This window comes from Hippopotamus amphibius, chromosome 1, assembly GCF_030028045.1.
Source record: "Hippopotamus amphibius kiboko isolate mHipAmp2 chromosome 1, mHipAmp2.hap2, whole genome shotgun sequence".
Lineage (NCBI taxonomy): Eukaryota > Metazoa > Chordata > Mammalia > Artiodactyla > Hippopotamidae > Hippopotamus > Hippopotamus amphibius.
In genome coordinates this window covers 180,034,030-180,178,208 of record NC_080186.1, presented here as the reverse complement: position 1 = coordinate 180,178,208, position 144,179 = coordinate 180,034,030, and the positions used below count along the sequence as shown (strand labels likewise).

At 40.6% G+C, this 144,179-nt stretch overlaps 3 pseudogenes; 2 read left to right on the top strand and 1 right to left on the bottom strand.

Moving 5' to 3' along the window:
• Nucleotides 1-32,962: 32,962 nt before the first annotated feature.
• On the bottom strand, nucleotides 32,963-94,627 carry LOC130843984 (MKI67 FHA domain-interacting nucleolar phosphoprotein-like; annotated as a pseudogene).
• Nucleotides 94,628-97,906: 3,279 nt separating this feature from the next.
• On the top strand, nucleotides 97,907-98,849 carry LOC130843979 (olfactory receptor 1A1-like; annotated as a pseudogene).
• A 35,273-nt stretch (nucleotides 98,850-134,122) lies between these two features.
• Nucleotides 134,123-135,011, top strand: LOC130843975 (carbonic anhydrase 3-like; annotated as a pseudogene).
• Nucleotides 135,012-144,179: the final 9,168 nt, after the last annotated feature.

The window sequence follows — 144,179 nt, the reverse complement described above, 5'->3', positions numbered from 1 at the left end:
TGAAGATGATCAAAGATGAGCAAGATAGAATCCCCTGGTTTTAAGGAGATTCAAGACATGAAGAACAGAGGACCCCAAATAGGAAAACATTCACTTACTGAGCTGTCAGAGATCTTGAGAAGAAACCTAGAAATTGGAACCTGGAAGATAAACAGCTTGCTGAGGTTCAAAGTGTCACAGCACATAGACAAAATGGAAAACTCTGCCACAGCCCTCATAAGAGATGCTGTGTATTTGTTTAATTTTTTTAGCTCACCTTTAAAGCAGACCTCTAGATATAGAAATGGTAGAGAAGTGTGATGAATAAGTTTAATAAGTGAAAAACACAGGTGAGAAAAATACCAAGTGTTACCATTTCATCTGTATACATCTTAGTCTAAACAAGAGGGAAAATCAATTAGAAGGCATTGGATGTGTGTTTTCTCGCTACTGTTAGTTCTATAGCTAACCCAGCATCCTAGGAGCTGGGGTTTGCTTTTCTTACTCGTGTTATTAATTTATTAGTGTAAATTTACACCCATCAGCACAGATTTACAGCAATGGAGCTACCCACCACAAATATTATAAGTTTCAAGGACATATAGTTAAGAACTTAAAACACTCAAACTGCTTTAACACTTGCTAATATAATTCAGTTTCACTTATTTGAGGATATAAATAGCCAGAGTCCTGCTAGAAAAATTATTTTGGTAATCATTCTGATTTTTCCTCCTGGCTTTTCTTAAAAAGTTATTTTTAATTCTAAAGTTATTTTCATCTATGTTTCACTGCTTCTAATACCAACTAATGATGATGGTAATTTTGCCCACATGGAGACTTTGCAGAAAGGAAGGCTACGTTTCACTGCCTGTCTCAGGGCAGTTCAAATGCTAAACGACTCATGCTATGTAGTCATCTCCACTCCGATTCATTATTTTATAGCAAATGCAGCTCTTAGCACTGCAGGCCTAAGAAATAGGGAATCCATGTGTTTGGGGTTGTGCCGTAAAGGCCAACAGCATATGAGATGAGTCCTGCTCACGAGAAGCATTCCAGGCAGTCCACAGAAGAAAGCTAGACTGCCTGTGTCTCCAGGACTACCCTCCATCCGCACGACTCCTCACTAATCCGGGTCCTCATCACCTCCTGCCAGGATAACTGCAATAGTCTCCTAACTGCCCTCCCAACTACGATTCAAATAGCTTTCAAATAACCCCACTACCACATTCATATACAAACAAGAAACAGGTGTGTGTTGGATTACACTTCGCCCCTGATTAAAATCTTCCAATGGCATAAGAAACAATGAATAAAATTCACTCAGTAAGTATTAAAGAAACCCATGTCCTGGCCCCTGCCATCCTCTCCCTCTAGCCTCTTCTCTGGATGTCCCCCTTGCCCTGCCTTTCAATGCATGATCCAACCGTACTGAGCTACTTACCACTTAGCAACACACACACCTGGCTGTGGTTCCTGGCCCAGTGCCTTCTTGTTGCCCAGAATATTTTCCCCTTTAAGCCTCTCCTCCGCTCCTCTTCCCCTGAACCAAATCTTTCCGGTTCCTGGCAAACACCTGCTCACCTGAAGTACTAAAGCATCATCTCACTACAAAATCTTGTCTGTTCCCACCAACCCTCACCCCAACATACACAGGTAGAAGAAAGAGACCATCTCGTTCTTCGTGTCTCCTCAGAATCCTCTGTAGACTTCCATCAGACTCCCTGTGATAGGTGAGGAAATATCTTTCTCTTCATGCCTGTAACTTTGCACCACACTACCATGAGGTGGAGGCCACATCTTCTTTGTGTTTCTAGGATGTGCCTTTAAGGGCATTCAACCAGTGCCGGGAGTAGAAAACCTACACATGAAACAATTGCAAATACCAAGCAACAGTATCCAATGCAGTGCTAAGGAATCTTGCTCTAAGCACCTTGAAAGTTCTAAGAAGTCACAGAGCATGACAGAAAGAGTTTTTACTGTCAGACCTGAATTCACATCCTGGCTGTGCTACCTCCTAGCTATGTGACCGTGGATATGTCAGCTCCTTTCCCTGTGCCAAACCAAGATGATAGTACCTATTTCAGAGTCCTTGGATAAAGATTAGATGAGATAGCTGATGATCCAACACAGGAGTTGCTAAGAAAATATCCATTCTTGTCCCTTTTCTCTGAGAAAGGAGACTGATTACATGTGCTAAATGACTTAAGTACAACTTCTTACAGGAAGTGAGATTTAAGCTTGGCCTTTAAGCAAGAAGGATTTGGACAAGCACATATTGATAGAAAACACTATCTGTATTGGGAAACAGCTTGAGTGAAGGTGGCAGACCTGCTTAAAACTCTTCCCAGATAGAGTCTTCGGATGCTCTATCATTCCCACAATTCAGCCCCTCGTTCCAATGTGAGAGTAATTATACATGAATATAATCCAGCTTCAAAACACAAGAATATTGTAAATTAGAAGACATAAAATCATCGTAATGTATTTAGGAAAGACTTGTTCTTCAGCAGAGGAATGTTTCCGAAAAACGATGTTCAAGGGTATTGAGCTGCTCACTCATTTGCAGAGAAGTAAGCATTGTATTAACAAACAACAGAGCTGGCACAACAACATCAACCAACATTTAAAAAACACGGGGTCGGTAATAACTTCCACGTGTGGATAGTTTGAGTGTTAACAGAGCAGTCTAAAGCAATCTCATTTACTTTTATGGTTAAGTGTTCAGGAAACATCTTTTGTTTTTTTCTTTTTTTTACATCTGAATGTTTTCATGGCTGAAGGGATGCCAGTATAGCTTGGAAAACAATTTACAATGACGTGTAAAGTAGTTACATTTTCCAACAAGTCTGCTTGCTCAATTATTCCACCTATATTAATAGCTCTTAGTGGTATGTGATGTATAATAGTCTCGATTCAATCACCCACTTCAGCGCAAAAACAGTGAGTGCTACCCAATTGGAACAGTCCAAGTTTGAAGTTGATTACAAACTCAGGCCTTTGTCCCAACTGTTCCCAAGTTAGCTTGCTGTCATTGAGGAAGCGTGCTGTTGCTGACGGCAGGCTGGCCCACCATCAGTCTCATGTCAGTTCATTTCGTTTCAGACCTGCAGCTAGGTTTGTGTTATCAAAAAACCAAAGCAATTGATTTCTTTATACCTCTGTTGAGATAAGTGGAACAATCCGTAATTTGGTTTAGGAAAAAAAAATCTAGATCATAGGAAAAGGTTTAAAGAAAGGGATAAAGACACAAAAGGCAACTTTCACAGTACCTTGAACAGAGGAAGAATTTAAGAAATTTAAAGGGAATTACAGAGAGTGGAAATAAAAAATCCAAAGATAAGAACAGAAAGTGAAAGAATGAAGTATTGAAGTATTTGTTTTTGATACTGCTCAGGTTGGGTTTTCTCACCTGTGGTCAAATGCAATAGACTCTGAACTGGGCTCCTTGCCACCTAAAATCTAATCTACACACAATAGCTACCATGATTCTTTTTAAATGTTAAGTTAGATCCGATCACTTCTCTGATCAAAATTCTCTAATGGCTTCTAACTTCACTCAGAACAAAATCTAAAGTCTTCACAGTCCACCCACAAGCCTCTCCTGAACTTTCCAGCTTCACGCCCAAAACCCTCCTGGGCTTACTGCAACCCACACGCACTCTGAACTCACAAAACACTAAGCCAGCTCCCACCTCGGGTCTCGCATGTGCTGCTCCTGCCCCACAGCACCTCCTTCCAAGTTTTCTCTTCGTTCAGGTCTCCCCTCAGATATTACCAACTCAGGTGTCACCTACTCAAATGTCACCTTCCCTGACCACCTCATCCAATGCAGAAGCTCTGTCGCTGTTTACCTCCTGCCCGGCTTTAACTCCCTTGTTAAGTTATCATTACTGCACATTAGATTTGTCTAATTTGATAGACAAATTTTTTATCAATTTGTCTTGCCTGTTAGACTGGTAGCTACAAGATGGGGGATGCTGTAGCCCAGAGCCTGGAAAACTGGGTGCCACGTAATAGATAATGAATGTAGCAGGAGGGAAGGAGAGGAGGGAGGATGAGAGGAAGGATCCCTTATCTTACTCACGTTTGTGTCTTTGCTCCCCAAATAACTGGACATGGGACTGTTTGGACAGCAACTACTTATGTTCCCTGATCCATTTTCCAGAGATATTAACACCAAGAAAAGATCATAGGCTTTGGCAGCAAAGAGACCAGAACTTAAACCTCATCTCCATCACCAAGTAGCTTTTTGACTTTGGACAAGTTTTTTAACCTCTCTATGGAATTCTACACTTGATAAAACTTTAAACACCCATAAGCACTGGGCCAGGCACTTGGGATACTTCAGAAAAATTACTGAGAGAATGAAATTAGCTAACTTCCTTTAAAAATAACTTGGCCAAAAATGCATAATTGATAAATATTAGTTCTCTGTCCCCTATACCCTACACCCCATCCTCTCAGCAGCATTACATGGTATTCTGCGCAAAAAATGCACCTAAGATAAGCAAAAGAACTATCTCTTATAGCTGTGAGCCTATGAAAACCAAGAATGAGCAAACCAAATACTTCAGGTGAAAGTACTTAAAAAATGGTAGCACAATAGACAAACTGCAGGAATTATTGTCACCATTATAAAAAATTATTTTAGAACCAGTTTTCTGTCTTGAATTTCTAATCAAGTAAATTAGCTTGAGGATGGCCTAAGAAGACTCTGAGGAAAAGAAGCCAAGTGAGGATGAAATAGGGAAAAGAAGGGGATGAGTTTCAGGGGAATGGCGACAGGTGAGGAAGCTTAGCAATACCAGGGTCTGACTGTCAGGGTCTGGCTGGCGGAGGGCTTCAGAAAGTGCCCCATCAGACTCACCATGACTAAGAGTTCCCATCTTCGTAGGAGAAGAAATGGAAGGAGGGGATGCGACACACAGTCACTAAGCTCTTTCCTGCTGTTGTGGGACACGGAGAAGAACGGGACTGATGATACAGTGAAAACCATCTCACCTGTTGACAGAGGTGAGTAAAATACAAGCAACAGGAGAATTGAGCTCACATTTATTATCAGCCTACACGGACTCTCCCCGAATCACACCCCCCAAGCACACAGTGCTGCAGGGAAGGAAGCTAACATTTTTCTGAGTTCCAGCAACATGCTGGGTCTTGTGCTGGATACCATCACATATATTATCTCATTTTATCCTCACAATAATTCAAGTAAATTTTAGTGTCCTCATTTTCTAAAGGAAAAAAACAAGACTTGAGTAGCTATTGAAAATACTGAAGGTAGAAAATAGCACTTAGCCCCAGGTCTGCAAGAAAAGAACCAAGTCATCCCTCCCATTTGTATAATAGCACTTCCAGTTTACAACACATTTTCACAAGGAAATGCATGACCTTCACACACACCTGAGAGGCAAGTAATACAGTATTATTATTCTCACTAAATAATGGAAGAAGATGAGGCTCAAGTAATTGAGTGATTTGTGTGAAATTACACAGGCAGTAACTGGCAGAACTGGGACTTGGACCCACTTTCCTAATTCTCAGACTGCTGCTCTTTCTACTAAGAGATGTTCTCTGCTTTTCAGAAGGTGACTAGGCTTGTTTGAGTAAACTGTATATATTTTAAAATTGAGCTAAGAAATAACATAGTTCTCATCTAGAACTGCCTCATAAGCCAAGCTCCATGATTTATCTGGGGTAACAAAAGCTGTTGATACCTCAAAATCTTAGTAGCTCAACACTATAAAAGCACACTTTTCACTGAGGCAGAAGTCCAAGCAGGTACTCCTGGCACATGGTAACTCAGGGACCCAGGCTCCATTCATCTCTTACTTGGGCCTCAGACCCCTCTGCACCTAAGCCAACGGCAACGATATGACACACATCATTTTAGCTCCTTTCCACTGGGACAACTAGTCACAGGCCACTTCTGGAGTCGAGTGAGCCAAGGAGTCCATAGCTGGGCAGCCACTTCCCAGGAACAATTCTGTGTTGCATGGAGGGGAGAACTCCAATTGTCAGTGAATACCTGGCCATCTCCACCACACCCGACTAACTTGACCAACGATGGAATGATAAGTGGCTGTAAGAAAATGCCATAAAGGCAGAAGTCAGCTTAGATTGTTAGACATAGCCACAAGCAAGAATCCTATTTTTAATCTGCACCTGCTGCTATATGTTCTTTCAAAGCATACAAATAAGAGCAAACAAATGTACACTTACCCCCAGGATAGTGGATCCTTATCCGTCAGGGAGTATGAGATTACCTGGGATGCATGCTTTTTAAAAAATATAGATTCCCAGGACCCAGAGCCAGAGATATTTTTACGAGTGAATCTGATGTTTCAGGCCCAGAGACCACACTTTGTGAAATACAGGCACAAGAACCACCATTATTTCATGACTGGTGATTATACAACGGCTGCTTAATGTTAGATTGGAGACAGCCCCTCACAAAACTCCAGCAGAGGCCAGCTCCAGGAAGGAGCAGGAAATCTATGTGGTTTCAGATTTTCCATATTTAAGTAACACCCACTCCCACAAAGAATTTTTTTTGCTATCCAGGTTCTATTTTCTGGTCTCCTTGACAATGTGGAAACAACTTGGCCTTTCACAGAGACTGCTGACTTCAAATGGCAGGAGCTGCCTCACAAGGACAAATGAGACAAAGATGCATGGGGCGGATCTAAGACCTAGAAAAAATAATGTCTGTATTTAATAACTTCTATTTTACCTACAATACTGTGGCTGTCTCCGGAGCAGGGAGAAACTAGGGTAGGCGGCCTGGGCCTCGCTCAAGCCATGAAACAGTTGTTACTCATTAACCTTGTATAACATGACGTCTGATTCTTCCTTAACACGGGTAACAAATCCCTTCTGATATCAGAAGCCCAGAAGGCTTCAAACTATTTTAAGCCTAGTGCTGTGTCCCAGAAATCATTCTGAATGTTATCAACGGTGATCCTGAGGAATTCAAAAACAGTCAAAGAAAGTAATTCAAAATACTTTCCACTTTGGGTGTCTCGAAAAGACCTTTCTATTGGAAAAACAGAAAAATAAGATTTAGAATGCTCGGCTTCTTCCTGATGATTGCCAGGTTTTACAATTGCTTATTGAACTAGATAGGATAAAATAAAGAGATATTCAAGCACCTGAATGTGAGCTGGGGGACAGCGGGGACAGAAGCGAAACCAATGAAATTGATTAGACCTGCAGCAGGGCCCGGCAACTGTGGGGAGGCAGGGAGTCGTGGGCTGGGCACCGGAGAATGCCCCCGCCTACTTGGAGGTCTCCTCAGGCATAACGCTTTAGATAACGTGTCTTGAGAGCACAGCAGGGTGACCCAGCAAGACATACACACCCTTCTTAGAGCCCTGGGAAAACTCCCAATTCTCCAATATGGTGAGTCAAAATTATTGTCCATGAGCTTCAACCCTCCCGTCCCCCCACCCCTGCCAAGCTCCTGGCCTCAACAGGACTCACAGCCATTATCCTCTCAGCTGCCTTGTCGCTCTAATCAGACAACCCTCGCCACCATGTGGCTTCTCTGCTGCTCTTTCTCGCACCTACCAGATCTACTCATGTCACCAGTCTTCCCTCTTCTTTCACAGGTTATCTCTAGGCCTTCAACTGCTAGGCATGAGTGCGCTCCCCGCCTGTCATGGTCACTACCACCCTCCAGATCACTGTCTCCGGAGTCCACCTTGCCTCCTTCATGTCCTTTGCACTCTTTCATGCATGGTGTAGCCAAGCTGGGCAATATCGCCCACCACTCCACTTCCATTTTCCAACTCACCCCAGGTTTGGGCATTGTTCTTGTTCCCCCGGAAATGTTCCTGTCCATACTCACTGCCTCCAGTGTCTGTCCACTCCAATCTACTCTTCAAACTACGCCCAGACTATCTAGTAAACAGTAACACTGCAATTGTGTATAACCCATGGCGTTACTGATTGCATTCATGATCCCAGTTTCTTCTCTTCTGCTTGAGTCCATGTTCCCTGCCATGCAAACATGCAGTTCCCTTCCATTTGACACTGGCTTGGCTGTGAGACTTGTTTGGCCAATACCATGCTTGATTGAAAAGCACTTGCATAATTGGTCTTGATTACTCTCACTCTTCAACAATTGACATGAGGACAAGCATAGGCTGGCCTAATGGATGGTAGACATGTGAATTACTGCATGGCCCAGGTCATCCCAGCAGGAGCTATCTTAGATCAGCCAAAAGCCCAACACCAGACATAGGAATGAGCCTAGCTGAGACCAGAAGAACTCAGCCAAACCCGGACTATGTCACCAACTCACAGACTAAACAAGTGCTTATGTTTTAAGCCCCTGACATGCAGCACAGTTTGTTACAAGGTATTATTGTGACAACAGATAACCAATATGGCCATATACAAGACAAGTGATTTTGGAGACGATCTAGTGCCTTCTTTGTCAGAATTGAAACTTCCCCTTCATGTCACCATCATCTCTCCACCCTCGTATCCATGGAGTTTGCATGCCCCTAGGGTAGCAGATAGAATAGGTCAGATCTGGATAGACCTTTTCTTACAGACAGCCATGACTTCACACTGGGTGAGAGGAGAAGACGGCTGGTGACTGGTGATATTCAAGGTCTAGCAATGAAACCAGTAAGTCAGTGGTAGCTAAGTTTCCTCACAGCCAGCTGGAACTGGTGAGAGAGGGTGTTTGCTTCAGTAACAGTTGGGGTTTTACAGTCTAGATTCTCAGATGGGGGAATATGAACACTAAAAGGTGCATCTGAATCTTTCCCTTACATTGACCAGCAGCTTTCCAAACAAATGGTTTAGTTTTTGCAGGGTTTGTTTCTGGTTTGTCTCATGTCTTTTTTTTTGGGGGGGGGGGGGGAAGGGCGGTGCTCCAAGGGAGAGAGTGGGGGCCATAGGAGAAATCTTTGGGATACAGTGAAGGGATTTTGTGAGGATTCTGAAGAAGGGAAGAAACCAATTAGTACTCTGAAATATTATCCCATAATATTTGTGTTTTCTCTCTCCAACTTGAATATGAATTCTTTGAGAACAAGTTCCCAATCCAATACCCTTTTTAGGTGGCAGTGGAAACAATGGAAATAAAACTGGATTTAAAATGATGAACTCTGTGATTAGGGAAAGTGACAATCTCTGTTTTCTGATACTAAATAGGAATCAAGTTGTCTTATATAATCAAAATAGGTAGGGTAGATAGATGGATAGAATAACTGGATCAGCTAAATCTTACCTCCTCACTCTAAGAAATTACAGCCTATGATACTCCAGCCTATTATTCTCTATTGCATTACTACTTTTTTTTCTTCAAAGCACTTTGTCATTATCTAAAAGTATCTTATACATTTATTTACATGTTTATTTTCTCTTCTCCCAACTCAAAAGTAAGCCCCACAAAGGTAAGGTCTCCATGAGAAAAGGATCCTATAAGGGCATACTATTACTTTACTACTGCATCTCCAGGTTTTAGAAATTGTTAGGTATATGGTAGCTACTCAATAAATAATAATTGGAGGGAGGGAAGGCAGGAAGAGAGGGAGGGAGGGAGAAGATGGATAAATGCATGGATAATTTATCTTTTGGGCTGACTCTTTGTTAATAACATCCAGTCTACCAAAGAAATTGTATTTCTTTGGGCACACTTGGGCTTATAGAAATAATTTCAATTTGTAAAAAGAAAGGTAATATTTTCTATGCATTATAGAAAATTATTTGATATTCATAGAAATATTTCAGTTCAAAGATTTCTGTGTTCTCTGATACTTGATTCATTCTCTAAATAATTATGAGCTTGGTAATTCTGCATATAGATACACACACAGACACAATCAAGACCATAAAATAAGCCATTTAACCCTTCTGTGCATATTTCCTTGACATATTTCCTGCATAATAAAAGAGTTGAATAACATAATTTTTATGTTTGCTTTTTAAATTCTAGGAGATAATGATAATTAGAAAACTATCATTTCTGGCTGCAAGTTCTCCTCCAAGAAAACATAATATCTACCTGGCATAGTCTCAAAATTAAATAACTACAGAAAAGAACTCAGTAACATTCAGCACCATGTTTGTATGTTTAAGTTTGCTGCAGAAAGGTCAGCTGGAATTACAAAATCCTGGTTTAAAAATACCCCTCTGACAACATTAATTTTGAATGTGAGAATCAGATGTCTCTGGCCAGAACCTAAAGAAGCATTCTATAGCCAGGGTCCTCAACCCCCACAGGGCAGGCTCTGCCATGAGCTCCAGCTAGAGTTTTAGAAGTACGAAATGCTCCTTGGCATATAGAATAACCATATTGCTCTGCATCTTTCTGCAGCCCTCCTTAGAATAAAGCACGAATGAAGATGCAAAATGACATTAATGAAAACTTCCCATTCTCTTCACTCACCTTCACCACAGGTGTTTTAGTCAAGGCTCTTTTTTCTGCAAGTAACAGAAAACCTCTCAGCAAGATTTTACAAAAAGGACATTTTTACAATGGTACAACGTTGTCTTAGGGAATCTGGGGCAGAGGTACACCTGGGACCAGTAGGGGTAAAAGTGTTGACTAAGAGCCAGCCGCAAGCAACATGGCCACCACCTTCTTGCTCTTTCTCTCAGACCCTCATCTCTGCTCTGCTCTGTCCATCAGCCTCAGACTCCTCTCCCCACAGACCTAATTTTTACTGGGCTGTGGCCCCCACCCAGCCCCCAAGTTTACACCATCTGAGTTCAAGCCACATGCAGAGGCTGAGACTAATTTCTCCCTCAACCCAACTCAGACTTCCGGGAAAGAGACTCTGATTGGCCCAGACTGGGCCAAGCTACCTCTTCTGTTCAAATTAACTGTGACCTAGTGGGTAATCCTATGGTGCAAACATGACTGTGAGTGTTTCATCTGTGAGTCAAAGAGGGCAGGCCACAGAAAAATAAGGTCAGTGTTAAGACACTCCAAAGAGAGGCTAACATAACATACCTGCAAAACGACTCTACTAAAAGGGAGGTTCTGGTCATAAAGGTTAAGAAATTGCCAGAATTAAGACTATTCCCAACAGGGATCATGAGAACAAAGGCAGCTATACCACTAATATATACACAAACCTATTACCTTACAATTCTATAGATCACAAGTCCAACATGGGTCTCCATGCACTAAAATCAAGGTGTCAGCAGGGACGTGTTCCCTTCCGGAGACACTAGGGGAGAATATATTTCCTTGCCGTTTCCATCTTCTAGGGGCTCCCCACAACCCTTGACTCATAGCTCCTTCCTCCATCTTCAGAGCCAGCAATGTTGCATCTCTCTGATCATCTTCCACTATCACATCTCTTTCTCTGACCACAATCGGAAAGGTTTTCTGATTTTTAAGACCCATGTGATTAGACTATGCCCACTCAGTCCAGGATAATCTCCCTTCTCAAGGACTTTAACTTAATCCCATCCACAAAGTTCCTTTTGCCACGTAAGGTAACACATCCACTGATTCCAGGGATTACGATGTGGACACATATGAGGAGTCATTATTCTGTCTACCACAGATGGCTTCTTGAAATTAAAAGATAGTTACCGTTTTCTCTGTCAAGCATTTTTTTCTCATTTACCTAAATCTCGATTGTCTTCCAACTTTTCATTCAGTGGTCATTTCCTAATACAGATACGAAATCCATGTGCATATGAAAATATGAAGTTTTCAGCCTCACCTATAAAAGCCATATCAACATTTGATTTAATTATTATCAAATATATGCAATCACCAATTATCAGTTTGATAAAGAAAAGCAGAAATAATACATTTTGAACCTCAACTAATTTTCAAGCACTTTCCTAGGCAATTTAAATCTCTCATTTCACTTAATTTCACTGTGACCCTGCAAAACGGATGGTATTATCCCCATTTTACAAATGAATAAAACAATAATAAATAAATTGTCCAAAGTCAAACAAATAGTAAGAAGTGGAGCCGAGATTCAAAGCCCTGTCCAACTCCAGAGTTCCTGTTATTTCCTTTATATCACATACTTACTAAAGAATAAAACCCCATCCTTAGGTGGCCTTATAATGTCTGCTTTCCCATAATCAGAAATAACAACCACTCTGTTAAGAATATCAGTCATTTCATTGACAAGCAAATACTCAAGCAGTGTGGGACCTGGAGATGTGAGGTTCACCCCTGAGCAGAGCCTCAGTGAGTGGGGCTGAGGAGGTTCTGAGGATGATCAGGACCTTGCAAACAGCTGCATTTTAGTACTTGTTTATCATGCTTTAGGTGTTCTTTCTTAGACAGAAATAGACATTGATACAGGAAGTGAAAGAAAGAGACGCGTGCCTCAGTACCCTCATCCATAACCAAAGGCATCTAGGTAACCCCAATTGGTTGTTGGGAGATTATGTTAGTTAATATAGGAAAAGCGCTTAGCACAGTGCCTAGCATGCAGGAAGCGATGTCATCACCATCATCTTCTTCACCAAGATTTCAGTCTTAAGGTACTAATTAAGTCAAAACATAAGGGCAGGAAGGTCTCTAGGTATCTGAAAGAATTGCAGAGTATAAGCTAGATAAATTCTCTCTTTAAATTTCTGGTCTTCTTTGGTCTCAAATACAGGTATTGGTTAAACAATGAACACTCTCTTACTGAATTGTAATCGCTTTGTTATAATTACAGGCTTTTACTCCTTAATGCTATTTCTTTCCCTCAGTAATCCAAGAAAATCCAATTCCCAGGACATCTATTTTTAAGTTTATATATGTATAATTTCTCTTGTAATAAAATGGTATCTTAAGTTTCATTTTTGGGAACATTTTAGACACAATACTGCCTTCTTTGTAAGGATGTATCTCAAAACATATGAGGGTGAGTCAAAAATTATCCGCACTCTGGCTTTGGATTTTATTTTAATTAACTTTTAGAAAAGACAAATACAACATTTTTTTACTTAATCCCCTTTCTTTTCAATACACTTTGTACATCTGTCAACAAGCTTTGTATTCCTTCATTTAAAAATGTTCTAGGCTGAGCTGTGAGCCACGAATGCACCGCTGTCTTTACTTCTTCATCAGAAGTGAATCTTCATCCTCGTAGGGCTGCTTTCAGGGGACCAAACAGGTAAAAGTCTGATGCAGCAAGATCAGGACTATAGGGAAGACGCTTTAACACCTCAAAACTAAGTTTTTGCAGAGTGTCGACAGTGTGGGCAGAAGTGTGCGTTGTCATGCAAGATCACAATGTCCTTGGATAGCAGTTCTCTGCGCTTAATCCAAATTTTAGGCTTCAGCGCAATCTTTCTGAAACCTAAGTCTGTCGTGGATTATTTCATAGGCAGAGCCATGGCTGATTTGCCTATGATTTGCCACATAATCCACTGTCACCCATCTATTCGACAGAATCATTTCACATGTACGCTCAATGTTGTCATCAGCCGTGGATGGGCATCTGGCTCCTTCTTGAAGGCTAACACTTGTGCGACCTTCCTTGAACTTCTCTAACCATTCATTCACACTTCTTCGCGACAGAACACTTTCTCCGCACTGCGCACAATCTTCAATAAATAATGGCACCAGGTACACCCTCAGGCCGCAAAAAACAAATCACTGCACACTGCTCCTCCTTCGTGCAAATCACAAGTGGGGCATCCATTTTTACTCACACCACAGTTACAAATGAGCTGATGTAACACGTTCACACCTGCACAATAGTGACTGGGGAGACAGTAACTTTGAAGAGAAAGCGCTGATAAGACAGCGTTGCCAAGAGAAGTTTTAATATAACTGGAGTGCAGATAATTTTTGACTTACCCTTGTATCATGCCACTAAAACTCTCATCCAAACTATCTTCTTTCGCTAAAAGTTGGCTCATTATTTTCATTCAAAATATGTTCCGATCTCCATTTTTCCCATCTCTTCCAGACACTCTTTACTGCTCCTATCCCAAATGTTTTCTTTGAATGTTTTGTTTGTGCTTTTATTTTATTCCCCTCATCGTCTCCCACTGTCTCCAATTTTTTCTATTTTTTTTTTTTTGACACTTAGGGCCAACTGTTTCCCCGCTTCTTTGTTTGAGTTCCACAACTCTCTCCTCCATAGAGCTCGACCCTGCTGCTTCCATAGACTTCCCAAGTCTCTTCCCCTCCCTCCTGCAGCTTTCTCTCTCCTCTCATGCTGACTCCCTCTGCTCCTTCTTACTCCATATCCCACCCCCCTCAGTTCCCCTTGATCTGTAGACAGTAAGAGATTGGCTAGAGCTGCTCGTCAAGCTTCTTCTTGTCAGCACACAGTTGTTTGCCTCAATAGAGTTGAAGCAATTTCAATCCTCTTTTTCCACCAGTGCCTTGTGATTTTCATCCTACTGCGCCACTTCCCACTTCCTCCCCTGCAAGCCTCCAGCCACAGCAGATGGTCTCACCTCCTCTCAATTTCCATTTCTTCATCTCTGTTCCTTCTCTAGGAGCTCCCAATGACTCTCCTTACCTAAAGTCTGCAAAAAAAAAAAAAGTCCTATCTGCTAGGCTTATAATGTAATTCATTTCCTCATGGCCTGCTCCATGACCAGTGTACATCTTAGAATGTGCACAACTTGAGAACAGAGGTCTGAAGTCAAGTTTTGACTATGCAAACATGGAAGGCTGACATCAAAGGCTAGGAGGGTACCTGATGTAATAAACAGTACATGGAGCTTCAGGCTGAAACCCAGTGCTGAAGAATGATTCTACCACTAAGTCCTTATTTAAATAAAATGACTTATTTACACTCTCTGGGCCTCTGGAAATTTCCAAAACATGATAGTCAAATTGCCACCCCTTGTTCCAATTATCTTTGCTACATAACAAACTACCCTAAATTCAGTAGCATAAAACAGCAACCATGTTACTGTGCTTATGGGTTCTGTGGGTCAGGAATTGGAAAGAACACAGTGGGACAGATTTACTCTACTCCATGATATCTGGGACTTCCATAAGGAGACCCAAATGGCTGGGGCTAGAATAGTGGGCGCTGGAAGATCCACTTTCAAGGTGGTATCTTCATTTACATGCTGGTTGCCTCTCCACGTGGCCTGGACTTCCTCACAGCATGGCAGCCCCAGGAAAGCTGAATTTCTCACAAGAGACGAGGAAGTCTAAAATATGATGATCCTCTTCAGCCAGGGAGAAGCTGCATGACGTTGTATGACCCAATCCTGGAAGTCACTTAGTGTCCCTTCTACTGTTTTCTACCGGTTGAAGTGGTTTCAAGCTTGCTTAGACTCCATCTCTGGATGGGGGAAATAGCAAGTTCATACTGCAGAAGAGCATGATGGATGGGACTTATTGTGGTGACCATCCTGGAAATACAACATGACACATCTCTACATTCCCTTCGAGCTCTAAAAACCTGGTTCTAAGTTTTATTTAGACCCTCAGAAGATGCTCAATTAAAATTTAACCTCTGCACCCAAGAAGGAACCTGAAAGACATGTGATGTGGGTTTTTTATACACACAATACAAGAGGACAATGCAAAATCATTCTTGTCCAAGCATTAAGGTGTGCGTCACAGACTGAAATCTCATAAATGTAACAGGAATTCTAACAAGGGAGGTGTCGTTGAAAGGCAGAGGAGTCAAAGAGAGCATCTTAGAGTGGACCTAAATTTACTGACCATTCATTGCTCACATTATCTCATTTAATCCTCATAATAATCCTGAGCAGTAAATATCACACTTCATGTTTTATAGATAAAAAAGCTGAGCCTCAGAGAGATTAAAGACACTGCCCCAAGGTGCTGTTGCCAGTTATACCAGTCTCAATGCCACACCAGAAGAGGGAGCACTAGATTTTTTTTTTTAAGCTCTTTATTGGAATATAATTGCTTTACACTCTTATGCCAGTTTTTGAGGTACACTAAAGTGAATCAGCTGTATTTATACATATATCCCCATATCCCCTCCCTCCCGCGACTTCCCCCAACCCTATCCTGGCCCTCTAAGTCATCACCCATCATCAAAGTTTATCTCCCTATGTTATGCAGCAACTTCCTACTAGCTATCTATTTTACATTTGGTAGTGTATATATGTCAGTGCTACTCTCTCACTTCGTCGCAGCTTCCCCTTCGCCCCCTCCCAACCCCATATCCTCAATTCCATTCTCTACATCTACATCTTTATTCTTGCCCTGTCACTGGGTTCATCAGTACCATTTTTTTTTTTTAGATTCCATACATATGAGTTGGTATACGGTATTTGTTTTTCTCTTTCTGGCTACTTCGCTCTGTATGACAGTCTCTATGTCTATCTACCTCATTACAAATAACTCAATTTCATTCCTTTTTATGGCTGACTAATGTTCCATTGTATATATGGGGAGCACTAGATTGAACTGGGTTTGAAGGTGGGTTCTCTGTGTAGAATTTGCTATGACTGAGTGCAACAAAGAGTCAATTCTTAGCTTGGGGAAAATATAAACAAAGACAAAAAGTGGGAAGGACAAGGATAAATAAGAAGGGCAGTGGCAGGGGTTGGAGGTCGGGGGCGTTGCCTGGGTTACTCAAAGACGAGAGTTGCTATTGAGTTGCAGCAAATCATAAGTTCTATCCAGTGCAATAATGTTCATGTGTAACAATATACAGTCTGAATTTACTTTATCTCATCAGACGAAAAGGACGTTTGCACACCTTGGCATTTGCCAGTTTCTATGAAGCCGCCCAAACACAGACTGTCCTGCCTAATCTTCTTGTTATTCACTTATGCCAATGAGGTGTAAAGACTGGTTCATGGCCATTACCATGCAAATTACTATGACCATTTAGCATTGCATGTTTACAATATATTTGCCAATAATTTGGCCATACTACTCTCCATCCACAAAGAGAAGTAGGTAACAACCAGTATGATTTTCTTTTGCCAAATGAAGACATCGGTCATTAAAGGTGGGTATTAAAGCTAAAAGTTCAAGATTTTCATTAAATCCCTGGAGCTACACAAACTCCCCCATCACTTCATTTTTTTTAAATCATCTTAAAAATGTTGAGCACTCATGTAATTCTTTAAAATTTTATAACACCTTGCATTTCTGCCTTTGGTTTTAATTCTCAGTCATATTTTTAAGATTTCTGCAGTTAGAGATCAAGAATCCAAAGAGTATTGGGATAGAAGTGAGGAGAACTAAAACTAAGGCCAAAGCCCATTCTTCCTTCATGGTTCAACTTCATTCAGGATGTATTTTTTGACTGTCCTGTGATGCAGACCCACTAATTTAAGAGATCAAACAATCCAAGGAAGAGAAAGGGAGTGGAGGAAAGTACTATGACCTGTAGGATGCTTAACTGCTATTCAATCTCTGCTATTTAATCTAGAAATGTCCCCCGACTCCACCCCAAATGCCCATCAATTGAAAGACTACTTGGCTAGTCTTTCTGGCAGAGGTCAGAGCAAGCATCATCTCAGATCTCTCTGTTGCCATCATAGGCTCCAAAAAGCTCTACCCCTCTAATGTTGCAATCCTAGTCCTGAATGTGGCCCTATAGCAGCTCTGGGTGTGATTTCAGATGCTGGGACCAGGGTTGTGGGACCCTCTGACTATGACAGCTGCCGTGCCTCTGGGCTGGTCTGTCTGGCAGACATGGTGTCCTTCTCTCCCCTCTCTACAATATGCTCATACCTTAGGCATAGGAGGAGCATAATTCAGCCCATAATATGTAAGTAACTGTTCATCAGCTATAACCACTTAACATGTGGACTAAGGGCAGTACCTCATTCCTCTTGGATCTATGAGGAATGACCCAGATTTGCTAAAGAGATCCCAGCCTCAGCTGTACTACTTACTCATTCAGGACCTAAACCTATGATCTTAACAATGATAAAACAGGAACTAACTCTTATCAAGCACATACCAAATCCTAGTCACTCTATTAAGACTTTCAAATACTTATCTTGCTGACTCCTCACAGTAATCCTAACAAGTACCTACCAATCCCTCCTGTGTTACTGACGAGAACAAGTAAGGCCCCAAGAAATATAGAAAGTCACTAGTGAGTGACAGAGTAGCATTTGAAACCCAGGCATCTTAAAACCATGCTCGTTTTTGAAATCTGTGAGTCATTTCTGTTCTGTAAATATGTTCATTTGTATCATTTTTTAAAATTATATTCCATATATGAATGCTATGATATGATATTTGTCTTTCTGTCTGACTTACTTCACTTACTATGATAATCTCTAGGTCCATTCAAAGGATAAATTAGGAGTTCGGGATTAACATATATACACTATTATATATAAAATGTATAACTGACAAGGACCTACTGCATAGCACAGGGTACTCTATTCAATATTCTGTAATAACCTATATGGGAAAAGAATCTGAAAAAGAATTAATATATGTATAACTGAATCACTTTGCTGTTCACCTGAAACTAACACAACATTGTAAATCAACTATACTCCAATAAAATTTAAAATAAATATGCTTGTAACAGTCTGTTTTGAAATCTGTAAACCTCTGCTCAGTCAGGGGCTAGCTGATCCAGTAAAAACAACACTGATTGAGGTGCTATAACAAAACCAAAGGAATAATGCACGTGGCCCCTGCTCTGTAGGCCAAGGTGCTGTCAAGAGAAGATGTCCATACGCACTGGAAAAAAGTAAATAACAGCACAAGACATAATGCTACCAAAGTGTCCATCAGGCCCTCAACATCCCAGAGAGACACAAGATGTTTCTGAGAATCCCCAAATTCATCAATTCCTTTTTAGCCTGCAATCTTCCTTACTAACTGTGGTTACTTACAGCTTCATAGATAGAAAGGCTTCATACCTGATCAGAGTATAGACAGACTGAGCTGCACATGGGGTGTGCTCAATCACTGGGTGACTCACCCTGCCCATAGCTTCGAAAAGAATGTCATTTATCCCTCTGCACAGTTATCAATCCCCAATGGACCGTGGGACGATCTCAGATCTTAAATACTTAGACCTGTGAATGATAATCCAAGAATTCCCAAGGTTTAGTGAGTAGTTTTAAGGTCAAAATGAGAAAGGCAAATAATCAAAGAAGGTATTACTAAGTCCCCTTCCCAAAGACTTGCCCACTTTCTCATCTTCTGGCAAAACTCTTTGATATTTACACCTACCTGTGAGGCTGAATTACAACCCTAGAGATTCTCTTTGCCTCACTTTCAGCCCTCGGGACTCATCTTCAAAGGGGCTTTGGGCTCCATCAAACCACACACAGAGCAGTTTATATCTTTCACCAACACTGAGCAGAGGGAGATCAGTTACCGTTAATTACAGATGCTTTCTGTCATAATGGGCCAGATTTTCAAAAGAGTCTCAACTGCAAAGTTCCCAAATGCCATGCACAAACCTGGTAATGGTCCATGCAGATTGAATACTTAGCAGATTCTCTTCCAGGGTCTGCCTTTGAAAACTTAGCCCCATAACTCCTAAGCATTTGTAGCATCATAATCTGTCATCATTAGCAACAATGCTTGACTTAGTGTTCAACATTCTTATTAACCATGCAATTATGGATGCAGACAATGTTTAATCACTTTTACAAAAATACAGCTGTGTTGTTGGGGAGCTGTCACTTACTGCTCATTAATGATTGATTTTTTTAAACCATCTAGATTGTTTTCATGAGAACAGCAGATTAACTATAAAGAATTCATTATTGGTCATTAAGGGATATTAAAATGGAAAACCTTTACAAGATGCGTCCTGTCTAGCTGCATTCAGATGCCTGAGACTCTCCTGCCAAAGTAGGGGAGGAAACAAAAAATCATTCTTCCAGAACCCTGGCAAGGAGATTCAGTCGAGGAGAGGTGGAGTGAAGAGAGAAATTAAGAAAAAACATCTCTTTTTGCTGTAATAAAACATTGATTACATTTTACAACAGCAATAATTTTCCCCAAATAATTACTTCAGCTATTGTCCAGCTTGTTTAAGGGCTGACTGAACTGTGGGTACCAATCGATTCGGTGCAGATTGCTAATAATGGGCTATTTTGAAAACTTATAGCTGTTTCTCCATACCTCCCATACACTAGAACACACTAATTCCTTTCCCACATTGCACACTTAATTAAAGATGAGTCAGGGCGTTATTTTATGGCCAAAATTTCCTTATACCTGGGATGCAGAGAGCTGGTTTTTGTACCATAGAATGTCTCCTAAAGATACTGTGATAAAATGCACTTTACCACTGCCTACCCACAAAGATAATGTTTCGAAACCTGTTAAGATGTTGGAAAGATCAGATTGCTCAATGTCATGCCCTTCCTGGGTTTCCAGTTCTGCTCACACGCCCACATGCGGGGCTCTGTTTCCTCACTTGCTCAGCAGCTGCCAGGATCCTGGAAGACCTGACCTGAGGGAAAAGGGTTTTAATAAATCACAGCTCCTCTCTCTTGTCTTGGCTCACCCTTACTCCAGGTCTTCTCTGAGACTTCTGCCTTAGTTCTTTTCAACATTTGGACTTTTTTTCCCGATAGCAGGTGTACCATGTGTTTGTTTTGGAAAATACAGAAACGTATATAGAAGAAATTTAAAGCTATCTGTAGTTCCCACACCCAGAAATAGCACACTGCTTCCAGTGGATATTTGCTTCCAATATTTTTCCTATGAGCATATTTTATAGTTGCATGACCTTGGGAGAGTTTCCTCTCTTCTCTGTGTCCAGTTTCCTTCCCCGTAAAATAATAGCTCCTACTTCATAATGTGATTATGAGGACTAAATGAGTTAATATTTGGAAAACACGTGGAAGAATATTCAATAAAACATAAGCGCTATGTACATTTTAGCTATGATAATTCTATAAATTGTTGAGTGAGAAATATTATTATAAAGGAAAGGAAGACACTATAGTTAACTAGTAAACATTAAAGTTTAAATTCCTGGTGATTCTGATGCTGTGGGCCCAGGGAACCACACTTTGAAAACCACTACTTTCTGTCATATCATGAGAATGAGAAAAACAAACCACAAATGAGAAAAACACTAACAAGTCATGGACGTGTATTTGGTCTAGTGAGCTCCTCCCTGGGAAAAGGTCTAGGAGGGATTTGAGAGGACTGTTACGCTACAAAGAATGATATAGTGAATGGAAATGATGACTTCCGTTAGATAAAAGAGCTGTGAGGGACTGTCTGCTGATCTATCGCTTCTCCAGTTGACTTTGGTCCGAGTCATTGCTAGGAAGAAAATCTTTTAGTTACATACCCACATTGTCTAGCCCAGGATATTCCAGCATCATGCTTGGAATGAATAATCAGAGAATGGAAACCCAGGCCTTGGAAAAGCAGCTCCTCAAATGCCCTGTGCCTAGGTAAGCGTCCAGAACACGAGAGACAATGTGATCTCCTTGACTTTGTCGTCACCCCAAAGTGTCCAGGGGATATTTGTGCAATTTAGAGAGCATTATACTATCGCTATTGTTTTTTTCTTCAGCTTTTGCTCCACATGATATGAGCATTATCCCATTGTTTGTAAAAATTTTTAATCCATATTATAACATTCCATCATATGGATAGGCCCTAATTGTTAACTATTCCCTTCTGTTGGGTGTTTTTACTTCTTTAATTTTTTTCCATTATAAATAATTCTGTGCTTATTTCTTATTCATTCTTCTATATTTTTCACAAATACTATCAAAAATTATCTGATCTATAAGTCTGTGTCTTAAGAACTAAGAGTCTAGAACCACTGCACCCAAGCTTGCTAACCATTTTAGAGACCCTAGAGTCATCACTGTCCGTTTTCTAATGCCCATCGTCCAACACGAGTGAAAACGGACTTCCTTGATCGGAAAAGCCATACGATTGCCTATCACATGACACTTTAAAGCATTAGTCTCAAAGATTTTGAAGTACCAAAGTAACTCTAAAAAAGAGATTTGTCTATTTTTACAGTGAATTTTGGTTATGAAGATACCGATGTGTTGGCTTGTAAGACTGTTCTGGTGCCTCATAGGTAAAAGGATAAAACAAGTATTTTAAATCAAAGAATGACAATGCTGAAACATCTACTTATTAACATGAGCAGAAGTCACTCAATATTGGTTGAATCTCATAGTAAAGGAAGAGAAATAACCAAAAAAATTCATTTCTTTGGGTAGCATACATTGCTGGAGTCGATTTGGTTTACATTTTTTCACTGTTGTCAGGTTAAACACAAATAAGTTACAGTTAGACCCTTAGTTGAAAACAGAACATCTGAGTGTTATCACAGTCATCATATTGAGGCTATCTGCAGTAAAACTGTCAGCTCTACCTCTTGCTTCATGCGATCTCCTAGACTGCTATATCACGGCTGATTTCTCCCACGATAAAAGAATCTCCTCTAACTACATAATGCTAGAAAGGGGCCATCATGTTTCAGTCAGTGGTTCTCAACCCTTGCTGAATTATCTGGAGAGCTTTCAAAAACTACCAATGCCCAGGTCTCATCCCAGGATAGTCAGAGTCACCAGGGGTGGGGTCCAGGCATTGGTACCTCATACAAGATCCTCTGTTGATTCTAATGTACCACCATATTAGAAAAGCACAGCTTCAGAAGATGCAGATAACCGGGATAACACAACTTCAGGTACTCCATGCCTTCAAAAGGGCAGTTAGCTCAAAAAGTTCTCCAGGTATCACTTTGCTACATAAAGACAAATTCCTTGAGGCATTGATTAGCTCCGTCAGTCCTAGAAGTAATATACCTCTTGAGAGAGCATAAATAAATCTTGTCAAGATGCAAAACTATATAATATGGGAAAGAGTAAAAAAATGCCAAGCTGGAATAATTGGTGAGCAATCCTGGCATCAGCATAGTATTGTAATAAACTGGAAATAAGGTACCAGTTATTTGGGATTTTCAACAGTTTTATGGTAGCTACTAAAATGGAAATGGACAGACTTGCACTCAAGTTAATAGCAAACTTAAGTGGCAAGAAAATCTCTCCTCAGCTCATTGGGACTCATTATCTCTGAGGAATTCTGTGATGTAAATTGTACTTTATTCTCAGAAAGCCACCATCCCTGAAGCCTACCAGCTTATCCCACTGAGAGTCAAATAAAATGCGAGTCACAATCTTTTCAAATTCGGTAACTGAGTAATGAAGATGTAGAACTTTGACATGTGATTTACATTATTACTTCCATCTCTCTCTCTCTCTCTCTCTCTCTCTCTCTCTCTCTCTATATATATATATATATATATAGTTACTCAATAACAATACAAGGTGAGCAGTTAGCAGAAAGAAATACTGCTAGGCAAGGCTTCATTCCCATACAGGGTCTTTGAACTAAATAGATACTTGACTCTATACATAAAAAAAAAAAAAAATCTCTCGTCTCATTTTTTCAATTGTAAGCCATAAATAAGAGCAGGTAATTCCTATGGTCCCTTCAATTTCAAAACAAAACTTCTGTGAAAAATTTTCACTACCCTAGAAATAACCTTTGTGAAGTATGGAACTATGGGTACCTGGTAGACCTAAAAACCCAAGGAACCCACACACCTACAGTCTATTAATCTATGACAAAGGAGGCAAGAATATACAATGGCAAAAAGAGAGTCTCTTTTACAAGTGGTTCTGGGAAAACTAGATAGCCACATGTAAAACAATAAGATTACAATATTCCCTCATGCCATACACAAAAATAACTCAAAATGATTTAAAGACCTAAATAAAACTCCTAGAAGAGAACATAGGCAAAACATTTTCTGACATAAATCGTAGCAGTATTTTCTTAGATCAGTTGCCCAAGGCAATAGAAATAAAAGCAAAAATAAACAAATCGGACCTAATTAAAATTAAAAGGTTTCCCACAGCAAAGGAAACCATCAACAAAATGAAAAAGTCTATGGAATGGGAGAAAATATTTGCAAACGATGTGACCGACGATGGGTTAATATCCAAACTATGCAAACAGCTCATACAATTCAATATCGAAAACAAATAATCCAATCAAAAAATGGGCATAAGACTCGAACAGGCATTTTTCCAAAGAAAAGATACAGATTGTTAACAGGAACATTAAAAAAGACTCAATATCACTAATTATTATGGAAATACAAATCAAACACACAATAAGCTATTACCTCACACCTGTCAGAATGGCCATCATCAAAAAGTCTACAAATAATAAATGCTGGAGAGGATGTGTAGAAAAGGGAACCCTCCTATACCGTTGGTGGGAATGTAAATTGGTACAGCGACTACAGAGAACAGTATGGAGGTTCCTTAAAAAACTGAAAATAGAACTACCATATGATCCAGCAATGCCACTCCTGAGTATATACCTGACAAAAATGAAAACAGTAATTCTAAAAGCTACATGCACCCCAATGTTTACAGCAGTATTATTTATGATAGCCAGGACATGGGAGCAACCCAGTGCCCAACAAAAAATGACTGAATAAACATGTGGTACATATATACAATGGAATACTACTCAGTCATAAAAAAAGAATGAAATTCTGCTATTTGCAGCAACATGGATGGACATAGGAAACATTATGCTTAGTGAAATAAGTCAGACAGAGAAAGACAAATACTATATGGTATCACTTATATGTGAAATCTAAATATAATACTAATGAAAATATATACAAAACAGAAAAAGACTTATAAAAAACAAATTCATGGTTACCAAACTGGAAAGAGAGGAACAAATTAGGGGTATGGGGTTAACAGATACAAACTACTATATACAAAATAGCTAAGCAACAAGGATATACTGTATAGCACAGAGAATTATACCCATTATCTCATAATAAACTGTAATGGAATATAATCTGCAAAAATATTGAATCATTATGTTGTACACCTAAAACTAACACAATATTGTAAATAAACTACAGTTTAGTAAAAAAAATTGAACAGAGAAATGACATTAAAAAAAAATCCAAGTTTTGCACAACTAGAAATCCAAAGGCCACAGTCCTTCAGTTATACTTGGGAAATACCCTAATGGTGTAAATACAGGGAACGCAAATATGATTTAACTTACAGAACTGTGATTTTGCAAGCAGATTATTCAGGAACAGTCATTGTAATGTAGGCTCTAATCTTTTAAAGAATATTTTTCTTCAAAAATGTTTGTATTTACACTTATTCAGGAATTGACCAATATGGAATTTCACTCAGGACCACCTCAGATCACAAATTAGATAATTCTGGAAACTTTATTAACGTTTCAAAGCATTAATATTAGAAAAGCCTAATAGGTAATTAATGGGCAGAAGATATATTACATCATCTACTCATAAAGATTTCCAGGGTGATCAAGACTCACTTCCAAACACAATCAATCAATGGATAAAGGCAAGAAGTCATTTCCTCCTATACAATTAGGCTTCCATATTTTTAAAGGACTGAAGCTGGGCATCGTCAAATGAACGAGTAAGATCAGTAATGGTCCATCCATAAACAGTAACTCTGGTGGTTTTAAGACTGTAGAATATATTTTAAAGAAAGATACACACAAAGCTTTGAATATTTAAGCCATGTCCGTAAAGCCTTCAAACAACAGAATTCATAAATAGAAACAACGATAGACCTTTACTGATAGAAACATTAGCAGGTTCTGTAGCAATATTGTAAATCATTTCTAAATAACAATATTGATAAGATGGGCCTTTCAAAATCACCCAGGACGGCTCTTTAACAGCTAATTAAAACTAGGGAGTAAAGGCAGCTCTTTTATCATTCACAATATTGTAGCTCTGATCATCCCACAGTGAGTGATTTTACTTCAGTAATAACCCTGATCCAACATTCAGTCAGCAATTACCACATCAGACTTTATCTACTGGTAACAACTGGTTCGGAAGATATTGCCCTGAATGCATTAATTTCATCATGCTAATAAAGTTCCCTGTTATAAAATGCAAAAACATATTAACCTGCCTAATGCAATAGAAGAAACATATATATCTTTCTTGTAAAATGATGATACACCAGCATTTCATTTCTATTTCAAAACTTAAGTGGGTAAAGTATATTAGAGGAACAGAAAGTAACAAGCTGTAATCTGCAGTGAACATAATAGCATAACTAAGGACCCACAAATTTTCCTGTGAGTAATTGCACTTGTTGTAATTTATACCCATACTATTACCTTGGCATTTGCATAACAATGCACGACTGTTCATTTCCAAACACTGTAATATAAGAAGCATATGCATCTTGTCTTTTCCACAGAATTCAGGGAAGCTGCTGCTGACTCCAGTGAACTCCCTTGGAGCACCTAGCAAGCATGGACTGATGGAAGCATTTAATAAAGATGTAGATGTGACTAATGATGACAAGCTAGTATCCCAAGGGCACGGTCCCTGGCGTAGAGTAGGCAATCTGTGAAGATGTGCTGAACGAAGGAGGGGAGGAGCACAGGAGTGATAAACATTCTGTTTGTGATTCCAGGATCTGTCCTGGATACACTTTTCCCTTCCACCCTCCTCTTCCCCTCCCGACCTCGCCATGTACCACCTCTATTGCTAAGTGAGCAATCCAAAGCAGAGCCTCCCTTTCCCTTCACCCACCTTCACCAACTTCCCTGTCCTGTGTTTACAATGTGATGCATTACCACTGCCTGAGCTATCCTCAGCATCTGGTTGCTCTCTTTCTTTCTCACCACCCCAGGTTCCCCACTGGCTTGTTCTTCTTCCAGAATTTTAAATGTGAAAACACAACAACCGTTAAAATTTCAGTGGAAAAAAATGAATCATGTGATTAAAACAGTCACATGATTAAATCATGTCACATGATTAACCATGTGATTAAATCATGTGACATTTTGCTCTCCCATCTCCAAGGACTCATCCACAATCATCCACTCTTTATTAAAGCCATGCCTTGACTTTCTACAGGAGACGGTTTCACTGCCGGTGCTGCCAATGTCAGGAACCCCAATCATCCTACTGGAATGAAAAAGAAAAGTGCCTGCGACTCAATTAAATGCAAAGCACGATGAACACATTGCCACCTTCCATAGTCAAAACAGAGTAGCCACACAGACCACCACGGGGCCGCTGAAAGCATCTGTCCGTAAAGAGCCTGAGCCCTGCCCTGGGACTCTGGTCAAAGGAGAGCATTGTCTGAGCTATAGCCCTTCCTGCTCAGCACCTGGAGGTTTAGGTTTATCCACAGGGTCCAGACAGGAGGGCTGAGCTCTCTTGGGAATTGTGGCATTCTCACGTACAATGGAGTACTGGCTGGAGGCCTAGAGAACAGGCACGGGAATACGGAGGATTTATAGATGGAAAACGTGCACACAGACAGCAGCACTGAGTTTGCTCAGGAAACATATGTGCTGCGGCTGCACTGTGGGAGGTCGTGGTGGGACCCCCAGAGCTTGGCAGAAACTCTACTGGGGACCCAGTGTGAATGTGTACAGATCAGAGCTGTAAATCTAGTAACAAACACTCCTCAGTGGTCTCACAAAAGTTGTGAAAACACAGGCTCTGATTGTGATGTCAGGAAAGAGGGAGGCCATTTGGAAAGCTAACTCTCACACGGGATGGTTTCTAGGCCTCCAGAGTAAACACAGGAAAAGACAGAGCTGGGCTTCCCCCAGAGTCCCAAGAGGCATCTGTTTCCACAAGGCATAACTTCTGGAGAGAGCTGTGCCTCTGAAGGGGAACTCACTGATTTGATGAGTTTCATGTTCGGTCCAAAATGCTAACCAGGACATCTCATGAAAATTTATAATAAAATCTTTAAAAAAATATTTATCTAGCCAAAATTTTACCATTTCATGAAACTGTATATTCTGTATTAACTGCAGGGTTACATTCAGAAAGCAACAAGTGGGCTAAAAGGACGAGGAAGAAGAAGAGGTGGAGGAGCCCATATGACAGTTCAGCAACTGTAGCTTGCAATTCAGGACAAAAACCTCACTTAGCCCCACATAAACTTAGCCTGTGCTCTGGGCTTTCATAGCAGTTTCATTATGGAATCCATAGTCTAAGGCCTCCAAGGTTTTATGGTCCTGCCTAAGAAAGCCTTTTTCACCTATTAATATACATTATTGGTCCTCTTCTAGGAAAGATGGTTCTTGTGAAAGCCAAGCAACTTTTATGTGATACACATGTAGCTTGCATGGGAACTTTTCAGTGGATTTCGGTAAGATTTTTGCTTTGTGTTTTTGGAGAGAGAGAGAGTATGTGTGTGTGATGAATCATGAGTAGATTCTAACAGCTCTACCTGTCCATTTAGTCTGAAGAAAGAGGGAAAAGGAAGAGATGAAAATATTTAAACTGTAACTTTCATTTCAAACAGAGTCTTCTATTGCTTGTCTTGTGGTTTTTTTAATAGACTATTGGTCTGAAATTACATCCCATTAACACTTGATTTGCTTAAACTTAATCCTACAGACATAAGAGAAAAACAGTAAAAATAGCAACCAAAAAACTCTTAGGCCAACTGTTCTGTAAATAAAATGGCCAGTCATTCTATTTCCCAGTATTTCTCTTCTCAGGTCCATTTCTCCAATTCACCATCTAACAACTCACCCACCGTTATCACAAAGGATGGCAACCCAAGTAAGCAGATGCTGTCACTCTGACTTTACTGTTCAAAGGATTTTTGTCAACTAATGCAACCTCCAGGTCTCAGCCAGGAAAAATGACCAAATGCCATAGGTTCTCCGTGTCTTCCACAAGAGTGTTAGAATTCATTTTCTAATTGTGTTTTGTTGTTTGCATTTGGCCAAACAGCAGCTCATAGACACAAGGGTTACTACCTTCCCAAATCTGCCTGTTTCCAAATAAAAATCCCTACCTTTAAATGTTTGGATGGCCACTATATAGATTAAACTAACTCTAAACAGTGACACCTTTTTTAACAGGGTAGGTATGACTTGAGGTAAACACCGTAAACAAATGCCTTATTAACTAAGAATTAGTTTTACTGTTTTGCTGTGCTTTCTAAGTCATCTCAGCCAGGTTCTCAAAGCTATATGCCTCCCAAGGTCCATCTTGTGCCTTAACAAGCACACACATGTATGTACATACACACACACGTAACAGAAGGAGAGGGAGCAATAATAATAAAGGCAAATTTTCCTCCAGTTCTTAGAATGTACCAGGCACCATACTAAGCATTTTTTCATACATGCAATCTCATTTAATCCTTGAAGCACCTCTGAGGCAGGTACTATTATTGTTACTATATTACAGAGAGTAAAGGAAGGCACAGGCCGAAACACAGAGGCAGTCAGAGATTCAAATTCACATCCTTCTGCCTCCAGCATCCAAGCTTCAAACTGTTATGCACTGCGGTCACAGAAACAGAAGAATTGGCCCTAGCTTTAACTAAAAAGAAAAAAATTATAAGTATGTATATGTCTATCAAAAGTATGATATGCATTTTTAGACCATATGAATATTTTTAAACTCCAAAAGTTTTTCCACTTCTCCAGTATAATATGCACATAATTTGTGAATTAAAATTTAATTGAGCACACTACTGTTGGCAAGTTACAAAATACTCAGAACTTACATCAACTCAGCCTCCATTCCATTATCAAGAGAGAAGCTGCTTATGCATTCTTATTCTGGCAATTAAGGACACGTGTGTTTCCTAACGTGAAGGTTATTTTGACTTTGATAAGTATATTGCTCACTGCCTGATCATAAAGGGCCAGGGCTGGAGATGAATAACATAATACTTTGTCCTTCACTTCAGGCATGATGGCTGGACCTCCCTGGCTGTAAATTTACCGATATTTGATGGCCATAGTGTCAGCAGCAAAATGATGCATAATAAACACAACAATGCATTATGTGCCACTTCTTGATTTCGTGCCGAGTCAGGGAAGGAAACAGTCTACTTCTGAGTGGGTTTTCTGAAATAATACACAGACAGTGTATACTGGAAAGATCTGAAGAGGAAAATTGAAGCTTGTGTTTCATTCCTCTGTCTCCAAACTAGCCTTTGAAATTGACAACCTGGAGTGACGTGAACCCCGGTATTGCCATCGCTGAGTTGATATCAGGAAAAGCAGAATACACAGGCTTTCATCTAGCCAGGAAAAAGGAAACAGCTCATTTTGAACAGGAAGGAAAAAAGATACTTGATGAAAGCCAGAGAAACAAGCTGCCTAAGTCCTTTGACAAAGAAGAGAAAAAAAGAATGGGTTTGTGAAATAATGTGCAGACCTAAAAATAATGTTTCAATAGCATTTTTAATTGTTCCATTTTATCCAGAATGGTTTTGCAACGTTGAAAATCTTGCTTTAGAGTAAAAAGAGAAAACACTATTCAAAGGCCTGCATCTATGAAAAAGTATTTCTTCACCACTAAGGAAATGTAACCAGTGACAGGGGGTGTACATATAGCTTCACCTTCCTCTTCCCTCATCCAGATCAGGGACCTCAGAAGTCACTGGGTCCAGCCCTGACATGTCATAGATGACAAGCTTAAAACTGTTACATGACTTGCCCAAGGTGATGCTTGGAATTGTATTCTTTTTATTTTCTGAATAGCAAATGGCAAAGGGAGAAGAGCGAAAGAGATCATGTTGCAATTTACCCAAAGACTTCCTATAAGAAAAATGGTAATAATTATGGTTCCTAAATTCACTTATCTAGCAAAGCATAGTATCAGAAATCTAAGATATAGATATAGATATAGATATAGATATAGATATAGATATAGTGAAACATACACACAATGTTTCCTAAGGCAAGAATCACTTTCTAAAACCCAGATATTCTGCCAAGTATACTTGCTTTATCACTACCCATTTAGGGTTGCCCACTCAGTTGTTTTTTTTCCAGAAGAGGTAGTGAAAAAGTCCAGGAGTTCTTCTCAGGGAGCAAAAACAAAGCCAAACATCAGGACACCTCTTTCATTTGGATCTCATGTCAAGTTTATAAGTGCAAAAGCACTTACACAGCAGTCAACTAAATTCTTACTGGCAAGCCCCAATAGATAGAGCTTGTAGTAGAGAAATGTGGTTATTTTCCAGCTTCTCTGCACTCTACCACCTCATCCCAGGAGTTTAAAAAAATGACCCTACATGTTTCTAGATAAAACAGGAATGAAAATCCCTGGGTTGTTTGCCCTGTCTCTACCTCATTATCCCAGAATTTAGGCCACATATTCAAGTCCCAGATGACATTCATCCAGCCCTGCAGATCTGCTTTTCAGTTCACAGGACTGTCTACCCAAGACCCGTCTCCTCCTGAAAGGTTCCTTGGAAGATGGCATAGACTCTAAACATGCCAGAGGCTACACATGCTGCCTTCAATCTTAGACGTTCACCTGGTAAACATTATGGTGGCATTCAGAATGGTAAAAAGACTCCTGACACCCAAGCTTCCCCTAATTCCACCCTCCTATCACCATAAATTTTCCATAAAACATTAAACACCAACATTAACTAAAATAAAGTTCAGAAGGGTAATTTTTCCCCAAAGGCCAAGCTCATTTTGACCTGGTATCCAGGAACTGCCCATGATTATTGACTACTGTGGGCTAATCCCAAAGACTCTCTTTACAAGTGTTATATTCATTCATTCATTCATTCATTCATTCAGTATTTTCCAATACTGAAGAGTTAGTCAATGGCCAAACTGTTCTCCAGTCCACATTTCCCTTTTCTCCTACAGAATTCTAACTGCCATGAGGACTCGCATCTAGGAGTGTGGTTCCTAAGACAAATCAAATGTTTTCTTCTTTTCCCCCCATCCTTCTTGATCTTCATTGCATGCAAATAACAGGGTGTGGAAAGAACATCAAAGACACAGTGATACTCATTGCCAAGTGATCCAGAGCGTAAGTATGGACACAAAGGGAGCCATCCCCTCCCCATTTTCCTTAACACTGCTGGGTGTGGGCCCCATGTCATGTGTGTATAAACCTCAGAGCTTTGTAAGCACCAGCAGCTGGAGAATATCTCTCTCTCCAAACAGCGTTAACAACAGGAAGACCCTTCAAAGCAGCGCCAGAGCCTTCCCCTCATACACATGATTCTCACACACACGACTGATAAAAAACACAAGTAAAATACTATTTTGCTGCTAACCTCATTTGAGTCACCATCATATATTGAGGCCCAGTTATGTATACAGTACTGGTCAGAACCTTCAGACACAGTGAACGAGGGCCAGCCTGCCCTTGTGGATCTTAATCTAGAGAAGATTTAGGCAAACTCACATATGACTAGATATAAATTCATAAGCCAAGATCCAAATTAATATACAAAGGAGATTGGAATGACTTCTCTTTTTCCTTTTATTTATTTATTTATTTATTTATTTATTTATTTATTTATTTTGGTGGCAATGAATGTTTTTAACGAACCCGAATTAGCTAATACAAAAGCATGTTTCAAGAGCGTCAGAAACGTAAAGGTAGTTGAAAGGGCGAAAACCAACAATTTTACTTTAAGACACTCAAGTGCCCCTTGCATACCAAAAAATACAGAAAAAGTTTATTTGGTGGTCACTGCTTCATCTTGAAATCTACTTACAGATTGATGATCCTTATATACAAGATGTAGTTATTAATTAATCCATGCTAGCCCACCCCAAACTAATTTAACATTGGTAAATATGACCATATATACATAAATGAATCCCTATTAATACTGAAACGACCTTCTCACTCTCCATACATTTTAACCTCCAGTTTCAGCCATCTGATGGGTTAAATGTGCTTGGTCTGACAGAGAACCATGTACATGGTCAAGCAAGATTTTATTTTATTTGATGGCAACAACAAAGGCTACAGTTTAGTACTTAAGGCAGAGTAACTAAAGGTGGCTATGAAAGCTTCAGAGAGCAGTAGAGACAGGACACAGGCATTGAGAGCCTGGCTGCAGTAAGCTAGGGTGCCCCCTGCACTTCAGCGAGGGCGGGGAAGCCGAAATCACTGACTGCTTTCCCGACTGACTTGAATTGACAGCTTTTCCCTCCAACCATCAAGTTACTGGTTGCATTCCACTGCATCTACTTAAATACAAAGAATCAGCCTCTATAATAAAATCACCTTTTTCAGAAGAACTGTACACAATACATTCAGAATCAGTGGTTGCTTTTTCTTCATCTTTTTCTCCTTGAACTTGTAGGCATTTGAGTCTCTTGTGTTTCTTCTTTTACATCAGATATGGGCTGTTTGAAAACTATCTCGTTATCTTTATCATCATTCATTTTAGCCACTTCAGATTTTCGTTTCTCCAAAAATGTTGGTGTACAAACTGGTGTGGGGCCCTGGCTATCCACGTCTTCTCGGGAGTGTTAGGAGTGACCGAAGCTGCTTTCTTCTTCTTACGTAAAGCTGGATGTTTGTGGAATGTCGAGGACCAGCGTTTGAAGTGTTTTCCTCATTTTTATGTAAGACCAATGAAGGGAAATTATAATCAATTCCCTTTTTAGCCAATCTCTTCCTGAGAGATTTTTCGTTCTTTTTAAATCGCTCCTCCATCCGTAGCGTTTGAAGCAGCATCCGATTTTGATTGTACCGTTTCACTGCTGGATATGATGGCCTTTTAAATGGCATGTGCCACTCTCTAAAAAGCTCTTCGTGTACTTTTCCAGCTGGTATAACATGACACTTCAGGCAGGAGTCTTACACCAAAAAGGTAGCTGTTCATTGTTTTAGCAGCTATTTTGGCAACATCTTCGGATTCAAACTCCACAAAGCCATAGCCTTTGCTATTTCCACTCTTTTCACTCCTGGACAGCCTGAATCTCCTAACAGTGCCAAACTGGGAGAAATATGCTTGGACCTGGGTGTCATAAAGTGATGGAGGTAAGTGGCCCACATAGATTACTCCGGGGGTAAGTTTTCATTTCTCCTGTTGCTTGGTTGTGCACCGGGGAACCTGCGCCACCTCCTTCTTAAACTTGGCATCCTCCTGCGGGTTCAGGGACAGGAGCGGCTTGGCCGGGCCAGTGAGGGCCGCCGGGCTGCCATGCCGCCATGCCGCCAGCTCGCAGCGAAGGAGACCCCTTCCCTTTTAAATAATTACTCTAAATGTATGTTATCTCTTTCAAAACACTCACTATAATGGGAGCAACACATTCCAATCACATTTCTATTGTTCAAAAGTTTTGAAAAGCCCTCTTTGTAATTGCTTTCTGAGCATAACAAAGGGGGAAAGTGGGAGTGGGGAAAGGAGGTATATTTTGTTCCTAACATTGTTTAGAATTGCTCATTTGCATTTGTGGTGATAACAAAAAACAAACTGTATCTTCGATTTACTATCTTTAAATTTTCTATAAACAAGACACCTTCTTACTGCCCGTACCCTGGATGGACTGCCTCCAAAACCCCCACTCTCACGCCAATCCTTGTGTACCCATACACGTTTCCTTATTATCTATCCCTTTTATAGCCTCCCCAATTAGGTAATTAATTTTTTAAATGAGAATGTGCCAAGCTACCAAAAGACAGGAAGTTAGCTTCATACATTTTTATATGACCTGTAATGACTAGCAAATAAAATATTTCTGCACATGGTAGGTGCTCAAGAAAATATTGGTTGTTAAATGCATGCTGAAAGTCAAGGTTATTCCCCAAAGCAATATCCCCTTTCCTTTCTCCTGCACAGCACATCAAAGACGATTGACAAGAAGAAATGTTGCCTTAGTGATTCTCAAGAAAGGCGAAGTTGTCAACATTTTCTCTTATCAAGGATGTTCTCTAAGGGAAAAAAGAGCGAGCAGCTTCCACAGTGTGGAACTAAATGTGAAGATAATGGTCAGCAGGGCTCTGGGAGCTCCCCGCATCCCCACTCCGAACAAGCTCTGGACAGGAATACACCTGCCAGGGAAGCAGAGCAAACCTCCTTTCGCTAGGAGACAACACACAGCTGCAGCAGTTCCAAACTCCACTTAATCCCAGAGATAAATTCACAAGTTGTCCTAAAGGTATCCCTCTGCTGGGGATACAGACTCTACTGTGTCTGTTGTTTTGATGTATCACAAGTAATTCATATCTTTCCTCCCTCCCTCCCTTTCTCCCTACTTTCCTCTCTCTCTCTCTCTCACAAACACATATATGCAAGCTTCTATCTTTAAAAGGTTACTTTTGAGTCTCCTTTAAACTCTCCATGCAGGACACAGGAGGTCACCTCACAGACGGTTTCTTCACAAGGGTACTATGATTTTCTCCGTGATGAGGGATTTCTCCTGTCACGACTCCTTCCTAGAATCCTTCCTAAGCCTTTTTTCTTTTTAAGCACATGAGCTATGCTTTTAACTGGGCATTTCATTAGAGAAGAATGCGGCATAAAGGAAAACAAAATGAGCCGTAGTCATTTGTTTTGAGGAGATCACGCTCGTCATCAGCCTCTGAACCCTGCTGAAGCGCAGTGTCGATCTCCCCCCTCAGCCATCGGTAAAGCAATGTTGACAACACAGATTTCTCTCTGTCAAAACATTTCACTTACTCGGCAATCTGTAGACAGTCTGAGAGTCGTATCGCCAAGGAGCAGTGCCATAGCACTCTTCCCATTATTTTAAAATCATAACGGCATGTGCTTTACAAGAGGGGCTCAGGGAGGGCCAGGATCCAAATTGAAAGGAAAGATGCTAACAGAGTTGGTGAGCAGTGAGGGTACTGTAAATACTGGGCCTCTTTACTGAGCTGCAGAGAGAGAGGGGCCGTCTGTACCCCGTTTCATCTGGAGAGCTTGGCCCCATTGCCTTTGGAGTTCAGCCTTCCCTGGGGTCGCTGAGGGAATTCTGCAAGCTCTGTGCTCAGCTGAAGTAGCAGGCTTTGGCTCATGTTTGAGAAACGGATTTCATACCACTGGACCTAATTAAATGATTCTTTGGGACTGGGAATGGGGAGAGGAAAAGTAAGTGATCACTGATTAAAAAGTTGTATTCAAGCTCCAGTGAAAGACTGTCCTGGTGTGTGTGTCCCTGACACAGGAAAGGAAAATAACAAGGGACTGAAACTGGACACATACTGACAAAACTGCTCATGGCTCCCACAGAAAGATGTTGACTGTGATGTAATCTCCTCAAAATGGTTCATTTTCAGTGAGGAGTATTCAAAAGAGATAATGTTCAAGGAAATGGAAATATGCTGCCCAGATAACAGCCTCAGGCTGCAAGACGGATACTGCAAGGCCTCAAGGCCACGGCTTCAGCAGAAAACAAATAATGAAGCAAAGCTGGAGCACTTATTGTCCAGGTAGGAGAACATTTACCAGTCACGAGGTTCAGATTCATGGCTGTGACTGTTAAAGCTCACGGGAGAAACACACTCCAAAAGCGGCAAATACAGTCAATAAAGTACCCTCCAAGCAATGAGCAGGCTCACCAATGGGCAGCTGCATTTGTCCCCAGGCTCCTAGGGGAGGAAGCGCTTTACCAATTATTGCCAACTAGCTGGGTTAGTGAAATTGCTCAGCCCTCCTACCATTCACCTCCAGCCTATCTTTCAATATATCTTACTGGGTTTTGCTAAACTTATTTTCATCCATTTATAAAAGGTCAACTAGGTTGCGTGTCGACTTGACAGTCGTAAGTGCTTTTGCTATAATCCCTGATGGTAGCCGTCTGGCAGGGTTTCACAGGAAGTGTGCAGTTTATCTTATAAAATTCCTTGATTTGTCGAGTTGGTACCAGCTGTTATCACTTTAACAGAGATCACTCCATAATTTCAAAATATCTTATTCCTTCTAAAATTATCCTGATGCTCAGAACTGTCTGGAGCTCTGAAATGTGCTTCCTGCTTCTGACTCTGATCTGGATGGGTTAATTAACTTCCCCTATCTTACTGTTATGCTGTGCTGCAACCCAGGCATCAAGCTTTACAACAGCATTTGCCTTCCACCATATTCCTACAGACACAGATAGGTATGGCCAAGGGGATAACGCTGTGTTTTTCTTTTCTATTCTCCTTTGAAGAGGAGCAATTGGGTAGAAACTACTTGGGGAGGTAGAAAGTGGCAGCAACTCAAAGTCCACTCATCTGGTTTGAGGTAACGCAGATATTTGATGGCAAGAGCAAAGTTGATTGAAGGGAGAACAGTAAAAGGGGAGACAACAAGCATATAAAAAGTAATCAGTAAATATTTCATAAAAAAATATATAAAGAACCTCTATCCTCACCCTTCCCAAAAAGCACATATCTGCCACTACAACCCTAAGAAGCATTTTAATTCTTAATTTTTAATATGCAAGTAATCCTGGTGAAAACCCACCTTGACGATTATTCAAAATTCCCAGTCAGAACCACTTTGTCATGAGACAGAGCCAAGGTCACAGTGCTCATAGTCACAGCCTTCACCCCCTTTGCTTCCCAGAGCTGGACACCCAAGTTTGAGGAGACTAAGTCAACCTGGCATTAAAAAGAGCTAGATTCCCCAGAGGGAACCCCATTTACACCACAGTGGAGTGCCTGAAGTGTTCAAGAGAGGCAAACATGACTGTCACAGAGAAGTGAGTTGTAAGGGATGCTCACCTGTGTGGCGCCATTGGGCTGGGTCTCCCGGGGTTGAGGACACTTTTGTTTCTGTGTGTCCCTGACCCTTGTCTAGAACAGAACAAACTGTCTCTAGAATGAGTGTTCTGTTATCCTCAGGTTTACTCTGACTCTACTTAAAGTGTTTAACTATAATGGTGAGAGGAAAGGTGCCAGTGACAACAGCAGATGGAGAGAGGGGTGGGTCCAGGAAACAGTAAACAGGTCTGGAGCTTTGAAATGCAGATGGTCCATTTTAAATGTTCAAATTTTTTATATCAAATTAGGATCTCTGCCTATGCCAATGAGCTTACTAAAAAATCACATTTTTGTTATAGAGACATAAAATTGCAGACATATAAATAGGCTTGGGCTAAGCTGTACTGGGCTCCCAATTTAAAGGTCACTGAGTACTTCAAACTTGCCTCTGCCTGACTTGTTCTCCTCCTTTCAATTTATCTGGATAATGTCTGATGACAGCTGCATTTCTTTTCCTCACAGAAAATTTTACACTCAGCCCCAGTGAGTGTCCACTGCTAGCATTTCCTCACCATATTGATTCAGTTAAGTTGAAACTGTTTGGCTGTCTACCTCAATCATGGAGAAGACACCTGTAGTGTGAGCAGTATCCCTGATGTCTGGATGTCTATATACCAGTGCATTTCTAGGGACCAATAGATCAACAGATGACTAAGAGCAAACACTTCCCAAATGAGGGCAACACACCTGCTTTTTCTCCCTGCCCTCACAGTCATCCAAAAGTAGGTCAAGCCCTCTGCACATCAAAAGCATGGTTCTCTGGGGAGTGACTGACAGACCCAATAAAACCCTCCTTCTCAGGATGTCTAAATGTGAGAAACCAAGACCCGCAGAGAAGAAGCAGAAGCAATGAGACCATGGAATCCACCAGTAAACAGAAGCCTCGGGGTAGGGAATATTAGAAGAGAAAGATGGCAGTCAACAGCCTTGCAAGGAGAGAGTCACAGTGAACATAGCAGAGAGCCAGGACACAAAGGCACTGGAGCAGAAAGGACTCCTCTGCTCCTGGTGTAGCTGAGCACTGCTCCGTTTCTCTCTGAGGCCTTCTTGGGGGGTAACTGAGATGGCTTTTCCTTGTCCCTACTCCTTACATCCTAACAAACTCAGGGACCTCCCCCTTCAGTGTAGGAACACTGTGACCACTGCTTACAGGATTGGGGAACTCTTTGGGGATTACCTCGAAGCCTGAAAAAGATTCCCTTGAATGTCCATAAAGTAGAGTGAAATATTTTATCTCTGAGGAGCAGTGTGAGTTTTCAAAATTGGGAAAAAGTAATTCAGAGTCAAATTTGTGGAAGAAGGTAGAGGATCTAACTGAAGACTCTTAAAAAGAAAAAAAAAACATACTATATATATATATATATATATATATATAGAGAGAGAGAGAGAGAGAGAGAGAGAGAGAGACATGATCCTAAAGACATGATTCTATAAAGGACCAGACAGTAAATATTTCAGGCTTGGAGGGCCATATGGTCTTTGTCAAAACTACTCAGCTCTGCCATTGTAGCATAGAAGTAGCCACTGACAGTACATAAATGAATAAATATCACTGTGTTCCAATAAAACGTTATTTATGAATACTGAAATTTGAATTTCATACAAGTTTCATGTGTCACAATACATTATTCTCCTTTTGATTTTTTTCAACCATCTAAAAAATGTAAAAACCATTCTTAGCTCTGGGGCCATGCCAAATAGGCAGCAGGCTGGATCTGGCCAGCAGGCCATATTTTGCTGACCCCTGTTCTACAGAAATGAAAGTAGCAATGACTACATCTGTGTGTGTGTGTGTGTGTGTGTGTGTGTGTGCGCGCGCGCGCGCGTGTGTGCCTGTGCATGTGCACGCATGCAAATGTGTTAAAATGGCTACAAACACAATTCCAAAGTGCTTCCTAAATGTTCAGCAGGAGTGATCTCATTGAAAAAAGACGATAGCCTCCCCAGGTGACTATACTGAAGTGCAAAATTATTACAATACACAAGCTCCTTGGGGGCAGAGACGATGTCTCATGCATTTTAGTTTCCCTCACTTGCCTTACAAATGATCCACATTCAATTTATTTTTCATCAATTGAATGAGTTTTAATGAGTTTGTTAAAAGCCATCTCATTACATGACAGCCATCCCTTGAATACTAACTAATGATTTAAAGATTCTTGACCAATTTAGATCAATATTCCTTTAACAGAGTATTAAAATATTATCCATCATTAGCATTTGATTTATTCATTAGCAATTTCAATCTGGAAAACCATAACTTGTTTTTTAAAATATCCTCTTAAAATTACTGGAAAACCAAAGCCACTTTTCTATTCCTTACCATGCTATCAAAATTCTATTTGACAATAGAAACACACTATTCAAACTTCAAGCATCCAATCAATTACATAGCCCAGACTTAAGACGGAGTCAAAAGTTAGGTTGGTTTTCGACTCAACAACATTCTTTCTATAGATTTTTAGGGTGACTCTCACCTAAAGTCAGAACTACAGATAACACCAGAAATCATATACAACATCTCAGTGTCTCAGACCGATAAGTCCAACACCTGCAACGTAGAAGGGAAGGAAAATTTTGTGGGTGTTTTTTAAATTTTCAGGAATTTCACCTTTATCCTCAACTCGAGCAGGGCACACCTTAGAACATCTTCTACAAAACATTCTGGAAGATAAGCTGAACTCATCAAAATGTTGCTGAGTCTTCTCACTTCCTCTCTTCTTAGTCTGTCACTCTCCCTCCTCCCCTCACCCTCCCTACTGCCCCCACACACATACATGAAAGTGTACTTTCTTCCTAGAATGACCAACCTATCATGAAGCTTTCTCAGGAAATTTCTTCAAATCCAATTTTCCTTTACTATAGCCCAATTTAGAGAGACCAGCCCCCAGGAATGGCCAGGATTATCATGAGGCCATAAAACAGGAACGGGAGAGTGAGCTCTTCCTCCAACCCTCTTCCTCCCACAGATCCCCCCTCACTGAGCCTCACACAGCACAGGGAAGGGGCAGTTTTACCCGAGAAAGACTATCCTTAGCTAGCCACCCAGTGTCAAGTTTTAGACCAACTAAAATCTAGAAATAGTGCCATGGTCAGTGTCCCACAGAGCTGTCAGACTGCTACTTCAGATCACCATGCCACACCACAAACCTCAACAAACACCCCAGCATGAAACATTGAAGTGTGGTCCTGGGCAGATGATCAGTCAGCTTTACCACATCAGGGAGAGCCAGGAGCCAGTTCATAGTGGCTGAATCCCACTGGGCAGAGGCTGGGTGGCATCCATGGGTCTCCTAACAGCAGCTGGTCTCCACCTCTGCCTCCTATAGCCAAGTGTCCACATGGCAGCCAGAGTAATCTCTTCAAAAAAAAATATCAGACCATGTCACTCCCTTTATCAAAATCCCCCAAAGGCTTTCTGTTCTGCATTGGGTTAAAGTCCAAATTTGTCAGCAAGTGAGCTAGACTCTTCTCCATGCTCTGGTATGATCACTCTTAGGCCTGTATCCGTGGGCTCCCCTGGCCTCCTGCTTGTGGTTGGGTTGGCCAGTGGGAGGCACCTATGGGAACTCCAGAACATGAAGGGGAATGAAGGGATGGCTTTCCCCCAGCTTCCTCCCTGCTGGGTCACTGTGATTTGACTGCATCCCTCCTGAGTCAGGAGCTGCCCCTCTCCCCTTGCCAACCTCCTTTTGCCAGCCCTGGAGTATTGCACTAACCTTGTTGCATTTCCTAAGCCCTGCCCACATCAAAACTCTTTCCACATAACCCAACTTAATTGTGCCTTTGGTTTCCTGCCAGGACTCTGGCTGATCCATATGGCCTATAATACCCTAAATGACCTCACCTCTGCCTCCCACTCCAGCTTCATGTTGTTAAACTCACCCTCACTCACTTCCCCCACAGCCACTCAGGCCTTTTCTCTGGTCCTTACACACTCCAAGCCTGTCCTTATCTCTGGACCTTTGTCTTTGGCTAAAATCCCCCACACCCACTACCACCACCATTTACGTGGCTGGGAGCCTCCCCATCTTTCACGGCTGGTTCAAACCTTCCCTCCGCAGGCCTTCCCTTACCACCCACCCTGTTACTCTCTAGAACATCATGCACAAAGCGCTATCTAAACTGTCCTTGTTTACTTGTTTGTTAGTTTCTGTCTGTTTCCTCCTGTTCTCCAGGACAGCAAGGATCTTGTCTATCTTGTTCATTCCCTTTAAACTCTGAACCCAGAACCATTCCTGATACATAAACCTGATGATGCAAAATCATTCTCTGCTGAATTAATAAATAATATCTAATATGTTCAGTCTATCATGGGAGAAGTGGAATATAACCACAGAGAAGCCAAGCAGAAGAACATCATTAAACCTATCCTAGAAACTTCACTCATTCAAGAGTAGCAGATTATTTTGATTATCAATGTTTTTTTTGATCAATAAGTGCTTCAATCGATAAATGCCGGTCATTGGGAAAACAACAGTAAGCAAGACAGAGCTTATAGAAACTTAGGAGGAATTGAATAAGGAATAGGAGTATAACAACTCCCCTCGGGAAGTGCAGAGTGATAAGAAGCACATAGGAAGAGCACTGCCTCTCATGGAGAGAGTCCTGGAGAATCAAAATGCAGAGACTCAAAGACTGAGCTGAGCTGACCCGCCACGGTACTCTCAGCGGGCAGAGCGGTGGAGTAAACCAAAGCTTTGAAGACAAATCCTCTACCATGTTGAGTAAAGACAGGCTATAAACATCTCCACCTACACACATACCACCTAGTCCTCACCTGGGCCCTCCACACCTGGGATCTTCGTATTTATTAGGGCAGAATTTCCTTTCCATATCATCTAACTTTTTCGCATTCATATATCTTACCTCCAACTCTTGTCTCTCTCTTAAAACAGGCGTCAGGTTTTCTCTCTCTTGCCACAAGCCATAAAACCCAGCACAGGAAAAGAGGCAAAGTAATTGTCTTATCCATCTCCACCCAAAACAATGTTTGAGAACAACAAAAGGTACGTTAAACAGAGCCAATTAAACACACAGCCTTGATATCTTATCTAGGAGTAATAGGTTGACTCTGATTACATAATTCTTTTTAAGAATTAACAGAACTATTATAATATTGTATTGAAATATTCCATACATAGAAACTAGAAGTCCAGGATCTATTGTTGACTCTAAAAGAGTTAGCTCTCTTTCTTTGAATTTGCGTAACGTTCTGGTCATTTATTGGCAGTGAGAGGCAAGACGGCAAAGGTGCTGAAACCTTGGTGTGTCTTCAGATGCCCAGGCCAGACCCTGCTGGTCAGACCACCTCAGCCATCAAGGCTTGTTTGTGCCATCACAACGCCTGACCCACAGCAAGGTTAAAATCAGCCACAGATCCACACTGACTGGCCATCAACAGAAGAGAAGCCAGAAAACAACAGAAGTGTAGCTCATGGGGGCCTCCTTCCACCACTTATAAGTGAAGCAGCTAAAGACCTGACAGGTTAAACGACCTGCTGAGGTCACACAGCCGTGAGTGGTAGAAGGGGAACGAGAGTCACTAGGTTAACCCAGTGGCTCTCTTGAGAGAATCGCTCGTTCTTTGGCCACTGGAAAACTCTGCCGAGCTGGGAAAACAATCTCTCATCACTCACAGCTCTCCTCTAAAATCTGCAGCCACACGCCTGAGGTAAATTGGCTGCACAGAGCTTCTTCAGGCATGGTTGACACCTTGTCTGAATGGCACGAGGCGATTCTCAGAAAAGGGAAACAAATGAGGAGTTTCTGGCTCAGTGCTGAGGAAAGTTGAAACCCGTTCAACCCGTAGCGTTTCAGCATTGCTCGTGTATCCTTTTAACCATGATTGCTTCAACAAGCATTGTTGAACTGCATTAAGTCAGGATCAATCCAGCGCACAGTTCCGAGCCTACAAATGCATGTTTCAGTGGATTTCAGACATGACTCACTAAATCAATCTTTCTTCCTCTAAAAAGTACAGCTTGAAAACAGGGGAGTCAGTCTTTTTCTGAGATACACCCACAGTCTGAGCCAAAAACTGATCCTCGTTTTCTACAGACCACCTTCTCAATTTCACACCATAGTGTGCCTTTCGTATTTCAGCAAGAGCCCCCATGACAACAGTGGAAAGGGAAATTCATCTTCTACCCCGGCTGCGGCTTTGAACACGACCCCTGACCCACCTGACCCATCCCTGATTCCTCCTGCAGTCCTTACTGTGGTATCTGAAGAACACTTCCAGTGATGACTGGAAAAGAGATTTGTGAGTGAGGAGAAGAAAAGGGGTTAACGTGGAAGGCAGAACAGAAGTCATGTTTACAGAATTTAGCCTTGAAAACGCTGATGGAATCAGAGGCAAAGCATGCCAAGGCCTTGAGCCTGCACTGCACTAAACTAGGAAGGAAGAGCCCAGATAAGGGCGAGAGGGACAGGTCAGAACACCCCTGCTTCATGCACCGATCTGCTCTAACGTGGCAGGGGCACCACGGGGAGGGGTGCAGCTGAAGCACCCCTGAAGCGCAGGAAGTTTCAGCTTTCCTAAGACTGGCTAAGCATATGTTAAAGATTACCTAGGATTCCATCTAAAGCAACCCAGCTACTCTGCATTGGTATAGCAGGACTTGGACAGGAACAGCTGTAGTTGTTTAATGGAAGAAGGCACACACCATAGGGTACAAGCAGAAAACAACTGAATCTTTCATTCACTACCCATTCAAACCTCATCAGCAAACTCATTACCCCTAGCCTCTTGGGTGAAATTGCTGGCAGATCCCTTAATTTTTTTCAGTTTGTTTTAGGCACAAGAACAGTTTCATTTGGGAAGTAATTGCCCAGTCAAATATGAAAATCAAAACCCCAAGCTCTTATCTAATTTAGAGTCCCTTTCGTTTTCCAGCATGTTACTGTGTTTAGGTCTAGAAACCAGAGGGCGGGGAGCAGGCCTGTTGGGCTGCCTCTCTTTTCCCAGCTTTGTTTTTCCAGTCCTCCTCCCTCAGCCACAGCCAAGGTGTTTGATCCTCCAGGGCTGGGTCCAAGGGAGAAGGCAGTAGGGGAAAGGACAGCCTTAGCACAACTGGTTCTTTTGTGATGTGACATTTGGCAAATGTTGACCCAGCTCTTTGTGTCATGAGGCCCTTGGAGGGTAATGTGGAGACCCTCCCCCCCCCCCCTTTCTGGTGGCCTCTAACCAAGGCTACCTGGATGTGGGCAATGCCTCCTCCAGCAGGTCGATTCTGACACTCTCGGCTCCCGGACCCCAGCAGACTCCCCAGATAGATTCCCCTGTGTTGTCACATCCACGTGGGCTTCCTGCGGCTGCACCCAGGTCAGCTCCCCTCTACCACCACCTTTATAGAGCCACATGCACCACAGGAAAACATGTGCTATTTTTTTTGGTCCTGCTATTGAAGGAGGGAAAAATAGCTTCTAGTGTAGCTTTGTGAGTGTGTCTTTGGAGCCAGGCACACGGCTCCAGCCACCTCCTCAGAAATCTGTCAGACATCAGAAACGTGTCCCTTAGGCCCCTACCAATTCCACGGAGAGTTAAAAATTCTGCCAATGGACTTCCTAAAGCCTCTCGCAGCTTGAGAATGGAGGGACGGGAAGCTGCAGTTCTCCGACACGCGTTTTCCTAAGGCTTTCTCTCCTTTCCCACCCGTCTCTTAGGTAACCTCCAGGTGAAGGTACAGAACGGACATGGGGCCACTTTTTATGCCAGTCCTGCAAATGAGAGCTGGCACTCCCTTTGAAATATGGGTTCTATTGTTTTGTTCTCAGGCTTTAAGACCTCAGCAAAAGTGAGAGAAAAACAATCCCATTCTGACTACTGATTACACAATCATGGTACTGCCCTGATGTCAAATGGATCCCTTACTTGAGCCAAGGTGGCAGCGAAAAGGAGGAATCTTATATAACCAATCCCTTCTACGTAATATGAAAGTTCGTGCTTTTGAAAAGGTTCCAGGACCTATTGTTTTAGACTGTACCATTACAGATGTCACGGAAGAGCATTGGGTGCCTAATGAAATCTAATAGGATATTTTCCTTGTTTTCCCAGCTTTAATTGCTAAGGACCAGAGCTGTGAACAAAGGCACTAAGTGACTCACATTCTCACTGCAGAGAATTCCAATAGATACAGCCAGTCCCATGTCACCTTGCCTCACCTTTCTCTCTGTCTGTCTGTCTGTCTCTCTCTCTCACACACACACATAGAGAAGCTGCCAAAGCAACTTACCACAAACTTGATACGTTCAAACACACACATGTATTCTCTTACCAAAGTGTTGACAAGGCTGCTGCACTCTACTAGAGGCAGGGGAGAATCTGCTTCCCTGCCTTGTCTACATTTGAGAGCGGCAATCCTTGGCTTATGGTACCTTCTTCTATCTTTAAGACTAGAAAAATTATCTTGCGTCAGTCATCACAACACCTCCATCTCTCCAGACAAATCTTCTTCTGTTTGCCCTTCAGTGAACACTTATGATTACATTCAGGTCCCACGTGGGTAATCCAGATAATCTCCCCATCTCAGGATCCTTAACTTAATCACATCTTCAAAGTCCCTTTCGTTATATAAGGGCTACAAGAATTCAAGTACAGGCTCCTGAGATTAGGACCTGGTTATCTGTGGGGACATTATTCAGCCTTCTATAAGGAATAAGAGTGTTCATGGAAAGAGAAACTTCTCTTCCTGGCACTTGCCCCAAAGCCAAGTAAGAGAGACCTCCGTAAAATCAGGTATTGTGGAAGACACTGTCAACTGTCTCACCCCACAACCAAGCCGAAACCACCGCTCTTCTGCCTGTTCAACTATCAAGGTTACAAAGCTAAACACTCACTATGCCAGTGCCCTCTGCAGCTAGAGACAGTCATCTGGAAGAGTTCCAGCCAGGAAAACCCAAGTGAAAATCTCACAAGACCAGCCTTCCCCTTTTTCCTGGTCTTGAAAGTAGAAGGTGATAGCTGAGACTACAGAAGCCACCTTGGAGGGAAAGCTCGTGAGACTAGCAGAGGTGTTGGCCTGACATGTCTGAGTCAGTAAACTAATTCCAATCACCTTCCACACAGAACAGGAAGAGAGTGAGTGAGAGCACAGGCTCTGGGGTTAGGTTGACAGGAACAGATCCCAGTCCCACTTCTCAACAGTTCGGTGACCTTGGGCAAGTCACTTACCCTGTCTTTGCATCATTGTTCTCTTCTGTCATCATGAAAGTTAAATGAGACAATGCAAACAAATGCCAGTACACCATGAGCACTCGACAAATGTTAGCTATGGTATCATTTTAACCCCACGCTATTAAAAGATTGTGCCAATTCCTTATTGAGAAGGGAATTCACAATTAATATCATCTTCTACCAAAACACATGGTCCTACGGGCCTGTCCATGGATAACGGGAGCCAAAGAGTATGTGAAATCACAGAGGTCCTGCCACCAGCAGCTGACCTGGGGGGAGAGGAAGATCTTCTACCTAAAGCAGAGCAACTGTGCTGTTCTGCCCACACACCCCTATGCTTCAAACAGCACCCAGACCTCCACGTGCCACCCAGGCCACAGTCAGGGTCTGTGAAAAGCCCCCTTTTATTTTGCCCCAACCACAAATCATATCCTCACAGCAGTGGGATGAGAGAATTCCTAGGAAGCAAGACCAGTGTTTAACTTTCTCCTGTTGCTGAGCAGTTTGCTCAGCTCAGGACACGAGTGCTCTTACTATATATTATCCAGAAATGAGGACCAGAAAGACACAAGCAAGATGACTGCCCCAGAAGAAGGGTGTCATTCAGATGCTCTTCCTACTCATGGACTCTCAAAGCAGGACCACAGAGATTCACGGACACGACTGCAAAGACAGAATGGGCACTGAGAGAGGATAAGTGAAAAATCTAATTCTGGCTGTTACCATGGCATCTCATTACTGGCCCTTTTTGGTAAGATTTACCTGCAGCTCTCTAGGAATGTTTTCTCCCCTGACATCCTGAACGAAGACACACTGGGGAAGTCAGTGAGCATTGCAGACAGTCCATGGGTTGGAGGGAAAATACGATCCTGGGGATTTACCAGCAATGGGCGAGGGCCATCAAAGTTGGACAGTTGAAGGGATCAGGGGGCAGGAAGAGAAGAATGGGCAGAGGCTGCAGTGGGGGAGACCATGACAAGGAAACTACCTGGAAAAGAGAACAGCCTGAGTGGTAGGGAAGAAACCAGTTTGACGTCAGGAGAAATAAGCTTGGACAGATAGGGAAGGCCAGATGAAAACAAGCAGTCAATGATAATACATTTTTTTTTGGAGAAGTAGGACAGTCTGACATTTTGGGCATTTCTCATGTGGCCCTTGGGATTGCTGACATTTTGCTATGAGTCCAAAAAGATGGCCAGGACTGGTGTGACTTCCTGAGTGCTGTGAGAAAGTTCCCATGACTCCAGACCAATACATAGAATTCCCAGGAACTGCAGAGCATGGTTACTTTGCAGTGGGTTCAGAGGAATTTGAAACTATCTCACAACCATCCTCTGCAATGACATGACCCAAGCACTCGTGGTTTTTAATATTGTGAAACATTCCTTTGCATATGGAGGGAGTTGACTCGGCGTACACTCACCTCATCTGACTCCTGTCTCTGGGAAGGGTGAGAATGCTTCAGGTGGCAAAATAAAGATGCTGCTAATAGGAAGTGCCTGTGGGGGAGCGGCCTGGATGCAGCCTCACCTGATTTATTTTCAATAATAGCTTCTAGAAGAGAGACTATGGGAAGAATGAATTGCATCGTAGGTAATGTTTTGCTTCAAAGGATGATTTGCCTCTGTCCTGATGCTTATACGTGCTGCAAGTGGGAAAGTACCCAGCTGATGACTTTCCTCCTGGTTTATAGGGAAGGTCATTTAGTCCCAAATCAGCATTTTGCTCACCCATCCTCACCACCCCTTTCCCCATTCCCTTTATGTTTTCTCAGTGTACCTCGAGATTCTGATCTGTATCTACAGCAGGAGCAACGGAAATGTACGAACGACTATTTCTCATAGTGATTTGTTGGCATGAACATGCAAATTTTTGAGGGGGATAATTCCGGTCATATATTCATGACTCTCATAATTACTTTGAATATAAATATGATGACACTATATATTTGTCATGCATGTAGCTAGGATATTCATGGAATTAAATAGTAAATATATTTGGATCAATGATATTTTTGTCTAATAGTTATGGCCTTGCCCAAAAAAATAGCCTGGATTCTGCAAAATACAACATTAGGGGAATATAATCCATTTTCTGTTACTTGTTAACTTCAGAATTTTAAACTATTTCCATATAATTTCGGTTCAAGTTTAAAACCTGCATAGAGGGGAATTTCCTGGCAGTCCAATGGTTAGGACGCCATGCTTCCACTGCAGGAGGCACGATGTCAATCCCCAGTCAGGGAACCAAGATCCCGCATGCTGTGTGGTATGGCAAAAAAGAAAAAAAAAAAACAAAAAACTATTAAAACCTGCGTAGAATTATTATATATAATTACTATATTTTTTAAAGTATATACCTTTAATAAAAAGGAATGAAATTGAGTTATTTGTAGTGAGGTGAATGGACCTAGAGTCTGTCATACAGAGTGAAGTAAGCCAGAAAGAGAAAAACAAATACCGTATGCTAACTCATATATATGGAATCTAAAAAAGTGGTTCCGATGAACCCAGTGACAGGGCAAGAATAAGATGCAGTAGTAGAGAACGGACACAGGGTTGGGGGCGAAGGGGAGGCTGGGACGAAGTGAGAGGGTAGCATTGACATATATACACTACCAAATGTAAAATAGACAGCTAGTGGGAAGCTGCTGCATAACACAGAGAGATCAACTTGATGATTAGTGATGACTTAGAGGGGTAGGATAGAGAGCATGGGAAGGAGTTGTGGGAGGGAGGGAATATGAGGATATATGTGTAAATACAGCTGATTCACTTTGCTGTACAGCAGGAACTGGCACAACAGTGTAAAGCAATTAGACTCCAATAAAGAGCTTTAAAAAAATAAGTGGTTAGAATAAAGAAGAGGAAACTAGGATGATGCTCATATTTCCTGACCAGTGCACAGGGGTGCCATCCTGAGTCTGAGGTGCCTCGGTGAATATCGAGATGAGGATGGCAAGGAGGCAATGAGATATCAGTGTCCAGCTCTGGGGAGCAGACTCCACAGAAAAGTCTGGAATGATTGTTAAAACCATGAGCTGGATGTGCCCAACCAGAGAGGGTGGGTAGAGGGAGAGCACAGCTAGGGAGAGAATCCTGGGCCCACCAGCGCATAAGGAAAGGACAAGGGGAGAGGAGCCAGTGGATGAAACCTGAGAGGATGGTCCAAGATGGGAGGAGGGCCAAGTAGGGGTCACAGCAGAAGTCTTAGAGGCACCGTGGGGGCGAAGGCCAGGGAGTCAAGGTCTGAATGGTTGGTGAGGAAGTAGAGACAGTGATATAAAGAAATCTTAGATGTTTGGCTGAGAAGGGTTGGATCAGTAGCTGGAAGAGAATGCAGCCTCAAGGACCAGGAATGACGTAGAGCTCCCTACACACTTGTGTCATTTTGCATTGGTTCATTGTAAGCAGCACTAACTCACAAATAATTTTGAAGGTCATTATTTTTTACTGTGTTAGAAACAGTATCGTTTGGAATACTCAACAGCAAAAATTAAATATGGTTCAAAAATCTAAAAAAAAAAAATAAAGTATATACCTTTAAATGTTAATAATGACCTATTTCTCCTTCCAGGTATTTAATGACATCATCTGCAATTACCAGAGGCCCCCCAGGACAGAAAATAACAGTCTCAGAACAATTATCTTCCTTAGAGGCAAAATCCAAAAAAAAAAAAAAAAATCACCACCACCAGAGATATCAGAAAATTAATGAACAGACACAGAGATATTTACATCTCCTCAATAAAAGTGCATCATCAGGAAGCCAGCACATAAATAAAAGCAGAGGAAAAACCCTTGCACTTGCCCTCAAAAAAATTTGCTGAAGTGTCCAGAACCTCACGGTTTCTATATTAAAATAGTATATCACACCTGTCAAATGACCAAGGTGAAAGCAGAAGGTCACTGGTGATCTTTGCTGTTGTGTAATCGTTTGCCCAGTAGCAAAGTTATCAAGAAGTGGATCCTGTGATAGGGACTTGGCAGAAGAGGTCTGGCATGGTGGTCTGGTACGTGCAACTGTCAAGTTGGCAAGGAGGGACTCCAGACCGGCCCAGGAAACTAGAAAAAGGCAGGTTAAACCAAGTTTGCCACCGAACCTCAGTAAAGCCCAGACTGTCTGCAGCTCAATCCAGCGCTATTATTACTCCTCTTTGAGTTCTAAAGGCTTATTTTCAATTCAAATGGCCATTCTCAAAATTAAATTGAGCTCATTTTGAAAGCCAAATTTCATGACACACTGCATTCCAAGACAATACTTCACCCTGTATAAATGTGTTCCTTCTCCTGTGTTCCCTTGATCCAATTCCATCAAAGCAGTTCAGTTGTGCAATTCTATTAAGACCATTATTTGTCTTACACTTGACATATCCACTTGGCTTGTATATTAGCTAACGTGGGGGGAAGAAACCTTCCCTGAAGGTATTCCTGCCTGCTATAATAAATCGTTTCAGATTTCCCTTCGATATCTGCTCTGATATTGTGTTCATTTGGACCTCAGAATATCTTGTGATTTCTAGAGTCATTTTACCCTTCATAATAATGCAGTTGCTTTGTATCAGAACAAATCTCTATAGATTTCTAAAAATAAGTTCAGTTTAGCATTCGCTGAGTTATGCTAATTCCCTAGCACCTGAAAATTTTGGTTGTCGTTCAAGAAATGGTCATCTATCATGTTTAATTTGCTTTTCAGATATTTTCCATGTTAAAAATATATGAGTTAAAAAAAAATGAGTTTACTCTCTCAGCCACAGCAGAATCATCATTTTGCTTCAGGTACCTAACTGTCATAGTAAGCATCCCCAGAGGACACAGTAGACCACAGCACGTTCTGGCATCCCTCTTTCCCAACTGTGAACCTGAAAGTGGGGTGCTATCTTGCTGAAACACATCCCTGCCACACTTCTCTTACTGAATGACAGAGGTCTTAAAGTAGGATATGGACACCCCTGAGGGTAACACAAAGACATTCTAAGGTCTCAACTTCCCTATGAACATTCCTAAAACTGATTTTCTTGAGACAATGCTTGAGGTCATACTGGTCCTCACCCCTTTCACAATGTTAATTAATTAACAAAAATGTCCATGGCAAATCTTACCTTGGCACAACAAAGGAACAGGAGGAATGCTCTTTTAAGCAAGGCATTTTAACAATCTCCCCCAATCCATTTCATTATGGGATGCATTCCCAATAAAAATTCTACTTTTGTGGGTAATAATTGATCATAATTTGTAATAAATGCATGTTGTTTAATCCATAACATATAAATAATAATTATAATGATATTCAATCTAGAAGAAAAACACACTTCAGAGCCATAAGTTTATAGGAAATTTTTAAGGTTTAAATTTATACAGCTATATTTGTCCTAGAGAAGTATGATGAGGTTGAAGACTTTCTAACATAACAATATATTACATTAGAATACATTTCAGTGTAGGAAGTGAAATAGAAATTTGATTGCTAGGACAAGAAGAAATGATGCAAGATTTCCTACTGTCACAAAAGAGCTTCTTCATGCATTTTTGAAAAAGGTGACAGTGGGAATCGAGTTACTATGGAATTCATATTTGTTGGATACATTTAAAAGAGCCATCTAAAAGTTTTGTCTTAAGATGCCAACATTTACCAAATACTGGAAATTATATCCTTTGGAACATTTGAATATATAATGAAAAATTTTAAGTGACAACTTAACGTGAAAAGTAGTACTTAATCTGAAGAGTACTGTCACATAATATCTAGTATCTGAGAGCAAGACAGAGAGAAAGAGAGATGGAGACAGAGAAAGAGAGAAACACAGAGAAAAAGAGCTTGCAAGCTTCCATACCTGCAACGTGACTGAGAGACAGTCTCTGACATCCACCTAGAGGCTGAAATATTGTGGCCTTTTAGCTAGAAAGATTAAATAATCTTGTATCAGTAGTTTTGTGTCAAATAATCCAATATAAGTGTAAATACTTTGAAGAAGCTATCTAGTCATTTTCCACTTACTACATACAAGCCCGTAGATCCAATGTAACACAATTCACTGTTGGCTTAGACCCCTGTGGTTTTGACAACGCCCATAAGGGGTCCATATTAAAAGAATGGTGAGCAGGATAAAGCATAGGGAAAACCAACTAAGACAACAAACTTACAAAGGAGAAATGTGGCTAGGAAATCCTGTACAAAAGGCAATTTCAAGATGTCAAGGTAGAATATTTGCTACTGAGCAGGGATGAATATGACAGCCTTGCTTCCTTCGTTTCTGAACATCTCAGCTTAGCTCTCAGACCCCCATGGTGGAAACCTGAGCGTATTAACTCAAGTAAACCGGGCCAGTCCTAGGGGTTCATTCCTCCCTCCTCCACACTCAGACTCTTTTGGGTAAACAGTCCATCCTTATCCTCTCACCCCTCTTTCTCTTTCCTTTCTCCCTGGGGGTGATCTGTGGTCTGTGTCTGGTCTGCTGGCATCAGGAGGAATGGAACATCTTATCCATGAAAATTCTCTCCCCACGTTGGCCTCTGCTGAGATGTACAAGTAACTCACCTCATCTGGGTCTCAGTACTCCATGCTGGCCTCCAGCATCAAGTCGGCAAGCCCGCCGTGGCCTCAGACGGCAGGTCACGCTCTCTGAGTCCTTCTCAGTCTAAGGTAGAACTGGGCAAAAGTGTGTCATCCATCAACAGGGGAACCCTGTGTATGGCCTAGACCATCGGGACTTATACTTGAAGTGGGGACTGTTTTTACCATTCTTCTAATTTCTATAAATCAATGCTTTAACACCTACAAAATGGCTACTAGCTATTCCCAGATAAACTCTGGCTCCCCCGCAAAATATGTGGAAACTTTAGATAGCCCCGAACAAAATACTCTAACAATCACAGTCAACATGAATTTCATGGGGGCCACTTTCAAACATAGGTGGCCAATCCCGAGACCGCCTCCCCATCTTTCCCATTCCTTCCCAGGGACACCAGAGCTCTGCTCCCTCTCCCTGCCTCAAGGAGGACCTCGGTGCTCACCCTGAGTATCCCTGTGTGGTGTGGTGTAATGTGCTGTGTTCTCCCCAGGGAACTGTGAGTCTAACAAAACTGTAAAACTCTCCTTTTTCTTTTATGATCTGCAACTGGCCTCACCTTACCTCACCCAATGAAATACAGTTAAAACAGAGATGGGGTCAGGTTTCCCAGGTCCCATGGCTGTGAGGAGAGCGGATACCTAAAGAAAAGCGAGGTTCTATTAAAAAAGACATGGTGTGGGGCAGCGGAGGGTGCATGCTGGGTGAGCAAACAGCGTCCAGTTCAAGCAGCAGGGAGCTAAGGCAGAGACCAGTTTAACATTCCTTAAATGATTTAGGAAGACAAAATAACAGCCTGTCGACCAAAATTAAATAGTGAAAAGAAACAGGTAAATTAAGCAAATTGGTTGTTCACCAAATTGTCTTTTAGCAAATTAACCTAGAACAGACATAATTGGTAATAAAGAAGGAATGGGATTTAACGAAGACTTAGTAATTGTCCCTGGGGGATGACCTAACAATCGCAAACGTTGGATGTCATTGTAAACAAGCCTTTTAAAGATCACTTTTATAGGAATACAGTGAGTGGTTAGAGTGTGGCAAGCATAAATACATACTCACGGGACAAATTAAAAAAAAAAAAATCCTAATGTTACACAAATGGGTTCTAGTGGCTTGGGATAAATTTTCAGTGACAGCATCATGCATGATTCAAAAAGTGCTGTATCTCAAACAACTTAGACAGAAGTGAAGGTGACAGGCCTCACAAAACTGCATTAGAGAATTCAGAACGTGGCTTTAGTGATGATGAAGACATGATGTCAAAGATGAATGTGAAGAGCATGGAAAAAATGAAAGTAGCAGAAAGCATGTCTCTAAATTCACATTATTTCATATAATGTGATTTTAAACATGTGCACTGAAATTAAATATAATAACTAGACACTTGACTGTTTCATCTTTATCTCTTAACGTCTACTGATTCATGTTTGAAAACAATTTTAGATCTTCTCATTGAAAACAGAGAAAATTGGAGTCACTTTGCACCGGGATGTTTACAGCAAGTAGTACATAGGAAAGGGCTACAGTCTTAAAAGCTTGTATAACAGAGCACATGATGTGACCTCGAAAGCCAGGAAGACTGCTCTGGAGAAACACTGTTTAAGCTGCTGTCAAGATAAAGGGGGAGGAATGGGAGGAAGGATGCTCCAGATCAAGCCACAGGCAGGTATAGAACCCCCAGTGCTAGGTACTGCAAAAACCCAGTGGCTGACCAGAGGGAACAAAGAAAAGCATAGAGCAAGATGTAGCTGGAGAGCCAAAGGACGCACGATGAAGTGCCGGGAGGGATGCTAATCACTTTGTTTTCACCTAAGAGTGAAACGAAGCCAAATAAAGAGGTGACTACTGCAATAATCTGAACAAGAGATGCTGACATCTTAATAGGCAATGGCCAGACCCCAGAACACACGGACCCCTGCAGGCCACGGCAAGGATTTCATGGATTTTGGTTTTGGTTTGGTTTGGTTTTTTATTTTGTTTTGCTAAAGTGCAGCGGGAAGCCATTGAAAGGTGGTAAATATAAGGGTGAAATGATCTGACTTGTACAGGTATTTCTACAACAGCAATCTAGTTGCTGGAATGAATAGCAAAAGGGCAAGAATTTTAAAAGAGAGGACGGTTGGGTGGTGATTATCCTGATCCTGAATTACAGATGGGTGCTTGGTCATGGAGGTAGCAGTAGAAATGAAAATAAGCAAATGCATTGACAAGAGGGAGGGACTTTCAAAGATGTCTCCTAGGTTTCCGTACTACCAGGATGCTGGTGCATTTCACTGTAATGGGAAATACTGGGAAAGAACCAGCTTTGGGGTGGAGAAAAGCACAAGAGCAGACAAAGCATAAATGAGGTAGGGTGATATTTCCTTCGCACCTTTCTTTCAATGGCAAAATGGACAATATCATGTTAATGTCCTGTATATTTCACACATGGAAACTTTCATGTTCCACATGCTGTATAAACAAAGGAAAGTTCTAGGATACACTGTAGAATCACCCAATTTGCTCCATGGGATGTGAAATTTGGAATGATGGTCACCTGACCTGTTCTGGAAGAAAGGATGCACGTACAGTGTATTGAAGGAAGCCCACTGTACGTGGTTGTCACCATGTGATGGTGCTCTGTTGCACACCAGGGGATCCCGGGATCCTGAACCCAGGGAAAGGTATGAAAGAGTAAAACCTCTGTGACTGATCAAAGAGGAACTCCTTGAACTCCTAATGACCCTAAAAGATAATTTTTTTTTTTTCAGAAGAGATGGCTGGTTTTAATAGAGAAACCTGGTACACAAGAAGGAAATTTTCATGTTTGTTACCCATCCTGATGGCTTTCCATTAAGTTCAGTATTTCCCTTCCATTGAGAATATTGTAAGAAGGACCCTGGGAGCAGATGGAGAAGGTCTTTGTCTACAACCTTGGGGCACTAACACCAGGGACCAGCACCTACTCAGAGCCCCAGGCTATGTCACTCACACAGGTGATGAGCAGACAACTTCCAATACAGAGAGACACATGGATTTGGGTAAATGCCCTTTCTTGTGGGAGAAGGAAGGGAGAAATCACATCTCTCATATATTCGGCAAACAGGGAGTTAAGTTTTCTGGGCCATCTTCCCTAATGTGTGGGTAGTTCAAGAGTCAGGGAGGTCACCATGGATACATCTGGCTGCATCTGCCTGCGTTATTTGTATTGAACAGATTGCTACAGGGTGTTTTTTTCTGGTCTCATTATGTGTGTGTAATGCCAATTAAATAACAGGAATGAAAATTAAAAAGGAAAATATCTGCCCCTGCTGGGTATAATCTCATTAGTGCAAAGTCAAATGATTAGTCCTAAAAAGGGCTCCAAAAGGCAGCAAAGACAGCATTAAAGTTACAAGTATCTTTTGCATCGCAATGAGAAAATGAAGCAGAATTGCTCACTCTGTTGAAGACATCAGAGCCCTGCCTCTAATAAGACCATGTTACAGCTTGAGTACCACTGCATCTTACCTAAATGAACATCAGGGAGACTACCATGACACATCCCAAACTTCAAATCCACAGCATAAAATCTCTGTGCCAAGCATTTTAAGGACAGGTGTCATGTCCCCTGAGTTGATTGTGAAACCTGATAGGTGCTTACTTCACAGTACTCGATGACTTACATAATCTTCAAGCATCAGACTTTTTTCTAATTAACCAAACCAGCCAGCTATAAATTTGCCAGCAGCACCAGGCAGCTCTCAGAGAAAAATGCAGAATGGAAGGGTCTGTCGAATTTAAGCTCCAGAGTGCATTTAAAATGAAAGGCCTGGGCAGCTGGGAAGGACACCAGCAGGCAGTTGGTTTCCAGCTAAGCCTCAGGTGGAATACCAAATTTTCCCTTTCTTCAGACAGTTTGAGAAGTGTCAGCTACAGCTGTTTCGAAAGAGTAGGGTTCAAGAAGAAGACTTGGAAGGACAGACTATGTAAAAAATGGCCAAGCCCAGAGGATTCTCCTCAGGGACACATGGGCACATAGCTGCACTTTCAAAGTGCTCTCACACCTTATCCCCCTTAATCTTCACTCGGAGAAGCAGAGAAAACAGGAATCATGCCAATACTTCAGGTGGAGAAAGTGAGGCACAGCACAGACCCCAGCCAAACTGATCATCTCTAGTTAATTATCCCACTGAACTCACCAATCCAAGCAAGCCAGTCACACACACACACAAACATTTATCTAGAAGAAACTTCACCTGGGATACGGCATGGACATCACGCCCTCACAGGGTGCTGAAAAATGAATTTGTGTGCCCAGGATAGAGAAGATTGGACGCCTTCCCAGACCCTGACCTGTGAAAAGTAATCTTCCCAATTGACTAACTTTTAACAGGGGCCCAGAGTCAGGTGTCAGGGGGCCTCTGAATCCCCTGTAATTATTATGCAAAAGTGAGGAGTGTGTGTGTGTGTGTGTGTGTGTGTGTGTGTGTGTGTGTGTTTAAATTCATGAGGATAACTTTCATCAGATTCTCTACCTTTATGATCTGTAAAAGTTTAAGAATCCTGAATTCTACATATGAAGGAAGCCCACACTTATTTTGGAGAAGCTAAAAAGAAAGTTGGAACTGTCTGGCTTAGTGTGGAATTAGGAATAGTGAAGAGAGAAGGCCCTGTGTGAGCCACCAAGACCCTGCTCAACACAGCTGGAACATAGCCAACTCTTCAAAGCAGTGGTTCACTCTCAAGGGGAGGGTGTGCTCTGCAAACAGAGGATCATAGCATTTTGGACTTAGATAGAGGTAGGTTTGCCAATATTAACCATGTGATTTTGGCCAAAGTATTTCACATCTCTGATGTTCAGTTCCCTCCTCCTTAAAATAAAATAACAAAAATATGAAAGGAAGGAAGGAAGGAAGGAAGAGAGGGAGGGAGGGAGGGAGGGAAAGAAGATAGATTTGATCCTGCCCTTGGCCTGGAAACATTATAAGGAATCAAAAGAAGAGGAACACCATGTGGCCTAACAAGAGAATCGAGAAAAGACACAGAGACTTCACAGAATGAACTAAGCAATGGACAGAACTTCAGATATCCTTGGACCAGCCCCAGTAGATGGGAACACGCACAGCAGAATTCAAACCCAAACCTTGGGATACCTAGTCCAGCACTCTTTCTATTATTTCTCCCTCAATCCTGCTCACACACACCTTTTTTGTTTCATGTTTGCATTCTGCCCCTCTCCATTTAATTACAAGGCTAAACACAGTTTGCAATTAAATGAGTAGATCTAGTAGCTCTAGATAATGTACCTGTATAAAATAATATTCATATCACAAGCCAACATTCAGAGTAAAATGAATGAGTCAGCAAAGAGGCTTTTAGCACCAGTAAATCATGTCATGTGGAATGTTGAATGCACAGTGAGTAAAGCATTATCAGGAGAGGACCCCATGCTGAGAAGACACAGGTCAGGTCCCCTTCCTCCCCGTCCCATCTGGGTGGCTGGTGGTAACCTAGTACAGTACTTTCCAATATATCCTACTTTCTGTGACCTGGCTTCCTTAGGACGGTTCTGCTTTTAAATCACATAGTGTGATAGTTTCCTTGAATTCCTTGCCAAAGCAGGGGAAGCTAGAAGGTCCTTGACATTGGGCCTCACAGAAGTTGAAGGCCAAGAGGCTGAACCTGAGATGATCTGATGATGAGAAAATCTCATCTTGCCCAGGCAGAAGAGCTGATGCAGAACACAACCAGGAGCCCTGGCTCCATGGCTTCTAAAGAGCATAAGCACTGAGACACGGACCAAGTGCATGTCTCCACACACTGTTGGGGTACATTTATTTTTCTTTGTCAGGATAACTAACACTTACACAATGCAATAATTTATAAAGCTTTTTTAAAAAATAAAGATACAGTTCTCCATCTCCTTCCTCTTTCCATATTTTAATGATGATTTGCTCTAACCCACACATGTTCATGTGCTTTTATTTCATCTGCACATCTGTTTAAATATTTCTTACTAGAAACAATTAAATGGCCCATCAGTAGGATAATGGATAAGCTGTGTTTTACATACAAATATATATATATATACACACTTACTATATACATAAAGTATATGTACATATACATATATGCATATATATATATCTCCAGTCAACATCTACTATCCTAGTTTATTCAGAGCAAAAAAACTAATGGCTAAGGTGCCTAGATTTATTAGAAGCAGCATAAAAGTTACTCACATTCTTTCCTAAACATATATTGATTCTTACTTCTTCCAGCTCATACAAATGCATGGATACGTGCCTATCCTGGAATTAAAGTGACCTCAGGGTAGCCAGTGTGAGTAATGCTGTTTATTTCTCTGGTGACTATCAGAGAATGAAGACAGTAGAAGGACGGGGCCTGATAAGGTTTGGATGAGCTGGAGAAGAAGAAGAGTCTGAAAGCACTGGATTCCCCAAGAAACTAGGGTAGAGACACAGGGCAGAATGGCGGGCAGGGCCTGAACCCCCAGTTTCCTCCTGGTAGGTATAAAGCTGCCAGAAACCACAAACCAAGGGCAAAAGGATGGAGGGCAGACTTATTCTCTATCTCCATACAAAATAACACAGCCTGAGCACCATGTTTTTTCCCCTTTCTCAGGCTGCCCAATCTTGGTACTCTGACATACTTGGATATTTTCTACTAGGTGAAACAGAGAGATCCACTGTCTTAAAATTTGTTTTGTTTTATTTTTCAACACAACACTCAGAAAGTTCCCATTGGATCTATTCTGGTGCCTGACACAGGGAAAATCTGACACATAATGCTTTCTGATTTGGAAATAAATACTCTGAAGGTAAACAAATATTTTCTCCCTTGCATGTAGCAGGTACTAAGGAAACACTGACAGTCCTGGTGGGATGGGAGGTAGCTCTTGTATCAGAACGCTCTAATATCAGTTCAGTCCTGCTTTATGTGGAGCCAAAGAGGATCCTTTAGACCCTGTATTAGATTTTTCAACGGAAATTCCACACTCAGCAAACCCGCCACAGATTTGCCTCCAACAAGAAAATGATTGTGTCACATTTGCTCAGCCAAGTGGTAACGGAGAACAATGAGGTCTCTGTACACAACTGTGAAAGGACCCCCCAGGAAATGCCAACGCAGCTGGAGGACTCAGACCTCTAATCAACACTTCGAATCCTTCTTGGAATAGGGAATAAATTATATACAAAGTAAATAAAGGGAAATCTATCCAATGTGCAGCATTTGGGAAAGAAGCAGAGGTCTTGGGAATTAGCCCAGGCCTTCACATAAGGAATCACAGTCATCCCACCGACACTAAAAATGCTTCTGGGTTACAAAGTCAAGCAGTCACTGACAGACATAAAAATTGGAGGCCCAAAGATCAGCAAATGGAATGGCCAGGGTTTGAAATAATGACAGTCACAACCACAATACTTTTTGAGAACTTGCCCTAAGGTAGGAATACTTGAGACTTTTTCCAATAGGTTAAATATGTACTGGATACACAACTTGAGTTACTATTGACTTCTTTAATTCTCACAACAGCTTTATGAGGTAGACCTTTCAAGGCAGGTCTAACAGAGAGGTTAAGTAACTTGGCCAAGATCATACAGCTAGTAGGTGTCAGAGCTATGATTCAAACCCAATCTGACAGTCTGATTCCAGAGGTATGTTTTTATCTACCATCCTATTTTGGGGTCATTTAATAATACCAAACTTGCATTTAGATCCTATTTGGCATCCTGTTTATTCCTGTAAAGTAATCCTTTCAGAGGATCAACTGTGAGTAATTTTAAAGAAACTGCTTTAAAAAAATAAAAAGTCCTATTTATTCTTCCCAGGAGCACCATCTTCTGGAAGACGAACATTGGAAATAACCATCCATCAGACACCTGAAGCAATCAGGCCTGAGAATGTAACACTATTAAACAATCTCAAGGTGGGTTAGTACTCAAACACTGAGTGTTTCATTACCAGAAACTTTAGCCTCTATATAACCTTCTTCGGAACAAATATGCACATTTTTCCCCTGGAAGTGTAATGTATTATGTTTAACATGTATCAAACATAGCCCTATTTTATCCTACATTTCTTTCATCTACAACAATGATCTTGAAATAGAAAATGCATGTGCTCACTAGGGAACTGCAGAAAATTAATTCCCAGCAAATCTTGTCAATGACTGCCACTCACTCGCTCCCTGAAAGGATGGTTCTGTTGTCACACAGACACATCATTAAGCATTTGCTATGAAAGGAGGTGAAGAACACATTCCTATTTTGCAGGACGCAAGTCTAAAGGGAAATCAGTCATGCTTAGTATTGTCATAGTTGCATAATTGCCCTTAAAATCCAGCTGTGAGTCGTGTTCCTACATGTGACCCAAGTCTTTTCTAAGCTGAATACATGAATACCCTCTCCTCTGGCTTGTTTGTGTGACAGCTGTTCACAGGCGCTGTCATTGTCCCCACTTCTGTTCACTTGCTTCACAGAGAGCACTGTCTTTGATCAGACTCAATCACTCCTAGGTATATTCTCCTTGAGGGCAGGAAACCTATAGTTTGCTTCCTGTATCTCATGACAGTGATCTGTAAATACTATGCACTCAATAACTAATGATTGAATGAGTAAATTGTTTAACTATACCAGCAATGGGTCAATAACCTATCGTTTCTCTCTAAAAGCCCATGACGATGCTGCAAATCTGTGTCATGCTTCAGTGCATCCCTGTATTTTTCTTGTCCAGCAATGTTTTGCTAAACATAAGACAAGGTGTACAAAGTGTCTTATTTCAGCCTACCATGTGATAGCTGCTTAAATATATTAACCAGGAGCAAATAAGAGAAGATAGTCATCTGATTATGTAATTTTTTATAATGCCTACTCTGAGTTCTCTAACCCAGTTACTTCAGTTTTGGCCTTCAGGATGTGAGTTCAACTTCCATTCAAGTCAAACTCTCCCAGATTGACCAGGCAAGAACACAAAATCACAAGGGAACTAAATCCTCAGCGTTGATTGACAGTCTTGGCTACCAACCTGAGAAAATAAACTCTGACTGCAAAGGTTTCAAGGTACCCAAGAGAGGGTCTGTAGGCAGACGGGACACCGTAGGAGGGAAAGGCAATTGTAAAGGAAGGGCACTTGGCACATAAGGAACAGATGGATCTGGACACTCTCCACCTTCACTATTTGTTCAAGCGAATGCAGAAAATTTTGTAGTCTCATCAGTAAACCCAGAGCTTCTGAACATCACAGAGGGTACATTAAACTGTTTAGTTCTTTCACTAAAAATAATGGATTGCACTCAATAACAAGGCCCAGAAAATGGCAGGAGTTTTGATTTCATCTAAAAGCATTGCTGTCATGGTTCTCACCCAATTATTAATTGATTATCTACAAACAAGCCCAGAATTACCATCATTATGCCAAATGCCTATTATATCATAACTACAAACCCAAATACAAATTTGGTCGTGAAATCTGCATTAGTACAAATTATACACATTGAGAGTTGAGTCTCGAAAATTTTCTTCTAAAACTCTAAACATCACATTCATTTTCGGGGAGGTTAGATTTCATATATCCAATAAATTACTGAGAAGCATTCTTTACCATTCCCAGAATTCAGGAGGAAATGAAAGCAGAAGACAATACTGACTATAAACTTTCATTTCAAGCCCTATACCACCAAACGAAAGGACTAGGAAACACAAAGGGACTCAGTTTGGTGTTATGCCATCAACAGTTTTTGATATTAGGCAAGCTTCAAAAAATCCACCTGGACATGACCAAAATACTTGCCAACAACATACACACCATTTGGAGGCTCTGATACAAGCGTATCTGCCTTACTGAATAAGGAAAATATCATTCAATCTGAGAGCCTCCTTTTCCTACTCTCATGTCTGTAACAAGATAGAGAGAACCACCTGAGACAGAACTCCATCTGTATCTGGACTCTGAAGGGCGGATCCATAGAGGAACATTGATCCCACTTTGTGACCAAGAGTGGCAGTAACTCACCTAACAATACTGCCAGCAAGAGGAAAGCTTAACAGTTAATTACCAGGCTGGCTTCTGAACCTAAAGGGAATCTTAATAGACAGAACTAATTAAAATCAATACTTACACAGTAATTGTGAGAAGAAAAAAGGCTCAAGATAAATTTTAAAATGGAGAAAAATGAGCAATCTCATTTCTTCATGGCAATCTTGCTATCTGGCTCACCAGGAAATGTGTAGCAATAGGGAATCTTTCTGGGAAGACCTAAGCAAGTAGTAGGAAAGAAAGCATACACAAGAAGCCCACCTAAAGGATTTCCTGAGCCTCTGGGTAGTGCAATCAGAGGTGGTCAGAGACAGTACATTCGTAAAAACAGGGCCATGCTAACCTTAAGTGTTCTGATGATGGAAGTAGGAAAATTTGACTTTTCTTCTAGCTGCGTGTGACCTTGGGAAATTTAATTTCTGTGGGCTCCAGGTTTTTCATCTATAAAATAAGAGCAGAAAGGAAAAAAACAAATGATCTCTGAAATCCCTTCAGTTGTGTGATTCTGGAATACCATATTTCAGAGATGCAGATGGGATCCTAGAATATACGTTCAAAGACACAGATGCAAAAAATGGCCATCGCTTTTTAAAAAAATAATGTCTCTTGTTCTGATTCTCCTTGAAAACAGTGGAAGTATGTCACATTGTGTTCTTCATTAATAGCTTCCCCTGCTTCATACTAATGTGTGACCTTCATGAAAAATGTGGAGTTTGGTTTTGTTTTCAAAAACATCTTTTGCAAAGGGATAAATGGAATTTTAGCCCGTGTTCCACAACAAGAGAGGCCACCGCAATGAGGAGCTGGTGCACCACAATGAAGGGTAGCCCCCACTCGCCACAACTAGAGAAAGCCTGTGTGCAGCAACGAAGACCCAATGCAGCCAATAAACAAATTAAATTAATTAATTAATTAATTTTTAAAAAATCATGTCCCAAAACTTGATTGTAACACTAACTTTTGGTTTCTCTTTAGATTATTGCAGTACTGTTCATTATAAGGCAGATTCTGATAAAAGGCAAGTCTTCCTAAGACAGCCAAAATTGTCCTAGCACAGGATTCCAATGTAGCTGAAATAACATTTCAGTTCTTTTCCTTTTCAATTTAATATGCACTAATGCCAGCCAAGGACAGTTCTGCATGACTATGTAACAGGATGATAAGAAATGAATTTGGCACATGGTAGTTGTGGGCGGCAGAAGGGAAAGAAATATTTTTTATTTTATTATGTATCTTTTTAAAATTTATTTATTTATTTATTTTTTTATTTATTGGTTGCATGGAGTCTTTGTTGCTGTGTGCGGGTTTTCTCTAGTTGTTGTGAGTGGGGCTACTCTTCATTGTGGTGCACTATTTTCTCATTGCGGTGGTTTCTCTCGTTGCGGAGCATGGGCTCTAGGCACTTGGACTTCAGTAGTTGTAGCACAAGGGCTCAGTAGTTGTGGCTCGTGGGCTCTAGAGCACAGGCTCAGTAGTTGTGGCGCACGGGCTTGGTTGCTCCACGGCATGTGGGATCTTCCCAGAGCAGGGCTCGAACCCATGTCCCCTGCATTGGCAGGTGGATTCATAGCCACTCCGCCACCAGGGAAGTCCATTATGTATCTTTTAATTGTTAATTTTTTATTGGTCATACACACTCAGGTAAAACATGTGGATAAGTAAAAGAAACAGTGAAAACAATAGGGACCTACAGCATAGCGCAGGTAACTATACTAAATATTTCGTAGTAATCTATAAGGGAAAAGAATCTCAAGAAGAAGAATATACATACATATAAATGAATTGCTGTGCTATACACCTGAAACTAAAATGATATTATAAATCAACTATACTTCAATTTAAAAAAAAGAAATACAGTGAAAAGTTAAGTCTCCGTCCCCCTCCTGGCCCCAAATACTCCCCCACTGGCTATGTCCCCAGGGGCAGCCACTGTCATTAGTTTCTTATATGGCCTTCCAGAGACACAAATGATATACATATGTATATATAGGACTCCTCTTTTCAAAACACAAATGTTATCCTATTTTACCATTGCTTTGCATCTGCTTTTTTAATGTAAACTTGTATCTTGGATAGTGTGCCTCATCATTACATGCCTCCTTGTTTTAAAGGCATATATTTAATTTTATGGGTAGAAATACTTTACATAATTGGTTCCTTATTGATGGGCATTTAAGTTGTCTCCAGTCTTTTGCTATTACAATCATTGCTTAAATAAATATCTTAGCACGCACCACTCTGTGCATGTGTGAATATATCTGTGGGATACATTACAAAGACAATTGCTTGCTGGGCCGGAGGTATATGCACTTGGGATTCTGAGAGATACAGAAAATTATCTCTGGGAAGGTCATACCAGTTTAAATTCTCATAACTGAGGGATGAGTGTGCTCTTTCTCTCATCTCTGTTGACATAGTATGTTATCAAATAGTTTAATGTTTTACCCATATGAGGGATGAAAAAAGAATTTCTTGTCACTGTGTTATTTTGAAATCCATTTATTATGAGGGATGTTGCTCATCTCATCACATGTTTAACATCTTTAAGTTAACAGTAGTGACCAGAAGAACATGTCTTGCAGACCTCTAACTACAGGGTGTCCAGCTGCTGTCCTCTGCTCCCAGCCAGCTGAGTATGGCAGGGGTACCCCAACTGGCCCATTCTAGGGACTTCTCAGATGACAACCTTGGCTCAAGGACTCCCCAGAAATCTTGCAGAAGTTTCCTTAGATTCCATGGTGGTTTAGGACCCTTTTACTCAAACTTCCACCCCTCTCTCCTTCACTAGCATTAGATTCACATTTTGGTCTGAGAATCGTCTCAGCCTCTCCTAACTCCTTCCTCATTTCCTCTCACGCATATGTCTTATTGCACATTTCATCCTGTCTTGGCATCTGCTTCTCAGAGGATCCAGAATAGCACACTGATTGTTCATATCCTTTGCACATCATCTTATTGTTCTGTTGGATTCTTCTTTACTGATTTATGTGTCCCTAATACAACAATGACTTAGCCCTTACTGGTCATGTGTTGCAATCATTTTTCCTTAATTGGTCTTAGATCTTTGGTTTAGTTTATATTTTCAGCCATGTTGAAGCATGGCTAGGATTTCTGGGCAAAACTTGAGAGTCTCTGTAAAAGGTATAGATGTAATTCCTCTTCATCTGGAAACCTAGGAACCAAGAAGATGTTGAGTTGTAGGCTCAACTCCTGCCAATATACAAAGATAAAAAGAATAGAAGAATAGAAGACTTACAGTAATCACTGGTCTGCAAAAAATCTGAAATCCCTCTGGGCAGGCACAGCAGGGTCCCCACCCTAGAAATGGAGAATGCTCCTTGCATAGGCCTGATTTATGTTCTGTGGAAGGATATCTCTAGCCACTGTTCTCCACGGCCTTTGGCTCTCACCCACTGGGAGATTTTTCCTCTTCTAGTATCATCCTTGGAGAGCTCTAAATACGGGTGTTTAGGAAGTTATCTTTAATGAGGACCTAGCAGCTTTCTTTGTCCATTCCCACCCAAAACTCATTTTAGGTCTTCAACAGTTATAGTTGGTTATCTTTTTGTTTCATGTTCAGGATGTGGTTCTTTAGACAATATAACTCTCCCGAAAACTTAATTCTGTTACTACTCGAATCCTGCTGGCTCCTTGTGCCAATAGCCATGCCCATGGTTCTCTTACAGATATACTTCTCAGACCTGCTGTACTTCTTTTGTTTTCTCACCCACATACTTACACTTCCTTCTCTTTCTCTATCTCTCTGTCTTTGCCTCTCTCTCTCCCTCTCTCTGCCTCTCTCTCATCTTAATTACAGGGACCACAGGTCTATCAGACGACAGAGCCAGAGTCACATCATTAGCCTTTTTTCCTTGAGCCATTTTGTCCCATTGAAAGGACTTCTTGGGTACCACCTCATCAGTTGGACCATCATTCCAAGACACTTTAATCCATCCAAAGTTTTTAGCCATGTATGCCAACCAAACTCTTGATTTGCCATTTGCCACGAGGGTGAGTTGTAGTCAGCCTTTGTTGCCCAGTTTTCTCTTTTACCAGTTGGGCTTGAGAATATTTTCCCTTCCAAGCCCACAGCTGCCAAATTTCTGGACTCCCTCTCTTTCCTTTCACTCCTGCTTGCGTTGGCCCATTCTTTTCTGAGCTTGCTAAGCACAATCAAGAGCAACCAACACATACTAAGAGGCTGCCTTCCAACCTCTTTTCTTAGGGTTACAAATTTATTAAGTATATGATCTGCCTTCAAAGCTACTGCCAGCAACATGTTTACCAAATGTTTGCCTGCTACATGATAAGGATCATGGTCTTTCCAGCCTCTGACAAGTTTCTCTGCTACTCAGCAGCTAAGCCAGAGCCACCTATTGTATAGCTTTGTTATACCAGCTCCCTCCTTCTAGGTTCTAGTTTCTGCATCAGATGGGATACTACAGGAGGTTATGCTACAGGAGCAAAATCTCAATGCATTAACAAAAATTAATTTCCTGGCTCACACAACATGTCCAATGTAAGTTGGCAGAGGGACTCTGCTCACCACTGCCACTCAGGGATCATGCTGACAGCGCTTCATCTCAACAGGCATTTCTAAGATTACAGCAGAAAGAAGGACATGTGGAGAATCACATTCTTTCCATTTCTGCCTGGAAGTGGCACATATCACCTCCACTCATGTTATATTAGCCAAATAAGCCACAGGGCCATGACTACCATATGAAAGAGGGGAGTGTAATTGTCCCTTGCACAGGCAAGGAGAGCTAGAAATACTTAATGAACAGGACTGTAGGTACTATAGCAATTATTGTCTCTTTCTACTCATTCTCATCCCTTTCTCTCCTTCTCCTGGTCTCCTACAAAACCACCCCACTTCCTCTTCCTTATCCTCCTCCACTTTCCCTTAGCTAATGCCTCTCCCAAGGCTTCATTGCCAGAAGTCTTTAGTTGACTTTAATAGAAACGTCAACATTCTTTTCTACGCCAGCCCCAGTTCCTTCTTCTTATACTAGCCACTAATAAGCACCGTTTTGCAATTCCCAGGCACTAAAACCAAAAGTCTTAGAGTTAAGTAAAAAAATACCAGAAGTTAATATAGATAGGCTGGAATTTCCCTTAAAGGAAACCTGCAATTTGGTTGTTTGGTCAGATTCCTGGAAGGAAAGGATTCATGAGTCCACTGTATGATCCAACAGCGAGGGTGATTCCCATTTGCACAGAATCTATATCCTGGCCCTACATGAAAGCCAAGGTTGTTAGGGTAGTCCGGCCAAAACCAAAGCTGTGATTTAAGACACATTTATTGACAGATACAGGAATGTGCACAAACGAATACCCCCATGAGCTAATGAGAAGCTCACAGAAATGCTTTTAGTTATCACTTTCAGCCAAAGACGGTTAGGGCTCAAGGTAAACTTATTAGGTTAGGCAGAAATGCTGTCACCTTCAATAACATATCACTATTCCAGCATGTTTGACCCATTGATAACATACTTCCTGCTTAACTTTGGGAAAAGTAGTTTCAATTAAACTTTTTAAAAAAATTTAACCAAAGAAATGCTATTACTTAAAGTGCTACCTTTAGATCCGCAGGGACTTAGGAACCTGGTGATCAAATTCATTTGAATTCAAGTAAGAGATCAATTTCTTTGGCCTCTTGTAGATTCCCTGTCTTAGCCTGCAATGCAGTGTTATAGTACCATTGTTTTAAGCCTTTTAGAAGAAGGACAGCACAAGATGCCAACATGAATAACTCAGATGCTAGTCTTGGTTGTTCTATAAAATCATGGTCAGGTGTTTGGAAATTAATCTTCTCCAAGATACGATGTCCACAACTGCAAAGTACAGAATTTGGACTGAATGGTGAGTTGAATATATCCCAAGTTAATTTTCTGTGACTCAGAGATCTACTTGAGTACCCGACACCTACAGATTTAACATTCCATCCATCTTACTCCCAATCATGTCATAAACAGATCAAAGCTGAAGCATTTTACATTGTTTTCAGTCAAAATAAATTATTTAAAATATGTATAGTATTTCCTAAGCATTACTCTTAAAAACAAACAAAAAATCACCATCGAGACAATTCCTCCCCATCACCTCCACCCCCACCACACCACTGAACCAATCGAACTTGCAAATGAATCTGGCCTTACTTAAGCAAGTTCTGAATTTTATAATCATCTTCCTTGATCCTCCACTTCTGGGCTGCCAGCCAGAATGTGCACAAGAAATGTGAAGGGTCATTTCCTGAGGTGAATGCTGAAAAGTTTTTCAAAGTGATCGTGGGTGGTTTGGACCGCCTCAGCTTCAAAACCACTTTTCCTGTTTTCATGCTGGATTTTGTGTGTCACTGACCACCATGTAGGAGAACTGAAGTTCTTTCAACTGTGCTGGGGGCAGCTTCTGTTCCTCCCAACTTTTTTCCCAGTTCCCTCTCTATGGGTCAAGCTCTGCTGTAAACAATGCCCTTCACTTTCTAAAATTAAGCGCTGCCGTATTCAAATCTAGGTAGAAAATCTTACAGTTCTTCCTTCTCACAGCAACCCTGCATGCTGGAGAAATCACTCCCACAGAAATGTACTCTCCCAAGTCTTAAAGACTGGTCCTTACCTCTATTACCGTAAATAAGACCTTTCAAGTAAAATACTTACTTGAAGGAATCCCTTTAAAAATTTTCCTCATTTCTTTAATGAAATCAATTTATTTACTCTAGATATATCCAGAAACAGAATTGTCTACATATCTGATATTTCAGTTTCTATAAACCCTTACTCCAGCTATATAGACATGTAATTTCATTATATACGTTTGAGACAGAAAACTCCAGACTCAAGAAGTGGTCTATTTTTTCTTAGATATTTTGTCTGTTATTTGAATATGTAGCCATCATAAAGAGGGAGAGTACATGGATATAGCATCAAAATTTGTATATTCAGTACAGCCATAAGTATGGTGAACTGAAGAAAAAAAGAGATGCGAGAAGAAGGGATATTTTGCTACTCAATAATCCTTCACATCTAAAAAAATAGTAATAATAAAAACCTCAGTATTAAGCCCACTTACGTTTATTTTGAAGAGTACTCTTAGTCTTTCTTATATATATATATATATATTTTTAATATATTTATTTGTTGGCTGCGTTGGGTCTTCGTTGCTGCACTCAGGCTTTCTGTAATTGCAGAGAATGGGGCTACTCTTCATTGTGGTGTACAGCCTCCTCACCATGGTGGCTTCTCTTGCTGTGGAACACAGGCTCCAGGCACGTAGGCTTCAGTAGTTCCAGCACACAGGCTCCACAATTGCGGCACACGGGCTTAGTTGCTCCACAGCATGTGGTATCTTCCTGGAGCAGGGATCAAACCCATGTCCCCTGCATTGGCAGGCAGTTTCTTAAACACTGCGCCATCTAGGAAGTCCCACTCTATATATTTTTAAGACATTCAATTAAAACAAGATATAAAGAAATACAAATATCTGGACCACTTTTAGTTTTGTTATTATTAAGTCTTAGCAGCTAGTAACAAATGCTGTTTCTTACCCTGATTACCATAATACCATACTCTTAATTAGCTTTTCTATAAACATTAGGTTGGACATCCTTTCTATGGGAAATAGAAACACAGAACCCAAAGAGTATGACCTGTTAGTCACTGACATGAAATCTCATGATAGCCATTTTTATAAGCACAAGGCAATCATTTCATTTCTTTTCATCTCAGTTATTTGTAGCAAGAGCTTGTTCTTTTTCTGACTTAGATTGAGGAGGTTCTTACTCTGTACCATAAACCAAAGAATAGATATACAACTACTTTCTATAAGCATCTGGAATTGAGAAAGCAAGATTTCCAAAGCTTAATATTTAAAAATACATTGAGTCAGGAACTGGAAGTCTCTAAGCCGTGACATGATGATCTCAGCACAAAACAGGGACTCCCTGAGCCTTCCCCACTAACTCTCAGATGTTCCTGGAAATAATGCTTCCCTCCTCCTGACATTTGCCTCCTCTGGAGGGTGTGATTCAGTATAATCCCTGATCCCAAACTAACACTCTTCCAGGGACAGGTAAATTTGGGGAATATAAGAGGCATACTAGGCTCAGCCCCATCCTTCTTTTGTACAACAGGTTTCATGTGAGGCAGGAAAACATTTCCCTCTACTCCCCACAGCACGAAGTGTGCAGAGTCTATCCCTGCAGGGGGAAGACTGTCCTAATCTAATGCTAACTTGAATTGAACAGCTAAGTCTGCCTAATTGTGATGTTCGATATTAACCTGACCATTGAGCTAACAGACTTTAAACTATATCTGTTATGTTTTGTGATATTTTGATCTCCATATTTTCTGTTTTTCTTCCCAACTCATCTAAAACAAAAGGAAGAGGGTTTGTTTGTTTTTAATGGGAGACCCAGACTTAAGTGGCACAACATATAATTAGGACTTTAAAGGAAAAAATATGCATGTGTTAATAGACTTGGAGACTTTACAGATGCTTGGAAATAGACATGCAATGTTATACGCCTTCACCTGCAAGGAGACTGTCAGTAAATTCTGGATTGTGCTACAAGCTTAGCTCACATTAATATATTGAAAACATAGTAATACTATATAGATGATCCGTGCTTTAATCACAGTGCATTACAAACAACCAGTATGCAAAAGAACCACCGTGGAGCGGCTTGTACTCTCCCATAGGTATAATGTTAGAGCTAAAAGTTGTAAGCCTACCTAGAAGACAATATCAGATTGACCAGAGACCTGATTAACAAATACCTATTCAAATATTAGTTTTTGTATAATGCTGGTTAAATAGATCCTTTGGAGCTATTTTTCCCAAGAGTATTCTACAAAACATGAGTCTAATAAGATATTTCTTTAAATATAAAACATTTCCTTGCTCAACAAATCTTGGGGAATATATACTGCTATTATTTCTCCTCTTGAAGCTTACTAATGTCCATTACCATATTAAAGGGTCTATGAAGTCTTGCTTACTTTGTTTTAATCCAGTATTCAAAGATATTTAAGTACATGTGGTACATATAAACAATGGAATACTACTCAGCCGTAAAAAAGAATGAAATAATGCCATTTGCAGCAACATGGATGAGCCTAGAGATTATCATACTAAGTGAAGTAAGCCAGACAGAGAAAGACAAATACTGTATGATATCACTTATATAGAGTCTAAAATAAGACACAGATGAAATTATCTACAAAACAGAAACAGACTCAGACACAAATACAGACTCACAGACATAGACAACAGACTTGCGGTTGCCGGGTCAGGGTGGAGGGGGATGGATTGGGAGTTTGGGATCAGCAGATGCAATCTATTATATATAGAATGGATAATAACAAGGCCAACTAGATAGCACAGGGAAATCTATTCAATATCCTGTGATAAACCATAATGGAAAAGAATATGAAAAAGAATTTATATATAACTGAATCACTTTGCTGTATAGTAGAAATTAACACAACATTGTAACTCAACTATACTTCAATAAAATAAATTAAAAAAAAACATATCTAACTACAGAACATTATTTTCAAGTAGCACCAATTAATTCCCATGGAACACATTTTAGGAAATGCTATTTTATAAGAGCAAGTACTGATAAATATAACACCTGAATTTATAAAGAATGCTGACAGCATACTGCCCCTTTGCACACGAGTTTTTATGAAATGCAGGGAAAAGAATCAAACTCACAAAGTCCAGTGAGTTTAAGTACCATAAAATTTTATATGCTACACACAGTGAACATTACATGGTGAAGCTCTACAGACACTAAGATTATCTGAGCCCTTTTCATGTATAAAACCCATGCACTTCACCAGCAACCACTGAGGCTGGACACTTTGGCGTGAACTTGGCTCTATCTTCCTAGGACCTTCATGGTATTTTCCTGGAATTGGAATGAGCCAAGATTGTTCTCTCAGCTCCTTCCCAAGAGAGCCATCATCCTTTCTCCATGCTAGTACCACACCTGTCTTCCTGGTTGCTCAAATTGTAATTTCTCAACTTCCCACTATCTGGTAGTGTCAGGCAATGGAGAAGTTTTTAGCTACTCAACCCTCTACTACAGTGGAATTTCCTTAAATTCCACCCTCTAAGTTCCATTATCTAACCTAGAGTCACAGTTGCCAAACTGTGCACCAGGACACCCTGGGACACCACAGTGATCTCAGTTGTTTTAAATTTTTGAGAAAAAAATTATATTTGACATCTTTCACACATAGCACAAACTTGTAGCTTGAAATGGTTGATAGTTTCAACATTATATCACACCATATTCCTTTCCATGATGGTCACATCTCTGCAAAGCTAAGTTTTGGGCAGTTGCTGTGATATAAAGCACGTATTTCAGAAAATCAATACGGAACAGGAAACGAGGGAGGTATAATCTGATTCCAAAATCTGAGAAACTGCGAAGTGCCAAACAGATACACATCCCATTAATAAGTAATTCTGGTTATTTAAGAATATATTTTTTAAACTTTCAAATGGCTGTTAAGTTGTTGAGTAGGTATTTCTTTGGTCAAGGTGTGCTGTAAAAAAAATGCATTGGAATACTAAAAGCATCATGAGCTGAGAAAGTTTGAGAACTTTTGCCTTAGAAGTTTAAAGTAAGAAAATATAAAAGAGATTTCAGCCTAGGCAAGGAAACATCCCTCTACAGATTTCTTCTCTCTTCTTTTTGTTACCATCCCCCCAAAACAAAAGTTCTATGACAATGTGAAAAATCTGAAAAGTGAGAATAACTTATCAAAAGATAACTCTATACTGACACACTAAAAGTAACCCCCAAAAAGTACTTTTTAAATTTATTAAAAAATGTATCTCTGTGTAAGAGAAAGTAATTAGATACATTCTCCATTTTATAAGTCTGAGGAAGAAATAAACCAATGACAGATAAATACCCACTTTTCATGCTTTAAAGAAGAGAAACCAATGAGAAGATGGTTCAACTCTGCTACACAGAAGCTGGGAGAATCACAACTGCTACAGTTGGTGGGTATCTTTCCCCTGAGGCCCATTTCTATTCCTTGGTTCTTGTCAAGGTCACAGTTATATGTGCCACTCATACAGCTATGACCATGGTCCACAAGGGGTGATTAATATCTCTTCACTCTATGCCATATTCCTCTCTAAAGAAAGTATGCCTGGATTTGTGGAAGATTATCTCCTGCAGCCAAGTACTGGGGACCAAGAAGCTAAAAAACTATTGCTGCAATTCTTTCTATCTTCTCCCTTTTGTCCAGGTACTTAATGCATAGCCTTCTATTCTTCAAATTCTTCAAATTCTCAGTGTTAAGAAGATCAAATAACCTAAGGAAATCAAAAGTAATCTGTAAATTATTGAGTTTAGTCCACACACACAAAAAAATTATGCAAATCTACCCAAAGCACAAATATCTCCAAACCCGTGCCTGATATCACCAGAGGGTAAGGACCTTAATTACTTTCTCCAGCAGTCACCCTCTCATTTCTGTTTTCCAGCCTATTTTCCTTCCTTGACAAGATTGTCACCCCGGTCCCTAAAGTCTGCTCCAAGAGCTTTTCTCCTTTTATTAGCTCTCATTCCTGGCAATCTGCAAAACATACCCCCTATATTATAATCTTGCTTCGAAGATCTATAAGCATTCTATAAGCATGATCTTCTATAAGCATTCAAAATAATCAAATTGAGTTCAAAGTCATAACTGTTAGAAATTTTTTACATCATGTTATAATCCAATCCCTGATTCTTCAGATGATGAAAATGGGTAACATAGTAAATGGCCTGCCTAAGTTCACACAGATTTAGGGAAATATATGTATAGAATATGCCTCTTCTGTATTGCTATAGAACATAGTACACTTTTTTAAAGTCTCTGAAATAAGCACAAAAAGATACCAAATAATGTGATGTAAGGATCGTTACTCACTGCCGTAGCTCAAGAAGGTTTAAGAGGCTTCGATTCAGCTCCACAGCAATGCCCACTCACCCCTCTGAGTGATCAGGGCCCCATCACCCTTTCTGGTCTTACAGACATGCCGGAGTGCTGTGAGAAGAGGACAGGTGTACATGTGGAGTAGGTCAGTCTCCGTCCTGGGGAGGTAGCTCTCCCCATGGAAGGACTGCTCTAGATTTCTAAGTGAAATCTTCTGGAGATGTCCATGGAAAGGAGACCTAGCCTAGTCCTCATGTGCAAACGTGGGCAGTGCACCCTCTAGTGACAGCTGTCCAATCTGCAGGGCAAGACAAGTTGGAAAAGCGACCCTATTTTGAGGGTCCTTTGATACTTCCCTGATGGAAATCTTTCCATCAGGAATCTTTTACAAAAGTGCCTATGGTCTCATGGGCCCAGAAGCACCAATCAGCCACTTCACTCAGGGCTGAGCTGCTAGGAAGCCAGACCTAAAGCCCTTCTACCAGGACCAGAGAGAGGTCTCTCATGCCACCTTAGGGGATCTCTTAGATATAAGGAAAGTTCTTCTCCACCATGTTATCGAAGACATTTTCTCTATTAATTACTTCTTGACATACTAAAAGTGTACATGCAAAGGGCCTGGAAAAGAGCCTGACACACAGTAAGCACTTAACAAGCAGGAGCTGCTATTATTCTCTTCAGTCTTTCATAATAGGCCTGGAGAGCACAGTATTCCAAGAGCTTGAGTCAAAGATCTTGAGATATAATTACTGGGCAAAGTTATTATTAGTTATTAGCTTTTGACATAATAATATTCCATGTCAATTCAGGGCTTCCTAGGTGGTGCAGTGGTTAAGAATCCACCTGCCAATGCAGAGGACATGGGTTTGATCCCTGCTCCAGGAAGATCCCACATGCCACGGAGCAACTAAGCCCGTGTGCCAAAAAATATATATATATATTCCATGTCAATTCAATAGTTAGTTACTATTTGTATGCATTCTAATTGCTGTATACATTAACTCATTTAATTCCCACATCTACTAGAGGTTGGTATAATTTTTGTCCCCCTTTTATAAATTAGGAAACTGTGGCACAGAAAAATTAAATAATTTTCCCAAGGCCATTCAGCCAATAAGTGTTGGAGCTGGGATTTGAACTTACACAAGTCTGTCTCTAGAGCTCACACTCTTAATTCTCATGCTAAACTAACTTTCCAAGTCCCTCTTTCCTTGAAGACAGAGAGAACTTAAACTTCAGACCTTTTAGGGAAACAAAGAATGGAAAAACAGTAAAATGGTTAAGCTTCATATTAAAAGCATGTTCCTATTAATGCCGATATATGACTTCTATGAGAAGCCCCAAAGTACTATTGCATATAAAATATACAACTCTATCATGATTTTGACAATTCTAAACACAAATTACTAGTTATAATAAACATTACTCCAACAGTTGATTAACAGTCATTTTTCTTGCCTTCTTAGAACTCATACAGTATTACAGAATTCATACTTTTACAGTTTTAAATGCATATCTATTATTGAAAAACTTTATTTCTAGATAAAATAATAGTTATTTGTGGTTTTGTCCAAACCTTTTAACTTTTCAACTTTACTAAAAGAAAAGTTAGATGTGAGATCATTCTCCAATGCATATTTATCACAGAAAGTTTTATGCTTAAATAATATAATCCAGCATGTAGAGTCATTACTTTGAGAAAAATATTGATTTTAACTGTAAATGCTTAGCATTAGAGACATTACTAAGGGTTTAAATTTATTCATATAACTGTCATGATCTGATTAACCACAGCTTTAAAAAATACCTAATCATTTATATTTTAATTGATGACACCTAATTCTTCCATTAGACTTAAAGCCATGTGTATAGTGCAAAACTATCTGTCAGCTGGGATAGGCATAGGCTACCTCCTATGGACATTTCCTACTGGGAAGTTGTCAAAATAAGGCCTATCCAAGGTTCAGAGTCCCAACAAGTGTATGTACATCAAGTAGCAATGCCACCTGGCATTAAGATCATGCATCCTGGTTCTTCTGCTACTGCAGATGTCCAATGGGGTGCGTAACCTAAACTGTGGGTGCCCTTTTCTCCCAAATCTCTTCAGCATCCATCTGCTCTATCATCACTAGCACTTACAGCCAATGACAGAAACCTGACAGATACATTTCCCCTTCCAACTGGTGTGTGTGTATCCTGGCTTATCACTTATGCACTATGTCATCAAACAAGTCACTAACCTCTTTGTGCCTTGGTGCCATGTCTGCAATAGAGATGATAACAATAGTGTATCTACTTCATAGAGGTGATATGATGATGTAATGAGTTAATATTTGTAATGTGCTCATAACTGTGCCTAGTATATATTTGTATTATTAAAACGTCTGTTAAATAAAATTTAAAATAGTCCATGACACTAATTATATAAACACACACTCTGCCTCAGTGTGTTCCCACTCAGCTTTACTTCCAGCTTCTCCTCCACATCCTATCTTAGTATGTATTGGAACTACATGCAGAGGTTGCAACTTACCAAGTTAATTATCTCATTTTATGGGTAAAATTTCAGTTTAAATCTTCAGTATTTGGATTTCAAATTATGTGCATGATCAAGCATTAATGGTGTGATGAAGATTAACCTTAAAATGGAAAAGATTTTTACAAACAAATTTCTTTCCTTTTGAGGAAGTGAAAAATTATTTATTATGTATTAAATTTTTGCTCTGCAAAGCAATAGCAGATTGATGAGCTGTTGGGGCCTGAAATATTCTCCAGGTTGAAAGATGCCTTTTGGTTGTATTAATCACCTAGCCCAGAACTAAACTAGATGCAAGGGAGCCTTGCTTCTGACAATCCCCATCACAGCCCAGCCCAGCCCAGCCCACACAAGCTTGCACTCTGCAAAAACAGATTCTTTCCCTGCAGTATTGGGTAAACCAAAGGTTCCCATCCAGGTTATCTTCATTCATTCTACAGCGTCCATCAAGGTTCCTCATTCACATTGATTTTAAAGATTTCAATCAAAAATTAGATTGAAGTTTAAAATGTCATTTTAAAACCAGTAAAAGCCCACTTCTTCTGAAAAATTCTTGTGTAAAGAATGTTCCTCTTAGGAGCACAGTTCCACACCACTAACTAATGCCATTGGGCTCCTGTTCTTTCTCTTCCTCCTCACCTCTTCCTTCACCTGACTGTCTTATATGGTCACTTATAAGGAGAAATTGCCAGCAGCCCTCATACCCTAAGTAAATGACTATTTCAATAAAAGTGTTAAACACTGCCTTTAAAAACTGAAGCATGGATACTTTCTGATTGGTGATTAACTAATTTTACAGAGAGATGATACTTATTCATTTTCATTTATCCAGCACAGACTCTGAAGCTGCAGGGGTGGGTAAGATTGACAGGATTTGTGCCTTCACAGAGCTATGTTCTGCTACAAGGGACAGACAAAACAAGGTATCAGATAATAAATAAAATGCTCACAAATTATGGTAAAATTAAATGATGAAAACAAATGAAAGTCTAGAGAAAACAGAAGAGAAGTTACTTTAGAGCAGGCCACCACATTAGAATCTCCTGGGGAGCTTTTAAAACTCCCAAGTCACACCCCAGGTCAATGAAAGAATGTCCGGAAGGTAGGATCAGGTACTAGTTTTTAAAGCTCCCCAAGTGATTCTAAAGCACTGCCAGCAGTGAGAATCATTGCTTTACTCTTCCAGAAAGAAAGCTACAGAGCTACAAACACCTAAGGGCTATATGATTCCTTTTTTCCTTAAATTTAACTTACTATTAATACTAGTTGTGTGACCTTAAGCAAGTGATTTAGCCTCTGTATACTTCAATTTCCTCATTGTAAAACAGGTGTAATAATATCTTTCTGTGACTACTTTCTGTGACTATTAAATAAAATTATGCATATCAAATGCTTATTGCACTAACCTACACCTAGAGATTGCTCCGTAAATGTCAGCTGTCTGTAGGATCATTGTGCCTGCTGCTGTCTCTGTCATTTTTATTGTTATTGTTCCTTGCTGTATTGCAGAGGGTTGGAATTTCCTTAGGGCCTCAAGCTGTCCACCACACAAACTCAGCACTGGCACTCCAGCAGGATTTTCTTGGACCTTTAACAACCTGCAAAGATTTACCTTCAGATTTCTCCCTGTTGTATGTACCTCCCTAGCGCCATTTTTCTGTTCCACACATCTCCCTCTAGCCTTGAAGAAAAAGAATTGCCAACTCTGCATAAAAAAGACAGGATGGTACATGACTTCCCTGGGGCCATGAGGCACTATACAGACAGCCTTCTCGCTGCCCATAACCCATCCAAATCTTCTGACAGCTGACTTTCCCAACTCAGCCTAGAATCCTCTTCCCTATTTAAAGCCCAGCTTCCACTGAATCTATTTCTTTGCTAATAAGCTGAGCAAGTTTCTACTTTTCTTTCCTGACTTCTGGGTGCAGATTCAGAAAAAGAAGCTTGTACTTTTTTTCCCAAACATGCAAATTTGATATATATACAATATATATAAAATGATGAGATGCAGCATTTATACACAACTTCCAACTTACTCGTTTACAAAATGAGGATAATGTCAAGAATTACAGGCCTTTATTGAAAATATATTGCCATCCATGGTAGAGGTGTAATACCACCACACAAAAAATATATATCTCTATGATAGAGCTATGATCCAGTCTCAGGTGATGGGATGCTTATTTTGGGTGATATCAGATACAAGAAAATGATGTTCCTATATAAGATGGAGACATACACACACTGAAGCTTACAGGGGTCTAGCTGCATACAGCTGCTTCCATGTGATAGAATCAGTCGTACCTCTTGAAGCCTCTCAGGCATGTGTTCATAGTCCTTATCAGCATTACTCAGAATGAATTACAGTCAGCGGCCACCTATGTGATAGATTATTAATACTCATTTTCATTTAAAATCACTTCTTTTGGTTTCACATATAAGGACTGAGATGCACTGTGGTTAGCAGAGTGGAGGAAGCAAATAACCAATACGTCAAATTGATGTACTGCCAGTAGTAAGCACACAGCCCCTACCACATCTGGGTGAGCCCAACCTTGGATGCCTAGGAGACAATTATGAAGCATCTATTACTAAGTCATGAGAAGGTAAGGCGTACCATTGCTTTCAAATTTGGTTATAAAGGATGAAAAGAAAATATGTGATAGATCAACTTAAATATCTACAACATAATTCTAATCACTTGCAAATAGCTGGTACAGTCTATATGCGCCACTGGGTTAAGAAAATCCAGAGACATAGTAATCTTTTCTTCTCCTTCTTCCTCTTGCTCCTTGTCTCTTTGTAACCTAGGACAGCTCCCCTCCTGAGAATAAGAACAGACTCAGTGCTCTCTCACCCAGCAATCAGACTCTGAAGATATGACCTCTCATTCAATTGCCTGATGGAGACTGGGTTAGAAACCTCAAAGGAACTGCTGACCAAGACTTTTACTTCAGTTCTTAGATACGACAAGATTGGAAAAAGCAAAACAAACAAACAGAGCTCAAATACAATGAGAACATAAGACATTTCTAAATCTCAAAATATTGCCAACTGCAGTTTAGGATTAAAATCTGGCTCTTGCTTTAGCCATTTAAGTCATTTGTCCCACATCAAAAACAAAGAATGGCATTTATACTCCACCAATTTTTATTTCTCTTCTTTGAAGGACTACAAAATAAAGATCTATTTTGAAAATCAACATAATAAATACAACAGATGCAGAAGGACAGCCACCAAGTGGCTGGTACATGTATTAGTGGGTGAAATTGCAATATCTTTAAGACGTATATTTCAGGCCATTCTTTAACCATCAATTTCTGTTGTTTGGAGGATGCACTCTGGTAAAGAACAGTTGCCTCTGGGCACATATTACACAGTGAAATAGAAAGAGACAGAACCTGCCAAAAGAATTTATCATCCTCGGAAAGAAGATAAACATCCCACACTCACACCTTGTTAGTATGCATAAGTGCACAACCTAATTGTGTAAAAAGGATTTAATATTCTGGGTGCTGATGCTCCAACGAGTTAAGCATCAATGAGCAGATATAAGGGAGTTCAGTTATTCTAGAAACTTTTTCAGTAACTTTCTATTAAAATCTATTGTTTACAAATTATCAGCAGGAAATGCACAACTTGCCAGGGATCTAAGTAAGTATTCATCTTGACCTCAGGCACCAGAGTAAACCCAAGGACAAGCAATAATCCTTGGGAAATGTGCTAATAGCTGGCTCATGTTGCTTAAAAATGGAATGCCCTTTCTCACAATGAAATGCCTCAAGGGAATTGTGTGCGTATCTCAGGTCCAAACCCTTGGTGCTTCAGAGTCCCCTAAGCCTGTGCTTCTCTCCTTCTGGTTTCAGAGAGAAAGCGTGGTATAGAATTCTGATGCATTCTTTGTGAATCCAGCATGATGTCATTAAAATATCTCAGATAAACAAGCAAAGTAGGAGAAAACAAGTAACTCTAGTAAATTACCAATGGCACAGAGTTGATGTAGCTCATGGAGACACCAAAGAATACATCTCAGTGCACAACTCCAGGGGTCACTCTTTACATGGCATTGGGGGTGCTGTTGACACAGAGCACAATGTATTATACACGCTGCTTGGGGAACTGAAGCTTGGAAATTGCAGGCCCCTACCCAAGCTCCATATGATCTGTTTTATGGAGAGTTTTTTGGTAAGATTTCATGAAAGTCTGAAAACATTGGTCTAGGTTACTTTGAGAGAAACCATATTGCCTTAAAAAGCTGTGTTTCCTCTACTTGTGATTTTCCTGCTTGTTCAGGAAAAGTAAAGAAAGAAAGAGGGAAAACATATATTGTGTGCATATAGGTGTCGTACACCGTGGTAAGGGCTGAGGATTTCTTCAAACACACGTAATTGCAATTAATCATCATCATAACTCTATGCTTTGGTTGTTAGTGTCTCAATTTGTAGAACCTCAGTGAAATCTGAGATCCAGAGAGGTGTAGGAGCTTCTCAGGGATGAGCAAGCCAGTAGGGGAAAAGCCCAAGTGTGAAAGCAGGACTTTAACTCCAAGATGTGTGCTCTTGCAACTACATCTGGCTTTCTAAGATGGCAGGACTCAAGATGGCAGGGAGGTCTCTGAGCGCACTGAGCTACGGCAACCTGTCGAAATTAAAATGCTGTCATTTGGGGTTAAATTATAGATCATCTTGTTTCAGATTGTACTGTAAATAAGCAGCAGCAGCAGAAGCCAAAGTTTTGACAACTTAAATTCTATTCATTAACTTATTTTCCAAAAGAAATTAGGGAAACCATGGTTATTTTATTTTTGAATGAGAACCCTCTTATTCAGGAGAATAAATGGGAGAATTTCAGACGCATTCCAGGGAACCTGCAGGCAGCCCTGATATGGTTCCTTCCCTGTAGCTGTGCTGAGCAAAGGTCAATTCTTCCCGCCACCCAGCCCAGCCTTCCCTCCTTTCGAAACCTTCCATTCTACAGCCCTGCTTCACTCTACAGGGGCATGTAAAAGCCTAGAAAGCTCAAGGCTCTGTGTCCTTTTCCATTTTACGTGAGGGCTCCATATGGCATCCTAGAGTTTCTTGTTCAGTATTTTTCAGGTAATATGTTTGTGAAATCACTCTGTTTTTCCTATTGTGTGTTTGACATAATTCTGAATCTGCTCTGTTCAACTTTTCTACTCCCCCTTCACCCTGCAATCATGACTATATTCTCAAGTACCATCAAAAGTAGGACAACGTACAATTACCACTTGATCCATGTTCAAGAGGTACTCTTTGCATAGAAAAATTCTTCAGTTGTACCAAGTTTTAAGGCCTTTATCCTTCTTCTTGCTGCCATCTCTTGTCCTCCTTTCTCAACGTCATTCATTAGGATCAAGTTCTCTACTCCGTGACGAGCAGGGAAGAACAAGAAATAAGAAAGTGAAAATATACTGGGACAAAAGGAGAAGAAGAGAATGGAAGAGTGGTGTTTAAGATTGTGAGAGTACCCCTTTGTGTAGGGCATCTAAAGTGCAGTGTGTGCTTTAGAGAGCAGGAACGAGAGGGAGAGGGGGCGGGAAGGAAAGAGAGAAGGTTGGCAGCATGGAGTATTCGGAATGCAGGTGCAATCAATGTGAATAACTGTACCCAATATACACAGACAAATAAGCCAGGAACCACTAAGGGGGAGGGGAATTAGAATTTGTCAAAACCTACCTTGTGACAGCTCTAGATGCACTTAGCCAATCAGTCTGAACAACTCCATAAACATTTATAAAACTAAGAAACATCTTCTCTCACACCCAAGAATCCCAATCTCCCAAGAATCTAACTCTCCTCCCTGTGACCCTTTGCCACTTTTTCTTCCCTCAAGCAGGCAGAGAGTGGGTTGAACAACTCATCCAAATGAGGTCTGAAATTACAAGTGAATTTTGAGTATCACTGACATTCCTTTCTCCTATTTTCATAAATAGTTGTGTTGACTGTACAGAGCCATTTTCATAATAATTTGGCAGTCTTAACTACACAGCTGGCATAGATGGTTACTTTCCCTGGGTTACTACGACTTGCGAAACTGATCTATACATAGATATAAAAATCTCCATAAATACTGTGATACTCTTAAATGTTCACAAATGTGGGCTATGAAAGCACATCTAGCAGTAAGGGCTATCTTTGACTAAAAGGTTAATTTTTTTAGCAGCTGAAATGTCTGCCCTCTCGGGCATACCTCGAAGCTGAGAACTTACTACATAAGGCACTGTCTCATTGGTCATGCAGAATAAACAACCTTGTTAAGAACGTCGTGCGAAGAACTGCTGTTCAGCGAGGTCAAAGGGGTGAACAAGGTAAGAGGTGGAGGCAGTCAAGTGTAAGGCCACTGTGGGATGTAATTTACGGTGCTTTAATAATTTGGGCATGTCCGGTGTTAAGAGAGCTGTTTGCCTGACACAAGGCACGGACTGGTGAACACACGAAACGAGGAGACCTGAGTGTAAGGATGTTAAAAACCTACCCCAACAAACTAAGGGGATGATGGCAAAAGGGCTCTGCAGGGTCAGCCAGGCTGCTGACCAAAGCTGTCACAAAGGCCAGGCTTGAGGCGGCTAAGAAAGAGCTTGATTATCTAGCCATTTTCATTGGAGTCAAGGCTGAACAGCAGGAGGAGTGTGCTGGACCACCAATTAAGTTAGTTAGGAGGTTATTCAGTCCAAGATCAAAAACAGAGGTGAGGCAGAGCCTGCCGAGGGCAAACATCAAAGGGCCTCTTGGCCATCAGGGGGTTCCCCTTCCTACTGTGGACCAGGCCATTCCCATGACCTAACTCATCAGCAATCCTGAATTTCTGGCACGACTGAAATTCTGACCTTCTCGCTCAGAATGTCATAGCCAGCAATGCCCACTAAACTTTAGTCAGTACCATTTTAAAATTCTTTATTGCCTATTGAGTTTTACTGCCAAATCCTGTGCTTATTACAATGCTCTTCTTAATAAAACTACACTATACAAAAGCATGTTTTTCCAGCAGCTGCCATTATCTCAGTTCACCACGTGAATTTCCGGGGCAGGATCGTTCAGGCAGGAAATATTCATCCTGGTTCTGATTTCAGTTATGTTCCCAAAGAAACGCTCATCCATACTCTGAAAATATCCCAAGTCCTTGACACTAAAACTAAGTGCAGTACTAGTACTATGTTGTGCCCTAAATTATACTAAATTACAATGGAGAATTTGGTGTTTGAATTTTGGCCACTCAACTATTCGGAGGGTCTTACTTTTACTGCACTATTAAGTACAGACACATGTCCAGTTGGCTAAATACTCTAAACCTGAGACAGATAAACTCTCCCTGAAATGCAGAAACTACCCGAAACACATAAACTCCATATCTAAAATATATAAACAATCCTAGCCAAAAACAATCCTAAAATTTTAAACCTCACTCTCACTTTTTGGTTTAAAGATATTCATAATCACCTACAAGATTTCCTAAGATGTTTTGATCTCCTACTTCTGGCCATAAATAAGTGGGTGGTAGAAAATTAATCATCTATTTGATATTACATATCTTTTTAGTAACTTTGACAATTTATACCATAAACATTTGGACTTAATTAGTAAAGATTGATTTCTACAATAGTAATTAATAACTTTAATATGTGATGTAATTTATTAAGATGTGCTTAATCTTAAATAACATTAATAATTTAATTGATAAATAATTATAAATAATGCTTTCATTTTTAAAACTTAGAGTTAGCCAATGTAATGGGTCTTACTGTTGTAGTAGTATAATAAATTCTGCTTTAAAATATACTGTATTTTAAAATATATATACATATTTCTTTACTATGAGTTATTTTTTTCTTCCAGTTTAAAATACATTTTTAGTTTCTTGTTGGTTTCAGGGGAAAGAAAAACCCATGTTGCTTCAGTGAATAAGACATAGATAAGAATAAACTCCCATTATTTTACCCCTTCATTAAAATTCATCATTTTGGTATTTGTTGGGGTTGGGGGTGGGGAAGGAGTGGCTCTGTCCTCTGCATCACAGCAGCTTCCCTTCCAAATGGAGATATGAAATGCAGTCTGACCCAGGACAATAGCTCAGGATAATACATGCCACTCAGTGGATTAAAAATTTATAAGATATTTTTCCATCTCTGCTTGGAATACAAATGAACATATTCTTGATTCATTTAAAGTGATTTCTCACTCGGGCTGAAGAGATGTGTAACACCTTAAATTCTATGGGCTTTGCTTTTCTGATTTTATTACCCAGGAAATAAGCTAAACAACTAGAGTACTTGACAAGAGAGTCATATTCCACATACCAACCACATATAAATAATCTCCTTTACATAAAAGACCCAGTAGGTTGGAATGACACAGCTTCACCATCACACAGACACACATACGCACACACACACTTGCACCATATCAATATAACATCCTTCAGTAAAGACTTCATCCCACATTAAGTGTATGTGTGTGTTTGTGTGTGTGTTTAACATGCACTATATATAACATAACAGCAATTTCATGTTTCCAAATGTTGATTCATGCTCTCTGCTATCCATGTGGCAGCACCCTGATGGAATTCTGGTGGGGGGTCGGGGGGTCGGTGCATGCCCTAAGGAGCACAACAAAAGTCTGCAGCCTGTCTCTTGCCCCATAAATTACCAAGAGAGGAACATTTTGTAGTGGGTCATCAGTTAACTTTGTTTAAATACATCAATAGAGAAAATTCTTTTACCCCCTTAAGACAAGGGTTGAAGTTAATCTATAAACATGGGGTTACCTTTTGAAGGATTTATATTAATTTGGTTTGAGCTCTGATAGTGTTGATTAACAGCACTCGTACTAATGAGGGCACGTTCCTCCCTCAGGCTCTTAGCTTTCTTACCTTGCCTTGTATTGCCACTAGGAGAGAATGCAAAAACATAATTTCTAAAATGAGAAGTAACTCTGGGTATAAACATTCAGAAATGACTAAAATCACTGTAATACCTGAGTGATTTTGTGCTCAAAGATTTTTGTTAAAAATAAACTACTATTTTTTAATGAAAAAAAAAAGTATTATTCATGCTACCAGAAAAAAAATAAAGGCTTTTTAAAGGCATTAGTAAAAGGATATGGGCAGAGAGCAAGAAAAAATAATGTTTAAGACCAAATAAAAATTGAATTCCTATAATCATGCCGCAAGAATGAAACCTAAGCCCCAGGCTCTCTGAGATTGAAGAAAAAGGCTGAGGGTTTCGAGGTGAAATTCCACTTGAGAAGATATTCAGCTGGCCTTTGCAACCATCTGGAAGAATTAATGCAACCTCAAATATCCAACAAAAGGCAACTATCAGAAGTCAACAATTTTTCTTACAGCTAGTCTTACACACACATGTTCACACATGCATACACTGTCCCAAGTACATTTACTAGTTGTGCTATCTCAATCATATACCAGTTTCCCTAACCTTTTCATCAAGCCCTTGGAAAACACACACACACACACACACACACACACACACACGCACACAAAAATACTTTAGTTTGTGATCTCCAGTATTACAGAGAAGTTCTAATAAAATTCCATCTGAAATAAACAACAGAATTTTATACCTAAACATTCTACTTTTTTCAAAGATTTGATTTCTACAACTAGAATTTTGGAGAGAATTCTAGAAGCTCATTCGAAGCTTCATATGATATGGCATTTTAATTTGACAAGGAGAATAACTCAAGAGAATTAGCTGAAAAGCTATTAGAATTAATTTTTTAAAAGCTCAGTAAAAATGGTTGCAAGGTAAATTTTTAACAGTCACCTTTCGTAAACCAACATACACCAGTTAGAAAATGTATTGGAATAATAAGTGACATTTACAATAAAATAAAAACATTATACCTAACAATAATCCAAATAACAAATGTATACTGTTTATATGAAGGAAAAAACAAAGTTTACTAAGAAATGTAGAAAAAAGATTAAAAAACAAAAAGAAATCATTTCCTTGGGGGAAAAAATACTTAGTCTTATAAAGATGACACTTCTTTCAAAATCAACTTATAAATTTTATGTAACTTAAATCAGCATCCCAGAGGGATTTAATTTTCTTGGAACTTGGAAAAAAAAAAAAGTTAAATTATCTAGAAGGCAAAAATAAATAAAAAAAAATGGTAAAGAATAGAAATGAAAAAAAGTAGTTCAACCAGACCCAAAAACATTTTATAAAGCTACAACCAGTAAATATGCAGACAGCAGTGAGAGTGAGAAAAAAAAACAATACTACAGAAAGAAAGCCTAATGTATAGAGCAATTGTCCAACAGAAATGTAATATGAGTCACACATGCAATTTACAAATTTTCTAAAAAGAAAATTTTCTAAAAAGAAAAATTTGTACTTTTACATTTTAGAAAGTAAAAAAGAAAAAGTGAAATTAATTTTAATAATGTTTATATATTATTTATATATCATTAATATATTATATATCTTATTATATATCACATTATATCTCTTATTATACCTGTCATAAATATCCACGTTATTTCTACATGTCATAAATATCAAAACATTATTGAGATGTTTTCATTCTTTTGTTGTTGTTGTTCTGAGTGTTTAAAATCCAGTATGTATTTTACACTTACAGGACATCTCAGTGTGGCCCGGCCATATATGGAGGTGCTCAACTGTCACACACAGCCACAGGCCACTGTGCAGGTATAGAGAAAATTAACATGTGATCAAATGGGTACCATGAATTCAATAAATGGGGTTAAAATAATTTCTCCTTTTATTAAAAAAATGATTATTTTATATATACATCTCAATGAGAAGTATACACTCTAAGGAGATGAAAAAGTTAAATGCTTTAACAAGTGAAAACTGACAAACTTTTAGCACAACATAAGTGACCGTCAAATGTCTACAGAGGGGAAAATTCTCCAACCTTAAAAGCAACATAAGAAGTCTAGAAACATGTAGTCAATAGATTTCATTATGTAAAATTTCAAATTTTTTCATATCTGAAATCCAAAGACAATGGGTAAAAACAAATATTTGCTGAAAATATGACAAACAGGTTTTAATAATTTTGAGAAGTTCATGTAAATCAAGGTACAAACCAGTAAGAACCCCAACAGATAAATGGACAAAGGATAGGAACAGGCAATTTAGAATAGAAAATATTCAACTAGTAAACAAACAAATGGGAGGAGGGAACCACCCCATTAGTAATCCCAGAAATACAAATTTAAACAAGAAGAAGGCTAAATGCTCCTTCCTTCCTCTAATATCCAACATGCATCTCTGCTATCTTTCCTCATCTTTGATACAACTACTGAGGGTGTGACTATGATTAGCAAATGCTATGACACCACCGTATCTTCTGCCATTTGAAAGAATGCTGTATATAAATAGATTCAAAAATGACTAAAATCACTGTAATACCTGAATTATTTCGTGCTCAAAGAACTTTGAGAGAAAGAACCAAAAAGAATGCCACAGCATATCTGAGTGGACAAGACCTTAGCCATCTAAAACATTGAAAGAATGAAAATGAATTTTTGCTTTCCAAACTGTCACAATTACAGATATCACAAGTGACCTCAAATGTTTGGCTGCTGCAATGACATATAATAAAAAATAATAAAAAGAATAACAATCAAGGGATAAATTTTAACACATATTTGCAGCAGTAAAAGAAAACCATCAGTTAATACACTAAGACTCAACCTTCCCAAATCATAATGAATGTAACAAATGCTAAAATAGTACCCACCATGTGCCAAGCACTATTCTAATCTAATCCTATTATGTAGATATTATTAATACTCCCATTTTACAAACTGGGCATCTTAGGTACAGAAAGTTAAGTAACTTTTTTAGGACCATATTGCAAGTAAGAATATGGATTAATTACTATCCTGCCTATAGGAGACTTAACCACAATCTAAAAAGCAGGCTAAATTTTAGCTAATTAAATATTTAATGAATGCTTATTATGTTAGCATATTGGTTTTAAAGAAGTCCAACTTATGACACAACTGAGTTTAATTTCTCTGCTCAAGTAACACATGATACTGTGGAATTTCTTACATATGCCAAGGTACAAAGTACATTAAAATGATTTTATAAGATTTAAAACAGCTTTATTACATAAGCTTTTATCGAGTTTTATGGTTGTCTTATCCTTCCTTTGAGGGTTTTGGTGGCTTATATCAACGGCCAAGTCTTTGACCAGAAACAAAAGCTCCCGGCATTAATACCACTGGAATAATCAGTGTATTTTCATTTCCCCCTTAGCTCCAGGAAAGAGGAATGAGAAAGATCATCACATTAAGGAAGTGGATATGCCATGGAGAATATCCCACAAAACAAAATGGGAGATGAAAAGCCTGTTCTTTCCAACTCCTTTGGATTTGGCCTTTTTGACCACATACTCCAGTGCCTCAAGTCATGGAGAAGAAATTATGATAATTAGGTTGAAGAGAAAACTCAAAGCAGAGTGGAGCTGTGGCCACATCCTTGTTTGTGAATAAGAGAGCATACACACCTACACACCCACCCCAACCTGCGGCTTCAGACTGGGAGTGATGGTGCAACCTATTTGGGGAGGGGAAATCACCTGAGTTAGGGTTTCCCAGCCATCCTGGGCTCCCATGTGAGATGGAAGGGCCTGCATGGTCTCCCAGCCTGTGGGGTTGCAGAGTGGAAGTCAAGGAAGCTCTATCTCAGGAGCTTATCTGAGGGTTTGTTGTGATGGGATGAAATGACCCTGGGCTCTGGGCTACACAGCAGGTCACTCATCTGGGGCTGAAAGTAGGCACAGGAGACCTCTGGGCGGGGGGGGGGGGGGAAGAACCAGCAAGGACTAAGCTGGGACTTGATCAGGCAGACAGAACCCATCATGAATTCACTGGTGATAGCCATGAGAACTAAATGCCTACACCAGGCCAAAAAGGATGACCTCAGAAATCAAAGATCCAGGGGAAAGGATAAAGCCCCACAGTGGGTCACAGGCCACCCTCTTGCTGCCACTTCAAGAGTGTCCAGTTCCCACCCCCCACACCATACACCCAGGCTCCAGCTTGGAGACAATTCTGGCAGAAGATAATCTGAAAGATGTTAGCATTTACCTGAAAGAGACTGTCACTACTGTTTTAAGTTCTTGAAGAGGATTAAAATTTTTGTGTTGGATTATATTTGACTTGTTTAGTATTCAGCAGGATCTTAAGGAGATGAAGAAATTTACAGACAAAAATAAATAAGCAACATTTTTGTGTGCGTATGTGAATGTAGAATGTCATGTTATTACTTCACGTCAATAACATCTTCTATGGCAAAATGGGATTTGCTTTACAGAGACCTACTTTATGAAGGAGTTTCCTCAAAAGATTTTCATATTGTTGCAGAGAAAGAGACCAAGACAGAAAAAGATTGACTCTGCTTTGCAATTAAAGTTTCTTTGTAGAAAAATCTGCCATAAATAAAAGCATTACCTATACCTTATGTGCCAAGCACTGTTCTAAATACATTCAGGTATTTAGACCATTTAATCTTCACAGTCATACCATGAGGGAGAGGTTGTTTTTATCATTTCAATTTTACAGATTCAAAAAATGAGGGCTGGAAATGTTAAATGACTCACTCTGATTGTACTACTGGTAAGTGATAAAGCTCCTCCATTTACACTTTTATTGTCTACCCTATGCTACCTTTTGGGCAAATGAGTCACTTCCAGGCTTTTCCACTAGTTCTCTGTTAGCTAAAGGATGCTCACCAAAGATGAGAACCCTTTACCATGTACTGGATGCCACCCTTCTGACTGACCTGTCCTCTGAGCTCCAGGACCCGCCTGCTTGGTGTCTCCACTTGAATGTGCTACCATCACCTCCAGCTCAGAATCCCCCAAAGGGAACATAGCCTCTTCCTCCCAGAATCACTCCTTTTTTTGTATTTTTCATTTCTAATTGGCACCAGTATCTATATCAAGTCACATCTGGAGTCAATCCTAGAACCATCTTTTGTTTCTCATCCTCCAAATCTAATCTGTCATCAGGTCCTACAAGATTCGACCTCCCTATGATCTCTCAAATTCCGCCTTATCTCTCCTCTCAGTTCATCTTAGTGGTTAAGAACATAGCCTCCAGAATAACAGCTAGTTAAAATCCTCACTCTGCCACTAACTAGAAATATGACCTTGAACAGTGTCTTAGCTCAGGCTGCTACAACAAAAATGCCATAGATTGGATGGTTGAAACAGCAAACATTTATTTCTGACAGTTCTGGAGGCTGGAAGTGCAAGAGCAGGGGGCCAGCATGGTTAGGATCTTGGTGAGATCCTAACCTGCTTTACATATGGCTGTCTGCTTGCTGTATCCACACATGGGGTAGTAATCCCATCATGGGGGATCCAACCTATAAATTTTCTACACTTAATTACCTCCTAAATTCCCACCTCCAAATACCATCATATTAGCAATTAGGGCTTCAACATATGAACTTTGAGGGAACACAGACATTCAGTCCATAGTAGGTGGTTTCTTTAATCTTTCTTTGCCCGAGCTTCTCTATGAAATAGGGCTAAATAATAATACCTATTGCTCAGGATTGATGTAAGGATGAAATCACAGCTGTAAAACCCTTGGGATAGTGCCTCTTACATAATAAATAGAAGTTTTCATCATCTTCCTCATATTCTCTTTCATTACCCCATAGTGCTATGACTGAGGTTCAGTTCCTCTTCCCCTTCTACCTGGAAAGTTTACAATATACTCATAGCTACTTCCAAAGTCCTCCTTCCAACCCCACACTTCTCCAATCCAACATGTATATTGCCATAACTAAAACAGAAGTTGGGTGCTGTCGGCAGATAATTCCCCAACACCAGCAAGATAAAGGAGAAACCCTTTAATACAATACACAAGGCCCTACATGACCCAGCCCTGGCCAACCTCTGAGTCTCCACACCTCTCATACTATGCTATATAGCCCTACTGAATTATTCACAGCTCATTGAAAACACTATCATATTATTTGATTCTCTAATTTTGTGCACACCCCTGCCTCTGCCTAACTTATTTTCTTCTCCCAACCCCATTCTTATCTCAGCACACCTAGAAAGTCATATCTAAAAACTGAGTTCGTATGCCATTTTTCTATAGAGAATGTCCTGTTTCTTCGCTCCCCCTCTTCTTCTACCTAATTTGGAAATAAAAATAACTACTTTTGTGCCACCATTGCTCCATACACAGGACTTACCTTAGACTTTGCAAACTAGGGCTCCTATGTCAAGCCCAGTACTCTTCAAAGTCCTACTCTGTCCTTCATCTATCTGACTGTGACCTTCTGCATGGGGCAAGGAATTCAGAGAAAAAGTATAAGGACTTGAGCACCCAAAGTCTGTGTCTCCCCACTTTCTAAACCCAATAGCTTGGATCCTATTATTTCCTATCCAATGGCTCTGAGCCCTCTTCCAGTGCTTACAAAGCCCTTTTCCCTGGCCTAACTCCCAAGTGCGGACTACGACACCAGTATACTCACCCCTTGGCTACAGGTATCACCAAGGGGCAAATATTTGGAGGAAGGGCTCCAGGTATGTGGAGGCAGGTATGAATGGAACTTGGACATGGAGTTTGAAGTGTTCATACATACATGCCAGGTTCTTCCTGTTGTAGGATAAAGCCAGGGGTGGGAAGAGAATGAGGTTGGGGGGACCATCAGTACTCTTATCTGAAAATGTTAAGAGCAGGCCTATGTAATTTCTATTAGAGAATCTATCAAGTTTTAGTGTTAAACATTTACCCTTATGAATATTTCTACAATCTGCAAAAGCTAATATAATGTAGTCCTATCTCATTTACTCCTCACTGAACTACAAAAAAAAGCCAAAGCACAGTGGACTCTCATTATTCATAGTAGTTATGCTCCCTAAAGTTGCCTGGAACTCTGAGTTAGAGAACACTAAACCATTGCTCCTAGGGGAAATACAGGCTTAGGTTCCTGTAAGCCTCTGGTCACAACGTTTTCATCAGCCAATCAATACATAACCTTATTTTATGTGTGTTTCTATTTAAAGATCCCTTTTAAAATATATATTGGTGATTCAGTAACATCGAACTCACAGCCAACAGCACTATAATTTATGCCTGAATGAAGCCTATCTAACATATTTTCTCTATAAGCACATTACAGCCTTTTTTGTACTTAGGAGAAGTAGACAGCACTTTAGCACTGTGCTTAGCAGCCATTTAAACAGTGAAGTCACCGATAAAAAGCACAAAAAGGTAAAAAACGTGGCCCTAAGTAGGTTACAAAAAAGACACATTTACAGTATGAAAGCTGAAACAACGAGGCAGCGTATCATCTTGTTCTACTTCAGCAGGGAATATGTAGGTTGGGCAATTCACATTTTTATCACTCTGCACATGTTTGCAAATGATTTGCAAACGTGCTGTGAGTGTTAATTTGGGGGTTACAAATTAATTTTAACAAGTAGGCAAATTCACAAACACAGAATCTTCAAATAATGAGGACTGACTGCAATTGGGAGTCCTGGATCTGCCCCCTGGGGATTCATCCCGCCACAGTCCAAGATCCTAGATATGTGTGGGGTCCAGAAGGAGAAGCCAGTCCTGCTTCCACACCCAAAAGGAGCAGAGACTTGGCTCATTGGCTCATACAGCCTACATGTATTTACTGACTGCCTGTTATAAACCAGACTGTGCTCAGTGCCGGTGACTGTGAGACACAAGTTTGTTCTGACGAAAGACTTAGACGAATGGGGGAGACTTTAACAGTAACATTAGTAAATATATAATGACAAACTGAGAGAAATGCTCTGGAGAAAAGAAAAATGGTTCTACAGGAGCTTTTACAAAGTACCCTGCCAGACTGGGGATGTCGCAGACACAGCGGGTGGCCTGCACAACAGCCTCTTCTTTTTCTTCCTGGCTGGCAGAGTCGTCATTTTGCGTGTACCCCTCCACGTGAATCAGGAGGGGCATACTATGGTGAGCTCAAGTGCAAGTCCCTAATGGTTTACAACAAGTATGATTCTCCCTCTAACAATTACTGCAAATAAGCAATATGCATATATTCATATAGGGCATGAGACATGAAGATAAGACTATTGTGGTCACATCTGTGAAACAGTTTCTTGCTTTCATACAGAGACATGTGGCACGAACCAGAACCTCTTCTTTCACTGTACACATCCTGTGGCAGCCCACTTGAAACCATGGGTAAAGCTAAATGACACAATGAAGATGGTAGAAGACAGATGATGCCATCGCTGAGGGGAATTAAGCAATCTTCAAGTCTCCCCTCCTCCTACCACCAGAATACCCTCACAGACCCCTTAATGTAAGATAATAATTTGGCCTCATTCTTTAAGCCAAAGGTAGTTTCCCCACCTAACTCTGAGTCTACTATGGCATGAGTCTACTATGAGAATTTATAGTCCTGGAGATGTGCAACATAAGCCCCTATTTAAACAGTACACCAAGAGGGGCAGGGTGGGGATCCGAGAAGACTTCTCTGAGAAAGTGATGGTTAAAGTACCATCTAGGGATGAGAAGGTTTCAAGGTGAAGGAATGTGGTAGGCCATATCCAGTCTTACTGAAACTTGAATAAGCCCAGAAACATAACTGGTACAACCAGGAATTCCTTTTATGATTATAATGTAGGCCCTTGAATTCTGATGTTCGCTGCCCTCCCTTGCATCCAGCCTAAAAGAGACAGTGGGCCCTATTCAGTCATCCAACTCCCTGGGTTTCCCTCCTGCACAAGAGAAGGACCAGATCATTCATACTATTGTGTAATGTTGATCTACATTTGCTAGATCATCAAATAAACAAGTGAAAGATACATATAATAAATAAAGTGAAAATAACCTCAGCTGAGTTCAGATCCACACTTTGCCAATCCTGTGCTCTAGACTCCAGTAGGGAAGAGCCCTCTAGGTAGAGAGCACAATACAAGAACAGAACCTGTAGCAGAAGGAAACCTAATAGCTTTGAGAATCTGAAAGAGGGAGAGGGTTGAGATGTGGAGTGACATGAAGCTGGGAGAAACAGACTAGACAATCCAGGGTCCCGTAAGCCAAGTTAAGGGTTTGAGGCATTATCCTAAAAGCAATGGAAAGCCACTGAAAGGTTTTAAACGGGGGTCATACCATCAGGCTTGCATTTTGAAAATATTATTCTGGCCACAGTGTTGAGAAAGGAATGGAAGAGGAGAATAATGGATATTGGTCATGAAGTTAGGAGGCTTCTACATTCATCCAGAAGGATGTTGATAACTTGGACTAGGGGAGAACAGGAGAAAGAGAAGTAGACAGATTTGGGAGAAGTTTAGGTAGTAAAATCAAAAAGACTTCTTGCAACACTGGATATGCAACAGGGGAGGTGTGAAAAGTGTTAAATCCTTGGCTTTCTGACTCAACTGATGGACGATACTGCCATGCAGAGAAAAGAGAAAGGCTTGAAATATAGACCATGAGTTCAGTCTTAGACATGGTGAATTTAAGGTGCTTTGGAAATGTCAAGTAGGTAAATGGAAATAATAGCCGAGCTCAGAGGAGAGTTCTGGGCTAGAGACAAAAGCTGGAAAATCATCTGTGTGGAGATGACACGAGGCCGTGGATCTGTATCAGTCACAATTTTCTGGTTGCAAGAGTTAGAAACCCTCCTTGGCTAGATTAAACGAACAAAAAAGTGATAATAAATAAAAGAATTTAGTGTAAGGAAATATGGTATGGCTCTCAAAAAAGGTTTAAGCCTAAGAAGGGAAGTACCAAGCCAGCTCTGGGGACTGAGGCAGTGGAAATCAATGAAAAGTAACTTCAGAGTGTCATACCGCAGGAGTAATTCAGCCCCCAATTTTTTCCATCCTCTGGCATTTGAGATAAATATTCCCATAAGTGAAATTCTGATATGCTGTTCAAGAAAGAGCAGGGAATTTTGACGCGTGGTCCCATTGAAACAACACACAATGGCTGTGAGGGAGGTGGTTCCTCCCCATCAAAAAAAAAAAAAAAAATAGGGGTGAGTTGGCACCAAAGAAAGGAGTAAGAGACATTGGATCACTAACAGCAACAGAGCTCCACTAAAGATGCAGATGAGAATGCCCAGTGAAAAGAGAAGACGTTAGGTCCAAAGCTGGAGGCATTCAAACATTCAATGGCTAGAGAAAAGAAGAGGCAAAAGACTGTGGTCAGCAAAGTAGAGGGAAACCAGGATGGCGTTGGTCCATCAGAGCCAAAAAAGAGAATGTTTGAAGATGGAAGGCATGCCATGAGTAATTAGGTAAAATGAGGACTGAAAACTGTCACTGGCTTTAGTGACAAAGAAGTCACAGGTGACTTTAATGAGAGCTAGTTTGGTGGCTTGATGGGGCAGAAGCCAAAATGAGGAAAACAGAAGGTGAGGAAATGAGGACAGTGTATATACACAACCTTTAAAAAGTTAGGTCTTGAAGGGAATGAGACACTGATAGCAAAGGATTTGAGTTGAAGGAGGTTTTGTTCTCAAAATTTTTTTTTCATGCTTAAATTGGGATGAGAAGGCTAGAGTTGAGGAATCACAGCTAAACATACAAGCCTGAGAGGAGATAATTGTGGAATGTCTTGAGGATAGGAAGCCCTGGCCTGTGCCAGGAGAAAGAATATAATACAAAAGGGGAAGAGGAGGGGAGGATAGAGGACGTGGGACTTGGAAGTTCCACACTGAGGAGCTGAGGAGGTACCCACCTAATGCTCCTGATTGATCTTGTGTGGAGGGTCAGGGTAGAGCTCCAAGTCTTTCCACAAGCCATCTGTGGAACTGCAAAAGAGGAGAGTATGGGAAGTTAATTGGGGCAGGGAGAGTGGGACTATGGTCACCTTTGGGAAAAGGGAGCTACCTTCAATGCCTCAAAAATAATATATTCTCCCAACAGTAACAAAGTCATATTTCAGCCCATCATCAATTAGAATAGAAAAAGCAGATCACAAATTACACTGTCAGCAGAAAATCCATTTCTACCTGTCTTTTGTTTTCCCCTTCTAGGCAGAAAGTAAGTCTTCCTCTCTCTCCATCTCCAGGGTCTAACACAATGTCTGCCACATAGCATGTCCAAACTCTTATTCCTTTCAATTGATAGTGCATGGACAGGTATACAAGTCCTTATTCAAGAACTATCCTGCCCAATTACAGGAGTCAAAAGTGGTAGCTTAAAAAGAACATTATACACAGCACTTCACTACTAATTCTAGATTCCCCTCCCCTTTCCTGCTGAAGGATCCATGAGAGAAGACAACCACTCCTCTATCCTCAATTTCATCCTCCTGGGAGTTATGGGTAAGCAGGAGGAGGAAGACTTCTTCTTCATCCTCTTTCTATTCATTTTCCCCATCACATTGATTGGAAACCTGCCTATCATCCTGGCCATTCGCTGCGACATTTACCTTTACAACCCCGTGTATTTTCTCCTTGCCAACCTCTCCTTTGTTGACATCTTCGTCTCCTCTGTAACCATCCCTCAGGCACTGGCCAACCATCTCCTGGGCACCAAAGCCATGTCCTTGGAGGATGCCTAACACAGATGTGTTTCATGTTAGCCTTGGGTAACACCGATAGCTACATCCTGGCTGCAATGGCCTACAATCGCACTGCGGCCATCACCTGCCCACTTCATTACACAAAGATTATGAGCCCATGGACTTGTGTCCTGCTAGTCACTGGGTCTTGGGTGGTTGGAAATGCCAATGCCATCCCCCACACTCTGCTCACAGCTAGTGTGTTCTTCTGTGGAAACCATAAAGTGGCCAACTTCTACTGTGACTTTGCCTCTTTGCTCAAGCTGTCCTGTTCGAACATCTACTTTAAGTAAAGATGATGCACCTGGGAACTGGTTTTTTCTCTGTGCTGTTACTATGCACCATCATCTCCTATGTTTGGGTCTTTTCCACAGTCTTACGGGTTCCATCCACTAAGGGTGTGCTCAAAGCCTTCTCCACCTGGGGTTCCCATCTCACTGTTTTTTCTTTGTTTCATGGGACAGTCATGGGCAATTATCTCCGCCCTCCGACTAGTTACAGTCTAAAAGATGCAGTGGTAACTGTGATGCACATCGCAGTGACCCCAATGTTAAATCCTTTCATCTATAGTCTGAGGAATCGGGACATGAAGGCTGTCCTGGGGAAACTCTTCAGCAAGAGAATCATAACCCATGTGAGGTCATATTAGAGACTGCAGTTACCAATTAGGATACACTTGAAAATCCAGCCTTAATAGTCTCCCCTTCCAGGAAGTCACCTTATTCTTTACAGCCATTAAATATCTCTTCCTAAAAATCTTATGATAGTTTTATGAGACATCCTATTATCAATTTATACATATTACTGCTCCCTTTGGCAAAGTGGTAGCAAGGGTTATTGGGTTCCTGTCCCAAATATGCTACTGACGGGCAAAGGAAAGTTCGGAATGTCTGAGCCATAGTTCTCACATGTACATAATAGAAATAAAAATGTCTGCTTTGCCTCTGTCAAAAAAAATTTTTAAAAATAAAGAACTAACCTGCCTCCCAGCTATAGGAGATCCTTAGGTTAGAGAGGTCCCAGAGTCCTTTCTTGGAGTGGTGTACAATAGAATACAATTTCTGAATAAGATATTTAAAGGACTCAGTAAAATCCAGCCTTTCTGCTCAGTCTTATAAAGCTATCACATGCTAAATTTCAGTATCAGATCTTGGCATAGTGTTAAGTACATTTTAGCTTTCTTAATTTCTGCTAAAAGGTAAAGAAACGTCTTCCTTTTTTAGTGGTAATAAGCTACCCCCAAATCTCTCTAGGAAATTATGCATATCTATTTTAAGTGTGTAAGGAAGGCCAGCCACCTGTTATGGGACCAGCCACAGCTATGTGGTCTCCCCTATGGTTCAGCATTACATGGCTTTGCCTTTGCATTGCACAGCCCAGCTACTGCCTGCAGGAGAACAACCTCCTCAGATAACAACTTGGCATGTCCCCATGCTTGTCCCTAAAAGGCCCACTGTCTCCATGAAAGCTGTTACTCCCTGTTAGGTTATCAGATTCTGTTAATAAATCTAAACAGTGGAAACCCAAAATAGGGAATATTGTTCTTAGGGCTAATTCAGTTTTCACAGTTACTAGATTATTTATTTTTATTCCTGCTTCATTCTTCAGCTCAGGCACCATGATCTTTGTAAAATGTCTTAAAAAACTTACAGTAAATAAAAAACGATAAATGTTGACCTTCATGGTCTCTTTCCAACTCTAAAAAATATGTATTTTGTTTCCTCTCAAGCGTTCACATTTTCAAGGTCCAAGGGGGCTTAAGTAACAAACCAATGTAAATAGCAGGTAATGGGCCCAAACAAATGTCCTAAACTGAAAGAGTAGCCAAAAGGGAAAAATGTAAGAAAATTTAATAAAGCTGCAAATATATTTACAATTGCCACCAGAGATAGCAGGAAGCCTCAAAAACTGCCCTTGAGAGCAACTCAAATCTCAGCAGATTAACACAAGCAGATACCATTTCTTGCCTTCCCCAAACTGTTCTTTCAGAAAGTCAATGGTTTTAACTTCAGTATTCCAAGCTTCAAGAAGAGGCACTAGGCAGCCAGCTGTCCCTAGTGCACTGCATTATCCAGACCTGGGTTTGCTAAAGGTGTACAGGTTGTTAGCAGCCAAAGGGTGAGTTGTATTCTGGCCAAACGTTCAGCCTGGCAATAAGAAATGTATTTTCATCTCTTCCCAGCACAAAAGGAAGTTTTACCTAGAAACTGGACAAAACAGAAAAATCGAATCTATTTTTGGCTCCTGGTCTCTCTTCCCAGAGCTTCTGCATCTCTCCTCCAGCCGTCTTCCTGGCCAGCCTTCCCCTTAGATATTCTGGGACCAGCTCCATAGCTACCACTTTCATTCTACCTTTTTGCATCTACTGAAAATAAAATTGGCCAAGACATGGAACAATTCCTCTGAAATTCCCACAGGAGCCTTTCTTTGCTATTCTTCCTGCTTGCATTTTCCTGAAACTGTCACACAAAATCTATACCTAGTACCTCAGATATACAGACATCTTTTAGCCTTTACCCTTCAACTTCCTCCATCATCATGTTTTTTGTACACAGACTACTTAAAATACTCACTAATGGGAAGGCCTTGTGGAACTCAATAAAAGCAGTAAAATTATCCACTGTTTACAGTAAGTGTTCACACCTGAAGCCTGTTGGGAGCCTGAATGGGAGAATATTTGTCCTTTCGGTCCCCTGTCAGGTCAAGAATGAAATCACAGTCCTTTGGTATGCTGATCTGTGTTCTTTGTTTAGAATCATCTTTATGACATCCAGAACACTAAGGAATTTTTCTTTCATAACTTTTATTTAAAGAGCTAGAAAAATACATAGTGATTTTCATTTGGCAACTGATAGAAATAACTAACATAAATTCTATGTATTTTTATTTCAATAAAGCAGACATTTCTCTTGCTGTTTTTTGATACAGTACACACTGAAAGGGCTAATGAGCTTGATGTTTAATCCACTGACATCATCTAGACTGGCTTTTTAAATCATTTTGTATGTCTTTGGGCCAGGGAGAGAATGAGTTTCTATTTTCCAGATTTTAAAGTTCTGTTTCCCCACAGCACTAAAGAGTCAGTAACTTAGAAGGGAAAAGCTTGCCACAGCATCTTACTACTGAAGAGGATCTCAGCTGTTTCCAGAATGTGCTTTGCAATGCAATATATCAGGGTAAGTATTCCACTTCTCAATAAGTACGTAAATGCAGCCTAGTCTTATTAATCCTAAAGAACAGCATTCTATATTTCCCTCTTCCTGTTTCCAGGCTTCAGTGTGTAATGACATTGTATACAAATCTTCCCTTTTTTCATGAGGCCAATTTCCTCCCTATTAATTAACCTCAATGTTAATTAGATTATTTAAGACCTGTTTGTAGAGTTTACAGAAAATAACATATCCATTATATCAGCAATCAAAGCCAAACAAGATTGGGAAGATACAAGGGATCAAAGCTCAGTAGTAGATTTAGAGACAAAGAGAAAATGGTGCTGTAATTTCAAAAAACTTTTCCTGATAGTGTTAGTTAAGAGCCATTTCAGAAGGACTCATGGGAAGAATAAACTGAAGGAGGGTGTTGTAGCTATAAGCCAGTGCCACTCCACCTTGATCCTTCAATCCATCTGCCTTCCATGCTTCCCAAGTCACCGAGGCTGTGAGGCAGGTGGAATTGTCTAGCTTACCAGAAATGCCTCATTTGCCCAAACCAGGATAAAAAAGACAACTGCTGCTCATGTTTATGAGGATCCAGTCGATCACGGTCCAGATTTTAAAGAAATTCCTTCCCTTGGTTAGACGTAAAGCATGATGTCTACGCAGGTTTATATGATTAATCAGGTGGTAATATCTAATAGTTGTGGGGTTGGCTTGCCTCCTCATTTCCAGTACAGGGTGGGATAGGGTAGGGAAATATAGAAACTGCCTTTCAAATCCCACCCTCTATGAACTCTTTGCCAAAAAAAAAAAAAAAAAAGAATGTTCCCTGTACCACCAGCCACCCCCAAATATCAATGCTATCAATACTGTGTTTACTTATCACTCTGCTAAGATCCACGAGGCAAACAGGAATAGTGTGAAATATGATCCTTACTGGGCATTATAAGAATGCAGGGGTGGGGTGCTGTGCTACCCTGTATCCTTGGTTTTGGCCTGCTCCCCTGTTTCTAATATCCCTAGAGCATTCCTTCTAGATTGCCTTCTCTAATATCACCCAGCCACAACCATTGATTATTCAGAGAAGTTCAGCACACACAAGTCAGATGGGTGGCCAGAGAGTGAGGCAATTTCACACAAATCATATTCCACTGAAGTACCACAATGCTTACTCTTTCACATTGTACGGTCAGCACAGCTCAGATTTAATTAAAGCACTCAATCGCACCATTACCATTTTTGGTGACAGCTCAGGTGTAAATATATTAAGCACAATTCTTTCCAGGCTCTGCTTGTCAGCACTCTCCTTAAATGCCCTTTTGTCTTCTCTAGCCTCATTCTAAAGCCCTGAACTTTTAGCTTATAAATGATTAGTACCTACACACTTCCACCTCCAATTCCCAAGTTAAATTACCATCTTTAGCCTTTTTCTGGATTCCTCAGGAGTAATAAGTTTCTTCCACTAGACTATAATTCCTCCCTTTTAACTTTAATCAAAACTGCATTGACATCCCAACCTCATTCCTCACAGCTTTCTCTATGTCTCCTCTCTCGCTGGCCTGGACATAAGTTTTGTCTCTCTCCATAGATGTTGGACACTGCATCCTATTTTCTCCACACCAGGTTCTTACTGCTCAGTTCCCTAGATTTTTTCCTCCAAACACTGTTTCTCTAGTTTCTCTGTTGCTGTTGCAATCCTTTTCTCCCATTCATTCATTCAACAACTGTTTATTGATCACCAAGTATGTGTCAGGAACTGTTTTGGGAGCTCAAGGTCCATCAGTGAACAAAACAGATTAAGATCCCTGCCTTTGCAGGGATTACATTCCAGAAGGTAGAGACAAACAAGTTAAAAAATGAGCATACTACTTAACTGTCACTAGGTTATGGTTAATACCTTAGAAAAAGAAAAAGTAGATCAGGGCAAAAAGAACAGGAGTATGATGGGGGTAACCTCATGGAGGAAGGCTTGAACTTGATGAGGGAGTTAGCTAAGCAGATTTCCTGAGGGAGAGCATCCAAGAGGAAAAAACAGCGAGTTCAACCAAAGGCTCTTAGGCAGAAGGATAGGCCTTGCCTGGAACATTCAACAAAAAAGGGGGTGGCCAGTGTGGCCAGAGCAGTGTGGGTGAGGGGAAGAGGAAGGATTCAATAACCACCCCCCCGCCCCCCAAATATCACCTGCCCCTATCTACTTGCTGATGAACTCAGTGTCTCCCATTCAAAGCAGAATCACATCCCTTTAAAACCTCACAATATGCATCTGTGTATAGGGAATTCTCATACATTTAAAAAAGTAGTTGCTCCAAGTTAAGAAAAAATATCTTGACACTTTGCATCACCCCCACTAGATGTGGGCTATCTTCTTAAACCTACAACACTCACATCTCTGGAGAGTATGGAATATCCTTTCTCTGAATGAGTGGAGTATTTATCCCATAGGATGCACTAGGAGAAGGCAGAGCTTGAGTAGAGCACAAGAAGGGGAAACACTTGAAGAAAATGTGTGAGCCACCAGGTAAGAGAAATGAGGGGCCAAATGATTTTCCTCTCCCACTGAAATGACTCAGCCCTTCTCTACCTCTCCCAGACACCCCTAATAAATTTGTACGGTCCACAAACATTAGAAAGATTGCAAGTATCTTGTAGTAGACAGTGTTGAGGCGAAAAGTTGCATAAGTAAGAGTGTTTTGGTTTTTTTTTCCAAAAAAAAAAGAGTATTTATTTATGCACTAAGCAAATATTTATCACACATTATCCTGTGCTGACAAAGATAAGCAAAACATGGCCTAAACCTGAGGAACTCACAGTCTCTCTAGGGTGGAAAATCAACACATAAGCAGAACATAAATTAATAAATGCTCTTACCTTTATGCGCAGGAGTGCTAAATCACGGTGCTCTTTAGACTTCACCTTTGGAGATGTCATTAAGCCTTCACCCTGGATCCCATCATGGAGCCTCTAACCCACTGGTTATTTTTCTTTGTTTGTTTGTTTTGTTTTAATAAATTTATTTATTTATTGGCTGTGCTGGGTCTTCCTTGCTGCACACGGACTTTCTGTAGTTGCAGCGAGCAGGGGCTACTCTTCATTGTGGTGCACTGGCTCCTCATTGCAATGGCTTCTCTTGTTGTGAAGCACGGGCTCTAGGCATGTGGGCTTCAGTAGCTGCGGCACCATGGGCTCAATAGTTGTGGCTCACGGGCTCTAGAGCACAGGCTCCATAGTTGTGGCACGCGGACTCAGTTGCTCCACGGCATGTGGAATCTTCCTGGAGCAGGGATTGAAACTGTGTCCCCTGCACGGCAGGCGGATTCTTACCCACTGCACCACCTAGGAAGTCCCTCTAACCCACTGTTTTTTAACCTTCACTGCATGCACGGTGGAATCACCTGAAGAGTCTTTAACATAAGACTGCCTGGGTCCCAGCCCAGAAATTCTAATTATTCTGGGATGTAGCCTGAGCATAAGAATTTTTAAGCTCCCTATGTGATTCTAATGTTCAGCCAAGGTTGAAAACCACTTGTGACAGGCTGAAAAACTGTCCAAAGATATCCATGTCATAATTCCCAAAACCTGTGCGTCAGTCAGTAGTAAGAGAGGTAATGATGGAAGAAAGAGGTTAGACTGATACAAGGAAGGGCCATGAGCCAAGGAATGTAGGTGGCCTGTAAAAGCTGCAAAAGGCAAGGAAGCAGATTGTCTCCTGAATCCCATAGAGGGAACGCGGCCCTACTGACACCTTGATTTTAGACTTCATAGCCGTAAAAGAAAAAAATTTTGTTGTTTTTAAGCCATTAAGTTGTGGTAATTTGTTTTCTTGTTTTTTAACTCTTGTTAAAAATCTTCTCTTTGTTTTGGATTTTCTATAATTCAAATATAATATGCCAAGGTCAGGGTTTGTTTTTTGTTTGAGGGATTTGTTTTGTTTGGTTTGGTATTATCCTCCTTAGTGTTTTCTGAGCTCCTGGATCTGTAATTTGATATATGTCATTAACCATCATTGCTTTAAATACTTCTTCCACAACTTTTTTTTCTCCTTCTGTTATTCCAATTATGTATGTTACACCTTTTAAAATTGTCCCACAGTTCTTTAGTGTTCTGTTCTGATTTTTTTTTTTTTCATTTTCCCTTTTACATTTTCAGTTTGGGAAGTCTCTATTGTCCTATCTCAAAGGACAATTCTTTCATTGGCCATGTTGAGTCCACTGGTGAGCCCATCAAAGGCATTTTTTCATTTCTGTTTTGATGTCTAGCATTTCCTTTTGATATGTTCCCCAGTTGTTTTTGCATGTTGTCTACTGTTTTCATTAGAGGTCTTAACACATCACTCAGAGTTATTTTACATTCCCTATTTGAAAATTCCAACACCTTGTGTCACATCTGAGTCTGGTTCTGATGATGGCTTTACCTCTCCAACTGTTTTTTCTTGCCTTTTGGCATGCCTTCTAATTTTTTGTTGAAATTTTCACGTGTATCAGGTGGTAGGAACTGAGGCATATAGGCCTTCAGTGTGAGCATTTATGTTAATCTGGCTATGTGTTGCGCTACATTTAATGCTTGCTGTGGCTCTTGGTGCCTGAAGCTTCAAATTCTTCCTGTGTTCCTGTTTTTATCTCCCTCCTTGACTTTGGCTTCACTAAGTATTCTCCTCCCCACAAAGAGTCTGTGTCTTACAGCAGTTTTGACTATAATTGACCTACCATACTAGATCCTTATTGATGTGTTGGTAAAGTACAGGAGAGGCGGTGTGTTCTATAATCTTCCGATTAAACCTCGCTAATCTTCTGGTTGACCTGCATATTGAAGCTGTGAGCTCCACAGTGTTTCTCTACAGTTTCTTTCTCTTCCTGACCCTGTCAACTTTGTCCACCCTACCCCCACCCCACCCCACCTTCAGGTGAGACAGGGAGGCTAGAGGGAGCTAGAGTGAGAGGAATGCCATTTCCCCAGCTGGGATATGGTAAGCCCTTTCCCCTGGAGAGTGTCCCTTGGTTATGGAGAAAGCTCTGTGAATATTTCACAATAATTATTCTTCCATTGTCTGTCAGATCTTTACCATGAGAGCCTGGTGGGGTTCCTGGACATAAAGCTTGTAAAGTGTGGTCCCCCAGGTGTTTCTCAAATTTGTCTACACTTAGCCTTTAGAAATTAATCAAAATTACCACTTAAGTGTTCCTTCCAGTCTGTGGCTCCAGCAGCTTCTGCTCAAGGTAAACAGATCTTGGTTATAGCTCTTTAGATGCACCTATCTCTCCAAATTTCATGGTGGTGCTTTGTCCTGAGACCCCAGTTCTCTGATGGGTCAAAAAAACTCATTAGTTTTCAGTGTGACTAGTTTTTTCTTGATGTAAGGATGAAAGTGATGGTTTTCACGCTTTTTACACATCAGAGTGAAGCTCGAAGTCCATTAGAAGATTTTAAGCACAGGAGTGATGTTATATGCTTTATGTTTTTAAAAGATCACTCTATACATTATAGCTCCCTTGAAGACCTCAAAAGGAAGTAGACTGGGCCAAGGTAGGTTTCAGATATTGTAGATTTCTTTAACAAACACCACCTTAATTGCAACCCAACACTTACAAAATAAATGAAAGAAGAGCATTCAACGGACACTTTAATTCCATCTGAGAACATTGGAATGCTCCATAGAGGATGTAATCTGGAGGCATGAGGATTTATCCCTCCCTGGTAATTTCTTCAAAATACCTTGTCCATGTTGCCATGACCTCAGGTCAAAACACCTTCATGGTAGTGTCCTATCGTAACGTGGTTTGTTTGTGTCAGTAAACCCCCTCCACTCTCTTTCCCCTGCTCATGGCATAATTGGTACCACCTCCATTTATTTGCTCATAGCATCCTCTTACTTGTCCAGCCCTCAAAGTCCTACTCGTATGTCACAAACCCAATAGAGCTTTCTCTAACTAGAACCACTTTCTATGTTTTTCCTCCTCCTTAAATCCCTATTATGCGCACAATTAAGACCTAAGAATGTAGCTTTGCTTTGTTCTTAATTGGACTAAGTTTTACATTTCTTTGACTGCCCTAGAAGTCCTAGCACAGTGTGAACACCTATTGGATGCAAAATAATTGCTTGTTAATTGAGAAAGGGATTGATAGCAGTTGGCTTTGGTGGGCTACTGGTTTTACAGGCTGGTGAAATTTATAACAGGGTCATAAGTGTTGTGTATACGTTTGTTTATGTATCTCTGTATATGCAAACATATTTTCCTTTTTCAGTAAGGAAAATAAAGATAAGTATAATGGTCCCGTCCTATAGGCGTTACTTGTTCTATGTTTTAATTTATGTGATTAGAATTGATCTGTTCTAAGAATGGAAGTCCTGAAGCAGCAGCATATAAATTACAAAATAATCGAATCTGAGAGCTAGAAAGGATATGAGAGTTCATCTGGTCCAATCTTCTTACTTGAAAAAGGGAACCCAGAGTTCAAAAAAGATTAAAGAACTCATCCAAGATCAAAGTGTCAATGTCTAGAATCCAAGTTCTCTAGATAGTACTCCAGAAACAAAGAAACAATTCACCATCAGCAAGGGCTAAGTATACCGGAGGCCTAAGGTAGATATGACAATGTGCTCTTGGAGTACAGATGTGCACCTGTTTCTCTGAGTTCTCACTGAAATGAGATAGAGTGAAGCCATCCCTGATGTCTGTTCCCAAAGCTTAAAAGCGCAACCTGTAGACAACTATTTCAGCATGCATAGAAAACATTTATAGGCTACTTGGCTTTTTTACAGTCCTGGTGTTAATTCCTTTGTAGAAACATCTACAGCGTAAAAGGTATTACACTAAATTGTCTATTAATATCATAAGAGGCCAGCCCAAGTGGGGGCCAAAGAGTGCCTCACACGAGAAGGGTTTTGGTTTCGCTTTTGTAACAGAACACTAATTAACATCAATATCTGCATGTATCTACTGATTAGCATGCAGAAAAGCCAGCACCAATTAATGAAACAATATGCCAACAAGCACACGACATAGATAAGCCACATTAGGAAAGCATATGGCAAAAATCTCTGCGCTCTAGCTCCAAAGGACTTCTGTTTCAGTCTCTCCTAGTTCTTTTTTATTTTATTTTTTATTTTTAATTAAGCTTTTCAAACACACACTTGTACCAAAAAAGAGGGTGAGTGGAAGGGCAAAATTTCCTATAATCCTAAATCCTTTGATTAAGCCATAGCATAAACAGTGCTTCTCCATGAGAGCAGGTTTCTGATTAATGGTACTATTGTTTTGAGGTCTTTTTGTTTTGTCAGTCACCTGGATGCTATTTAAATCCAATTCATTGGTAGGAACTTTGTCTTTTTCTCCCGAGGTTCCTTTTTCTCCTTCCTCAATCACTATGGTAGTGAATAGAAACAGGAGAACTGATCCAATGAGGAAGAATGGAAAACAGGTGACTGCCCTGAAGTTTGGACTTCGACTGCGTCTAACTTCTTCGTCTTCCCTCTGGTAGTTTCACTTGCATGTGCCAAACAAAGACTTTTTAAAGAATTTTAAAACGTGTCCCTTTAAGGATTTCCTTTCAGTTTAAAGCCTTGCTTTAAACATCTCTTCTGTGCATGCTCTGCAGGATGGCTGGACAATTTCCAAGGTTGCCTCAGCCTGCAGACTCTCTGTTATATTTTCTTTTTTAAAATGTCTATCCCATGCACACTACAGAGGCAGCTGACACACAAAAACCTTCAGTAAGGTGTAGTTTTAAGGAAAGTAGCCATGGGCAGAGCTTTGATTCTTTATCTCCCAACAACAGACAAACAGGCCTGCAGAAAGTCACCAGCAGCCCTTGAATCAGGTGGAACAAAGACATCAGAGTCAAAGGCTTCTTGCACTTTAGAAATGGGTCTTTTCCTCTCTGTTTTTCTTTCCTTTTTAGTTCCAAGTCTGTGCACTACCTGCTCTGGCCATTACTGGAATTACTTATAAACTATCACATTTCCTACAAAATGTGCTCCTTGGTTGCAAAAGCAGAAAGCACCGAAAGATAATTCCTCTGTGTCATCTCACCCAATCCTGGGATTTAGCTGTGCTTGGTCAAATCAGGAGTTTATAGGGTTCACATATAATCTTGTATTTTTCTCCCTTCAAGATTTCCAACTAATTTTTAAAAATCTCTCTGTTTAACCATTTGAAGTCCTGACAGACTATTTCCCAAAGCAGTTGCATCATTTTACATTTCCACCAGCAATATATGAAGGTTATAATTTCTCCACCTCCTCACTAACACTTGTTATTATGTCTTTTTTAAAAAGTTTTATTGAAGTATAGTTGATTTACAATGTTGTGTTAGTTTCAGGTATATAGCAAAGTGATTCAATTATACATACGTGTGTGTGTGTGTGTGTGTGTGTGTATTGTGTATATGTATATACACACACACACATATTCTTTTTTAGATTCTTTTCCATTATAGGTTATTACAAGATATTGAATATAGTTCCCTGTGCTACACGGCAGGACCTTGTTGATTATCTATTTTATATATAGTAATGTGTATGTTAATCCCAAATTCCCAATTTATCCCTCCCTACCCCTTTCCCCTTTGGTAACCATAAGCTTGTTTTCTATGTCTGTGAGTCTATTTCTGTTTTGTACGTAAGTTCATTTGCATCATTTTTTTTAGATTCCACATATAAGCAATATCACATGATAGCTGTCTTTCTCTGTCTGGCTTACTTCACTTAGCATGATAATCTCTAGGTTCATCCATGTTGCTGCAAATGTCATTATTTCTTTCTTTCTCATGGCTGAGTAATATTCCATTGTATATATGTACCACATCTTCTTTATTTATTCATCTGTCAGTGGACGCTTAGCTTGCATCCACATCTTGGCTATTGTAAATAGTGCTGCAGTGAACATTGAGGTGCATGTATCTTTTCAAATTATAGTTTTCTCAGATTATGTAGCCATTTTTGATGGTAGCCGTCCTCATGAGTATTAGATAGTATCCTACTGTAGTTTTGAAATGCATTTCCTTGATGGCTAATGATGTTGAACATCTTTTCATGTGCTTATTGGCCATTTGTATACCTTCTTTGGAGAAATGTCTATTCAGACCCTTTATTCACTTTTTAATTGGGTTATTTTTTATTATTGAGTTATAATAATTCTTTATATATTCTAGACATAAATACCATATCAGATGTGTGATGTTCAAAATTTTCTCGCATTCTGTGGGCTGTCCTTTCATTTTCTTGATGGTGTCCTTTGACGCACAAAAAAAGTTTTATTCGGATGATGTCATGGATGTATTCTTTGCCCCAGGCTCTTGCTGAACTTATTACAGCATAAAGCCAGAAGTTCACACTTATATTCATTCCTATGTATCCAATTCTTAGCTAAGAATCATTTTAATGATTGCAGGAGAATGGTAAAGAAACACCCCATAGTGATCTTTGAACAAAACTTTATTTCAAGATATTTCACATCTCAGGATCACAGCTTTTCTCCCCCTAAAACCTATGTCTGAAGTCTGTTGATTACTGAACTGTATAGAAAAGGAGAGCAAATTGAACATTTCAAACCCAGGCCATAGCTGGACGTTTACCCATAAGAATTGGTCCAAATAAGCTCTGGTTGCTATAACTACTGCCATTCAGAATCACAGGGTTTATTTAGACTGAAAGGGACTTCAAGATAAGAGATACCATTTTAAAAAATGCAGCCAAAATTCAATCAAAAAGTTTGTTGCACATTTCTTTGTTTGGTAAGGTTAATGCTTGCGCAATTTTCTTTGATTTAACTCTGTTAAATGAATTGTGCAGATACCAACCAAACAACACAGATTCTCAAAAGCCAAGTTACTAATTTGAGTTGTTTCAGTCAGTAGTGCTATTGAAAGCTTTTTCAACAAAGGAGACAGAAGACTGAAATGGATTTAATGAGTCTAGAGTACGTGGTGAGCCAGGAATGGGTCATTATGCTCTAAAGTTGTCTCTCTGTAAACAGATCAATTCTCATAGCACTTGTTTTGTTAGGGGGAATAGTAGTGAAGCCAGGTAGGGCTATAATCATTTGTTCCACTGCATGACCACAATTTATCTTTTTTGTTTTCTCCCTGTCACAGCCGGCCTTGATCATGTAACAGCCATACCTAAAAGTGACCACTCACAGCCTCACTGAATGAATTAAACCTGCCAGGATGAAAGGGATTACTGTACACTCAGTATGCAGGTGAAAACAGACAATTCAGTGCTGTTGATAGATTACCTTAAAAAAGTCCAACCATTTCTTCTGCCAGTGACAAAGATTTCTAAGAAACTATGTCTAACCTCACCAGGAAAATGCCTTTAATTAGATTGGGGATTTGTTTTCCAGATCCTTTCTGAACAAAAATGCCATCTCCCTCCCACCAAGAAAAAATAATGGGAACAGATAAATCAAAGCTACATGCCCAATTCTATAATTCTACCCTCATCTTCCAAAACATAGTCCACAGGGGAGGAAGGGGAACTTTCTCTAGAATTATGAATGTGACATTAAAGAGCATCTTTTACTTTCCCAACAAAAATTTTAGGAGTTTGGAAAATTGTGTCTCAACTTCTTGACTGTGTTTACAAGAAAATATCAGGGTTGTTGACAGAGTAAAAATTGCTACATTATAGTAATAACACCTTCAGTTCATACAACTCTGCCAAACTTCAAGCACATTTGAGAATATTTTCTTTTCCATGTACCCAAGACACCAAGAGGAAGGAATGATTCTACCTGCTGTAAAGACTCAGAAAGTGAAACACAGACTATTTCAACAATGTTAGTAATTAGCGGCTCTTTGATTGCCTCATCCCTTGCTGCTTCTAGACTTCCTTTCTTCTGCACCTGCTGCTTCTCCCCTCCAAACCCTCAATCTGGGTAAACCATGTAGGCAAACAGTCTTTCTGCTCCCCTAAACCAGTTTGCTGACCCCTAAGCAAGTGTACCGACCCCCAAAAGAGTTTGTAGCATAGTGTGACTATTTTGTAGAGACTAGGTACCACCTGCTCAGGTCACCTTATGCAGAGTCCAAACAAACTCACCAAGCTGTGAGGTCACTGTTTCTGTCTCTATAACTGTCAGCCAGAGGGCTAGAGACCTGCAGCCTGCAATTCCCTGCCCCAACACACATACACCATTGCTTTCTATTGCCTGCCCAGAAATGGCCCCTCTGCCAGAATCACGTCTCTCTTCCTTTTGTTCAAGATCATACCCGGAAATACCTGCAAGTTACAGTGACCATCTGTCATCATCCCTGGGCTAGGAGGAGGGAGTTTAGAGTTTGGGGTAGTTCTTCACTTGTTGTGGCATCTTCCAGGAAGCATATCCCTGCGTACACATACCTATCCTTGGTCCTCCAGGGCCAGTGAAACTGGTCCACCTATCCATCCCCACCAACACAACTGGAGAGCTGTGCAATGAAAGCAGAAGAGCTTTGGAGTCAGGCAGATCTAAGGTCTGAATCTCAGTTCTCACAAGACTTAAGCTTGAATTAAGGACATAATCTCCATGGGCCTAGGTGTCCACATTTTAAAAATCGAAATACTACTTTCCCAGGTTGTGGGTGAGAATGAAGAGATGTTGGATATAAAGCACTGAACACAGGGCCTGACGCGGAGGCCTAGGAACACGCTGGGTATGTGGGGAACATGTTGTGAGATAATGACTAATGATCGATGAATGGTCTCAAGGGCCGTTGTGAATATGTGAGACTGTGCTTCCCATAGATACACCAGCGGCCGTCAGCCGTGAACGCCCCCACCCCACCCCAAGAAACCAGACACTGGTCTGTGTCTAGGATCTCATCTGTTTCGAAACCACCAAAATTTAGAATCTAATCATTTAAAACACATGACTGATGGCAGCATATCCTGACTACAGGATCTCCCTTCCGTCTCAAACTCATAAAAGTTGAGTGACCAAACCTAAGCACATAGTACTTAGTCCCTTTTATTCCAAGAAGCATTTATGAGACATGCAGGGCACTCACCCTGCTTAGTGTCCAGGAAAACCAGGATGGGTAAGTGCATCTGCTTTTCTCAGGAATCACAACCCACTGAGGGAGTTAAACATACAGTCATATGTGATGGTGACAGGCAAAATGCAACCTAAGATAACACAGTCATAGCACACCTTCAGAAAGCACAGGCCTTCCATGGCCTCCCACAGGCTCATCAAGCACTGACACCAGTGGTTATGCCTGAGGCCCAGAAGGAATGCACAGCAAAGAGGAGGCATACAACTGATGTCTGTGAGTAGAGAGACTGGCAACCCTCATCCCCCAACCCCAGCCCACTTACTGGACTAGAAAGTCCACACTGCTCTCCAGGTGTGAATGGGATATGGTACAGCTGCCAAATATTTGTGCTCTCATATACATGTACTTCTTGTGTCTACCTGGTGTCACAAGGGCCCTGAGACACACAGCCATGCCTGTGTTCCTTTGTAGCTCTGCATCTGCCTGGGTGTCTGATAGGTCCCTTGTCCAGGGCCCTGCAGCCCTTTGCAAGTATGACCAAGATGTATGCTTCCAACACAGGAGGCACGTGTACATTCTTTGGCAAGTCCAAGTATCATGTGAGTCAATAAAGTAAAAGCTGAGAGTGGCAAGGTCATTCAAGGGCATGGACAGAAACTGGTGGGCATATGGCCTTGTTTGGACAACTCAGCCAGGCAATGAGCAAATCCTGACTGATGGTGCCCCATGGAGCCTCAGTTCCTTCCTATCAGCCTGCGAGGGAGTTGGCTCTTTCTCTCCACTCCTGGTGAAGTTGCAACTGCCAGCCCCAATCTGGACAGGAGACATGCCTCAGTTAGTACCTAAGTTAGAAGAGGCAGTGAGCAGCTCCTCTCTGGCTTGCTGAGGCCCTCACAGAGGGGGCCCAGCTTTAGAGAGCAGCATCTGGTACCCTCTCATCATTCACTCCTGGCTCAGCAGCCTCAGGATCTGCCTCCACCAGCCTGGAAAACTCCTCCAATTACACAGCTGGTGGCCCTGTCAAGACATGGAAGCATCTTGACTGGTTTCCCCTCCAGTCCAGTGTTCCCCAGCCAAGCCCTCTCCCCCATCCCTACAACGCCTTCTACACACAGCAGTCAAAGATCCTTCTAAAGCAAAGTGCTGATAGCTTCACTCCGCAGCTTCAAAAACTCCCATTTCCCTGCCAATCTTCAGAATAATATCCAAACTCCCACTTCATGCACTTCATGATCTGCCCTCATCCCACTCTGCAGCAGTCTCCTACCATCTCCCCCTTCCTCTCGACGCTGCAGCTTTCATGCCAATTCCCTCCAGTCCCGTAAAGAACATTTTTCATTCTGTCTCTCTGTTTCTCTCTTGCTCTTTCAATCCTTGTGCAAACCCTTTCCTCTGAATATGACCCACTATGCATCTCTAACCCCTCATCCTCTTGCTCAGCAGAATTCTTTCAGGGCTGAATTTAAATGTCCTTTCCTCCTGGAAGCCATCTTTATTTGTTCCCACCTCCAAAGACTAAGTGAGGTACCCCTGCTTTGCACTTCCAAGGCACAGACACTTCGTTATCATACATTAAATTGTATACTTATTATCGATTCATCTGTATCAGTTATCACCCCCATTCCCCGCATACATATTATATGTTGGTCTCCTTGGAAGCAAGACTCTGCTATTCATCAATATAAGCATATCCCTTAACCTAGCATAGTACTTGAAACTTAAGTACATAGTCTATAAATATCTATTGAGCGAGTGAATGACAGGAAAGTGAATCAGTATCACAAGTGAGTAAAGGACTTCCCTATAACTAAGGTAAACTTTGGATCAAGAAGAGATCTAATAAAGCATCCAATTCAACATTCTCTCCTTTAAAGATAAGGAATGGCACCCAAAGAACTTGAGTGATTTCCTGGGTGACAATCGGATCCCAGCCTGGAAAAAACCTAGATCCCTAAATTCCTCACAAAAGCTCATGAACACCAAAAAATTAAAGAATCCACCCTAAAGGGGATAATCTCTTCTTTGGGGGGTAGGATCCTTAAGACTCTTGCCTCAAATCAAACTAAAATTCAGTAGGACAATTGTAGTATTCTCCCCAAAGGAAACCCCATCTTTAACCTATTCTGCAGGGTTTATCAAATTATGTAGAGACCCTCTCTAAGGATTTCACACTGTTCTTTCAAATTCTTCTTATTCTGTGTTGAAAGGATGGGCATGGACAACCAGACTAACTACGCCATCGTAGTACCCTCAAAACCCCTTTATGTTTCATCACAATAAAGCGCAGCAAGTCAAATCTTCGGTTTGCCCCTCTAAGTTCCATAGGTGATTTACAGAGTAATTTATGACAAGTGGATATATAATACTACAATCTGTAGGACAACAATGGACACAAATTCATAGTATCACATTTGCTTCCTATGGAGATTTATTTTAACAGTATATTATAATCCAAATTGCTGCATTTGGTGAAATCGAGTAGACTGGATTTTACAAGTATTCCATCTGGACGCTGAATTCAACTCCCAGCTTCTTTCCATGCTGCAGTGATGTGCAAGCAGAGGGAAGTAAGTGGGCCACTGGTGCTGGACAGAGGGGGAATAAGCAGGAGTCCCTGATTGTTCAGCACCAGCTGGTTGAGGGGTCCCTCCAAGCATGAGTGATGTCACACTACCCTTTTGGTTCAGTAGGAAGTCCTGAGTGACTGACTTTAACAAAGCTACCAGGGATCCTGCTGAACCCAGCTCCTGGCCTCTGGTAGTGACAAAAGTGAGAGTTACAATTTTCATAAATTTTGAAAAAATATAAGTTCCCCTATTCAAAATAATCTCTCTGAGGCTTTTACCGCATTCTAAAAGTTCCAGTCCCTGATAGAGGCTCTCCCGCCTCCTGGGTGAGGGGCAGCCACACAACCTGTTCCTCTGGGCCTAGTTCAAGGCAAGCAAAAGTTCTTTGCCTTCCATCATCTAATCATCCATGGTCGCTCAAAAGACAGCTTTCCCCAGGAGAGAGCAGTGCTGGAAACTCTTAGATGTGTCCTGCTCCTCGGTGTAGGAAGAAACAGAGCAACTCTGCCTCTAGAAATATCCTGAAAACACCAGATGTTTGAATGGGTAATGTCAGATTCAAGGAATACTCTATTTAGAAAAAGAATCTGCAGCCAACTCATCAGTGACATAAGTGTGTTTTATGGAGAAAACAATAGAATTATTGCTCTCCTGGGGGAAAAGTCATAAATAAACAAATAAGTGTGATATGAGGCTAAGAAACATAACCAATTGTTCTACTTTCTTCCCCTTTAAAGTTACCATTTCACATCCTTTCATAGATCAAGCTTAACTAACCTCTTTTGAAAAATGATTTTTAAACTAGAGGAATGGCACACTTTTAAAATCTAAAATAGGATTCAGTTGCAGATGATGCAATTCTCAGTTAACCAAAGATATCCCCTAGTAGATCCTACTTATCACTTCGCTTGATCACATCTCTCTGCTGGGGCAGCTTTCAAAACGACACTGAGCCCCCTCTCTAGCCCTTCCCGGTCTAGTTCTGCATGCAGCAGTTATTTCCAGCCTGCTCTCCATCCAAAGACCTCAGTTGGACAGAAGCCACACAGGTTTTTTGTTTCTGTGAACATGAATTTTTCTAGGGTCACCTCTATGATATCAAACAAACATACCTACCCTCTGAAATGTTCTTTTCTAAGAAAACAAAATGAGGTGTCTCCAGAGCACTGGTAAACTCTGCAGTTTCTCACTTAAAACACTGCACATGTCAGCCTTCCTTAAGGAAATTTTTTTCTCACAACAGAAAACAGAAGTTTCTTTCATCCTGATTTCCAACTCTGTTCTTATTTGTTTGATGTGGAGGAGGGCTTTGAGAAATTGTCAGCAAGGGACTTCTAAGGCTAGGTTGTTTGTTCAGATGCTGTCTTTTCTATGACAGGGACAGTGACCTGTTCATCTTTGTACACGAAGCCTGTGACATAATTCCAGAGTCTTTGCAGTTGCTCAATAAATGTTGCTGAATGTGGACTGAATGACTACACTTAACAAGAAACAAGAGAGCACAATGTTTGTATAAAACAATGTTTGAATAAGCAAGTTGCCATTGACTCCAGACTCCCACCCAAAAGGAGGAGTCACTTTTATAACAGCCTGGCTTCTGTGTGAGTTCCAGTGACAAGAAGTTATTTCAATATTTGGAGCCCTTCCTCTTGCTCTGGAAAATCCAACTGCTTATATTGAACTAAAAGCAGTGTCCCTGAAATTTCCATTTGATTTGCTAGAAATTAGGCTTGAAATCCACACCTTAAAATCACCTTGGAGGCTCTGCTTGGATTTTTTTTTTAATATTTATTTATCTATTTATTTATTTTTGGCTGCTTTGTCTCTTTGTTGTGGTGCGCAGGCTTCTCATTGCTGTGGCTTCTCTTGTTGCAGAGCGCGGGCTCTAGACACGAGGGCTTCAGTAGTTGTGGCACGTGGACTCAATAGTTATGGCTCACAGGCTCTAAGTGCAGGCTCAGTGGTTGTGGCACACAGTCTTAGTTGCTCCACAGCATGTGGGATCTTCCCGGACCAGGGACTGCAACCATGTCCCCTGCATTGGTAGGTGGATTCTTAACCACTGCGCCACTAGGGAAGCCTTCTGCTTGGATTTTTATTTTAGCAGTGGAACACCTGCTTCCTTTGCATACTCTAAGAACTTGGTCCTGGCAAAAACAACTTTGGGAAGGATAATAAGGTATCAATAATAAGCTGATTTTCACATATACCTCCCCATCCTGGGAGGAACCAAAATGAAACTGATGAAAAGCTTCCATTGCTAAGGCAAGAGAGTCATCTGTGTTGCAAGGACCATGATGAAAGGACATTTCTCCGCATTCTGAATATCAATGTGGCTACAGTCTTACCAAAGTGTTTAAAAATATTTGGCCATTCATTCATCCTCAAGTATCTCTTGCACACCTACTAAATGCCAGGCACCATGATAGGTACTGGACAAAGAGAAATTGAAGATATAATCAAGGCTCTAAAAAAAGTCACATTCTAGTTTTAAAGAAATAAACCAAAAAGTATCATACTCTGTAATAAATACTCTGCTATCTATAGACACAGAGTTCTAAAGAATTTAACCAGAGACATTTTTAAGTCAGTCAGCCAAGGTCATATAAGTCTTCCCCAAATTGGAAATGCTTGACTTGATTCACTGGATGACAGAGTAAAATCTGGCTAGCCAAAGGAGAGGAAGGGAATTTGAAGCACAAAGATAGTAGCATAGTAGCATGGAGGATACAGAAACTAAAAATTGTTCAGGCTTACAAATGGCCTAATGTATTGGGAATACAGGTTAAAATAAGAGACTGACAGAGAGATGAAGCTGGATGCATATGCCAGGGCCTATCATGAAATAATATGCCATGCTGAAAAGTTTACCTTTAGAATAGATAGCCACAGAAAACTTTTGAGAAGGGAATTAGCAATATGATATTTGCATTTTGGAATGATCAACCCCTTGGCATGGCAAAAAGTGGACTAAAGGGGACAAGAGTGAGCCAAGCAGAAAGATTTGGTTAGGGAGATCTAGGACAGAATAAAGGGGACAGTAGCGGGAATAGAGAGAAAGGGGCTGATTTAAAACACACTGAGGAAGTGAAATGACTAGGACACGGTAGCCCTTTGGATGTGAGCTGAGCAGAAGGGATGAGTCTGGGATGATTCCAAGATTTCTAATTCATGTGATGAGGGGGGAAGAGGCACATTCCTTAAGCTGCTTTTCTCAGTGTTGTATGTGGACCACAAGCATCAGAACCACTAGAGGTGTTTGCAAACAATGTCAATTCCTCACCCCATCCTACACTTAATGAGTCAAAATGTATGCATGATGGAATGTGATACACACTGCACACAGGTAAGAAATGCAGAAAGAGGAGCAGTGGGAGAGTAAGGAAGGTAATGAGCTTAGTTTAAAGCCTGTTGCTTTTGAGAAGCCAGTGGAATATCTACAGGGATGGGTTCCATGAGCTGTAGGTAATACAGGACTCCAGTTGAGGGGAAAGAAAAGGTCTGAAGTTGTTTTCTTTAGGAGTTGACAGCTTTTAAGTAATAGCTAAAGATATAGGTGGTTTTTAAACAAAATCATTCTGGAACATATAGAAGAGAAGCAACAAGCAAAGGCCTGAGATGAGCCCTGGGAATATTGAGATGTAGGATACTGTCAGGGGAAAGTAGCCCACAGGGAAACATGGCATGTAATAGCACAAAAAATACTGAGTTCAGCCCTGGTTCAACGGAACCAGCAGAGATAAAACCTAGGGCAAGCACAGATTTTCTGATTATTTGAATCCATTCTATCTCTAGAGAGGGTAGGAGATTTTGTCAGGTGGCTACAATTTAAATCTGTAGTGAAAGGTTTCATAGTGCCTTTACATGGGCTGCTCAGGTCATTTTCTACCTAATTACCCCCTACCCCAAACAAAAAGACTTTGGCCACAATGAGGGGATGCACAGTAGCCAATTGTGTGGTTGCATGCACACAAGCTTTATGGACACTTCTCAGATCCCAACTTAGCCCAGGAACATGGGGAGGAATAATAGGAAAAGCAGGCTAATGGAACTGTTTCTCACATATTCTTTGTGACAACAGAAGGTTAGAGCTGTCACTGGGTTCTTGGCCCCAAAAGACAGATCAGCCTCCAACTGCACTAAGAGCAAATGGTCACAGACTTCCCTGGTGACGCAGTGGTTAAGAATCCGTCTGCCAATGCGAGGCACGTGGGTTCAATCCATGGCCTGGGAAGATCCCACATGCCATCGAGCAACTAAGCCTGTGTGCCACAACTACTGAGCCCATGTGCTGCAACTACTGAAGCTTGCATACCTCAAGCCCGTGCTCCACAGCAAGAGAATCCACCGCAATGAGAAGCCCGCGCATCGCAATGAAGAGTAGCCCCCGCTCACCACAACTAGAGAAAGCCCGCACATAGCAACGAAGACCCAACACAGCCAATAAATAAATAAATTCATTAAAGAAAAAAAAAAGGAGCAAATGGCCACAAGAAATACTTCAAAGATAAGCATCAGGAACTAGATCCTCAAATCTATTCCAGGTAACTTCTCCATTTCAAGCTGGGCAATGTAGCCCCATAAGGTCCCTCAGTGACAGGGGCAGAGAGGACTTAATCACTTTCCTATACCGCAAATGCATTCAATTCAAATACTTCAAACATGTAAACTAAGCCAGACTATGCAGACTTCAAACAGCAAACTTAGCACAGTGGAGTTATTATCATCCAAAACATTTTTTTCTTATGATCAATAAAACTCATTATGTTTGAAAATTCAGACAATTCCCACAACATAACACTTAACCATAAAAGATCCATCCCATAGCAATCATTTTTAAACAATTTATTTAAAGCTATCAGAACTGCTAATGACCTTCTAAGCCATCATTTGCGGAAGCACTTTCAAGATTTCTATTTGGGCAAACAAATCCTCAGGGGGTTTTTTCAGTATTACCCTTGGAGAACAGGAGACAGCTGATTGGCACAGCTATGCAGATGATAGAAAGACAGTGGTTACAGCATGTCTGATACCTTGGCTAGTCTTCATCAAGGGTCGGAAAGGTAGAAGGCTAAGCTGCACTGATTCTGATCCCAACATACCCAATGGTTTATCAAGTAGTTTACTCAGGTCTCTCAGCATTCTCTCTCTGTGTCCCAGGCTCTTCATCTATAACAGAGGGATAATATTTTACCTATCTTGTAGGGGTGTGGAGAGAGTTAAATAAGGTAATCTATATAAACACATAGCAAGCGCTCTGTAAGGTTGGCTCTTATTATTTCCATGGTCAAAATCAATAAAGCACCATTTTGATCTGTATATCATGTGGGTGAAAAGAAATTACTTAAGAAAAAAATCCTCATCATGAATATGGCATTTTCATTTTTTTAAATTATCAGAGGCTCTTAAACACATGCTTCTAAAGTCCAAATGCAGCCTATGTGATGAAGCTAGTATACATTATCTCTTCAGCTATACCTAACTTTTAGCCTAAATAGATGCCACAGGATTCCACTGGGTTGGGCAATTTGTTATAGAGGAGAGCAAGAACTTCTACATAAATATAAGTCCAGGTTCCCTTGATTTCCAACTTTAAAGCATTGAGAAAGGTTCTTAACTCTGAGCCCCATATCCTCACTCATGGAAAGGAGACCATATCACTAACTTGGAAGGACTTTTGTAAGGATTAAAAATGAGATAACATAACAGTTTTCAATTACTCTGTTTCTCTTCCTCTCTCAGTAGAAACACCAAACCTATCCCAAAGTTTATCATTTAGGGAACATACATCTAAAGTCCAGAGCTAAGGCCTAGCAATGGTGAACTACAGTCCTCACATATCAATAAAACTACCATTTTTCTTCCTTCCTATTATACTTAGCATTTAAATCTTGATAGTTCAAGCAATGCCCCATCACATACCATCTCGGTGGGGGGAAAAACTTACTAGATAGAGTTCATTAAATATTAAGTATAGAATTGAAGCTCAGCCTTTATACCAGGGATCACCAACTCAAGTATCTAAAGGGGTCATCCATGTAATGGAAATAAGAGAAGCAGGTTGAGTGCAGCAGTAGGGAGAGGTGAGGACTGTGGTAAACTAAAGAGTTTGTGCCCTCTCTAAAGTGAGCCGTGGCAACAATGTGGTTTACTCCAATGGTCCCTACGCAAGAATGCAAGCCCAGTGTTGCCAGGGCTTTGTGTTTTTTTTAAAGAAGCCAGAAATAACATTTGTATGTGAAATATTCTGAATTCTAAATATGAGCATCAAGTTCTATTAAAAACAAACAAACAATAGAGGCCAAACAAAAATCCTTTGTGCCAGATTCAACCCATGGGCCATCAGATCGCAACTTCTGATTTATAAATCATCACTGTAATCACCATATGGCCGACCCTGGCAGAGTCTCAAAAGTGGCCATTAATGGAGCCCACTCTTTCTTACCACCTATAACTAGCTTTGTTCTCCTTCCCTTCATATCAACAAAGACTAACCAGATAATGTTAAAGAGAACTCGGAAAGGATGCTTCAAAGAAGTAAACTTGCCTGGACTAATTATCTCCAGGCAAGTTTTTTTGGTTTTGTTGTTTTGATTTTGGTTTTTTTAATTTTACCCAAAATCCACTCAAATGCTTCCTTTGAAAAAGTCCTGGGTCCCTAGTATTGACAGGTCTGCCTGATGATGCAGGAGCAAAGGACAAAAGAGGTAGGTCTGTCTCAATTCAGGAGGTCCCCTCCCCCATCATGCCAGCTGACCTTGACAAGAAGGGTGGTGGAAAGCGGCTGGCTCTCATGCCCACTGACATTTGGAAGCACAGGTGCAGCCCAGAGCCCTGGCAGGACTCAGCCAGGCACTCCTGTGACAAGCCCACGCCTGAGGCGGGGACTCCCCTGACAGTCTAAGTAGGAGGTTGAATCTGTCACTGTCTGGATGGAGCGGCTGAAGCGGCTGTCTGGGACAAGTGCTGACACCGGATGCCTACATAGGGGCTCAGTCAAGCAGGCATTTGTTACGGAAAACTCCCCTAACTCATATTTCACAGCGATCAGAGGCGGTGAGGCGGAGACCCAAAGTGGCTCATCACCGGAGTATTAGCCATGGTGGTTATCACACAGGGACAGCTGGGCTGAAGCCAGAGAGGCCCTCTTTGGAGATAACAAATGTTCAGTGCCCTGGGGTGGTACCTCCTCCCCACCCCCGATCTCCCATCCACCAAGCATGGCACTCCAACACCCCCTTGAGGCTCTGAAAGGAAAGAGTACAAAGAGGATAGGCTGGGCAGGGGAGGAAGGCACACAGTTGGAGGTAGCGAGAGCCCGAGGACTGAGCCCTGCCTATGGTCACTTCAGAGCCAGGCCCTGGCCTTTTGTTTCCACAGCCTCTCCTGATTTGAAGCAATGAGAGTCCTTTGGGACTTACCCTTCTAAAGAAGAGGGTTTTATTTTTCTTTCATCCATGCTGCTCTATAAGGCACTCCGCAATGTTCATTTCTGTGCTTCGTCGGTCTGATGGAATTGAGAGACAAATGAAAGAGGCAAAGGAAATGCCATCAAATTTAGTTTTTGTCTCAAGAGTTTCACAAACAAATGAGTGCGGCTGCCCGCCCCCCACCCGGCAACGTTTCTAATTGCATTGGCATGGCAATCAAGAGTGGTGATTACTTCCAAGTGTCTTACCCACGACTACCATGCCCCCACAGCCCTGCTCCAAAGCCCATCCTTCATTGTTCGTGACTTTCCTCCTTTGGGAAACCTGAGAACCAAGTTTAAAACAGTAAGCAGAAGATGAAATCCTTCTCGGAGTAACCAAGACTCTTTTGAATTCAAAAGCCAAATGGCTTTGACAGGACTACAGATCCTCAGTTACACAGTTACAAACTGGGCACTAGAAATAATCACTAGAACACTCACAAAGATCTGTCTCATAGTCAACCATTATGGTAACAGTAATAATACTAAGAATAACCACTTACCGTTGTTGGACATTTAGCATGTAATAAGCCTTCTTCTAAGCACTTACACAGACATTACTGAATCCTCACAATAACCAGTGAGATAAGAATATTAATATCCCAATATTACAGGAGAGGAAACTAGGGTCCAGGAGGCATAATGAAATTGTTCAAGTTACATAGTTTAGAAGAGGCAGAGTCTGGATTACAAGCAAACAGTGCCTTACACATAGTACTAAAAATGTTTATTGATTAGAATTGCTAACGAATGGTGGTGAAAGAACTCAATTTTGAATCAGAACACCTTGATTTAGTCTTAATATGTAAGCAACACCTACCAATTAATGAGGAGAAAGATGACTATTCCAACAGAAAAATAAAGCAAAAAATAGAAAATTTACATAAAATTTTGACAAGTGACTGAAAAAAATACATATAAAGTATCACTAGTAGTCAGATATTTGAAAATTACAGCAACGTGATATGCTAGCTTTTGCCTATCGAACTGACAAATATCACTTAAAACTGTAATATGCAGAATGTGTAAGAGTGTACTATCAGCCACTATGGGAAAAAGTGTTGATTTATATAACATTTCTGGATGGCAACCTGATAATATATGTCAGAATCTTGCAAGTGGTTTATATCTTCTCTGGTAGTTTTAAAACATGGCTATATATTCTTTGACATTCCTTCCATTGAGAGGTAGGGATCTATATCCTCTCCTCTCTGAATTGGGGCTGGATTGTGACTGCCTCAACCAATGGAGTACAGCAAACATGACACCATGTGACCTTCCAAGCTAGTTCCTGAAGCCCATATACATCTACCATGTGCCACTGACATATATTCTTGGAGCCTGAGCCAAGTCATAAAAGTACTACACTGAGAGCACCAGGCTGGAGAGGACACATATATAAATAGTTCTAGCTGAGCCCAGGCTTTGAGCCTCCCAGCTGAGATCCCAGACATCATACAGCAGAAAACAACCACCCCTGCTGTCTCCTCTCTGAATTTCTAACTTGACAGCATCATGAGCATAATAAAATGGTGGTTATTTAATGCAACTAAGTTTTGGGTTGGTTTGTTACACAGCAATAGATAACTGGACTAACCCCTTACATAGGAATTATTCTTCTAAAATCTACTCTAAAGGAATAGAGATATGCACAAGAATTATATGCAAAAATGCTTATGGTATCATTGTTTAAAATAGGGTAAAACGGGAAACATACATTTGAATAATAAGGGCTTTCTTCATCCACTGATGAAATGTGGCTATTTAATATCAAGTTTTAGAAAACTAATAATATGGGGAAAAACCTTCATAACATATTATATAAAGGGGGGTTTTAAAATAACAGAATACAGAAGTTCACTTTTGGGGAAAAAAAACAAACATATACATATGCAATAAAACTGGATGAAAATACTCCAAAATTTAAATAGTGGCTATTACTGAGTTGTGATATTATGGGTGATTTTTATTTTCTTCTTGATGATTTTCTGCCTCAAGAAGATTTCTAAAATTCATGAAAGCAGTAGACAGTGTGCTACTAATATACGGCATGACCTCATTAAATCTGTGTAACTTTTAAGAAATCTTATGGAAGACCTGAGTTACAATTCCAGCAACTTCTATCTTACTGTCTTTTTAGAAAGATTCTAAACTTTAATTTTCTTATCTATCAAACCAAGATAATAACACCTACCTCAAACGGTTATTATGAAGTTAAACTATGTAATAACTACATTTCTGATATGGAACCATGTACCCAGTAAGCATTCAATCAGTGGCTTTTTAAATTCAATGATAAACACTTTGCCCAATTTTCAAACACAATCAGAATGAGCATTTGAAATAAATATCTGTAGCTCCCAATTGAATAAAGAACCTTAAGGTTTGACCTTGTGTTTCACCACTCATCTAAAACAAGTAGGATTTGGCCAACCAGCAAACCACTGTGGCAAACTACAGTGTCTCTCGCTGCCACACACTGACCTTTTTTTTTTCCCCCCAGAGATATCAATGGTTTAATGGATGGGGGAGCTTGCATGTCTGAAGGGTCCCGGAGTGACACTCCGCCGTGTGCAGCAGACAGCAGGCAGGTTGTGGTGGCTATCTTCACTCCGGTGGGGGTGGAGGGCGTGGAGGGGAGATTACCAGTTATAGGAGAATGGACATCAGGTGGGCTCCTCAGTTACCAGGGAAACCAGTAGACAGGCACGCCGCTCACCAGCCCTTTGATAAGAACAATCATCACCTGGGGCCTGGAGAACATCCATAGGAAGGTCAGTCAAGTGCACAGGGTGTAGGTGAAGTGTAGGCGAAGCAGGCACTGGTAGGGCAGGGGATGTTCAGAGAGCAAGAAGAGCAACCATCTTGAGTGGCCTGACCATACACTCCACCCCTAAATATCCTGCATGACCCTTACAATCTTGGTCTTCTCCTCTTCCGCGATTTCCTGGGGTCAGGTATGTAGGGGGCACTGCAACCAGATACCACAAATACAATACAGACGGCAGCAGCCAAAGAGTGTCAAGAGTAAGACACCTAGTATGATCAGAACAGCCATTTGCCAGGATATGGGCAAATTTTGGAGCCAAGCTTTTGCCGGGTCAATGGAAAGGGAGTCAATAGCAGCCGTGCCCTGTCCAGTTACAAGGAAGGTAAGGCCACCCCTGGTTTCCACAAACCCAGAGCCACCCCTATGGGGAGGGGGAAGGCTTGGCTTTGAAAGAAACATTCTGGTGGCCTATCCAGGAGTCAGCAATCACAGTATAAATCTGCCACCCCATGAAATATTGGGTGCCATTAGCAGTGGACCCATTACATCTTTCCAAACAAGAGTTAATCCCAATGGTTGGACTTGTGTGTCCAGAAGCCAGCCTATTCCACTCTCCTCAGCATAGCCCAGGGAGGCTCACAGGCAGTCAGTTGTACAGTAACATTTACCGACAGGGGCTCTTCTGACGTACTGGCATTTGGGACAGGAAGATGATGAAGTCTTTTCCTCCATGGTCAGTAGTCCCCACATAGTCACAGTAGCTGGGTCAATTTTTCATGGAAGTCCAGAGGAGGATAATGGCATCTCGCTATAGACCCAGCAATTAGACTCATTTCATAGTGAGGTCAGTGTTGCGGCTCAGACCTCAAACAGATTTCCTCTCTCAGAGTAGGGACGAAATGTAAGACATCTAACAGGCACAACATGGGGAAGATCGTGAGAATTAAGCAAAATACAAGCAGTAACCACATGTGAGATAATGCCACACCCGCCTGTGGTTTTGTCCTGGTCTGCTCTACAGTTCAGAAAACTCAAGTTTTCAGTAATAGAGGAACGTGTCCAAAATCACATATACAATGGCCACTTCGTTTTACCTTGGATGTCTGAAAAACAGCTACTTCATTTTGACTTTCAAATGCATTCCCTTCCTCAATGGCCAAAGCACATGTACAATGCATGTCTGAAAGGCCACAAAACAGGCTGCTCTGGTCAGTAAAATATAAGTTAAACCATGTATAAGCCAGAATGACCTCCCCATACCTCAGTACAGGTAGATTTTTCCATCATCTCCCCTTTTGATCTCAAATCTTCCAATAGAAAGCAATGATGATCAAAATATTTCTCCCATGATGCTGGAGTGCTGACTCCTACCCCAGGTTCAGATCATGTCCCTCAGTGCCAGGCCTCCTTTATATTCAGCTCGTCATTCACACTGGGAGAAAACTAATCAGATCTCGTGAACAGGCTCAGAGATGTGTTAGTGTGGAAACACTTCATACCTTTTATCACTTATACTCAATTGTCACACAAGCATTGTACATGTGTTTTTAACAGCAGACTTAAAGCGAGCAGTGTCACACTTCATGAGTAATTATATCTGTGACAAGTTCACTAGATAATTTTCTCTCCATCCAGAACATCAGGGCAAAAGTATGGTCAACACAATAACTTTCATAAACACAGTCCTCAATTAACAGAACTAGAATTTAACATCCACTGAAACATAATATTGCTCTCTCTAAAATTACTGTCATCTCCACCAAACACAGCCAATCAAAGCTAACGTGTTTGCAAAATAAGCCTGGTCAATTGACCACATGGCTCCTGTAAACTGGCTGAGGGGGATCTCCTCAGGAGTCTCAGACTGAATTCTCAAAAGGCCTCTCAAGGCCAGGAAAGCCAAGCCAAAGGCCCTTCATAAGGCTTCCTCTCAGGGCATTTCTCTCTTCTTGAGGTCCACAAAATATCAAGATTCCTGCACATGCCAGGACACAGTCTTTCCCTTACACCTGATAAGGCTGCTTGGAACCCAAGAGTCCAGTTTCTGGGGGGACCAGGCAGAAAGAAAAGAAAAATGTTTCAATTCTCCCCACAACTGTAGTTTACCTAATTGCTGTTAAGTCATAACTAAACTGAGGGGAAGGGCTTCCCTCTATCTGGGAAACACAGATCAAAAGCAGTAATACTCCAGACAAAACCCATAAAAATTATAACCATTCACCAGTTCACTCAGTAACCAATCCTTTTGTTAATTTTTTATGAAGCCATCAGTTCTTCCATTAGGATTCTTTTTCTTGCCCAGTTCAGCAGTATAATCTGAAATTTATTAGACATGTTATTGTCAAAAGGTCCTTCCTATGAATCTTCTTTAAGATGAAGCACTTTTGCAAAAGCATCAGATTACAACTGTCTAGGAATGACAAAAGACTTAAAAAGTCACCGGTTAAACACCTGATCACAATGTAATCATCGATAAAGAAACTTTGTTACAAGAAGTATGACTGATTATAATCTTAACCCTTGAAAACTTTAATCTCTGGCAAAAATCAAGAAGCAAGTAATTGTGATTTCCTGATTGGAAAACTTAATGCTTTAGTCTTCCTCACCTAAGCAGACAAAGATAGGTAAACTGAGACCCTCTCAGCAATTAGTGTTCCCACATCTTATCCTATTTGAAATAACCCAAGAATTCTCGTCTTCAAACTTCAGTTTCATTTCAAGTTAGCAAAACCTGGAGAGACTATTTTAGATACACGTTCCCAAAACATAATAATTTCTACAGAGTTTACCTAAAAGCTCTTTTTCCTCCTTTACTCTTAGATATCACATAAGATTAAAGTTCCAGAGAGGCCAGATAGATCATTTACATCTCAAAGCCACAAGGGAAATGCCAATTCCTTCTAGGAAGCTAGCTTAACTGATTACAAAACTCTCCCTTTGATCCAATAGCAGAGCCATTAGATGCCATTGTTCTCCAGATCTCTTGTCAGCCCTCCATTAATCAAGGACAGCCACCACAAGGCCCCACATACTAGTAGACAGCCACCCGGGGTTCCCCTCCCCACACCCTCTCACCCCGATCTTTCAGGATTACCCCTGGAACTTTTGGGGCCCACGCGTTAGCATATGGCCACCCTAGGGTTATCCTTGCAACATTCGGGGCCCACGTGTAAGTGGACAGCCAGCCAGGGATTACACCCGCAACTTTCAGGCCCCACATGCTAGTGGACAGTGCCTGCAACTGTTCATTCCCCACCCTGTATTTCCTGACATCTCAGCACTCACAGGAGTTTCCGAGGTCTCCGAGCTGGCTCCGCCAATTGTTGGGCTGCAACCCACAGGCCTACGAGGCCTGTGCTTGCCCAGCTTCAAGACTGAAGAAAGAAGGCAGAGTCAGCAAACAGAGACATCAAGGGTTTAATGGATTGGGGAGCTTACACATCTGAAGCAAGGTCCTAGAGCGACACCCCACCGTGTGTGGCAGAAGGCGGGCAGGACGTGGCAGCAGGCTTGGCTCTCAGAGGGGAAGGGGAAATTCACATTTGACCTTATTTATTCCTACTGATGATGGACAAGAACCAAGTTCTCCTACTCTGCCAAGGAGATGGTAGACAAATACTTGAGGTAAAGTGAAGAGGCTGGGCAGCAGCTGATTTTCCTCCCTGATGTGGAAGCCCTTCCTGCATTTGTGTCTGTCCCCACCGGGACTGTGAAGAACATCTTAGACCGAAAGCCTTCCAATGACCTACAAAGAACCACCCTTCTTATCTCCCTGTTCACATTCTCCTCTTCATTCCCAGGCCACATGGATGTGACTTTGTTAAATTAACATGTGTTAAGCAGAGCCCTAGAGTGTCGGATGGTGAGCCATGGCTCAACTAAAGACCACAAGGGAAACTGGAATAAAGTCTACTTCTCAAATGTCCTGGAGAAGTTACACAGCATGCCGGGAGGTGCCCATGGGGAAGTCAAGGCAAGGTGCAGGCAGAGAGCACATGCCTTTTTTAGGGACCATGGACAGAGAGCTTTGGGGTTCCCAGGCTAAGGTCAGATTGCTCAGTTCAAAAGAGCAGGGTTTTATTACTAATTATTAGAGAAACGCAAATCAAAACTACAACGATGTATCACCTCGCACCTGTTAGAATAGGCATCATCAGAAAATCTACAAACAATAAATGCTGGAGAGGGTGTGGAAAAAAGGGAACCCTCTTGCACTGTTGGTAGGAATATAAATTGGTACAGTCACTATGGAGAATAGTACGGAGGTTCCTTAAAAAACTAAAACTAGAACTCCCATGTTACCCAGCAATCCCACTACTGGGCATATACCCTGAGAAAACCATAATTCAAAAAGATACATGTACCACAATGTTCACTGAAGCACTATTTACAATAGCCAGGTCATGGAAGCAACCTAAATGCCCAACAAGAGATGAATGGATAAAGAAGATGTGGCACATATATACAATGGAATATTACTCAGCCATAAAAAGGAACAAAACTGAGACATTCATAGAGACATGGATGGACGTAGAGACTGTCATACAGCGTGAAGTAAGTCAGAAAGAGAAAAATGCATATATGCGGAATATAGAAAAATGGTGCAATAGAGACACAGATGTAGATAACAAACATATGGACACCAAGTGGGGAAAGTGGAGAAGGTTGGGGTGGGATGAACTGGGAGATTGGAATTGCCATATATACATTACTAATTAGAAAAAAAATATCAAATTTTACACTTTAAATACATACAGTTTGTTGTATGTCAATTATATCTCAATAAAAGTTCTTAAAAAAAAAAAAAGAGCAGGGTTTTGGTAAGCTGCTAAGGACACACAAGGGGAAGGAAGGCCTTGTGAAGACTACTGCTCGCAAGGGCTGCTGGGGAAGCTATTTCAGGAGTTTACATTTGCTTGTGACTTTGCGGACTGTTCTCTACAAGCTGTCACCTGGGGCATGGAAACTTGGGATGGGTTAGTGTCAATTCAAGGCCCCTGCAGGCCACTTGGCACAAAATAGATGCCAAGGCAGCAATATCAAATAGTTAGCTAAAAAGATTAGCTACCTTTTCTACATACATGCACATTCTTGACCACAGCTAGTAACGGGAGCTAACCTCTGCTGAGAACCCCTCTGTGACAGGCTCTGTTCTCAGCACTCTGCGTAATCCTCACCATACACCATGATGCAGATACCGTTATCATCCCTGCTTCTCATGTGAGGAGTCAGAAGCACAGAGGAGGTAAGTCACTAACCCATGGTTATACAGCTAGAAAGCAAGGTGATGAACCTAGCCAGTCAAGCTCCAAGGCACATATTCTTCACCTCTCATCTAGACTGCTGTATGTAATGAATATGATTAGTCTATCTATTATTCAAAGCATGGCATAGGAGGAAGAAAATCAGACTACTTCTCACTAGTCATCGACAGGGTGACAATTGACCCCACAGCCAAATCCAAGTGCTTCTTATGCAGTAACAGTATTATAAATAGACAGAAAGAATAGCCACTCTTCCACCCTGACCCCTGGGTTGACCCTCCCTCTACTCCTCTACACCACTACCTTTTGTAGGATTGAAAGCTCTTTGAGCATGTCCTATTAATGTCAATGTCCACTGGGCTTTGTGCACCATCTAGCACCATCTCAAGAGCATAAAAATGATTTGTTCAGCTGAATTGAAGAGGTTCTACTCATGTTAGCAGTTCCTACCTAATCCCTGCCTCCCAAGAATTTCTCTTGGGAAGAAACACACACACAGACACACACACAAACAGTGTTGTTGAATAAATGCTAATTCATCTAGCATGAAGTAGTCTGAGTCTGGAGTTAATGCCTTGGGAAACTCTAACACCTAGCCTTTAGGATTAAGTGGAGTTTGATAAATGACATGCCTAACCTCACCTGGGCTTTGAACCAATCGAGTTCAAGTTGGGAATTTGATAAGAATAAGACAGATGGAATCCAAACACAGTATCAACATCTTACTGGTTAAGCTGATATTGTAGGACATGATTTACATTGATTTACAGTTGTGGGTCAGTGTGCTTCACAACCCAGAATTCCACAATTAGACTTACTCAGTTCTAGGATGTACTGCATTCAGGACAGGATTCCCTCTGGTAGGAGAACTCAGGCACTTTACAAGCATGCCTTCCCCTCAAAAGAAAAGAAAGAATAGAAAGCCCATGCCTATTTTCTCCTTCAAAATCACCAGTGAAATTGTCATTCTTCCTCTCCTGGGGAGAAGTAAGTGAGAGGGTGGCTGTAGAAGAAGAAATGAAGAAGGAGAAGGAGAAGGAGAAGGAGAAGAAGGAGAAGGAGAGAGGCTGTAGAAATAGCTCTACCTGCTATGACTCTTGGGTGAATGAGAACCTGAAAGTCATGAAGCGAAAGCTTTGGTAAGCCTGAGGACAGCTGATAGATTTCATCTTTGAGTTGTTACAAATTATTTACATTCCTATTTCTCTCTCATCTGTATAATGTATATACATTACATTTAATATCAACAATTAAAATTTTCAGTTTTGAGCTTGTGCTGCAAACTCAGAGGAATTAAGTATCACATAAACACAGTCTTCTAAAAATTCAGCTCCATTTCTTATTGTGTAATACAACCCTGAAATAGCCTGTAAGTTTTTGAAATACAGATTCTTTTACTTCATTGTATTCCTGAGAATACTATGCGTACAGTAATTTATATATAAAAGCATTCCCATCTATACTTTTATGACAGAAAAAATCATAAGGAAAAAATCTCATTGGCTATTCAACTTGTAACTCAAGAAGGAAGAAAATGCAGGCAGCTCAGCTTAATAATCACTCATTCATATGTCAGTTTGGGGCACTAGAAAAAGATTTCCCATAGAAGGTCTACAATACATATCTTTGCATACAAAAATAACTAGAGTTAAGATTCGTCTAAATTTCAGATGAAAACACTAACATCTTACCCCACAAAGAAGACTTTAGCATTGCACTTCTGGACCTAGGATGGGGCACGAAATATAAAGAATGGAGCCAAGGGAATGGGAATGGAAACTGAAATGTGGGAGAGAAAAGCAGAGGGCCATGAGTCTGGAGACTGAGAGAGCAATCCAGAGTATTTACCTCTTCTCTCCTTTCTTCCACCCTTACTACTTAGTCAGCTCTCCTGCCCCAACCGGATGCCCTAGCCCATCATTAGAGACAAGTGGCAAGCTAGAGAAAGGGGCTATGGGTGGGAGGAGGGAGCTCTGAAGCAGGAAAAGAGAGGGGAAGGAAAGGGACAGGGAAAGCACCATTGTCCAGTAAGGAGGAAGGCAAGTCCAGCCAGCTGCGGCTAGGGAGGTCTTTCTTATGTTACCACCTGGGAGAGCCCGGGCTAATTATTTAACCTCTGCCTGGTACATGGCAAAAATCAATCATGTAGTCCATGCTGAGCAGAGTGCTGAGCACTTTACATGTATCTGTATCACCTTATTTAATTCTTAAATAAATATTCTTAGGAAAGAGAGGCCCAGAGAAGCTAAGTGTCACAGACACTGATGCCACCCAGATCTCCCTTTCCTGGAGGACCACTGCCCCAGCTGCTGGCAGAGAGCTTTCCACTCCCAGCCCCTCAAGGATGCCTCAGCAGCAGAGCTGCCTCTACTAAAGTCACTCCCCCTCTCAGGGTGACTGACCACTGTGAGGGTATCTCTGCCTCACTCAAGACAATTCCACAGGGCTGTTCTAGCTCCAGAGCTCCGCTGCACGGCTGCCCGACTTGCCCCTCTGCCCAGTCATGCTTCTGTCCCCTCCTTCCCTCAGGAGTCAGACCAATCACATTCCAGAATAAGGAACTTGTATGCTAAACTCATCTGAGGGTCTATGCCCTGGAAAATCTAAACTGCGACACTAAGTAACTTGCTCAGGGCCCAAGGACCCACGGTGGGGACACAAATCCAAGCAGAATGGTCCCAGAGCCTGAGCTCCTAACGGCTCCGCTCCAGTGCCTTCCACCATGAGCCACGACTCCTTCATTACCCAAGACGCCTACCACAATCCACACAGACCCTCTTACCTAGGCCTGACTTTTCATTATGTAGATGGTTCAGGTAAAGATTTTTGCCTCCAAACTGCCACACAGAATTTTAACTAAACAAGGGAGAGGTATGCAGCCTGCTGTCTTTGGGAGTAGATCTCATATTAACAGAATCTCCCCTAATTCCATCTATCCCCTTTTTCAAAGAACTTTCAGTGACAAGCCAAGAACTCAAGATTCCCTCCCGACTCTGCCAAGACCATCCTGAACAATGGGAAGACCTGCAGGGTAGTGTTTGATGATACTCATGACAGGTCAATGCTGAGAGGTGGTCCTCTCGCTGCACCCTACCAGCTTCGCCAATTTCATTTCACTGGGGCTCCTCGGACGATCACGGCTCTGATCACAGCATGGATGGGGTCAAACATGCAGCGGAGCTTCAGTCGGTTCACTGGAATTCCAGTATAACAGTTTGGGAAGTGCTCTGAAGCAACCTGATAGAGTAGCTGTGGTTGGCACTTTTCTGAAGATAGGACGTGAGAAAGGCGAGTTCCAGCAACTCCTTGATACACTGGACAAAATTAAGACAAAGGGCAAGGAGGCGCCCTTCACAAACTTCGACCCATCCTGCCTGTTCCCCGCCTGCCGAGACTACTGGACCTACCACGCTCCTTCACCACGCCACCCTGAGAGGAGTGCATCACGTGGCTCCTGCTGAAGGGGCCCATCACTGTGAACTCTGACCAGATGGCCAAGCTGCGGAGACTCTACTCCAGTGCGGAGAGTGAGCCCTCGGTGCCCCTGGTGAGGAACTGGCACCCCACCGCAGACTACCATGGGCAGGATAGTGAAGGCCTCCTTCAAATGAGGCTGCTGGAGTTTGCCCTCTTCAGGACAGGAAACCGACACTGCAGAGCTTGGTTCCTTGCCTCCTTTTGGTGCTCCTTACTCCAAGTATATTTCAGTTTTCCATACCAAGCAATGAAGATGAGAGATGCAATCACCAAGAACCCAGAGTTACTATTGACTAGATCTGATATGAAAGCATTTGGCCTTTGTAATAATCACCTTTCCTGCAAAAGCAGCATTTCTAATAAGGTTTCAAAGAAGAAGAAACAAGAGTTGGAAGAGTAAAGATAGAGAAAAATGGCTGTTGGGCACTTTTTTTGTGTCATCTTAAATTTCACAGAACTTCAGTTTACTTTCTTCATGTTATGAGTTATCTTTCTCAAAGGAATAGTGAGTAATTCCGTATGTGGGGGTAGAGGTATCTAAAGATAATATAGCAATTCAACATAAGCCAGAAGTTAATATGACTGTGGACACCAAGAATTGAGATGATAATGTGTTTTCATCCTTATATAAAACTAACAAGAGGTCCTTCATTTATTAACATTTAAACCACTGCAAAAATTGCCTGGTTTTGGTTATCAATGAAAGTAAAACACGCTGACCAGGAATTTTTAAGAAAATCTGATCCTATTTGAATAGTTTCCTCATAAAGATAGTTGACTTTTCCCTAATATTTTTCTTTACCTGAAGGAGTGCCATTTATTTTTCATTTTACTACTTTTATCTTTGCATGTTATTAAAATAAAAACCACCTCTGATTTGAGCTTGGGGTTAGTGATTCCTAGAACATGCAGGAGTGAATGACTGCACTTGAAGTAAAAGTAGCTGTACTGATCTTCAAAACTAATAAAGACATAAATGCCAAAAAAAAAAAAAAAAAAAAAAAAATTTCCTGAATCCCAGAAGTGAAGATTAGAAGGGGAGAAACTGAAGTCCACAGAGCATGTTCCCTCTTTGGATTTGCAAGTTCCCAGCTTAAAACAGACCATTTTAAAATTTGGTGAGAGATTGTCCACCCAACCTAAGAAGCTAATTTTCTAAAATCTCACTTTGCGTAATGCACAAGCTAAAACATTTTCCAAGTTAGTATATTCTTCCAGTCTGTTGGTATCCTCAATTTAAATAATAAGCCCAATTCCCACGACATAGCAGGCCAAAACTGCCTGATGTTGATTTAAACAAATGTAAATTCCCCAATATTGTTTTGATTTTGTTTTTTTTCTGCCTCTGCAGTGGGGTTCATAGCCACCTCTTCTACAGTCACAGTATTTCATTTACAAACATGTCACACTGTCTAAATTTAACTTAATTAGCAAGCCAGAGCACCTAACCCTCAGGCATTTTCCCACTCCCCCAGCTCCAACAATCTCATTTGTCAATGCAAAGTCATTTCCGAAAACCATGAGGGGATGGAAATTGGTCTTGACCACAGAGAAAACAGTCACATCCCCTCCATTTTTTGGCCCCTGACTTTCTTGAAGGGTTTTTACCTCTTATTAAAGAGCATACCAAGTTCCAGGACTCCCCTGGAGCCTCAGGATAATCCACGCTGACGCCTTTCATTCCACTGCCTGGTGTGTTGGTAATCAGGATGGGGCACTACTGCCAACCCCATCTTAGGTCTGTGCTGCTCTGTGAAGTAGTGGTGTTCAACCATCATGCAGTGCATTTTCACCCTGCCTCCGATTGTTCTGGTCATGTCAGAGATGTAGCTTTGATGCATACATTGCATTGAAGAAAAGAGGAAAAAGTAACAGAAAGAAGGGAGAGGGATTAGTAGCTCAAAATTTTTTTAAATCTTGATCTCATTGAAATGAAAACATACTTTATCTACCTTCTTTAGATGTTGCTGATTGTATTAATTCCAGATGAAAAGTAAGTCAGTAGGTGCCTTTTTTTTTACACTGGTGAAGTTTTTCTACAGGGAGCCTGTAAAGGAAAACTGTCTCTCTCCTAGTGCTCCTAGGCAAAGCATTGAAGTACAAGCCCCACAAAATCAAAGTGACAGCTAGAAGGCACCCCTAACTGCCAGCACTGAGTTCTTTCAGGACTTGAATACAGTGGTCAATTATCAACGTCTCTTTGCAGACCAGAGAAGTAACAATGAATGCAAGGTCTAAATCAAACTTGCCAAAAAGACATTGTTACCTTTTCACATCTGATAGCAGTAACCAGTGGCAAACCCAAAGTCAAATGGTAAACTAAGATATTAGGAAAAGCCATCAAAGCAACTATAAAATAAATGATTAAAATATGTTAATAACTGTGTTTAATGCAAATTCATATGGTCACAGTTACCATATTTTCCAAATCAAAAATGAACGCATATCCAATACATGGTCTGACCACAAAAATTACTTCAATAACTCTCTAGTGAGTGACTACTGCATGCTAGGCACTGTTCTTAGCACTGCAGATGAAGTTGTGAACAAAACAGACAAGGTCCCTGCCCTCATGAAAGTTACATTCTAATAACAGCTAGACATAAAATTTAACATTCCATAATCACATCTCTTCCATCCCAATCACATCTAAATTGCATCTAAATCATAAGAATATAATGGAAAAGGGTTACAAATTGGACCAAGAAATACTTAGGAATTAAGAAAGTCCACCAATCCCTTGGGAGCAGGGGTTGGGGGAGGCTGAAGGGACTCACTCTGTTTACTGTCGTCTCACTTCACTGACTGAATGACAGAACTGCTTGTCCTCCCAGTCCAGGGCCCTTCAATGCCAAATCACATTTAAAACATTCTAGACTGAAGATAATCTATGCCACTTTTCAACGTCTTACGTGGCATCTGAAGGAGACTGGATTCTATGGGAGAAGGAAAAGAGGCCTTAACAAAATCATTTGAGTTTGTCAATGGAACTGGAATCCAGAGAGAATAATGAGAAAATGATTGGACAAGGAGAAACAGAGCTAAATCTCTTCCTCCCCAAGCTTTCAAGACCAAAGTTATCTCTATCAGGGGAAATGAGAAAAGAATCACATGACTTTCAAGCCCTTGGAGGGAGATCTTACTGGATAAAGCATCATTGTTAAATATGGTCTTCAGGCTGCTGAAAGGAAACAGTAAGCAGGTATCCATGCTTTTGCTCCCTTGACAGTACTGTTTGTCTGAATTCTCCTTTCAATGTTTCCCCCTTTCCTGTCGGCTGCTGTAACATCTCAAAGTAGAAGTAGGGTTAGCGGGTTGGGAATTGTGTCTCACTTACATGGTTTATTATTGGGGAGGATGGGGATGAAAGGACTGATTTTTTCCTCTCTATCTGTATATATTGGGTTGGCCAAAAAATCCGTTCAGGTTTTTCCTTAATATCTTACAGAAAAACCTGAATGAACTTTTTGGCCAACCCAATACATTCTCTAAGCATCTTCACGCATTCTTTTGGTTTTACCCATCGTTGATGTCTAGCTCAAAATCTCTGCATCTAAGTATCAACATATTTTGTAGAGGCCACACTAGTATTTAAAATTCAAGAGCCAGCACCAGGCTTATGGCTTCCCCCATGACCTACATACCGCTTCTCTTCATGTATCCTGTATCTCAATGAAGGACACCACCATCATGTCCAAAGTCACCCACCACTCAAGAAAAACTATAACACAAACATGCAGCAGTCACCTATAACAACACTTGAGAACCATGAAAAGACACTGCTGAAAGAGTTTAAAAAAACACACAAACAAATAGAAAAATATCCACGTTCATGGATTGGAAGATATAATATGATTAAGATGTCCATACTACCCGACGTGATCTACAGATTCAATGCAATCTCAATCAATGGTAGTAACCATAAAAAAGCAAGAAAGAGAATGAATGAGAGGCCACATTATTAGAAAATAACCTTTAAAAAAAAAAAACTTAAAAGACTAGGCGACTTGACTGGATGAGAGAAAATGGGTAGGAATGAAAAATGACCACTGAACTTGACATGTGAACCTCTTCAGTCCTTCCCTCCTGATGTCTGAGTTTAGGGAGCGTTAAGATATGGGAAGAGATTAAGGGAATCGATCTCTACATTCACTTCCTTGTGCCATCACTGTTTAAATCCATCCTCTTTAGCCAGGCTATTTTTCTTTTTCATTTAAAATGTCTTTGATTTTTGTTGTTATCTTCCCCATTCTGCCCAACAAAAAATACAATAATCAATTCTCTGTTCCAAATTATTTATAAATATGTTGAAAAATGCAATCCTCAGATTTGATGTGTTAAGTGGGCATTTCCTTTCTCTTCACTTTCTTAACTGAAACCAATACCCTATCAGTAGCCACCCAATGAGCTGCAAAATATTCAAGGCTGCTCCTTCTCCACATAATGGAGAGAATGCCATAAAATGTCTTAAGAGAAAATGTACACTCCAGAATAATGTGGAATATGGCAAAGGATGGGTAATAAACTCCCCTCATCCCAAGGAGGAGAGACATATAAGACTACACTGTAAGCCAGAAAGAGGAAAACAAATACTGTATGCTAACTCATATATACGGAAACGAAAAAAAATGGTACTGATGAACCCAGTGCCAGGGCAAGAATAAGGATGCAGATGCAGAGAATTAGAGAGTAGCATAGACATATATACACTACCAACTGTAAAGTAGATAGCTAGTGGGAAGTTGCTGTATAACAAAGGGAGATCAACTCGATGATGGATGATGCCTTAGAGGGCCAGGACAGGGAAGGTGGGAGGGAGTCGCCAGAGGGAGGGGATATGGGGATATATGTATAAATACAGCTGATTCACTTTGGAGTAACTCAAAAGCTGGTACAAGAGTGTAAAGCAATTATATTCCAATAAAGAGCTTAGAAAGAAAGATAGAAAGAAAGAAAGAAAAAAGAAAGAAAGAAAGAAAGAAAGAAAGAAAGAAAGAAAGAAAGAAAGAAAAAGAAAGAAAGAAAGAAAAAGGAAGGAAGGAAGGAAGGAAGGAAGGAAGGAGGGAAGGAAGGAAGGAAGAAAGAGAGAAAAGACTACATTGTGTTTCCAGTAGACAAATGAGGAGGACCCGTGCAAGTGATTTTTGCATAAACAACAAAGACATCTCCATGAATTTCTTTCAATACGTTGAGCAATATGACCCAAAGCAGCCCTGACTGGGAGGAAGAAGCAAGAGGCTATCAGCTAAGGGACACTTGAGTCTTTGCTTTTATGTAGTTTATTTCTTGTAAGCCCACATATAAAGCCAAAGTGACCTCTGCCACTTTGGCTTTATATGTGGGCACTCATCCTTTACAAGCAAATACAATTGTGAGGCATTTTCCTCTGTGTATAGTTAGATAATGAATTCTTCCTGTTGCAAAGTGACCCCAAGAGCCCGGGACCTCATTTCATTTCAATTTGTGCCAATGAAACGCTTGACAAATTGTTCTTTTTAGAGTCATGTATAACTTTGGGTTTTAGTCCTAAGCATTGTTGCACTTCTGACAAGGACAAATCAGGCTATACAATTTGTTTCCTATCCTTTGCAGTGCCAGTGATTACAGAACCAGCTGGGTGGGATCAACAATGAGTATTTCTCTGTGATTCATTTGCTTTGATTACAATTACTACAAAATCACAAAGTCCTGGATGGGCTAAAATCACCCAATGGAAAGCAAACTTACTTTTAAGTATGTAAGCACACAAAGACACATACACATGAAGAGTACTGTTTCAAGAGTATTCTTGGAATGTTAACCATGCCTTAGTCTCTAATACAAATAATTTCATATTTCTAGTCAGAGTTTTGTTCTATGAGAGACCTGAACAGAATAATGTTTCTCCTGGTGCTCTTGGCAAACGCTGAAGGTCTCCTGCTAGAAATCTGTCAGCTCTTTTTTGAACACAGGTGATAAACCAAATTTGCACATTGTTGATCTAAAACCCAAGTCTTTAACCTGAGCATAATAAAATCACATTAGGAGACATCCCTGTCCAAACACTACAGTAACTGTGCCAGGGATGTTTGGAATAGCTGCCATTTGCTCATCTCTTCTCAGCCTGAAATTATTTGAGCTTCACCGGTTTCCATCTCAAATTATCCTATAATTGCTTTTCATATTATAGGGTTATACCAAAAGTAGCTACCATATCAACTGGCACCCAGATATCAGGTACATGATATTAGCTGTCCCTTTTTCCTCACCTCATATGCTCTGATTAGTACTCATAGAATTATCGAAGGAGAGAAAAGTTTGCCTTAAATCTAGAAATTTACTAAAGGAGTCATCTAACATTCTTTAGTATGAAGTGCTACCCGAAGTCACAAAGCTTTATTTTTAAAAACTGCCAAGTTGTTTGCTGTTTAGAAAATATACCTGCATAATTTGATTCTTGCTTTCCAAGTGGGAATATCAAAATTACATAATGATCATTTTGCATTATTTTTAAGATTTTTGCCTAAATCATTTGAAAATTAAAAGCTATTTTCAAACTTCCCAAAACTGACTTGCAAAAATTTCATGCACAATCCTTAGCTGGTTGTGAATTCCTGTTGTGTCAGTCTCTAAATCAAAAGATATTAACAGAGTATGCCTACTCTGTTTTCTTAATAGAAGATTGTTTAACAATCAATTTGTGAGTACCATTCCAAATAGGAAAAACGTTTTAAATCTTTTAGAAAATGATCTCTCTAATTGAATGTCTATTATGTGTACTCCTTTTAACTGATTGTCAAAGTCTTCAGAAGGCCAGGAAGTGACAAGAGCAATTGGCATGGGATCCACTATCCGCCTCCTTGACACCTTTAGTCCCACGACCTGGGGCAGACATGTGGCCTCTCTAAACTTGAATTTCCTCATCTTTAAACATGGGAATAACTGGACTTCATTTCCAGCAGTACGATAGAACAGATACTGTGAGCAGCCCTTCCACTGACAATAACCAAAAATACTGAATAACGTACTTTAAAATTATTTTAAAATCCATCACTGATATTGCAAACAAATAAGGACTCTTCAGAGCAGGAAAAAAGAAGTGAACACTGGCATCTAGAAAGGTGAGCAAAGCTCCAAAGAAGGTTTTCATCCTGAGGTCATCAAATTAACCCAGTGACCTTGAGCCTCAATTTTGAAAGTGGAAAGGAAACAAGCCTCAAGCTGCCTGCAGCTGTCTAATAGGAGATGTCTGCATAAAGTAGACTCTAAAGGTCTGTGTAAGAGTAAAATAGAAATAAATGTTCCTTTCAGCAGGAGACAAAAAAGAAACTTAACATTTCTCAACCCAGCCATTGGTCTCCTCTATTTCATAACCATCAGCAGCCACCATATATGCTTCTATTCTGAGTCTTAACACTACCTTTGTGATCCAAAAAAATCAACCTAATTACTTAATTTCCTACATCAGTAGTGTCACCAAACATCCATCAAAAACAAACATAAATTGTATTTGGAGGAATGCACAGTTTTCTCAGGCTGTAAAAATCCCATCAAATAAATTTCTGAGGAATATAAGCTCAGAGTCCATGGAATAGTACCATAAAACACACACAAAAAAAAACAAGAACCAGAAGTAATCAGATCTATAAAGATTTTATCCACTGAAATTATCAAACTCAGATTATAAAATAAGTGTATTTAATATGTTTAAAGGTATAAAAAAATACTTAAAATATGAGAAGTCACTAAAATAAATTTTGAAAAACTAAATCTTTAAGAAAAGAAAATATAATACTTGAGATTTAAAAATACATGCATGAAATCAATGGTAAATTAGGCACAGCTGAAGAGAGAATTTGCAAACAAAGGTAAAATTGAAGACACTCAGAATGCAGCACAAATAGGCAAAAAGACCCCCAAAAAATAAATCAGAGGAGGTTAAAAAGCATAGAGGATAGAGTGAAAAAATCTAACATACTCTAACAGATATCCAGCTGGAAAGAAAGCAGGAATGAAGGAGATGAAATATGTAAAGAGAGAATGGCTGAGAGTCTTCCAGAATTGAAATAAGATTATAAATCAGGTTCAAAAGGAACAGTAACAACCCAGAGAATAATTTTTTTAATCCACATTTAGACAAATTATAAGGAAATTTCAGGATGGTAAATAGAAAGAAAATATTAAAACAAGTCAGAGAGAAAATACAAAGAACCCAGTATCAAATTGATGGCAGATACCTCAATACCAACAGTAGGAGCCAGAAGACAGTGGAATGATATCTTTAAAATTCTAAGACAATAGAACATCAAACTAAGATTGAATACCTAGTGAAACTCCTTTGAAAAAACCAAGGATGAAATATAGATACAGTTGACCCTTGAACAACATAGGTTTGAACTGCACAGGTCCACCTATATGTGGATTTTTTTCAATAAATATATTGGAAAACTTTTTGGACATTTGCGACAATTTGAAAAAACGACTGCATAGCTTAAAAATATCAAAAAAATTAAGAAAAAGTTAGGTATGTTATGAATGCATAAAATATATGTAGATACTAGTCTATTTTATCATCTACTACCACAAAATATACACAAATCTATCAAAAAAGTTAATCAAAACTTGTGTGCACAAACACTTAAAGACTGAATATTGCGCTATTCACAGTTGAGATAATGTGAAGATGCAGTATTAAATCATAACTGTGTAAAATTCACTGTAGTATAGGCTGTACTACAGCAATAAATTTGTAGCAACTCCTGTTGCTATTGCAGTGAGTTCGTGTTGCAAGTATCTGCTTAAAACACCATGTGATGCTAATCATCTCCAGGTGAGCAATTTTTCTCTCCAGTAATTTGCATATCTGCAGTAAAAAGTGATCTCTCATGGTTCTCACAAATTTTTCATCCTGTTTAGTGCAATACTGTAAGCTTTGAATAATATCATGAGACACATATGAAGTGCTGCTAGTGATGCTAGAAGTGCTTGCAAGAAGCAGAGAAAAGCCATGACATTACTAAAAAAGGTGAATTGTTTGATATGCACCATAGATTGAGGTCTGCAGTTGCAGTTGGCCACCATTTCAGGATAAATAAATCTAGTATAAGAACTATTGTAAAAAAAAAGAAAAGGAAATTCATGAAGTTGTTGCTGCAGCTATGACAGCAGGTGCAAAAATCTTGCACTTTTTGTGAAGTATCTCTTTATCTTATATTGAAAATGCAGCTTTTATTTGGGTGCAAGATTGCTTTAAGAAAGGCATGCCTATAGATTCTAATATGATTAGAGAAAAAACAGAGTCATTATGTGACAACTTAAAGCAA